At 48.6% G+C, this 144179-nt stretch overlaps 2 protein-coding genes across 4 annotated transcripts; one reads left to right on the forward strand and one right to left on the reverse strand.

Moving 5' to 3' along the window:
• Positions 1–8348: 8348 nt before the first annotated feature.
• On the forward strand, positions 8349–37333 carry LOC147099459 (cytochrome P450 2J2-like). The gene is made up of 9 exons (XM_085969632.1): positions 8349–8792; positions 12565–12727; positions 17562–17714; positions 20982–21142; positions 21710–21883; positions 24099–24240; positions 25070–25257; positions 31776–31917; positions 32968–37333. Exons 1-9 carry the CDS (start codon positions 8577–8579, stop codon positions 33165–33167), a joined length of 1539 nt encoding a protein of 512 aa, XP_085825758.1. The 5' UTR covers positions 8349–8576; the 3' UTR covers positions 33168–37333.
• A 19375-nt stretch (positions 37334–56708) lies between these two features.
• Positions 56709–121294, reverse strand: LOC147099460 (cytokine receptor common subunit beta-like). Of its 3 annotated transcripts, none has more exons than XM_085969634.1 (14): positions 121123–121294; positions 97993–98104; positions 93446–93593; positions 90636–90805; positions 89452–89609; positions 87821–88016; positions 83834–83972; positions 80515–80672; positions 74959–75095; positions 72057–72243; positions 68990–69074; positions 66066–66135; positions 64580–64692; positions 56709–58731 (listed from the first exon to the last, which is right to left on the reverse strand). In XM_085969634.1, exons 2-14 carry the CDS (start codon positions 98069–98071, stop codon positions 57438–57440), a joined length of 2934 nt encoding a protein of 977 aa, XP_085825760.1. In that variant the 5' UTR covers positions 98072–98104; positions 121123–121294; the 3' UTR covers positions 56709–57437. The 3 variants fall into 3 exon arrangements, with proteins under 3 accessions (XP_085825760.1, XP_085825761.1, XP_085825759.1); XM_085969635.1 differs by having other exon boundaries at positions 66075–66135; positions 93437–93593; XM_085969633.1 differs by having other exon boundaries at positions 93437–93593; positions 121123–121293.
• Positions 121295–144179: the final 22885 nt, after the last annotated feature.

A 144179-nucleotide genomic window follows, 5' to 3' on the forward strand; every position in this document is an offset into this window, starting at 1 on the left:
TGAGAAAAACTTTTTTACGCAACGAGGGGTTAGGATTTGGAATGCGCTGCCTGATAGGGCGGTGGATACAGATTCAATAGTAACCTTCAAAAGGGAATTGGATCAATAGTTGAAGGAGAAACAATTGCAGGGATCTGGGGAAAGAGCGGGGGAGTGGGACTGACTGGATTGATCTTCGAAAGAGCCGGCGCAGACTCAATGGGCCAAATGGCTGCCTTCTGTGCTATACTATTCTACGATTCTATGTATTCTAAATAAATGTGTTGTCTCCATCTCCGACACTGAGGAGAACTGAGAGACAAGGGCAAGTTTCTGGTTATCTATGCTGTAAAACATTTAGTTGCCCTTTTCTTACTGAATTCCTAACTATTTTATGAAGCTTGTAAGATTTGCAAAATTTCTACATTTCCCTGAAGGTTATTATTAATAAACGGGACCCTGCGTGGACATTTTAAATTAAAAAGGGTACCCAAGATGGCGTCTGTGCCTCGTGGCAGAAAGCCTGTGAGATTTTAAAATGGACTCTGCAACGCAGACAGCTTGTGGATCGAAGCCAAAGCTGCAGTTTCTGTGAAGAGAGACTTTGTATTTTGAAACCAGACAGGACTCTGAATTATATATTAGACCGAATTGGAGATGAATCTAAAATCAGTTTAGGCCTATAGTTAAGGCCATCAAGCAGTCTACATATATAATCGGAAACAGATTAAGAGAGCCATCGAGGCTGGACAGGCCCATCAAGGAACTTTCATGACAATGCAAGTTAATTATCGGGCCGGTAGATGCGATTACCGGCCATCTAAAACCAGTTAGTATGGATTGCTACCATTATTTAAAATAGCCCGCCAAGATTAAGACAAAGAACTAACCTGATTTGGCGCGCAGATAAGGGTTTTCAAAAAGAGTATAATTGAAGGCCCCCGGGTAGCAATCGCTTTCTTCTCTTCTCTTCTCTCCGCTCTTCGGCTCTTCGCCCTCGTGGCTGTCGCTCTTTCCCCGTCCTGCGCTTACCCCCTGGCCTTTACCCGTGCCTTTCTCCACTCCATCTGGAATCGCCCCGGCACCGTATTGGACGGACACGGACAATTCAGGACAGGCGAGGCGGGACACGACGAGGGGAGGAGGGAAGACCACCTGAGGAAGGCCAACTGAGGAGACGAACTGAGGAGACGGGCTGAGGGTAGGCTTCAAATTATCGGGCCTCAGCCTTAGCCGACCTGCGAATATCTGCACACCAACTTAAACTGATGGCTGTCGACAAAGAATCGTCCCTGCAAGGTGAAGTACCCAAACAGAGACTTTAACTTTGGGGTACTCGAACCTGGACAACGCCCTTGCAGCGCCCGGAGACCATGTGATGACGGCAGGCTCCAGGGAGCACCAAGAGCGAATCCCGAACCCCGCCGCTGTTTTGAGTCCAACAAACCCTTTTGATTGGTGAGCATGAAGTTCTGACCCCTCATAGCTTAACCTAGTTAGGTATAGGGGGTGGGATAAGGATAAGGGGATTGTTAAGATTGTTGTTTGCCCTCGGTGTGCCGTGTGTTCCCCATTCCCTGTATAAGTATAGTTATTCTTTCGTATTTTTGCCTGTAGAAGTGTACACTAGTAATTTTCCATAAGATTGTATCCATTCTTCCTCTTCAATAAAATCTTGGTTTTTGTTTACATCCAACCACCTGTCTACTCGAGTTTTCTGTACCGCCGCCTTGTACCTAAGTCCGGTGTCTAGAACCCAGGGGCGTGGGAGCGATTCGAACCGCTCATAAAACAGTCAGAGGCATAACTGTCTGGACCCCACAGGCCGCCCCCTACAAGCTATTGTCCATTTGATTACGTGCCACTTGCAGGAGGATCACGTTCATTATATTGAGGTGGTACTGTATTTGGTTAATCCTGTGCTGGGGAGAATTGCAAGCTTAAGGATTGAAGCAATTCCTTCTTGGTACCTGAGTTAATTTGGGTCAGCGGCTGGTTGAAGTACTGCCATGTTCCTGATGGTGGTGATGTCGAGCTGTTTAAACCCAATCAGCATAGAAATATAGAAGATAGGAGCAGGAGTAGGCCATTCGGCCCCTCGAGCCTGCTCCGCCATTCAATGAGATCATGACTGATCATCCAAATTCAGTACCCTGTTCCTGCCTTCTCTGCATATCCCTTGATCCCTTTAGCCGTAAGAAATATATCTAACTCCTTCTTGAATATATTTAATGAATTGGCCTCAACTGCCATCTGTGGTAGAGAATTCCACAGGTTCACCACTCTCTGGGTGAAGAAATTCCTCCTCATCTCTGTCCTAAATGGCTTACCCCTTATCCTTAGACTGTGACCCCTGGTTCTGGACTCCCCGACCATCGGGAACATCCTTCCTGCATCTAGTCTGTCTAGTCCTGTTAGAATTTTATAAGTTTCAATGAGATCCCCTCTCATTCTTCTAAACTCCAGCGAGTATAAGCCCAATCGACCCAATCTCTCCTCATACGTCATTCCTGCCATCCCAGGTATCAGCCTGGTGAATCTTCGCTGCACTCCTTCCATGGCAAGAACATCCTTCCTCAGATAAAGCGACCAAAACTGCACACAATACTCAAGATGTGGTCTCACCAAGGCCCTGTACAACTGCAGCAAGACATCCCTGTTCCTGTACTCAAACCCTCTCGCTACGAAGGCCAACATACCATTTGCCTTCTTAACCGCCTGCTGCACCTGCATGTTTATCTTCAGCGACTGGTGCACAAGGACGCCCTGGTCTCGTTGCACTTCCCCTTCTCCCAATCTATTGCCATTCAGATAATAATCTGCCTTCCTGTTATTGACACCAAAGTGGATAACCTCGCATTTATCCACGTTATATTGCATCTGCCATGCTTCGGCCCAATCACCCAACCTGTCCAAATCATACTGGAGTTTCTGGACATCCTCCTCACAGCACACACGCCCACCCAGCTTTGTGTCGTCTGCAAACTTGGAGATATTACATCTAGTTCCCTCGTCTTGATCATTAATATATATTGTGAATAGCTGGGGTCCAAGGACCGATCCCTGCGGTACCCCACTAGTCACTGCCTGCCACTCGGACAAAGAGCCGTTTATTCCAACTCTTTGCTTTCTGTCTGCCAACCAGTTCTCTATCCAAGTCAATACCTTGCCCCCAATCCCATGTGCCTTAACTTTACACGCTAATCTCTTATGCGGGACCTTATCGAAAGCCTTTTGAAAGTCCAAAAACACCACATCCACTGGTTCTCCCTTATCTATTTTCCCAGTTACATCCTCAAAAAATTCCAGTAGATTAGTCAAGCACGATTTACCTTTTGTAAATCCATGCTGACTTTGTCCGATCTGGTCGCTGTTTTCCAAGTGCTCTGCTATTACATCTTTTATAATGGACTCTAGCGTTTTCCCCACTACCGATGTCAGGCTTACCAGTGCCAGGAACCATATCAGTTCTGGTTCTGGCTCTACTGAACAGGCAGTATTGATCTTAAACACCACATCGCACTAAATATTCTACAAAGATAACTGGACACTTGCAACTAGTGCTCCTTTGGTACGTATTCCCTTGCTGTGTTGTATCTGGAGATTTGTGTGCTTATTATTTTAAGTTCAACAGCTTGCATTTATATAGCGCCGTTTACATAGTAAAACGTCCCAAGGAGCGTTAAGAAACAAAATTTGACATCGAGCCACACAGGAAGCTATTAGGACAGGCTTGGCCAACGAGGTAGGTTTTAAGGAGCATCTTAAAGGAGGAGAGGCGGAGAGGTTTAGGGAGGGAATTCCTTAGCATAGGGCCAAGGCAGCTGAAGGCACGGCCGCCAATGGTGCAGCGATGAAGAATCATAAATGCGCAGGAGGCCAGTGTTGGAGGAGCGCAGAGATTGCGGATGGTTGTGGGGCCGGAGGAGGTTACAGAGATAGGGAGGGGGGGAGCGAGGCCATGGAGGGATTTGAAAATAAGGATGAGGATTTTAAAATCGAGGCGTTGCCGAACCAGGAGCCAATATAGGGGCGTTGGGTGAACGGGACTTGAGATACGGGCTGCAGAGTTTTAGATCAGCTCAAGTTTACGGAAGGTGGGAAGTTGGAGGCCGGCCAGGAGAGCATTGGAATCGTCGTGTCATTTTAGATTGAAGCATATAAGAGTCTGAAGGGGCTTGACGGGGTAGGCGCAAAGAGGATGTTTCCCCTCGTGGGGGAATCTAGAACTAGGGGGCAGAATTTCAGAATAAGGGGGCACCCTGTTAAATCGGAAATGAGGAGGAATTTCTTCTCTCAGAGGGTCGTGAACCTTTGGAATTCTCTTCCCCAGAGAGCTGTGGAGGCTGGGTCATTGAATATATTCAAGGTGGAGAGAGACAGATTTTTGAAAGGTAAGGGAGTGAAGGGTTATGGGGAGCGGGCAGGGAAGTGGAGTTGAGGCCAAGATCAGGCCAGCCATGATCTCATTGAATGGCGGAGCAGGCTCGAGGGGCCGAATGACCGACTCCTGCTCCTACATCTTATGTTCTTATGAGTTTGGAGGTAACAAAGGCATGGATGAGGGTTTTAGCAGCAGATGAGCTGAGGCAGGGGCGGAGACAGACGATATTACGGGGAGTAAGTGGTTCAATTCATAAATTGATTATGAAACTTGTTTACAATTGGACATCGTGAAAAGCAGGCTTCAATGATAGGAGAGATGTATCCCATCCATTAACATGTCTGACTTATTATAAAGAGGGAGGGTCCCTTTATCACGCAGGTTCCAACTTGGAAATGTGCCTGGCGGTTAACAGTGATACACACTGGCAGCATAAAAAGCCGACCCACGCCGGGTCCCGTCTCCTGGAGGCGGGAAGGGGATTACTGCCACTTAACTGCCTGTTAACAGGTAGTTAACAGGCAGATAAGAGGATTTTCCCCATTTTGCCCTCACAAGTGCGGGCTTCCCGAAGGCTCTGAAACCTGCCAGGGTCACCGAGGTGAGCAGTGGGTCTGCGGGGATCGGAGGGGTGCAAAAGTGCACTGTGAAGGTAAGTGATGGGTGCAAGTGTGGAGAGGTGAGTATGTGAGGTAAGTGGAAAGTGTTAGAAAAAGTTTACTTACCTTTGTTTCTTCCTGTAGGCTTCAGTCGGTGGGTATGCGCAGAGTCTCACACCTCCGCGGTAGAGATGACAGATGGCCGCTGCATTCTCCAATGCAGCAACCATCTCATTTCTGCTAAAGAAAGAAGTTTGATAAGGTCTTGAATTCAAGAACTCATCAAACTACAGGTAATGTCAGTGTTTGACAGCTTCACAGAGCTGTGCTGTCAAACGATGACAATTCACCAGTCAAAAATTTATGAGAGATGAAACGTCATACACTGACGTTCTCTGTAACCGGCTTTCCCTTAATTGGACTGCTAAACCCGCTGGGCGGGCTCAACAAGGTCAATCAAGGGAAAATAGCGTGGGTTGGCCAGAAATCGATGGAGGCGGGACTGAAACCCGACAAGTGGGAGTCCCGCCTCCAAAAGCTCCCCATTGGCAAAATCCAGCCCCCTCAGTCTGTGCAAAAACGCACAGCACCTGCCTTAATTCTAGCCCGGCGCTCAGCGAGCAGAATATGTGCAAATGTACTAACTCACAAAATTCCTGTTGATGTAACCAAACAGAAACTCTATTTTGGTTCCAGTTCTATATTAGCAGAGATCTATCAATATTAATAGGGTTAGATTGCGAGGCCAGACTTGCATTCCCTTCAATATAGAAGATTAAGGGGTGATCTACTTGAGGTGTTTAAGATGACTAAAGGGTTCGATAGGGTAGATGGAGAGAAACTATTTCCTCTGTTGGGAGAGCCCAGAACAAGGGGGCACAACCTTAACATTTGAGCCAGGCCGTTCAGGGGTTGTTGTTGTTAGGAACGCGCTGCCTGAGAGGGCGGTGGAAGCAGATCCAACAGTAACTTTCAAACGGCAATTGGATATATAATTGTAAAGGAACAATTAGCAGGGCGATGGGGGAAAAGCAGAGGAGTGGGATTAATTGGATGGCGCTTTTCAAAGAGCCGGCACAGGCCTGATGGGCTGAATGGCCTTTCCCTGTGCTGAAAGACTCTGTGGGCTCGATTTTAACAGCCACGAGGGGGCGGGTTTGGAGGCGGGCCAGCTGCGAAAATCGGGAAAAATGGCTTCAGACACCCAACCCGCCTCCATCCCGCCCCCACGCGATTTTCGTGGGTGTTTGTTGAGCCGCTCCCAAACTGACCCGACTCCAACCGGTGGGACAGGTAGTTAAGGCCTTGCTAATCCTAGTTTGATGGAGGTTTCCCATCTTCGTGCCTCCGGCTCCTGTTTCCCGTCTTGTCAGAAACAGTCCAGCTGCAATGAGGCGGGTTGGTGGAGGACATGATCTGTAGTCATTATTGGTGCAGCACTTTAAAAGCGCTCCTGGAACATGGCTGACATTCAAATGCAACAACTTTGTTGTTGGAGGTTTGGGATAAGATTTTGCAAATCTACTGACCTTGTGACTGGCCAAGCTGACACACATCTGCTGTTTGAACTGATTGGAATAATTTCAGGCCACTTTGAGTGTGCGCTTGCACGCTTCTTGCCTCAACTGGAATCTATAACAAGGGGATGGGAACCGTTTACATCCTCTCATCCTGGTCGTCAGATTCGGAGGAAGAGCAGCGCGGCTTAGTGCTGCCGGATGAACAATTGGCTCAGCACACAGCCTCCTTGGAGGAAGATGAAGAGGACGAGGAGGAGGATGAGGACGAGGACGGGGAGCGATGCCTTGCGGGGCCGGATGTGGCCAATCCAGCAGCAGGCGACCACATTGCTGGCCGTCAGGCAAGGGATGCACTCAGTCATGGTAAATTCACGTAAGCTTATGCTTCAACCACAGGTGGCCGGCACATGGAGATGAATATAAGTCCGACAGTCTCAAGCCCCAGGCATCATCTGTCCAATAAACGGTGGTTTGTGCTCAGTGTCACCACCAACATTCTACATGGAAATCGCCCCGAGCCGTCACTCTTGAACTTCCATTTCCCTGAACTCAGAGGCCACACTTTAGGTGACCTCAGCAGCTCATTAAACCATTTTCGACACTAAACCCATGTGCGTCTGCACACAGACCTCAAGCTCACCTCCTCAGCAATTTGCAGCCAAGCTGCCTTGGTTTGCTGAGGAGACCCTCCTCCTTCCGTTTCCAGAGAAGAGGACCTCCTGACGTCCTCTAACTCCCTCAGCAAGAGCATGGAGAAAGACCTCATTGAACCTGGGTGCAGCCTTAGTTTTTGGGGGCTCCCATTCCTGCAGCTCCCAGCACCTTTCAGAGAAAAAAGCATTAATATTACGAAGCAAATGATTGGAACACATCTGGCATCTTTTTCATTTCATAGTCAGATAATAAAGTCATATATCAAAAAATCATGAATCTCTTTCTGGAATTATATGACCAGCAATATCATTCATTAAATATTGCTCAGAACAGACGCTGTCAACTCCCCTTTCAAGATAATTTTTTTAAAATTCGTTCACGGGATGTGCGCGTCGCTGGCAAGGCCGGCATTTATTGCCCATCCCTAAGTGCCCTCGAGAAGGTGGTGGTGGTGAGCTGCCTTCTTGAACCTCAGAGGGCAGTTAAGAGTCAACCACATTGCTGTGGGTCTGGTGTCACATTATCGGCCAGGCCGATAATAAAGCCCCAAGCCATCCCAATGACATTGGTATGCAAAGAGGACGTGGCCCCTTTAAACTTTCCAATAAACAAGGCGTCATGGGAGGCCTGCTGTGTTTGTGGGTCATCGAAACCTTGTGGAAGAAGCTTTTAGTTCAGAACTGAACACTTGTACAAAACGGCAACAAATCTCTCTGCGGCGCACATGAAAAGCTTGACATACAGATTGTTGTCTTGAATTCGGTTGCTGGTGCAGTTGTTTGTGGGAGACTCCCACCCAGGAGTAAAGATTATTCCCTTATTCTGGGATAAGCCACAAGTTCCGCCAGATAAACACGGAGGACCAAGAACATCAACTTTTAGCTCCACCATGAACTCTGTATACTCCAAACAACTCCATTACACCAACATCAACTTGTATTTATATAGCGCCTTTAACGTAGTAAAACTTCCCAAGGCGCTGCACAGGTGGAAGGATAGTCTCATCTCACCTCTGGAATTCAACTCTTTTGTCCATGATTGGACCAAGGCTGCAATGGTACACTTTCCGAAATATAGAGGAGGTATGAAAGAGAGGCTGCTGCCTGGGAACTCTGCCAGAGGCTGTTGGCAAACTATAGCAACCCGACTACCAATCAATACAATGCCAGCAAAATGACCCCCTCCGGAGGTTTATCAGCCACTCCTCGCTGAGGACTCAGTCAACAAGAAAAACTGCAAAACTCCGTCAACAAGAAAAGCTGAAAAACTGGACTCTGGACTCTCCTGATTACAGGACTTGCATCTGGAAAAAAAAAACAAGTCTGCTCTTGCCTTTTGAAGGACGAGTTGCTTTATAAAGTTGTAAACCTTTCATTCATTTATATAAAGCATAAACTGAAGCAAAAGCGTTAGGTGCTGGGTGCTTCTGAAACGTTGAGAATGGCAATCGTGGAGCAGTTGTTGGAGGGGGCACCTCTTTGTTGGCTTCGATATCTCGATCTACAAACCCTCCTGATCTTCCTGGCGGTGTTTTTAACCATGATGTCTGTGATGAAAGTCAGGCGATCTAGCGGACTACCCCCAGGACCACCCATGTGGTCACTCGCTGGAAACATCTTCATCGGGGGACAGGCGCCCCACCTGGCTCTCACTGAGGTAATGGCTGCTCCCGCTCCCAATCTTTCTCCGTCTCTTATTTGATTGAAGCCTAAGTCTCGATTTGTGATTGTTTTGTTTGACTTCTATGTTAAGGAGATAAAATATATTCCCAAGCCTGTAAGGATAAATGTTGCACATCTCTCACTTTGTTTGTTGCCTCTAGTCCCTGGTTACTCAGTTTGGGTGGGGCGGGGGATTAGTGATTTACTACTTCCTGCAGGGGATGTGCACACAATATTGGAGGAAAAGCTCTAGTTATGAGCAAAGGCTAGAGAATCTGGGGCTTTTTCTTTCCATCGGAACAGATTAGGCGAAGAGGAGATTTGGCAAGAGGTGATAGGAGGGGTTTTTGATAAGCGGGGAGCCGTATTTCCATTGGTCACACAAGGGCATAAAATACCAGAGAGCAAAGGGAGCGGTCATAGAATCCGAGAATGACACAGCACAAAGGAGGCCACTCGGCCCATCGTGTCTGTGCCGGCTCTTTGGTAGAGCTCTCCAATTAGTTCCACTTCCCCCGTAGACCTGCAAATTTTTCCTCTTCAAGTATTTATCCAATTCCCTTTTAAAAGTTATTCAATCTGCTTCCGCTGTCCTTTCAGGCAGTGGGTTCCAGATCATAAGATCTCGCTGCATACATTTTTTTCTCCTCCTGTCTCCACTGGTTCGTTTGCCAACTGCCTTAAAGCTGTGTCCTCTGGTTACCGACCCCTCCCACCAGCGGGAAGCAGTTTTTTCCTTATTTGCTCTATCTTCATGATTTTGAACACCTCTCTCATCTTTCAAACTCCGAGGCCGAGAAATTGGTTCTCGCTCGGAACGGGTAGGCTCGAGTCTCACCTGGTATTGGGCCCTGGGTCTCCTCTACACGAGGCCTACGCGCTGCCTGTTGGACATCACCAGACAGCTCACCGGCAAAGAGGATTTGCGTTTCGTGCATCTCACTTTTATTTTTTGGTGAGGATTAGTCTTGGATCAGGCGGAGTCGAGAGTTTTTCCTCTGGAGCAGGAGGAGGCAGTGCCCCACACAAGGAATCCTCAGGCCTTTCCAGACCCGCCCTTCACATTCGCTCCCATCACCGGCAGCTGTTTTGCAGGACCTCCCACTCCCCCCCTCCCCCACATCCTCCCAGGACTAACATTATCCCGGGGGACCGTGCCTTGGGTCAGTGGCGGAATTGGCCCCCCGCCCGAATGTCCCCCTCCCCACCGCTCCCCCCCGCCCCGTCCTCCAGGCATCATTCCTGTTGGCTTTAGGCGGGAGACAACGCGGAGAAATGTAAATGAGCCTGTGAGTTAAAATGGCCTGGGCCTCGAGCCAAGGGAGTCCATGGGGGGCTACCCTGCCGCCCCTGCCGCAAGCCCACCGCGAGTGCATCCGGAGTCAAAATCGGGGGCTCCTGTCGGTGTGAAGCTGACAGCCATGCTCAATGTTAAATGGCGCAGGCTAACTTCAGGCAGGCATGGGGGAAGCTCCGTAATATCAGCCATGGGTGCAGTATGCGTTCCTCAGGTGGCTGACCCACTTTACAAGCCTCGATCACCGTCACCATCACAGCAAGGCAGCAGCGAGATACCCTCCAAAAACATTATCGTTGTTTGGCGGTCTTTTATATTGACGTTTCCTGTCCTGGGCCCATATTTAGCCCTGAACCAACATCACTAAAAAACAGATTATCTGGTCAATATCTCATTGCTGATTGTGGGAGCTTGCTGTGCGCAAAATCGGTTGCAGCGTTTCCTACATTACAACAGTGACTACACTTCAAAAAGTACTTCATTGGCTGTAAAGCGCTTTGGGACGTCCTGAGGTCACGAACGGTGCGAGATAAATGCAAGTTCTTTCTTTCTTTCCAATGTCACAGATAGTTCCCTATTTTCTTCAGTCTTCCTTAACTCATAGGGGGCGATTTTGCCAGCCCTGGGGAGGTGGGTTTGGAGGCGGGACTGCCGGGAAAATGGCAGTATCTGGGGGCGGGTACCTATCCCGCCCCAACCCGCCTCCGTGCCATCTTCCCAGGAGGCGGGTACCCGACCCGCACCGGGTCCCATCTCCTCGAGGCGGGAAGGGGTTTGACGTAAGAAAACTACCAGGCACTTGGTCTAAGCGTTAAACAAAGCTTTAATCAACTGTTTTTCAACATGGAGATCTAGTTGTGTCCTTCACTAGTTCCTGTTAAAGAATGTCCTGAGCAAGCTGGGCCCATGCCCGAGTATTTATACTCTCTCTGGACAGCGCCACCCGCAGGCCGCTCAGTATTATTTCATAAGTCATTTCCACATGAATGACAAGATTCATGTCAGGGATTAATGCCAATTAACTGCCTGTTAACAGGTAGTTAACAGGTAGTTAACAGGTAGTTAACAGGCGTTTTTTTGGCTAATCCCTATTTTCAGCCCTGAAGTGTGGGTTTCCCGACGGCTCCGAATCTCGCCAGAGTCAGCGAGGCGGGCCGTTGGTCAGTGGGGGTCGGAGGGGCCGAGATGTCCGGTGTGCAGGTGAGTGATGGGTGCATGTGTGCAGAGGTAAGTGTGTGAGGTGTGTTTAAAATGTTTTAATAAGTTTTACTTAACTTTACTTCTTCCTGCAGGCTTCCTCCCTTCAGGTCTCGGGAGTCCCTCAGCTCACCAGCACAGAAAGCAGAATGGCCGCTGAACTGTCAAAAGCTGCAGCCTCTGCTTTCTGCTCAGGAGAGCTCTGTAACTCGGACTGAGTGACAGGACTGAACTTAGAAGACAGATTGTCAGTGTTTGACAGCTTTACAGAGCTGTCAAACGATGACAATTCATCTGTCAAAAGCTCTTGCCAGATGAAATGTCACTCACTGACGTTCTCTGTAACCGGCTTCCCCTTAATTGGCCTGCTAGGCCCGCTGGGTGGGCTTAACAAGGTCAATCAAGGGAAAATAGCGTGGGTTGGCCACAAGTCGATGGAGGCGGGACTAAAACCCAACAAGCGGGAGTCCCGCCTCCAAAAGCTCTCCATTGACAAAATCCAGCCCATAGAATCGACTTTTAATACCCAAACTTAGAGTCATCTAATCACTACTTTCTGATTGGCCATCTCTTCCCTTTTCAATCTGGGCGCTGTTTCTGCACCACAGAACTTAACCCTTCCTCTAGTTCCTTCAACAGGAACTGGGAAGGCATCTATACAGTAATGTACAGTGATTAACCTTCCTTCAGCCTCAGACGCTATAAAATGGGGAATGAGCCAGTGAATGCAAGAAATATTTAAGAGAACGCCCAGTTCTTTGGAGAGAGGTCTTTAAAATTGTGACGTGGTTCGATAGGGCAGACGTGGAGAAGATGTTTCCACTTGTGGGGGAGACCAGAACCAGGGGCCATAAATATTGGATGGTCACTGAAAAATCCAAGAAGGAATTCAGGAGAAATCTCTTTACTCAGAAAGTGGTGAGAACGTGGAATTCGTTACCACGGTGAGGTGAACAGTATAGATGGATCTAAGGGGAGGCTGGATAAACACATGAGGGAGAAAGAAATAGGAGGGTATGTTGACAGGGTGAGATGATGAGGGGTGGGAGGAGGCTGGTGTGGAGCATATACACCGGCATGGACCTGTTGGTCTGATTGGCCTGTGTAATTCTATGTAATTTTGGAATAAGGAAGCTCCTAAAGCAGTCTGCTATGAAAGTTCATCAAGTAGCGAGATTTGTTTTCAAACTTTTTGGGGGTAAATTGCGGCGAGACGTACAAAAGTGCCCATCATCTTTTTGTTTTTCTTTCCTTCCCTTTCCCCCAAAAACAGCTTTCCAAGAAGTACGGGAACATTTTTACGTGCTATGCAATGGGGATACCTATCGTTGCCCTCAATGGGTTTCAGATCATTCAAGAGGCCCTCGTCCAAAACAGTAGAGAATTTGCAGGGCGGCCACATTTTCCTCTACTTGATGATTTGACGAAAGGTCAAGGTATTAAGCTTTTATGAGTTTGTTTCATTTTCCTGTAACGCCCTGGAAAGTTACTGTAACAACAACAACTAGCATTTACATAGCGTCTTTAAGGTAGTAAAACGTCCCAAGGCGCTTCACAGGAGCGTTATCAAACAAAATTTGACCCCGATTCACATTTGGGGATAATAGGACAGGTGACCAAAAGCTTGGCCAAAGAGGGAGGTTTTAAGGAGCGACTTAAAGGACGAGATAGAGGTAGAGAGGCTCAGGGAGGGAATTCCAGAGCTTAGGGCCCAGGCAGCTGAAGGCACGGCTGCCGATGGTGCGGCGATTAATATCGGGGATGCGCAAGAGGGCAGAATTAGAGGAGCGCAGAGATCTCGGAGGGTCGTGGGGCTGGAGGAGGTTACAGAAATAGGAAGGGGGGCGAGGGCCATGGACGGATCTGAAAACCAGGATGAGAATTCTAAAATGGCGGCGTTGCCAGACCGGCAGCCAATGTAGGTCAGCGAGCACAGGGGGTGATGGGCCAACGGGACTTGGTGCGAGTTAGGACACGGGGCAGCCAAGTTTTGGATGAGCTGAAGTTCACAGAGGGTGGCAGGTGGGAAGACCCTCAGTGCTTAAGTACATTGACTGGGGTGAAACCGAGCCACACGTCAACGATCCCAGATTTGATCCCTGATCTGTGCCGAGTTATCTGGGCTCAGCTGGAGTGACAGTACTGCAGGGGCGGGAAACAAATTGGGCTAGAGCTCCTGTTCTTGATTGCTAATCTAGGTGACAGCCTCGGGTCAGTGGTAAGCACTCTCGCCTCTAAATTCAAGCCCCACTCCAGAGACTTGAGCACGTATTCCAGGCTGAATCTTCAATCCAGTACAGTGGGAGCTCCGCTGCACTGTCGGAGGTGCCGTCTTTCGGATGAGCCATTAAGCCGTTTCCCCTCTCAGGTCCACTATTCGATGGGGGGTAGGGGAGTTCTCCTTGGTACCCTGGCGAAGATTTATCCCTCAACCAACGTCCCTAAATCAGATTATCTGGTCATTTATCTTATTGTTGTGTGCAAATTGGCTGCCAATTTTTCCTGCATTACAGCTGTGGCTGTGCAAATCGAAAAGCACTTCATTGGTAGTAATGCCCTCCCAAAGCTCACTATCCATTCTCACACAGGATGAAGAATGGCCGCCACCATCGTATGATCAGAATGAGTTATGACCTTCAGAAAAGAATGACATAGTATTTACAGCACAGAAACAGGCCATTCGGCCCAACTGGTCTGTGCTGGTGTTTTTGCTCCACACGAGCCTCCTCCCACCCCTCTTCACCTAACATCAGCATATCCTTCTATGCAGTGTGTAACACCTACAAGATGCACTGCAGCAACTCGCCAAGGCTCCTTCGGCAGCACCTCCCAAATTAGATTGAAGGCTATGCTATGTGATCATTAAAGGTTGAGGTCAGAGGCTGGGTATTCTGCGGCGAGTGTCTCACCTCCTGACTCCCCAAAGTCTTTCTACCATCTACAAGGCACAAGTAAGGAGTGTGATGGAATACTCTCCACTTGCCTGGATGAGTGCATCTCCAACAACACTCAAGAAGCTCGACACCATCCAGGACAAAGCAGCCCGCTTGATTGGCACCCCATCCACCACCTTAAACATTCATTCCCTCCACCACCGGCGTACCGTGGCTGCAGTGTGTACCATCTACAAGATGCACTGCAGCAATTCGCCAAGGCTTCTTCGGCAGCACCTCCCAAACCCGCAACCTCTTCCACCTAGAAGGACAAGGGCAGCAGGCGCATGGGAACACCACCAGCTCCAAGTTCCCCTCCAAGTCACACACCATCCTGACTTAGACGTATATCGCCATTCCTTCATCGTCGCTGGGTCAAAATCCTGGAACTCCCTCCCTAACAGCACTGTGGGAGCACCTTCACCACACGGACTGCAGCGGTTCAAGAAGGCGGCTCACCACCACCTTCTCAAGGGCAACTAGTGATGGGCAATAAATGCTCGACGCCCACATCCCACAAATGAATTTAGAAAAAATCAGCTTATCCTTCTGTTCCTTTCTTCCTCATGTGTTTATCTAGCTTCCCCTTAAATGCATCTATACTATTCGCCTCAACCACTCTGTGTGGGAGCGAGTTCCACATTCTCACCACTCCCTGGGTAAAGCGGTTTCTCCTGAATTCCCTACTGGATTTATTGTTGACGTTCTTGTATTGATGACCCCTAGTTTTAGTCTCTTGCAGAAGTGGAAACATCTCTACGTCTACCCTATCAAACCCCTTCATAATCTTAAAGACTTTTATTAGGTCACCTCTCAGCCTTCTCCTTTCTAGACTCTGTTTAATCTTTCCTGATAGGCATAACTTCTCAGTTTTGGTATCATTTTGTGCACCTTCTCCAGTGCCTCTATAACCTTTAATAAGGTATGGAAAAGTGCAATGGAGAGAAAGAAGTTGGCTGTTATCTATGAAAGGGTTTTAGTTATGTTGGAGGGAAATCTAACACAAGCATGTTTTGTGGTTTGTTTTGAAGACAACAAACTATCGCCACGCACCCCGCAGGTAGAGCTTCCTACTTGTTTCTAGAATTAAAGGCGCTAGATTCTCTTTTCGGGCTGGTGTAGCGGGTGGAGCAAGACTTTCGCCCACCCCTCCCTCCGACTCCACCCCAATCCCAACTCATGTGAGGTGTTCTCGCCAAAACAGAGACTCTCTACCCACTGTTTCCATCTGCCTGAAGATGAGCCAGACCATTCTCAACCTTGGTGTTGTGTTTTGACCCCGAGATGAGCTTCCGACCACATATCCGCTCCATCACCAAGACCGCCTACTTCCACCTCCGCGACACCGCCCGATTCCAACCCTGCCTCAGCTCATCTCCTGCCGGAAGCTTCATCCATGCCTTGGTTAACTCTAGACTTGACTATTCCAAGGCTTTCCTGGCTGGCCTCCGACCTTCCACCCTACATAAACTTGCGCTCACCCAAAACTCTGCTGCCCGTATCTTAACTCGCACCAAGTCTCGTTCACCCATCACCCCCTCTGTGCTTGTTGACCCACATTGTCTCCCGTTCCGACAACACTGCAATTTCAAAATCTTCACCCATGTTCTCAAATCCTTCCACTGCCTCACCCCTCCCTGTCTCTGTAACCGCCTCACCCCTCCCTGTCTCTGTAACCGCCTCACCCCTCCCTGTCTCTGTAACCGCCTCACCCCTCCCTGTCTCTGTAACCGCCTCACCCCTCCCTGTCTCTGTAACCGCCTCACCCCTCCCTGTCTCTGTAACCGCCTCACCCCTCCCTGTCTCTGTAACCGCCTCCAGCCCAAAAGCCTTCGAGATCCCTCCTCTACTCCCTCTTCACCCACGACTGTGTGGCTGTTCATGGTTCCAACACCATCATCAAGTTTGCGGATGATACCATGGTAGTAGGCCAGATCACCAACAACGATGAGTCAGCCTACAGGGAGGAGGTCCAGCATCTCGTGAAGTGGTGCGCCGATAACAACCTGGCCCTTAACATCAAGAAAACCAAAGAAATCATTGTGGACTTCAGGAAGTCTAAAGGCGGAAGTCACACCCCCATCCACATCAATGGGGCTGTGGTGGAAAGGGTGGACAGCTTTAAGTTCCTCGGAGTCCACATCACGGAAGACCTCTCCTGGTCCATCAATACCTCCTCTCTGGTGAAGAAGGCCCAGCAGCGCCTATATTTCCTAAGGAGGCTGAAGGGATGTAACCTGTCACCCCTGATCCTCTCAAACTTTTACCGCTGCACAATAGAGAGCATCCTGACGAACTGTATCACAGTATGGTATGGCAGCTGTAGCTACTATGACCGGAAAGCCCTGCAGCGGGTAGTCAAAACTGCCCAACGCATTACCGGCACCCGGCTACCGACCATAGAGCACATATGCCAGAAACGCTGTTTACGGAGGTCACGGTCCATCATCAAAGACCCTACCCACCCCAGCCACAGTCTGTTCGCCCTCCTGCCATCTGGGAGACGCCACAGATGCATTTGCACCCGTACGACCAGATTTAGGAACAGCTTCTTTCCCAGGGCTGTCATCCTACTGAACTCCACAAATAAACTCTAAAGCCTGCACATCTGCCAATGCACTTTATTATGGTTATGTTTATGTTAATGTATTACAAGCCAAATGTATGTTGAATGTTTAAATGTCTTAATCTAAATGTACACTCTCGGGAGCCGCAAGCCTACATTTCGTTGTACTGCACTTGTGCACTAACAATGACAATAAAAGTTGATTTGATTTGATTTTTGATTTGATTTGATTCTGGTCTCTTGCGCATCCCTGATTTTAATCGCTTCAGCATTGGCGACCGTGCCTTCAGCTGCCGAGGACCTAAACTTTGGAAATCCTTCCCTAAACCTCTCCACCTCTCCACCTCTCTCTTTTCCTTTAAGATGCTCCTTAAAACCTACCTCTTTGACCAAGCTTTTGATCATCTGTCCTGATGTCTCCTTATGTGGCTCGGTGTCAAAAATGCTTTCACTGGTAAATCTTTTGTGAAGCTCCTTGGGACGTTTTGCTACGTTAAAGGCTCTATATAAATGCAATTTGTTGTTGATGAGGCAGCGGGTCTGTGTCAGAATGGTTGTCATTGTGAGAGCAAAAAAATCAGTGACTGAAAATAGCCATCTTATTCCGACCCAGTCCCAACCAGAAGGGATTTCGTTTCCTAGCGCGAGGCGTCAGATTGTAAGTGAACTACTGGGTCACCGATGTGCTGTGAACTTTCTCTTAGTCCTCAAAAGACAGGTAGAGGAAACTGGTTATTATTATTTATCCACTCTTTTCCCCCTTCCTGCTAGGCATTATCGTGGCCCCCTACGGGAGGTCCTGGAAGCAGCAACGGAGATTTACACTGACGGTTTTACGAAACTTTGGTTTAGGCAAAATTGCCTTTGAGGAGAAAATTCTGGAAGAAGTCCGGTATCTGACTGAAGTCTTTAAAGCATCAAAAGGTAAATTCTGTGTTTTATCTCCTTAACTTGTTATGACAAGGTCACACTAAGGTTGCCAAACCTCCAGGATTATCCTGGAGTCTCCAGCAATTGAAGATTGGTAAGTAGGACACTGCTGGGAGCAACCTCGGGAGACAAAAATCATAGGGCCATTAAAAAAAAAATTGTCTTTCTTTCTCATTTCCTTCAAACTCTTTCATTTACTTGTTATAGTTATGTTTCACTAACGGCCAAGGTTAATCCGATTGGGTAACAGAGTTTGTTCCCTTTCCAATTGAGGTGGGAAGGCAGTGGGCCGGGAGGATTAGCCAATGGCGGGAATGTGGGGGCGGGGTTGTTTGAGGCAGTGGATCATGTGATGGAAGCTCCAGGCATGCACCCAGCAGAGTTGGCAACCCGAGGTCACATGGCATGGCAGCACTCTGCATTGGGATCCTTCACTTCTCATCGCTCCACCATTGGCGGCCGTGCCGTCACCCTGAAGCCTTGCTGTGCATCAAAGGTCTTCATATAATCCTAATCAAGGGTTACTCCTGAAACAAATCCCTCCATGGCCCCGCGCCTCCCTATCTCTGTAACCTCCTCCAGCCCTACAAACCTTCGAGATCTCGGCGTTCTTCCAATTCCGGCCTCTTGCGCATCCCTGATTATAACCGCTCCACCATTGGTGGCCGTGCCTTCAGCTGCCAAGGCCCTAAGCTCTGGCATTCCCTCCCTAAAACTCTTTGTCTCTCTCTCCTCCTTTAAGAGGCTTCTTTGACCACATTTTTGGACACCTATCTTAATATCTCCTTAAGTGGCTCAGGGTGTCAAATTTTGTTTGATAACACTCCTGTGAAGCGCTTTGGGATGTTTTACTACGTTAAAGGTGCTATGTTAATGCAAGTTGTTGTTGTTATTGTTGGGACGCCCAAGCGGACATCTCAGCAAACTTTATTTCCTAGCCATTATGACCAGTGACCATCTTGTGCACTTTTTGGGACAGTTCCCCATTTATATGGGGTTGCTTCATCAGTGCAGATCTACCTCCGGTAGAAGTGGATGCTTTGCTGCATTCACAATCTTCAGAGGCAACCTCTACAAGACATACAAAGTTCCACTTCCATTGTCTCATAGTCCACAAATGGGCCAGAAGATGCAGATCAACGATCGTGTCAAGGAGCAGAAACAGTTTCCTCAAACAGTTGTATTAAATCTTATAATTTGGATTAAATGTTGATAAATTGTTAAGTTAGCACTTGCTAAGTTGTAGGGCTGGATTTTGTCAATGGGAAGCTTTTGGAGGCGGGACTGCTGCTTGCTGGCTTTCAACCCCGCCTCCATCAGCTTCTGGCCAACCAGCAGGATTTTCCTCTGATTGACCTTGTTAAGCCCGCCCAGCGGGCTCAGCAGGCCAATTAGGGGGAAGTCACTGACAGAGCACATCAACATATGACGTGCCATCTGTCAAGACCTCTTAAAAGAAGAAATGTCAGTGTTTGACAGCTCTATGAAGCTGTCAAACACTGACATTCTGTGTAGTTTGATGAGTCCTTGTGTTCAGGACTCATCAAACCTTTCAACTCTGCATAAATCCTCTGGCTGTTGGTTCAGAGGAGCCAACAGCCAGTCTGTGAAATCTACAATGGAGATGTCAGGACTCTGGATCCACAGCAGCTGAAGTCTGTAGGCAGAAACAAAAATAAGTGAACATTTTATAACACTTTACACTCACCTTACATACTTACCACTCCACACTTGCACCCATCACTCACCTCTACATTGCACTTTCAGACCCCTCCGACCCCCGCAGACCTCCGACTCACCTCCTACAACCTGGCGGGGTTCCCCGAGGTCGGGAAGCCTGCACTGGGAAAGGTAAAATGGGACTGATCCTATCTTCTGCCTGTTAACTACCTGTTAACAGGCAGTTAATAGGATTTAATCCCTTTCCCCCCTCCAGGAGACGGGTCCCAGGGCAAGACGGCTTCCCGTCTCCTGGCAAACGGGCACGGAGGTGGGAGGGGGGCGGGTTCGCCAGCCGCCCCCACGTGCTGCAACTTTACTGGCAGTCTCGCCTCCATACCCGCCTCCTCGGGGCTGAGAAAATCCAGCCCGTAGTGTTAGTCATTAACTTTTTGTTAAGGACTATACTCCCAACTAATGACTTGCTTGAGGGCCACAGTCAGGATAACTACAACACATGGAATCATGAGGCAGAGGACGATGTGTGCGATTCTCTCCCCAGGGTAAACTCCTAATTTTGCTCACTCCAATCTGCACTGTTACCAAGTAAAGGACAGGCAGTTAAACATAGAAACATAGAAGATAGGAGCAGGAGTAGGCCATTCGGCCCCTCGAACCTGCTCCGCCATTCAATGCGATCATGGCTGATCATCCAAACTCAGTACCCTGTCCCCGCTTTCTCCCCATATCCCTTGATCGCTTTAGCCTTAAAAAATATATCCAACTCCTTTTTGAATATATTTAATGAATTGGCCTCTACTGCCTTCTGTGGTAGAGAATTCCACAGGTTCACCACTCTCTGGGTGAAGAAATTCCTCCTCATCTCTGTCCTAAATGGCTTACCCCTTATACTTAGACTGTGACCCCTGGTTCTGGACTCCCCCGCCATCGGGAACATCCTTCCTGCATCTAGTCTGTCTAGTCCTGTTAGAATTTTAAAGGAGGAGAAAAACGATAGGATCAGTTTTGATGGGGATCTCTCACTTCCTGTGTGGATGCTGAGATTACTTACCCTCCCAATAGCTTACCCTTGCTATGCTTTACTGGAACGAATGGTACGGGGAGGAAACAGTAATTGATCCCAGTTCAGTCAACATCACACAGCTGGACAGGGTAAAGCCTAGAAAAGCAAAAACTTGCATTTATATAGTGCCTCTCATAACCTCAAGCATTTTACAGCCAATGAGGTATTGTTGGAGTGCAGTCACTGTTGTAATGTGGGAAAGGTGGCAGCCAATTTGTGCACAGCAAGCTCCCAGAAACAGCCACGTGATAGTGACCAGAACATCTGTTTTAGCGATGTTGGTTGAGAGATAAAAATTGTTGAGGGAGAACCCCCCCTTCTCAGCAACCAATGAGTTCTTTTTCAAACTATGCGCCATTCTAAACATCAGCTAGATATCATGAGTTGGAAACTGCTCCGAGATGATCTGACTGAAGTAATGGAATGTCAAAACCCTACCTCACCTGGGCAACCTCTTCACAATGTCGGAGTCTACCTTTGCTCCTGCACATCCACCCACTTCTTTTTCTTTTGTACAGATCAACCCTTTAATCCCAATTCTAAAATCACCAGCGCTGTGTCCAACGTGATTTGCTCAGTAGTTTTGGGGAAGCGTTTCCATTATGAAGACAAGACATTCACGCGACTGATAGAACTGATTGATGAGAACATGAAGCTTCAGACAACAATATGGGCACAGGTAAAAAAAAAGGACTTTCTTTCCTTAGGGACAAGAGAATATGCTTATTAAAATAGGGATACAGATGTCAAAAATTTGGCTCATAGAAAATAGGAACATAGGAACATAGGAACAGGAAGTGGCCATTCAGCCCCTCAAGCCTGTTCTGCCATTCAATTAGATTATGGCTGATCTGAATCTTAACTCCATCCAGCCGCCTTGGTTACGTAACTGTTAATACCCTTTGCCGAACAAAAATCTACCAATCTCAGTTTTGTAATTTTCAATTGACCTAGCCTGGCACCTTGCCAATAAATCAGTGCTCAGAGGGGACACTGTGATAATCGTCCGTAGTCTGGACCGGGTAGGAGGCAAGAGTGTGAAATAGAGGGGCTAAATGGCCTACAGTTCCTATTGACTGTAAAGCACTTTGGGACGTCCTGAGGTCATGAGAGGCGCTTTATAAATGCAAATTCTTTCTTTCGATCTGTTTTGTAAAATGAAGTTTCAAACCTTGAAAGCCTTGTGACTCACTGTGTATTGGAGAACCAAAATCATACATGGCAATCTTCTTCTGCTTGCTGCTAGGTGTATTCCATAGCTCCCTTCATTCGCTATTTCCCGGGGCCTCATCAGAAGGCATTTGAAAACCAGGCCTTAATTGAAGCCATACTTCAGGACTTCATAAACCAGCACAAAGACACTCTGAATGGTGAAGAGATCCAGGATTTCATTGATGCCTATTTACTGGAAATGGAAAAGGTGAGCACAGCATTTAATGAAGTATTTCATTTTGTTGGTGGGTCTGTGCGTTGCAATAGGCTAGAGCTCTCTTCTTTGACCTTTCACCTCTGAAAGTCTGCTTCGATCCCAGGTCAGACTAACGGCCCAAAATGCTTTTCTCCCTTCAGTAACTCACTCAGTGTCCTCAGTGAAACAGCAGCCTCGGCCCAGCTACTAGTAGGTGAGAAAATCAGTGCAAGCCGTCTTTAAAGTAGTGGGATAGCAGTGGAGAATGAAGGGAATGCGAGCGAGGGGGGGCTTCACCGCCTGACCCAGTCTCGCTCCCTCTACCTCTGCTGCCGAGACCTCCGAATGTAAATGGCAATGGGGTGGAGGGCATCATTCCCTGGCTGATTTCCATCCGTCTGCCTGTATTACTGCCGCTTCCCATGGGGAAGGTGGCGATGAACCCGAGGAATGTCGCTGAGATTCCCCCCGTGGAGGGAGCTGGCTTTGTGGTGGCCTCCTTCGCCTCCATTCTGGCCCTGAACACTTACCTGCTGTAGGTGCTGAAGGTCTTGGCTGTGGTCTTCAGAGGGGGCTCGCCTCTGACCTTCAGGATGCTTCTCCCCCCTAATGGACCCCATTGGTGCCTCCCTCTTGGTATTGCGAACCCAACTGGTCACCCACCGTGCATTTCTGATGAGCTTCCCCTTCAATGTATTGCCCTTAGAGAGAATAATAGTCCTACCAGTTATAGCGGGCACGTTGGTGTCAACGCAATTTGCCCGCTACACATGCTGGACGCTGTAAACAAGAAATGTTTTTATTCATTCATGGGATCTGGGCATCGCTGGCAAGACCAGCATTTATTGCCCATCCCCAATTGCCCTTGAGAAGGTGGCAGTGAGCCGCCTTCTTGAACCGCTGCAGTCCGTGTGGTGAAGGTGCTCCCACGGTGCTGTTAGGGAGGGAGTTCCAGGATTTTGACCCAGCGACGATGAAGGATCGTCCGATATATTTCCAAGTCAGGATGGTGTGTGACTTGGAGGGGAACTTGGAGGTGGTGGTGTTCCCGTGCACCCACTGCCCTTGTCCTTCTAGGTGGATGAGGTCGCGGGTATGGGAGGTGCTGCCAAAGAAGTCTTGGCGAGTTGCTGCAGTGCATCTTGTAGATGGTACACACTGCAGCCACGGTGCACCGGTGGTGGAGGGAGTGAATGTTTAAGGTGGAGGATGGGGTGCCATCTGAAAAGACTCATTTGGTGCTGGCCCGTATGAAAAGCATCAGAGCAAGTGTCTGAATCATATTTGGGCAAGGCGGCGTGAGACCCAGCTCAGGACAGGAGATAGCCTCAAATCAGCAGCTACAATGTGACTGCAACCATTATAAAGCCAATTCTATAAGAGTGCCATCACTGGCGGCCTGAGATCGTGGCACTGGCGGGCAGTGCGGAAACGGGACAAGAAGAAGTTGTGCATCGTTCCCACCTGCTCCCCCCCTCCCGCTCCCCCCCCGCAACCCCGGCATCGCACCAGGAGCTCAAAAGGATGGCAAATAGGGTTGGCAGAAGTTCTAGAGGACCTGAGGTAGGGGGGCTGGAGGCGACAGGGCTGCTATTGGACGAGTACAAAGTGCTCCCATTAAAGAGGTTGAGTTACACCTGATTGTAAAAGAGAGGCTGGAACTTACCAATAATTTTGTACAGATACAAAATAATTTACCAGGTAAGGCAGTGAAGTCAAAGACATCAGTGGCAGAAGGGTCGGTAACCAGAGGACACAGATTTCAGGTCATTGGCAAACGAGCCAGAGGTGACATGAGGAAAAAAAAATTTACGCAGCGAGTTGTTGTGACCTGGAATGCGCTGCCAGGAAGGACGGTGGAAGCAGACTCAATAGTAACTTTCAAAAGGGAATTGGACAAATACTGGAAAAGGAAAAATTTGCAGGGCTATGGGGAAAGAGCAGGGCGGAGTGGGACTAATTGGAGAGCTCGCTCAAAGATCTGGCATAGGCACGATGAGCCGAATGGCCTCCTTCAGCGCTGTATTATTCTATGATTCTGTGATTGGGGGAGTTTGAAATCCTCATACCAGTCGGACAAGCTTCAATGGGCTGAATTATCCTGGACTTTTCCTTGCGTCACTTTCTCCCTCTGGTGTGCAGTTACCTCGGCAGGGAGCAAGGGTTCGCTGGTAGAAGACTTTGGTGTTGTTAAGAATTGGAAAGAAGAATAACATTTATTTTGCAGGAACAGAACTCTCCTGACTCTTGCTTGACGGAGGGAAACCTGCTCCAGAATGTCAATGATCTCTTTGTTGCTGGAACGGAAACCACAGCAACTACTCTCCAATGGGGCATTCTATACATGATGCTTTATCCAGATATGCAAGGTACAACCAGGCCTCTGACTTAAAGAGGGTGGCCGTTCTACTAAATTGCCCATAATAAGTGTAATAAAGGAAGGCATTTCTCCACTTTTCAGTGAGCCTCACTCATCTCAAGTTGCTCTGTTTTATGCTTTGGAACTGCTGTTTGGAGATACTTTGGGAGCAGTCATTTCCTGTACAATATCCCCTGCAGCAACATTAGATCTTTCCAGCCACAGACATCCCATAAATAATGAGTTATGGGTACAATCTCCCATTGACGATATCAGAGCACACAATGACTACATAAGGGGGAGATGAGCAGAATGTTTTTAGACGTAGCGATTGAAGGAGGCTATTCGGCCCATCGTGTCTGTGCCGGCTCTTTGAAAGAGCTATCCAATCAGTCCCACTTCTCTGCTCTTTCCCCTTGGCCCTACAAATTTATACTTTTCAAGTATTTCTCCAATTCCCTTTTGACGGTTACTGTTGAACCTGCTTCCACCGCCCTATCAGGCAGCGCATTCCAAATCCTCACCACTCATTGGGTAAAAAGAATCCTCCTCATCTCCTCTGGTTCCCTTGTCAATTATCTTCAATCTGTGTCCGCTGGTTACCGACCTCTCCGCCAGTGGAAACAGTTTCTCCCTATCTACCCTATCAAAACCCCTCGTAATTTTGAACACCTCTATTAAATCTCCCCATGGCCTTCTCTGCTATAACAATCCCAACTTTTCCAAGGATTTGGCCTTGACAATTTCATCAATGGACACAGAGAACATGTAATTATCAATTTGAGGGACAGGTTGTGCACCTGACGTCAACTGTTATTCTTTTCTGTTTTGCTTTACAGAAAAGTGTCAGAAGGAGATAGACAATGTGATCGGCTGGTCCCGTGCCCCATCCATGGAGGATGGAACCAACATGCCGTATGTCAACGCTGTTGTTCATGAGATTCAAAGATTTGGGAACATAGTACCACTTGCAGCGGGCCACGCAACAATACAAGACACAAGCTTTAGGGGATACACAATCAAAAAGGTGACTCATTCTTTGTTATCGGAGTGCTTTTCTATTTTTCCTAATTGCAATTTGTCTCTGTCCCTCTCAGAGCCTCAGCCATTCCTCAGCTGAGCAAACTGACACTGATAGCACTGGTAGATCTGAGAAGCCTATCAGTGAATGGCCAAAGTACACAAAGACAGAACATAAGAACATAAGAAATAGGAGCTGGAGTAGGCCATTCGGCCCTTCAAGCCTGCTCCGCCATTCAATAAGATCATGGCTGATCTTTTACCTCAATTCCACCTTCCTGCACACTCCCCATATCCCTTAATTCCCTTCGTTCCGCAAAATCTATCAACCTCTGTCTTGAATATACTCAATGACTGAACAACCACAGCTCTCTCGGGTGGAGAATTCCAAAGATTCACAACCCTTTCAGAGAAGAAATTTCTCCACATCTCAGTCCTAAATGGCCAACCTCTTATTCTGTGACTGTGACCCTGTGTTCTAGATTCTCCAGCCAGGGGAAAAGATTCCCCAGCCAGGGGACCGCATTAGGTAACAACTCCTTCCATCCCTCAGGTCAAACATTAACTGAGAAGGCAGACTATCCAATTAGTCCCACTCCCCCGCTCTTTCCCCATAGCCCTGCACATTTTTCCTTTTCAAGTATTTATCTAATTCCCTTTGGAAAGTCACTATTGAATCTGCTTCCACCGCCCTTTCAGGCAGCGCGTTCCTGATCACAAAAACTCACTGCGGAAAAAAAATTCCCCTCATCTCCCTCTGGTTCTTTTCCTAATTACCTTAAATCTGTGTCCTCTGGTCACCGACCCTCCTGCCAGTGGATACACTTTCTCCCTATCTGCTCTATCAAAGCCCCTTGTGATAATAATAATAACTTCCGGGAAGTTATGTGCATCACTTCCTGTGAACTGTGAACTATGAACTGTGAACTTTGTACATACCTCACTTCCTGTCATACGTCACTTCCTGTTGGACTGGTATAAATACTGAACTGCTCAGTATTGTAAGGGGCTTCTACCAGAGGCATGGTGAAGACCTCTCTTGTATATAGTGTGATTATAAGTTGCTTAAAGCTTACTTTAAAGTTACTTAATGTGTGAGACTCCTTTTTCTTACATCAATTTAAGCAACTTAGTATTTACACTCACAAATACTAGACCTTCGGACAAACTCGGAGTTAAGGATCCAGGGAACCACCCATCATGGAAAACCTCCTTAAACCTACTCGTCTGGACTTGGACCCAAACACACCAGCAGCTGGCAGGGTATGGAAGCATTGGTACCGTACTTTTGAGAATTTCCTTGATGAATGTAATGCGACTGCTCCTACTAAACTGAGGATGCTTATCAACTATGTGACCCCAACAGTGTTTGAATATGTTGATGAATGGGATAATTACGATGAGGTGATTCGGGCACTTAAGAAACTGTATGCCAAGACTCCAAATGAGGTCTATGCTAGACATCTACTGGCCACAGCCCGATAAGGGCCAGGGGAATCGATTAGCGAATTCCTTCAAGAACTTCGCAGGCTCAGCATAGATTGTAACTTTCAGGCAGCCTCAGCTGAGCTGTACCGCGAAGAAATGATTCGTGATGCTTTCATCTGCGGGATTGCCTCTCCATTTATACGCCAGCATCTACTAGAAAGTAAAACACTTGAGCTACAAAAAGCTTTTGACCTAGCTTGTTCTCTGGATTTGGCAAAGAGAAATGCAGACCTCTATCAGCTGCCCAGATCTCGATCTGCTGCTGTAACTGCAACCAGACAATTCAAGTGGTCTCAGGTGAACCCTATCATGGAGGAATCTAATCCTGATAATTCTGATGAAGAAGAGGAGGATGACCCCACTTTAGCAGCCTCTTGGCAATCTAGGAAGGAATGCTTCTTTTGTGGAGATTCTTTTCACCCTAGGAAATTCTGCCCTGCTCGCAATGCAATCTGCAGTCATTGCGAAAAAAAAGGACACTTTGCTAAAGTTTGCCAATCAAGAGCCTCTACGAGGGCCTATCCAGCTAAGGCCTACCGAACTGCCCCAATTAGGGCCTATCAAGATGCTCCAGCTAGGACCTATCAAGCTTCCTCTCGAGCTCTCTCCCGAAGAAGCACACCGAGAGTTTCAGCCACTCTCTGTGCAACGACACCAATTACAGCTGCTTGCCCACAGAACCTGTTTCATGCAGCTACAAAAGTTTCAATTAAAGGGCATACCTTAGATGCCTTAATTGACTCAGGAAGTACTGATAGTTTCATTAAAGAACAGATTGTTGCGAAATTGAAACTACATGTCATCCCATCGGACCAGGCAATTGCGATGGCTCAGTCATCACTTAATAACAGAACCTCCGGCTTTTGTGTTGTTGATATGACACTTAATGGTCGCCTGTATCCCTCCACCCGACTTTCGGTGCTCAAGGACTTATGTAGTGATCTCCTCTTAGGGCTGGATTTCCAAAAACAGCATAAGAAACTCACCATTGAGTTCGGCGGATCCAAACCTGGACTTACTATTTCTAATATACCGTCTAAATTACCGTTTTGTGCATTGTCAGCAGCTTCACTTGATGAACCCTCATTATTTGCCAGTATTCCGCCTCGATGCAAACCAATAATAACGAAATCGCGGCGCTTTAATCAGGAAGACCAATCTTTTGTTGAGGCTGAAATCTCTCGACTTCTAGCAGAGGATATCATTGAACCATGTTCGTCGCCCTGGCGGGCTCAAGTCGTCATTGTCAAGAACCCTCTAAAACCTCACAAACAATGACTATGCATTGATTATTCGCAAACCATCAATCAATATACTGACTTGGACGCCTACCCATTGCCACGCATTGATGATATGGTTAATAAACTGGCCGAATACAAAGTGTTCTCAACTTACGATTTAAAAAGTGCCTATCATCAGGTACCCTTGAAGGTCTCAGATAAGCAGTACACGGCCTTTGAGGCTAATGGACGGCTGTACCAATTTCGTCGCCTCCCATTCGGGGTTACTAATGGAGTTGCTGTCTTCCAACGGGCAATGGATGGCCTGGTTAAACAGGAAAACCTAAGGGACACTTTTCCCTATCTTGATAACATTACTATTGCAGGTCACGATCAACAGGAACACGACGCCAACCTCCAAAAATTTCGGGATGCCCTCCATCGCCGTAACTTAACCTTGAATGAATCTAAGTCTGTTGAGTCGCAATCGACCATCAACATCCTTGGCTACTGCGTAGGCAATGGTATCATTAAGCCAGACCCAGAAAGACTTCGCCCGCTCCAAGAGCTCCCGTCACCTAAGAATCCAGCTTCTTTACGTCGGGCTCTCGGTCTGTTTGCATACTACGCTAAATGGATTCCTCATTTTTCGGACAAAATCCAACCCTTGCTGCATGCTAGATCATTTCCATTGGAAACAGCGGCTGTTGCAGCCTTTAACCTTCTCAAAAAACAGTTGGAGAAAGCGGCTCTTCACTCCATCGATGAGAATCTCCCTTTCATAGTCGAATGTGATGCCTCGGAGGTGGCGATCTCGGCTACTCTAAATCAGGAAGGTCGTCCTGTAGCATTTATGTCCAGGACCTTACAAGGTGCCGAGCTACATTATCCTCCGGTTGAGAAGGAAGCCACAGCCATCATAGAGGCAGTACGGAAGTGGAACCATTTTCTAGCTCGCCAGCACTTTACATTAATCACGGACCAGCGATCAGTCGCCTTCATGCTTGATAATCGAAAACGAACCAAAATTAAGAATAATAAAATACAACTTTGGAGGATGGAACTGGCCTCTTTTGGTTATACCATTCACTATCGACCTGGCAAGGAGAATGTGGCCCCGGACACCCTCACACGGGCATTCTGCTCCGCTATGTCGTCCTCTACTCTCATAGATGTCCATAATGGATTGTGTCATCCTGGCGTTACGCGCATGCTACACTTCGTACGATCACGGAATCTCCCTTTTTCTACTGGAGATGTAAAGAAAATATGCTCAGAATGCCGGCTTTGTGCGGAATTAAAACCTCAGTTCTTCTGCCCCTCAGATGGTGTGCTCATACACGCAACCCAACCGATGCAACGACTTAGCATCGATTTTAAGGGCCCAGTGCCCTCTTCCACTCGGAACACATATTTGCTCACCATGATTGATGAATATTCACGTTTTCCGTTTGCCTTCCCCTGCTCCAATATGCTGGCGTCCACAGTAATCTGCTGCCTTGAGCAGGTATTTTCTCTCTGTGGCATGCCGGCTTATATTCACTCAGATCGGGGTCCATCCTTTATGTCAAAGGAACTCGAGGACTACCTCTCAGAACGGGGAGTTGCTACAAGCAAAACAACACCATACCATCCCATCGGAAATGGGCAGGTAGAGAGGTATAACGGTATCATCTGGAATTCCGTACGTCTTGCTTTAAGATCTCAGAGCCTACCAGACCAGCAATGGGAAGCAGTGCTTCCGGATGCATTGCACTCTATACGGTCCCTTCTTTCTACAGCCACAAATACTACACCTCATGAGCGGTTCTTTGGATTCCAGCGTCGCTCATCTCATGGGACATCACTCCCGTCATGGCTAACTACTCCTGGACCGGTACTACTCCGAAGATACGTTCGGACGTCTAAAAATGACCCCCTCGTATATGAGGTCGAACTAACCGATGCCAACCCCACCTATGCAAACATACGATATCCCGACGGCCGAGAATCTACCGTATCATTATGGGATCTGGCTCCCTGCCCACCAGGACCTAGTGGGACATCGGGTGATGGTATTTTACCGGGAAACTCTTGGAATCTATCGGGTACCCCTCTCCAGGATCCTGATCGGACACCAACTAGCTTGGTGCCGGTAGAACCCCGTACTCAAAGTTGCGACCCTACCAGTACCGCGCACGAGAGCACTGATCCGCCACAGACCAGCTCTGCACCTCCCCCTGAACAGAGGCAGACCGACTTTGAACCTATTGGGGCTCGTACACGAAGCCATGATCTCCCCGACCCTTCACAGGGTAATCCAGGCCACACAGACTCTGACCAATGGCCAACCGCATGTAAGCGGACCAGCGACCCTCTACGACGGGAACCCAAACGGGTGCGACTCTTCCTCGTTCGGCGGCTGCGGAACAAAAGGAAGACCACAGCCTTCTAATCCTGCAGGAGGGAAGAATGTGATAATAATAATAACTTCCGGGAAGTTATGTGCATCACTTCCTGTGAACTGTGAACTATGAACTGTGAACTTTGTACATACCTCACTTCCTGTCATACATCACTTCCTGTTGGACTGGTATAAATACTGAACTGCTCAGTATTGTAAGAGGCTTCTACCAGAGGCATGGTGAAGACCTCTCTTGTATATAGTGTGATTATAAGTTGCTTAAAACTTACTTTAAAGTTACTTAATGTGTGAGACTCCTTTTTCTTACATCACCCCTCATGATTTTGAACGCCTCTATCAAATCTCCCCTTAACCTTCTCTTCTCTAAGAAGAACAACTCCAGCTTCTCCAGTCTCTCCACATAACTGAAGTCCCACATTCTTGGTACCATTCTAGTACCTCTCCAAGGCCTTGACATCCTTCCTATAGTGTGGTGCCCAGAATTGGACACAATACTCCAGCTGAGGCCTAACCAATGCTTTATAAAGGGTTGGAATATAATTTTTGCTTTTATATTCTATGCCTCTCTTTATAAAGCCTTAACAGCCTTATCAACTTGTCCTGCCACCTTCAAAGATTTGTGTCTGTAAACCCCAGGTCTCTCTGTTCCTCATCCCCTTAAAATTATACCATATCGTTTACTTTGCCTCTCTTCATTCTTCCTTCCAAAATGAATCACTTCTCACTTCTCTGCCTACACGCTAGAGTTTGAAAAGAGGTGGCTGCAGAGATAATGGATACTTTGGTTGCGATTTTCCAAATTCCCTACATTTAGAACGTTCCCAGCAGATTGGAAGGTAGCAAATGTAACCTCGGTATTCAAGAAAGGAGGGAGAGAGTTAGCCTGTAGTGCTCACTCACTTAACCTGTCTAGTTCCCTTTGCAGGCTCTTTGTATCCTCCTCACATCTTACTGTCCCACCTAGCTTTGTATCGTCAGCAAACTTGGATACATTGCACTCGGTCCTTTCATCTAAGCCAGAGCCACAAACATTCAATCTATGTCCAACCGTACGTCCCTGAGCAACCTAGGATTCCTTGACCCCCCCATTCCTACTAAACTGCTGACCACCCAATTTCCCTTTCTGGTGCCCATGCTATTGATACTGTAATTGTTTCTTCCCCTCAGGTACCCTCCCTTTCAAAACCATCGTCATGACCCCCTCCTGTGCTCCATTTGATAACACGAGATGCATAAACTTTTTTATTTTTATCTTAAGAAGTGCTTGTTCCTCCAGGCCGGGAGTGGAACAAATTACCATTCCAGCTTTTCTGCCTTTCCTTAAATACCGATGATGATGATGTGTAAGAGACGGTGAGATGTAACCCTTTGCGTTGTGTGACTTAATGCAGGTATTTTGTTCTGTATTTCCAGGGAACGTTTATCTTAATAAACATGATGTCAGCTTTGTCTGATGAGACACAATGGAAGGACCCAAAACAATTTAATCCAGAGAACTTCCTGAATGAAAATGGGGAATTCTTTAAACCAGAGGCATTCATTCCATTTTCAATGGGTGAGTCGGCACTTCAGGCTGCCAAGATTCTTGTTTACAATCAGTTCTAGATTAATTTAATCTTCACCCTAACAACAAGCAGGAGCGCCTTCCAACACAACTCATGCTTTATTCTTCCTGAAGATAGAGGTGGGGGGTGGGGAGGGGACCTCTGCTAACTGCAATTCTCTGACGTTATTTCTCCTTTCTTTGTGGAAATCTCTGTAATCATCCAAAACTCTGCTGCCCGCGTCCTAACTCGCACCAAGTCCCGTTCGCCCATCACCCCTGTGCTCGCTGACCTACACTGGCTCCCGGTCCGGCAACGTCCCGATTTTAACATTCTCATCCTTCCGTAGCCTCACCCCTCCCTATCTCTGTGACCTCCTCCAGCCCTATAACCCTCCGAGATCTCCGCGTTCCTCCAATTCTGAACTCTAGCGCATCCTCACTTCCTTCACCCCACCATTAGCGGCCGTGCCTTCAGCTGTCTAGGCCCTAAGCTCTGGAATTCCCTCCCTAAACATCTCTGCCTCTCTCTCCTCCTTTAAGACGCTCCTTAAAACCTGCCTCTTTGACCTTGCTTTTGGTCACCTGTCCTAATATCTGCTTATGCAGCGCGGTGTCAAATTCTGTCTGATAACGCTCCTGTGAAGCGCCTTGGGGATGTTTGACTTCGTTAAAGGTGCTATATAAATGCAATTCATTGTTGTTGTTGGAGGCTAACCAGGAGAGCATTGGGTGAGTTGAGTCTAGAGGTACAGATGAGGGTTCCAGCCGCAGGTGAGCTGAGACGGGACGGAGACAGGCGATGTTGCGGAGCTGGAAGAAGGTGGACTTGGTGATGGAGAGGATAAGGGGTATGAAGCTGAGCTCAGGATCAAGTAGGATGCCAAGATTGGGACCATCAATAGAGTAACGTCTAACGTCTACCATATGGTGTTTTACTATCTGCTGGCAACATGATTTGCAACGTAGTCTGAACACTTGAACCACTCTGGCTTGCTTCAAGCAAGGTTTATTTTTCATCTCCACTCATTAACACATTGAATGTTGCGTTGAATGTTCTAGGTCTGCGAGCGTGCCCAGGAGAAAAACTGGCCAGAATGGAGCTCTTTCTGTTCTTCACTTCTCTCCTCCAGAAATTTGAGTTCTACTGGCCCGACATGACCTCTTCACCAAGCCTGCAAGGTGAATACAAATTGACACAAACCCCGAAGCCATACATGATGGGGTTAAGATGCAGAAAGGCTCCAGATGATGAACTGTGATCTCAGAGTCAATCCACGTGATGGTGGTGGATGGTAGAGTTAGCTTCAGAGAAATATGGAATTTGCTTGATGGGAATAGTGGGAAAATCGAGTGCCTTTTCCTCTTCTCCGCGCCTGTGCAATGTTGACTGCCCAGGCACAGCAAAGAGGTGAAAGCAGCAGAGATTAATTCGCTGTGTTCTGTCAGAGTGTTTTATGAGGTCATCTGTGGTTGTTCCTGCAAACTTATGTTTATTAAAGACGTCAAGATTCAAACTGGCTGCAATCCTGGCACAAGTGCCGGGATCCAGCCCCACCAGTGCCCGGGCCAGCACTGACCCCACCAGTCTGTGGAGGGTCTGGAAAAGAGCACCAAATTGGCACGGTGCCAAGGGCTTGCCACACATCTCCGGAACCAGCCAGCCCTCAGCTGCCAAGATATCTAACCTCGGTGCCAGGTCCAGGGTGAATCGGGACACCCCCCCCACCCCGGCCCGTCCGAAAAATAATGAAAATGAGCCCCGAGGAGTCATCTTTGTAAAGGGTTCACCGTTTCATATGTTAAAAAAATCTACCATCTTTGAGGGCCAGGCCACGACCTCGGCCTAAAATTCTCTCCGCACGCCCCCCCCCAGCAGCGCCTCCCCCCCATGGGGTCCACTTCCGCCCTTCCGTAGGCCAGCGCTGGCATTCAATCTTACGTCAGATCTTTATGATGTCATGGGCACGGGGGCTCCCAATGTAGGGTCTCTCTGCATTCAGCCCAGCCCCCTCTGATACTCGTATAGAGTGCCCTATAGAGGGCAGAGATAAGTTCCATCCCATACTAGGCTCCGCAGAAGCCCCCCACCAATGTATGCCCAGAGTATTCAGGACCAGGTAGAGTTTGCAACCGTTCCACTGAACTCTGACCAACCTTTGCTGGAAGAGCCCAGGAATTTCGGCCTATGTAAGTTGGCAAACTCGAATGGTGCGCTAATTCTTTGAAGGCAGATTGTAAAGACAGGAACCAGCTGACAACAGAGAATGCAGTGGGGGTTGGGACCGAAGGGCCTGAATGGGACCGAGGGCAGTTCGGGTCCCATTGTCCTGTCCCCCTTCACTGCTGGACCATGTGCCCAATGCTGCCAGATCTCAGCAGCTCCCAATCCTACAAGACTAAAGTCGCCTCCCCTGGCAATCCCCGGGCTTCCCCCACACTCCTAGATCCTGGGCCCCCCACCCCCACCCCAAACTCCACTTCTCAATGCTTAAAAACCTCGAGATCACATTCCCAGTGCTTCCTGATCCCAGAACAGTCCACAGTTGCTCCAAGCCCCTGGAAGCTCCCTCCTCAATGCGCTTGCATTGCCTCTCTACACTGCTCCCAGAACCGAGGGCCCTACTTTCAGTGCTCACAGATCCTCCCAAAATACCGCGAGACCAAAAGACCCTATCCCATTATTGCCAGACTCAAGAACACCCTGCAATGTGGATCAATCAGTCTTCCTTATAATATTACATTGCATGATATCACTGTGCTTATAAAAGCTCCGAACTCAATGAACGATGTCACAATTAAATGCTTGTCGCTTCACTGCTGGTGCCGTGGAAATGTTGTGCTCAGAAAGGTGATGGGCCGAATGGGCCCCTTTCTGTGCCGTATGATTCAAATGTTCCATGGGTCAAGGCTGCAGAACATAGATATAAGTTTAGATAGATATCTGTGGAGTTTTACTTCAATTAACTTTGGAGGCAAGTCAAATTTTATAGAAGGTAGAATCATGGAATGGTTACAGCACAGAAGGAGGCCATTCGGCCCGTCGAGCCCGTGCCAGCTCTCTGCAAGAACACTTCAGCCAGTCCCACTCCCCCGCCCTTTCCCCGTAGCACCGCAAATTTTTTTCCTTCAGGTACTTGTCCAACTCCCTTTTGAAAGCCGTGATTGAATCTGCCTCCACCACCCTCTCGGGCAGTGCATTCCAGATCCTAACCACTCGTTTTTCCTCATGTCACCTTTGGTTCCTTTGCCAATCACCTTAAAAACAGGTTCCACCCAGATGTGAACTTGGATCGTTAGACCCAGAGTCCAAAGTTCTCACCATTACACCATGAACCCCATGCCCTGCAGTTGCCTGAGAAGATGAATTGAGAGGAATACAGACTATTATATAGGGGAGGAGCAGAATGGGTGGGGCAATTAACCTCTCATCCCACACTTTCTTATTCTATTGAATTATATGAAGCAATTAAAGGAGATTTAAATGATTACAATCATGAATCGTTTGTGGCTGAGACACTATCTGGAAAAAATTTGCACAACCACCATTTTCTTAAAAGAATTTGATTTTGTCGACCTCCTCGTTCCATTAGTTCTGTCAGAGCCACCGTTTGGGAGTTTGAGCTCCGAGAATCAAGCTGCTCCACCTGACGCTGAGCGAAGGCCCCAAAAATGGCGGGCAGGGAGCGCGGGCGCACTTTCAGCCGGAAGTGCGCCGGCCGCCATCTTGGATAAGGGCAAACAACAAGAGGCGTCCTTTACCCACGCAGGTGAAGCAGCCATTAGGCCCTTTTCACAAGCAAATAATGGAGCCAATGCCTGATTCAGCTGCCCGCTGCAAACATCGGTTTGCCACGAGGCAGCCATCGCCATCACGACTGCAAGCAGGAGATGCCCGCCCGAGGGATTGCCTGTAAACCTAAAAGGTAGATGACTTACCTGAATGTGGAGTGGGGAGGAGCAGGAGTGTAATTCCTGACCAATGTTCCCCCTAAGGTGCGTGGGCGCGCAGCCGCACACCAATCGGGAGGCCCCGCGCAGGCCGCTCACAAGCGATTGCCGCTGGAAGATGCTACGCAGCAAATTAAAAAAGAAAGACTTGCAATTCTATAGCGCCTTTCACGATGACCGCACGTCCCAAAACGCTTTACAGCCAATGAAGCACTTTTTGAAGTGTAGTCACTGCTGTAATGTGGGAAACGCAGCAGCCAATTTGCGCACAGCAAGCTCCCACAAACAGCAATGTGATAATGACCAGATAATCTGTCTTTGTTATTTTGGTTGAGGGATAAATATTGGCCAGGACACCGGGGAGAACTCCCCTGCTCTTCTTTGAAATAGTGCCACTGGATCTTTTACGTCCACCTGAGAGAGCAGACGGGGCCTCGGTTTAACGTCTCATCCGAAAGACGGCACCTCCGACAGTGCAGCACTCCCTCGGTACTGCACTGAAGTGTCAGCCTGGATTTATGTGCTCAAGTCCCTGGAGTGGGACTTGAACTCACAACCTAAAGGGACCACGCACGGAAAAAAAACTTAGAGGGAACATTGCTGCTGACCCCCACATTAAATCACTCGATCGCTGCTCCCGATCCACCCCACCCAGGTCTCCGCTCTCGGCCACCTTGTCTTTGCTGCCAATCCTAACAAACATCCACCCCCGCGCCCTGACTGCAGTCCCCAGGCCCCAATCCCGTTCGCCCGCTCCCTCTACCCCACCAGCCTCGACCCGCAATCGCGGACACCAGGACCTGTGTCCCAATCCCCACACGCCCATCCCCCTGCCCCAGCCTCTGACCCCCCGAACATGGCCCTGTGGGGTCAGATCAGGCTCCCACATCCACTTTCCCAAGGGCCACTGCGATGCCAGCAGCGCACCGATTTTTCCTCGCACTTTGTACATTCCGTCTCCACGACAACGAGGCCTTAGGCCCAATATCTCGGGAGCCTCGGACCTCACCATTCTGTCGCCGGGTAATTATCCTTTACCCACCCCCCACCCACCCCCGAGCGCCGAAAAATGGATGCTCCTGAATTTCCAGGCCGATCATCTGTAATATATTTCAAAACTCTTCTACTTAGTCTCAACTAATCTATTAAATTCGGAGAACAGGGAAGCCTGTAGCAAGAGCAGGGAGATTTTAATTTTCACATAGACTGGGAGAAACTCAAGTACTAAATTTCCAGAATGTGTTCAGGACCGTTTTCCAGAACCAACATGTTTTGGAACGTGTCGATAGTAGCCATGGTGTGGAGATGCCGGAGTTGGACTGGGGTGGACAAATATAAGAAGTCACAGGTTTCCTGTAAACATCTGACATTATTCTCTGACTATATAAGCTGTGTCTTTATGCATCTCTCCACTTCACCTGACGAAGGAGCAGCGCTCTGAAAGCTTGTGACTTCAAATAAAGCTGTTGGACTATAACCTGGTGTTGTGTGACTTCTTACGTTTTGGAACCAACCAGGGAACAGGCCGCACTGAATTTACGGACCAGAATTAGTTAACAGTCTGAAGGCAAGGGAGTATCTTGTGAGTAGGTAGGTCCTGGTGGGGTGGGAGGGGGCGAGGCTGGGGGGGAACGAGTCTGAGGGGGGGGGCGGGTGCGGCTGAGGGGAGTGAGGCTGAGGGGGTGAGGCTGAGGGGAGTGAGGCTGAGGGAGTGAGGCTGAGGGAGTGAGGCTGAGGGGGTGAGGCTGAGGGGGTGAGACTGAGGGGGAGAAGCTGAGGGGAGTGAGGCTGAGAGAGTGAGGCTGAGGGAGTGAGGCTGAGGGGGAGAAGCTGAGGGGGTGAGACTGGGGGAGTGAGGCTGAGGGAGTGAGGCTGAGGGGGTGAGGCTGAGGGGGTGAGTCTGAGGGGGTGAGACTGAGGGGGTGAGGCTGAGGGAGTGAGGCTGAGGGAGTGAGGCTGAGGGGGTGAGGCTGAGGGGGTGAGACTGAGGGGGAGAAGCTGAGGGGAGTGAGGCTGAGAGAGTGAGGCTGAGGGAGTGAGGCTGAGGGGGAGAAGCTGAGGGGGTGAGGCTGAGGGGGTGAGGCTGAGGGGGTGAGACTGGGGGAGTGAGGCTGAGGGAGTGAGGCTGAGGGGGTGAGGCTGAGGGGGTGAGTCTGAGGGGGTGAGACTGAGGGGGTGAGGCTGAGGGAGTGAGGCTGAGGGGGAGGGGCTGAGGGAGTGAGACTGGGGGAGTGAGGCTGAGGGAGTGAGGCTGAGGGGGTGAGGCTGAGGGGGTGAGGCTGAGGGGGTGAGTCTGAGGGGGAGAAGCTGAGGGGAGTGAGGCTGAGAGAGTGAGGCTGAGGGAGTGAGGCTGAGGGAGTGAGGCTGAGGGGGTGAGGCTGAGGGGGTGAGACTGAGGGGGAGAAGCTGAGGGGAGTGAGGCTGAGAGAGTGAGGCTGAGGGAGTGAGGCTGAGGGAGTGAGACTGGGGGAGTGAGGCTGAGGGAGTGAGGCTGAGGGGGTGAGGCTGAGGGGGTGAGGCTGAGGGAGTGAGGCTGAGGGGGTGAGGCTGAGGGGGTGAGACTGAGGGGGTGAGTCTGAGGGGGTGAGGCTGAGGGGGTGAGACTGAGGGGGTGAGACTGAGGGAGTGAGGCTGAGGGGGTGAGGCTGAGGGGGTGAGACTGAGGGGGAGAAGCTGAGGGGAGTGAGGCTGAGAGAGTGAGGCTGAGGGAGTGAGGCTGAGGGAGTGAGGCTGAGGGAGTGAGGCTGAGGGGGTGAGGCTGAGGGGGTGAGACTGAGGGGGAGAAGCTGAGGGGAGTGAGGCTGAGAGAGTGAGGCTGAGGGAGTGAGACTGGGGGAGTGAGGCTGAGGGAGTGAGGCTGAGGGGGTGAGGCTGAGGGGGAGAAGCTGAGGGGAGTGAGGCTGAGGGAGTGAGGCTGAGGGGGTGAGACTGGGGGAGTGAGGCTGAGGGGGCGAGGCTGAGGGAGTGAGGCTGAGGGGGTGAGTCTGAGGGGGTGAGGCTGAGGGAGTGAGGCTGAGGGGGTGAAGCTGAGGGGGTGAGACTGAGGGGGAGAAGCTGAGGGGAGTGAGGCTGAGGGAGTGAGGCTGAGGGGGTGAGACTGGGGGAGTGAGGCTGAGGGAGTGAGGCTGAGGGGGTGAGGCTGAGGGGGTGAGTCTGAGGGGGTGAGACTGAGGGAGTGAGGCTGAGGGAGTGAGGCTGAGGGGGAGGGGCTGAGGGAGTGAGACTGGGGGAGTGAGGCTGAGGGAGTGAGGCTGAGGGGGTGAGGCTGAGGGGGTGAGTCTGAGGGGGAGAAGCTGAGGGGGTGAGGCTGAGGGAGTGAGGCTGAGGGGGAGGGGCTGAGGGAGTGAGACTGGGGGAGTGAGACTGAGGGAGTGAGGCTGAGGGGGAGGGGCTGAGGGAGTGAGACTGGGGGAGTGAGGCTGAGGGGGAGAAGCTGAGGGGGTGAGGCTGAGGGGGTGAGGCTGAAGAAGTGAGACTGAGGGGGTGAGGCTGAGGGAGTGAGGCTGAGGGGGGGGCTGAGGGAGTGAGACTGGGGGAGTGAGGCTGAGGGGAGTGAGGCTGAGGGGGTGAGGCTGAAGAAGCGAGGCTGAGGGGGAGGGGCTGAGGGAGTGAGACTGGGGGAGTGAGGCTGAGGGGAGTGAGGCTGAGGGGGTGAGGCTGAAGAAGCGAGGCTGAGGGGGCGAGACACACGCACACACACAGATAAGCAGAACAGTCTCCCGCCCGAAGTCGGTGTGAGTTATGTCAGGGCCGGCGGATGGGAGCAATAATCGGCCGAGAGACAAATCCTGCTGGTCGGTCACCTCAACTCAACCCAACTCCTGCTAGTGGGTCAAATATATAAACTTGCAGCTAGTAAGTCCGGCACGCTGCATCAGATGGCAAGTCAGCAGCAAATGTAATAATTTAATTCTCTCAGTATTTATTTACTGCTGCTAATATTGAGAGCTTGCTATGTGTGTCGCAGGGTTTGCAATTTTTTCTAATACGAAAGCAAGATACTGCGGATGCTGGAAACACTCAGCAGGTCAGGCAGCATCTGTGGAGAGAGAACCAGAGTTAATGTTTCAGGCCGGTGACCTGTCATCAGATCTGGAAGAAGTTAGAGATGGAACAGGTTTTTAAGCAAGTGCAGAGCCAGGGAAAGAGGGGAGGGGAGGAAAGAACAAAAGGGAAGGTCTGTGATTTTTTTTTTATTATTCATTCCTGGGATGACCTTCAACCACCACAACCATCTTCCTTTGTGCTAGGTATGACTCCTGCCAGTGGAGAGTTTCCCCCCCCGATTCCCATTGACTTCAGTTTTATTAGGGCTCCTTGATGCCACACTCGGTCAAATGCTGCCTTGATGTCAAGGGCAGTCACTCTCACCTCACCTCTGGAATTCAGCTCCTTTGTCTATGTTTGGACCAAGGCTGTAATGAGGTCAGGAGCCGAGTGGTCTTGGCGGAACACAAACTGGGCATCAGTGAGTAAGTGCCGCTTGATAGCACTGTCGACGACACCTTCCATCACTTTGCTGATGATTGAGAGTAGACTGATGGGGCGGTAATTGGCTGGATTGGATTTGTCCTGCTTTTTGTGGACAGGACATACCTAGGCAGTTTTCCACATTGACCGATAGATGCCAGTGTTGTAGCTGTACTGGAACAGCTTGGCTAGATGTGCGGCTAGTTCTGGAGCACAAGTCTTCAGCACGATAGTCGGGATGTTGTCGGGGCCTTTGTTGTATCCAGTGCACTCAGCCATTTCTTGATATCACGTGGAGTGAATCGAATTGGCTGAAGACTGGCTTCTGTGATGGTGGGGTCCTCAGGAGGAGGCCGATATCGATCATCCACTCGGCACTACTGGCTGAAGATGGTTGCAAACGCTTCAGCCTTGTCTTTTGCACTCACGTGCTGGGCTCCACCATTATTGAGGATGGGGATATTCATGGAGCCTCCTCCTCCTGTTAGTTGTTTAATGGTCCACCACCATTCATGACTGGATGTGGCAGGACTGCAGAGCTTTGATCTGATCCCTTGATTGTGGGATCGCTTAGCTCTGTCTGTAGCATGCTGCTTCTGCTTTTTAGCATGCGTGCAGTCCTTTTAGGTATGCCTGGTGCTGCTCCTGGCATGTTCTTCTACACTCCTTATTGACCCAGAGTTGGCCCCCTGGCTTGATTGTAATGGGAGAATGAGGGATATGCCGGGCCATGAGGTTACAGATTGTGGTGGAATACAATTCTGTTGCTGCTGATGGCCCACAGCGCCTCATGGATGCCCAGTTTTGAGCTGCTAGATTTGTTTTGAATCTATCCCATTTAGCACAGTGGTAGTGCCACACAACACGATGGAGGGTGTCCTCAGTGTGAGGACGGGACTTCGTCTCCACAAAGACTGTGCGGTGGGCACTGCTACCAATGCTGTCATGGGCAGATGCATCTGCGACAGGTAGATTGGTGAGGACGAGGTCAAGTAGATTTTTCTCTCGTGTCAGTTCTCTCACCACCTGTCGCAGGCCCAGACTGGCAGCTATGTCCTTCAGGACTTAGGCCAGCTCAGTCAGTAGTGGTGCTACCTGTTGCGTTTGCAAAGATAATCCAGAGACCGTAAGCAGAGTGCAGTTCATGCTGCTTTTATAATGGCTGCCACACACACACGCTTTCAGGCACAAGCAATCGAATACCTATACACAATACAATGATAACAGCACTATCAAACTCCATGTGCTCAGGCCGAGGCAATCGAGTATCTATCACCAATGTCAGACATGACATTTCCTCCCCCCTCACAGAATTTCAAACATGAAATGTAGTGACAAAGTCCTGTAGGTGGCCAGGGCGAGAACGTGTACGAACAGGCCGAGGTGCAGACTGGTGAAGAGCAGGCCGAAGTGGGGACTGGTGAGGAGCAGGCTGAGGCACAACATCTGCTTGGGGGTTGGCTGGCTGAGCCACATTTGCATCCCGCCACTCTGGGGGTAAGGCTTGGGGGTTAGGTCCGTATAATCCCGCATCAGGGGGTGCTGGCACCTTCCGAAGGCGGCTGGCATGCCACCGAGAGCCGTCATTGAGGCAGAAAGTGGCTGGTCCAAGTTGGCGGCTGATTTGGAGAGGGGAGGACCAGAATGACGCCATCTTATTGTTGCAGTGAGGCCTGCGGACTCTGACCCAATCGGACACTGAGATGTTGGGCGCCTTGGCCCTCTTCGACTGGTCGAAGCGGAGTTTCATCTTCTCCTGCTGTCTAGCGACTGTGGCTTGAGCCGGTGGAGCAGGGCTCTGAGCTAGCGAGGGGCGGAGCCTGCCAAGGGGCAGCATGAGCTCACGGCCTAGCATGAGGGATGCGGGTGAGACCCCTGTAGTGGAATGCTGGGAGGCTCTGTAGTGCAGCAGTGTGTGGAGGAGGGCCTTGTCAAATGCACACCCCTGGGATAGGTGTGCTCTGAGGCCATTTTTCAGTGTCTGGTTAAAACGCTCCACCCCCCCATTTGGCTCGGGGTGGTAGTACGCTGTGCGTATGTGACGGATGCCCTTGCTCTCAAGGTAAGAGGAGAGTTCCGAAGAGACCATTTGGGGGCCATTGTCTGTGGTGATGGCCTTTGGATGCCCCCAGCGGGAGAAGAGGGACTCAAGGATATCAATGATGACCCGAGAGGTGACGGAGCCCACGGCAGTGACCTCTGGCCATTTTGAGTGAAGGTCATAGGTCACCACTAGGAACCGTTGATGGTGGGGGACACCATGGATCTCCCCGCAGGCGTCCAGCTGCAGGTGCTCCCAGGGCTGAGAGGGCCAGGCAAGGGGTTGCAGGGGTGGAGGAGCTTGGTGGCCAGTCTTGCCACTTACAAGGCAGGCTGCACAGTCCTTGACCAGGGCCTCGATTTCCCTGTCGATACCCGGCCACCACACTAGGTCTCGGCATCGTTGTTTGAGCTTCACGATGCCCAAGTGGCCCTCATGCGCCATGGATAAAACACGCGCACGAAGGGCACTTGGGACCACAGTGCAGAGCCCACGTGCAACACAGGAGTCATTCCAGCAAGAGAGCTCCTCTTTAACTCTGGAGTAGGCAGACAGTTCCTCAGGCACCTTGCGAGGCCAGCCATCTCTGATGAAGGTGCACAGCTGGGAGAGGGCTGGATCCTGTTCAGAGGCCTCTTTGAGCTCCTGGAGAGAGACTGTGGTTTGGAGAGGCGTGTGCAGCATCTGGACGATATCCTGTTCCACATGGTCAGACCCGACGAGTGGGGCTGGGGCAGAGACAGTGCGGGAGAGCAGATCTGCAACAACATTGTCACGTCCTGGTGTGAACTGGAGACTGAAATTGTATTGGCGGAGGCGGTCAGACCAGCGGTGTAGACGCAGTGGTCTGTGGCCCATGCTGGATGTCGACAGCAGGGCAGTGAGAGCCTGGTGATCTGTTCGCAGGGTGAAGGCACGGCCATACATATACAGGTGCCACCGCTCACATGCCCAGATGCACGCCAGCGCCTCACGCTCGCCTACTGAGTACTTCTGTTCGGTGGGGCTGAGGGCTCGGGAGGCAAAGGCGATTGGTTTCTCCACTCCATTCTGTATCTGCGATAACACCGCCCCCACAGCTGCAGCGGACGCGTCGCAGGTGACGAGGTTGGGGCTGGCGACGTCAAAGTGAGCCAACACTGGAGGCGACGTGAGCTGCAATTTGAGGGAGCGAACAGCTTCCTTACAGGCTTGTGACCACACCCAGGGCTCATCCTTTCGCAGGAGCTGGCGCAATGGGGCTGTGGTGGCTGAGTACTGGGGCAAAAACTTCAGGTAGTACCCAGTCATGCCAAGGAAGGAGGCAACCTGTGCTGCAGAGCTGGGTTCTGGGATGCTGTGAATGGCATCCACGATTGACTGGAGTGGGGATACACCGTCAGCCGACAAGCGAAACCCCACAAATTCGATCTCTGAAACAGCAAAGACACACTGTTCGCCATTCAGTGTGAGCTTGTGTTTTGCTAGAGCCGTGAAAACTCTGCGAAGGCGTTCGTCATGACTGGAGGTCGAGGGCCCTGCACGACGATGTCATCCAGGTAGCTGGCCACCCCAGGAATGCCCGCAAGCACAGAGGACATCACCTTTTGGAAGCAGCTGGGTGCAGAGCTAAGTCCAAATGGCATCCTGGTGTACCGAAAGACGCCAGCATGTGTCACAAAAGCAGTGAGGTCCCTGCTGCTGGGGTGGAGGGGAACCTGTAGATAGCCCTGTCGAAGGTCCAGTTTCGAAAACAGGATGGAACCATAGAACTGCGCTGTGAGTTCCTCTGACGTGGGCAGTGGATATTTGTCAGGGATTATGGCCTTATTCACTGCTCGAAGATCGACACAGACGCGTAGACCACCTGACTTTTTCGTTGCGACCACCAGGTTGGAGACCCATGGGGAGGCATCAACTGGTTCGATGATGCCAGCTTCCAGTAGCTGCTTTAGTTCAGCTGTGACCCCGTCACGGAGAGCAAGCGGGATGCGGCGCAGTGGCTGAATGACAGGGGTAATGGTGGAGTCAACCATGGGCTGGTGGGTGAAGGCAGTCAGGCAGCCCAGACCCTCGAAGAGTGCTGGCCATGTTTGGCGCCACGGTGAGGCGACGTGCAGAATCGCAGACCCGCCGGTGTCCAAGAGAGAAAAACCCAGGTCAGTGAAAAGATCCAGTCCCATCAGGTTAGCTCCTTGGCGTGCCACATGAAAACAAAAATCTGGCAAAACTTTTGTTCCATAGCGTACAGTGAGGTTGACTGAGCCCACTAGTCTAATTTTCGAATTACCATACCCGCAAAGGGCAGTGGAGGGCGCAGAGAGTGGCAGGGAGCTGAAAAAGCGTTTGAATGTGTCCACATTCAGCAGTGAGACGCTGGCACCGGTATCCAATAACAGAGGGATGCACACATCATTCAGGTTAATTGTGCATGACTTGAAAGCCACTACTGGCCCAGAGCTCACGTTGTGAATTATAGGCCAACTGCTTGAGGACTGAGAGTGTTCATCTGTAGCAACAGGGGCAGAGCGGCAGACCTTGGCAAAGTGATTTTGTTTTCCACAATTGCGACAGGCTTGGCCGCGCGCGGGGCAATTCTGCGCTCTGGTAGCATTTGAACGAGATCCGCAGTTTCCACACTGTTGCCGCGGTAGCGCGCGTTGCTGCCATCGCGCGAGCATTACCGTGTCAGGGCTGTCGGGGCCGAGGGCACCGTCACTGGGTGTGTGTGCTAGTTTCGCTGCACATTCGGCTGCAGACTCCACTTGAAAGGCAATGTTGACTGCCTGTGACAACGATAGATCGTCGGACTCGAGTAACAGTCTTTCACGCACTCTCACGTTGTTGGTGTGCTCTATTAGTTGATCACGCACCATCTCATCTTATAGCGCATCTAACTTGCATGAGCTAGCTAACTCCCTCAAATTACCCACATATTGATGCACCGACTCGCCGGGAAGTTGGTGACGCTGTCTAAAAATGAATCGCCGCAGGAGGGCACTTTGTGGGGCAGAGAAGTGTGAGCTTAACAGAGCCACAGCCTCATCATACGTTTGAATTGAGTCTGCTGTGCATAATGTCCCAAGAACACGCTGGCCCTCCGCTCCCAAGCAATGTGATAACAGTGCCTTTTTCCGAGCCGTACTCACAGTTTCTAGTCCAAGAGCAATGAGGTAGGTTTCAAAGGACTGTAACCAGCGAACCCATGGGATCGGGGGCTCACCTGGTAGTGCAAGGAAGGGAGGAGGTGGTGGAAGAGAGATTTCAGCCATCCTTGTCGCCAAATGTTGCGTTTGCAAAGATAATCCAGAGACCGTAAGCAGAGTTCAGTTCATGCTGCTTTTATAATGGCTGCCACACACACACACTTTCAGGCACAAGCAATCGAATACCTATACACAATACAATGATAACAGCACTATCAAACTCCATGTGCTCAGGCCGAGGCAATCGAGTACCTATCACCAATGTCAGACATAACACTACCGAGCCACTCTTGGTGATGGACATTGAAGTCCTCCACCCAGAGTACATTCTGTGCCCTTGCTACTCTCAGTGCTTCTTCCAAGTGGTGTTCAACATGGAGGAGTACTGATTCATCAGCTGAGGGAGGGCAGTAGCTGGTAATCACCAGGAGATTTCCTTGCCCATGCTTGACCTGAAGCCATGAGACTTCCAGAGTCAATGTTGAGGACTCCCAGGGCCACTCCTTCCCGACTGTATACCACTGTGCTGCCACCCCAGTGGGTCTGTCCTGCCGGTGGGACAGGACGTACCCAGGGATGGTGATAGAGGAGTACGGGACATTGGCTGAAAGTTATGATTCTGTGAGTATGACTGTGTCAGGCTGTTGCTTCACTAGTCTGTGGGACAGCTCTCCCAATTTTGGCACAAGCCCCTGGATGTAGGTGAGGAGGACTTTGCAGGGTCGACAGGGCTGGGTGTGTCGTTGCAGTTTTTGTAGCCGGTGCCCAGGTCAATGCCATGTGGTCTGTCTTTTTTCATTCTTATTATTATTTGTAGTGGTTTGTTACAACTGAGTGGCTTGTTAGGCCATTTCAGAGGGCAGTTAAGAGTCAACCACATTGCTGTGGGTCTGGAGTCACGTAGAGGCCAGACTGGGTAAGGACGGCAGTTTTCCTTCCCTAAAGGACATTAGTGAGCCAGATGGGTTTTGAACTCACATCTTTGGATCATTAGTCCAGGCCCCTGGATTACTAGCCTAGTGACATTACCACTATGCTACCGTTCCCGGAGGACGGCAGGAGAGATTAAAAGACAAAAGGGATGATCCGAACATATGAACAGACAAATTAGGAGCAGGAGTCGGCCACTCGGCCCTTCGAGTCTGCTCCGCCATTCAATAAGATCATGGCTGATCTGATTACTCCACATTCCCGCCTATCCCCCGATAACCTTTCACCCCCCTTGCTTACCAAGAATCTATCTACCTCTGCCTTAAAAATATTCAAAGGCTCTGCTTCCACCGCCCTCTGAGGAAGAGAGTTCCAAAGACTCACGACCCTCTGTAAGAAAAAATTCCTCCTCATCTCTGTCTTAAATGGGCGACCCCTTATTTTTAAACAGTGACCCCGAGTTCTAGATTCTCCCACAAGAGGAAACATCCTCTCCACATCCACCCTGTCCAGACCCCTCAGGATCTTATATGTTTCAATCAAGTCACCTCTTACTCTTCTAAACTCCAGCGGATACAAGCCTCGCCTGTCCAACCTTTCCTCATAAGACAACCCGCCCATTCCAGGTATTAGTCTAGTAAACCTTCTCTGAAATAGCTGCAACGCATTTACATCCTTCCTTAAATAAGGAGACCAATACTGTACACAGTACTCCAGATGTGGTCTCACCAATGCCCTGTATAACTGAAGCATAGCCTCCCTACTTTTGTATTCAATTCCCCTCGCAATAAACAATAACATTCTATTAGCTTTCCTAATTACTTGCTGTATCTGCATAGTAAACGTTTGTGATTCATGCACCAGGACACCCAGATCCCTCTGCATCTCAGAGCTCTGCAATCTCCCACCATTTAGATAATATACTTCTTTTTTATGATAGTGCAAGGTGAAAGGAGATGGTAATGGGACAAGTAAAGAAACAAAAGATGGGTCCAGAATAGATGTAAATGGGTATAGCAGAACCATCAACCGCTGCCATCTGAAAATATAGGGGCCGAGGTTATGATCTGAAATTGTTAAACTCGATGTTGAGTCCAGAAGGCTGTAAAGTGCCTAATTGAAAGATGAGGTGCTGTTCCTCGAGCTTACATTGAGCTTCATTGGAACAGTGTAAGAGGCCGAGGACAGAGAGGTCAGAGTGGAAGTGGAGCGGAGAATTAAAGTGACGGGCAACCGGAAGCTCGGGATCACGCTTGCAGACTGAACAGAGGTGTTCCACAAAGCGGTCACCCAATCTGCGTTTGGTCCCCCCAAAGTAGAGGAGGCCGCATCGTGAGCAGTGAATACAGTATACTAAATTGAGAGATGTACAAGTAAATCGCTGTTTCACTTGGAAGGGGTGTTTGGGGCCCTGGATGGTGGGAAGGGAGGAGGTAAAAGGGCAGGTGTTGCATCTCCTGCGTTTGCACGGGAAAATGCCGTGGGAAGGGAGGGGGTGTTGGGGGTGAGAGCGGAGTGGACCAGGGTGTCGTGGAGGGAGCGGTCCCTTTGGAATGCTGAAAGGGAAGGGGAGGACACGATGCATTTGGTGGTGGGATCACGCTGGAGGTGGCGGAAATAGCAGAGGATGATCCGTTGAATGTGAAGGCCGGTGGGGTGATAGGTGAGGACATGGGGAACCTTATCGTGGTTCTGGGAGGGAGGGGAGGGGGTGAGAGCAGAAGTGCGGGAAATAGAATGGACACGGTCGAGGGCCAAGTCAACCACGGTAGAGGGGAATCCTCAGTTGAGGAAAAAGGAAAACATATCGGAAGCACTGGTATGGAAGGTGGCAACGTTAGAATAGATGCAGTGGAGATGGAGAAACTGGGAGAATGGAATAGAGTCCTTACAGGCAGCGGGGTGGGAGGAAGTGTAGTCCAGGTAGCTGTGGGAGTCAGTGGGCTTATAGTGGATGTTTGTCAATAAGCTATCCCCAGAGATGGAGACAGAGCAGTCCCTTCCCTTCCTCGACTTCTCCTTTCAGCCCCGCCGCGGGCCAAGGGCTCAGCCATGCCCCTGCCAAGATTAAGAACATAACATAAGAACATAAGAAATAGGAGCAGGAGTAGGCCATTTGGCCCCTCGAGCCTGTTCTGCCATTCAATAAGACCATGCCTCTGCAAGATCCTGCAAATCCATTGGCAGGATAGGCGCACCAACGTCAGTGTTCTTGCTCAGGCCAACATCCCCAGCATTGAAGCTTTGACCACGCTCAATCAGCTCCGATGGACGGGTCACATTGTTCGCATGCCCGATACGAGACTCCCAAAACAAGCGCTCTACTTGGAGCTCCGGCACGGCAAGAGAGCCCCAGGTGGGCAGAGGAAATGCTTCAAGGACACCCTCAAAGCCTCCTTGAAAAAGTGTAACATCCCCATCGACACATGGGAATCCCTGGCCCAAGACCGCACAAAGTGGAGGAGAAGCATCCGGGAAGGTGCCGAACACCTCGAGTCTCTTCGCTGGGAGCAAGCGGAAGCCAAGCGCAGGCAGCGCAAGGTGCGCACGTCAACCCAAGCACCCCACCCACCCACCCCTTCAACCACCGTCTGCCCCACCTGTGACAGAGACTGTAGGTCCCGCATTGGACTCATCAGTCACCTGCGAACTCATTTTTAATGTGGAAGCAAGTCATCCTCGGTTCCGAGGGACTGCCTAAGAAGAAGGGAGAAGAAGGCTGATCTGATCTTGGCTTCAACTCCACTTCCCGGCTGTACTGTTCCCTCCAAGGGGGTGAGGTGAGACTCAGAATAGGAGATGTGCCTCGTTATTGGTGCAGATTGTTGGTAGGTGAATGACTGGGGGTGCGGGTCATGCATTGAGCAGTGGGTGAGGCTAGTGGTGCAGTTGGTGGTGCAGATGACCAGTGGTCTGAGGTCTTGAAGCTTCGTTGGGCACTGGTGCCAGGTGGTGGGGGTGACACTGCTGGCAGTGATGGCTTTGGTGATGTAGTCCCACATCCTTCTTTCCAGAGGTCCTCCTGGCCCATGTGAGTAGAGGCCCTCTCTTGCAGCGTTGACCCCCTGCACAAAGCTGGAGTGCTGTGCGCGAGACCCTGGGTGCCCCTTCCCTGGCTCGCTGAGCCATTTGTGTTAGTGCTGAAGTAGCTTTCCCATTTTTTGAGGTTCGGAAGGGAATTCAGCTTTAAGAGCTGAATAATCACATTTGGGAATGCAGTGAAGGTTCACCAGACTGATTCCTGGGATGGCAGGACTGTCGTATGAGGAAAGATTGGGTCGACTAGGCCTGTATTCACTAGAGTTTAGAAGAATGAGAGGGGATCTCATTGAAACGTATAAAATTCTGACAGGGCTAGACAGACTGGATGCAGGGAGGATGTTTCCCCTGGCTGGGGGGTCCAGAACCAGGGGTCTCAGGATACGGGGTAGGACATTTAGGACTGAGGTAAGGAGACATTTCTTCACTCAGAGGGTGGTGAACCTGTGGAATTCTCTACCACAGAAGGTTGTGGAGGCCAAGTCACTGAATATATTTAAGAAGGAGACAGATAGATTTCTAGACACAAAAGGCATCAAGGGGTTTGGGGAGAGAGCGGGAATATGGTATTGAGATAGAGGATCAGCCATGATCATATTGAATGGCGGAGCAGGCTCGAAGGGCCGAATGGCCTACTCCTGCTCCTATTTTTCTTTGTTTCTATGTTTTCAATGATAATTTTTTTTGAACGGCAGTAAGGGCTGAAAATTGAATTTTTTTTCACCGCATTTTAATTTTTATTAGCTCTGATTGCGTGGCCCCTTTAATTCATGGCCCCTTTAATTGACCACAATTCCTTGCGAGCTCCACAGCCTCGCTCCCGGAGGCTGTAAGAAGCTCGACTTCATACCGGGACACAAACTTTGCCTCGGAGGTCTCCGCTCATGCCACCAGGAGGGCGTCGCACGGAAGGTTGGAGCTGCGCCACCAATCTCCAGCCCCCACCCACTCGAGACAAACTTATTCTCTTTAGCATTGCGGCCATTTTCAGCGGCTGTTAACTCCCACCGGTCACTTTCATAGAAACATAGAAGCTAGGAGCAGGAGTAGGCCATTCGGCCCCTCAAGCCTGTTCCGCCATTTAATGAGATCATGGCTGATCATCCAAATTCAGTACCCTGTCCCTGCTTTCTCCCCATATCCCTTGATCCCTTTAGCCTTAAGAAATATATCTAACTCCTTCTTGAATATATTTAATGAATTGGCCTCCACTGCCTTCTGTGGTAGAGAATTTCACAGGTTCACCACTCTCTGGGTGAAGAAATTCCTCCTCATCTCTGTCCTAAATGGCTTACCCCTTATCCTTAGACTGTGACCCCTGGTTCTGGACTCCCCGACCATCGGGAACATCCTTCCTGCATCTAGTCTGTCTAGTCCTGTTAGAATTTTATAAGTTTCAATGAGATCCCCTCTCATTCTTCTAAACTCTAGCGAATATAAGCCCAATCGACCCAATCTCTCCTCATACGTCATTCCTGCCATCCCAGGCATTAGTCTGGTGAATCTTCGCTGCACTCCCTCCATGGCAAGAACATCCTTCCTTAGATAAGGCGACCAAAACTGCACACAATACTCAAGGTATGGTCTCACCAAGGCCCTGTACAACTGCAGCAAGACATCCTTGCTCCTGTACTCGAATCCTCTCACTATGAAGGCCAACATACCATTTGCCTTCTTAACCGCCTGCTGCACCTGCATGCTTACCTTCAGCGACTGGTGCACAAGGACACCCAGGTCTCGTTGCACTTCCCCTTTTTCTAATCTATTGCCATTCAGATAATAATCTGTCTGCCTGTTTTTGCCACCAAAGTGGATAACACGAATTTCTAACCCATAAGATTCTGAGGGGGATTGACATGGTAGATACTGTGAGTTTGTTTCCCCAGGCTGGAGAGTCCAGAACCAGGGCTCACAGTCTCAGGATAAGGGGTCGGCCATTTACGACTAAGATGAGGAGGAATTTCTTCAATCAGAGGGCTGTGAATCTTTGGAATTCTCTGCCCCAGAGGGCTGTGAATGCTCAGTCGTTGAGTATATTCAAGGCTGAGATCGATAGATTTTGGACTCATGGGGAATCAAGGGATATGGGGATCGGGCAGGAAAGTGGAGTTGAGGTTGAGGAGCCAGGAGGAGACGGGAGTTCTCCTCCAGGCTCCCACAAGGAATCGTCAGGCCTTTCCAGACCCACCCTTCCCATTCGCTCCCATCACCGGCAGCTGTTTGTAGACCTCTCCACCCCCCCTCCCCCACATCCTCCCAGGACTAACATTATCCCGGGGGACCATTCCTTGGGTCAGTGGCGGAATTAACCACCCGTCCGATTGCCTCCCCCCACCCTCTCTGGGCGGCTTTTACATCATTCCCGTCGGCGGGAGACAATGTGGCGAACGGGAGTCAGAATGGCCTGGGTCTCGCCCCGAGAAAGTCCATGAGGGCTTCCCTGCCGCAAGCCCACCCAGAATCCATCCGGAGTCAAAATCGGGGGCTTCTGTAGGTGTGAAGCTGACAACCACCCTCAACGTTAAATGGCGCAGGCTAACTTCAGGCAGCCAAGGGGGAAGCTCCGTAATATCAGCCAGGGTGCAGTACGGGTATGCGTTCATCAGGTGGCTGACCCACTTTACAAGCCTTGATCACCTTCACCATCACAGCAAGGCAGCAGCGAGATACCCTCCAAAAACATTAACATTGTTGGCGGTCTTTTATATTGATGTTTCCTGTCCTGGGCCAATATTTATCCCTGTAATTATGGGACTGGAGTCACATGTAGGTCAGACCAGGTAGGGATGGTAGGTATCCCCTTCTCTGAAGGACATTAGTGAACCAATTGGAACCATTCAATGAGATCATAGCTGATCTGTGGCCTAACTCCGTATACTCGCCTTTGGCCCATATCCCTTAATACCGTTAAGAACATAATAACATAAGAAATAGGAGCAGGAGTAGGCCATACGGCCCCTCGAGCCTGCTCCGCCATTCAGTAAGATCATGGTTGATCATCGACCTCAACTCCACTTTCCTGCCCGATCTCCGTATCCCTCGATTCCCCTAGAGTCCAAAAATCTATCGATCTCAGCCTTGAATATACTCAAAGACTCAGCATTCACAGCCCTCTGGGGCAGAGAATTCCAAAGATTCACAGCCCTCTGATTGAAGAAATTCCTCCTCATCTTAGTCATAAATGGCCGACCCCTTATCCTGAGACTATGCCTCCTAGTTCTAGACACTCCAGCCAGGGGGAAACAACCTCTCAGCATCTATCCTGTCAATCCCCTTCAGAATCTTTTATGTTTCAATGAGATCACCTCTCATTCTTCTAAACTCCAGAGTTGGTTAACAAAAATCTATCAATCTCAGTTTAAAATTAACAATTGATCTAGCATCAATTGCTGTTTGCGGAAGAGAGTTCCAAACTTCTACCATCCTTTGTGTGTAGAAGTGTTTCCTAATTTCACTCCTGAAAGATCTGGCTCTAATTTTTAGACTGTGCCCCCTAGTCCTGGACTCCTCAACCAGCAGAAATAGTTTCTCTTTATCTACCCTATCAGTTCCCAGTAATATCTTGAAAACTTGGATCAAATCATCCCTTAAGCGTCTAAGTTCCAGGGAATAATCACACAGATTTCATGGTCTTTTTCTGGCGCCAGTCCGCAAATTATCAGATTTATTGGAATTCAATTTCACAACTTGCCATGTTGGGATTTGAACTCGCAGGGGTAGACTTTGACTTTGTACGAGTGTAATAGTGAATCGTTGGCCCGTATTACATCTCTTTCCATTGACTTCATTGGAAATGAAAAACGATAGAGGATGTATAACGGGTGGCTGAATCGGTATCGGCCGTTTAACACTCTCAGGACCTCAAACCCAGCACCAAGCTCATGGTCTACAGAGCAGTAGTGATACCCGCCCTGCTGTATGCCTCAGAGACATGGACCATGTACAGCAGGCACCTCAAAGCACTGGAGAGGTACCACCAACGCTACCTCCGCAAGATCCTGCACATCCATTGGCAGGATAGGCGCACCAATGTCAGTGTTCTTGCTCAGGCCAACATCCTCAGCATTGAAGCTTTGACCACGCTCGATCAGCTCCGATGGACAGGCCACATCGTCCGCATGCCCAATACGAGACTCCCAAAACAAGCGCTCTACTCGGAGCTCTGACATGGCAAGAGAGCCCCAGGTGGGCAGAGGAAACGCTTCAAGGACACCCTCAAAGCCTCCTTGAAAAAGTGCAACACCCCCACTGACACCTGGGAATCCCTGGCCCAAGACCGCACAAAGTGAAGGAGAAGCAGCTGGGAAGGCGCCGAACACCTCGCGTCTCTTCGCCGGGAGCAAGCGGAAGCCAAGCGCAGACAGCGCAAGGAGCGCACGTCAACCCACCCACCCGCCCCCTTCAACCACCGTCTGCCCCACCTGTGACAGAGACTGTAGGTCCCGCATTGGACTCATCAGTCACCTGAGAACTCATTTTTAATGTGGAAGCAAGTCATCCTCGGTTCCAAGGGCCTGCCTAAGAGAGAGAGAGAGAGAGATTCCCTTGTACTACCTTTTCTGTAATGTGGACTATCTTACATAGCTCTGTAAGATTGCCCCTCAGTCACCCCTTTTAAAGTTCATTGATCGATGCTTCTCCAGCCTTTTCTCATAGCTTAGTCCTATCATGCTGAGTTCAGTCTAGTGGCTCTACTCGGGACCACACCATGACTCAAATCTACTCCTTGTGACCATAACTGGATATAATGCTCAAAGTACGATCTGGCCAGAGTGCTGAACTTTACATAAGAACATAAGACGTAGGAGCAGGAGTAGGTCATTTGGCCCCTCGAGCCTGCTCCGCCATTCAATAAGATCATGGCTGATCTGATCTTAGCCTCAACTCCACTTCCCTGCCCGCTCCCCATAACCCTTGACTCCCTTACCGTTCAAAAATCTGTCTCTCTCCACCTTAAATATATTCAGTGACCCAGCCTCCACAGCTCTCTGGGGAAGAGAATTCCAAAGATTCACGACCCTCTGAGAGAAGAAATTCCTCCTCATTTCTGTTTTAAAAGGGTGCCCCCTTATTCTGAAATTATGCCCCCTAGTTCTAGATTCCCCCACGAGGGGAAACATCCTCTCTGCATCTACCCTGTCGAGCCCCCTCAGAATCTTATATGTTTCAATAAGATCCCCTCTCATTCTTCTAAACTCCAATGAGTATAGGCCCAACCTGCTCAACCTTTCCTCATAAGACAACCCCTTCATCTCCGGAATCAACCTCGTGAACCTTCTCTGAACTGCCTCCAATGCAAGTATATCCTTCCTTAAGTAAGGAGACCAAAACTGTATGAAGTACTCCATGTGTGGTCTCACCAATACCCTCTACAGTTGTAACAGAACTTCCCTACTTTTATACTCCATTTCCTTTGCAATAAAGGCCAACATTCCATTTGCCTTCCTAATTACTTGCTGTACCTGCATGAATTCCTGCCAATTGTACTCCACTGTTTTCATAGATTCATGGAATGATACAGCACAGTAGGAGACCATTCGGCCCATCGTGCCTGTGGTGGCTCTTTGAAAGAGCTGTCCAATTAGTCCCACCCCCTGCTCTTTACCCGTAGCCCTGTAAATTTTTCCAATTCTAGTATTTATCAAATTCCCTTTTGAAAGTTACTATTGAATCTGCTTCCACCACCCTTTCAGGCAGCGCATTCCAGATCACAACACGCTGTGTCAAAAAAAATCCTCATGTCGCCACTGGCTTGTTTTCCAATCATCTTAAATCAGTGTCCTTCTGCCACTGGAAACCGTTTCTCCTTATTGAGTCTATCAAAACCCTTCATGATTTCAACCACCTCTATGTTTGGCTAAATAATTCCACATTCTGTTTGATTTGTGTCCACTAAAACTGCTTGGTCTCTCTCAACTTCATCCTTAAGCTATTTCAAAACCCTTTGTGGAGCTCTTGTGTTGCCCTAGTTTCTTCCTAAAAACTCTCGCCTCTGAGTCAGAGGGTTGTGGTTTCAAGTTCCACTCCAGAGACTTAAAGCACAAAATCGAGGCTGACACTGCAGTGCCAGTACTGAGGGAGTGCTGCACTGCCGGAGGTGCCGTCTTTCGGATGAGACGTTAAACCGAGGCCCCCTCTGCTCTCTCAGGTGGATCCCATGGCACTATTTGGAAGAGGAGCAGGGGGAGTTCTCCCCGGTGTCCTGGGGCCAATATTTATCCCTCAACCAACTTCACTAAAACAGATTATCTGGTCATTATCACAATGCTGCTTGTGGGAGCTTGCTGTGCGCAAATTGGCTGCCGCGTTTCCTACATTACGACAGTGACTACACTTCAAAAAGTACTTCATTGGCTGTAAAGCGCTTTGGGACGTCCTGAGGTCGTGAAAGGCGCTACATAAATGCAGCACTTTCTTTCTTTTACACTTGCCTGTATTAAATTTCATCTGTCATTGTTCCACCCACTTAAATATTTTGTCCAACACATTTTGTAGTTTCCTAGCTGCCTCCTCCGATTCAACTTGTGGGAGGGGTTGCAAACCATCTCTTTCTTCGATGTCTCCTCTTTTTACCACCGCCTACAAAGGGCGATGTTGAAAACCATGGTGATGTCTTTGATTGGCGGACTCTCCTCTCAGCCAGATGAACACGTCAGAAGGCTATAGAGGCAATACCAATTTAACAATGGCATCAGATGTACAAGAGTCACTGCAGCAACTCGCCAAGGCTTCTCCGACAGCACCTCCCAAACCCGCGACCTCTACCACCTAGAAGGACAAGGGCAGTAGGCGCGTGGGAACACCGCCACCTCCAAGTTCCCCCCCAAGTCACACACCATCCTGACTTGGAAATATATCGGCCGTTCCTTCATCGTCACTGGGTCAAATTCCTGGAACTCCCTCCCTAACAGCACTGTGGGAGTACCTTCACCACACGGACTGCAGCGGTTCAAGAAGGCGGCTCACCACCACCTTCTCGAGGGCAATTAGGGATGGGCAATAAATGGTGGCCTTGCCAGCGACGTCCACATCCCAGGAACAAAAAAAAAGATGGGGTGCCCAGCTGCATCTAACACTGGTGGCCATGACATGCGTTCATGCCCCTTAAAATTTCCAATTGGTGAATGATGCAATATTTGATTTCAACTGGTTTGTTGGGAGAAAGGTATAAATCTGAGGCATTGTAGTCAAGTAGAGGCCTTTTATGAACAAATTTTTACAATGTGCAAAATATAAATTTCCAATTACATTTCAGAATGGTTTTAAAATACTGAAAACCTTTGTGTCTACAAATGATGAAAGTTGTCTAAAAATATATATTTAACTGACATCATGACTATAATTAAACATATTCCGTGAACGGCAAGCTTGCAAGAACGAACGTCATCACTGCAATGTCTGAAATAAACCATCAAAAGAGCTCGGATCCACCTGCTGTGTTGCATTGCTGTACGTCATTTCTAAAAGTCTGGCGTGGCTCATGAAAAAGAAAAAAAAAACAAAAGTCATGCAAAACAGCCCTCTGGTTTTTATACCGGCAGAGTGACCGCAATCTCAATGAACCTGTCCAAGCTCTTGGACCAGGGCAGTGCACCAATAACCTGGCTATCGAGGCAACAGCACGCACGGCTTTCGAGTTTTGCCGGGGCCATGTCTGGCCTGCCATCTGATAGAAGGATAGGTGGACAAGTGCAGGAGGTCCTAACCGTCGAGCAACTCGGAACGGCCGGAGGCTTCCCTGAAGTCAAAATGGAGTCAGGGTCTGAGGATAGGGGGCTGGTTACTAACTACCAGCAAAGAAAAGCTGCTACAGTCACTGCTCCTCCTCCTGTGCCAGGCTCATTTACTTAATAAGCCTCATGCAATTGTTTCTTAGCATAGTTTTCAGCCAAACATGGAGATACAGACTGTGCGGTCTAGGGTAGACGCACGTTATTAATTGTAGTATGGGGAGATTGCAATGGTGGCATCCCTTTTACATCCTTGTGAAAGACCGAATGCTTATTAACTGGCTCAGTATTTGTGAATCCGTTTGTATTTGTAGGACAGGATCCAGGAATGAAGCAATAGTCTCCGATTTGCTGCAGCAGGATTGGCTTAGCTCCTTGCTGGTACAGGATTACATTTATGGCTTCATTCTGCAGAATATTTGGAAGTGGTAGCTCCTGCTTTTTAATTGTAGGTTTCTGGGTGTCAGCTTGAAGCTTAGAAAGGTAAGGTAATTCTGGGGCAGAATCAATGGCCTTCGTCCGAATCAAAGCCTCAGAGCCTATGTTCTGCTGATGACCAGCTGAAAGGCTCTGGTCTACGTGCTTGCCCGATTGAGGCAGTTCGGGAGGAATGCTCGAATGGGCCACTTGTTCCCCAGGTGCAGTTAACACGTAGCTGCTGCCACCTGGTCGCCAGGGCGCAACTGTGGGATTTTCCCGTGAGAGGTCACGGCAGCTTTGTGAGTCTTGCGCATTTTTATCCCTCGCCATTGGAATATTGCACCCGGGCAATGGGTCTCCCTCACAGTTCGAAACTGTTGATTGCTGGCTTGCAAACATGTCTGAACCGGGAACTGGTTGGCTCGAACCGGAGATATCTGCGTCTTTTGTGTGAACATAGCCTGTGATGACCTCTGGTGAAGAGGTTGGGAAGGAATTAGTCAGCGGGGGGCACAGGACATAACTGGAAGTGGATTTGGATGGCTGGTCCAACACTGGTTGGCTTAAACAAGCTCTTGCAGCATCATCAGTGCGAGCATGATAACCAGTTGGACTTGGTGTCAATGGGGAACTGAACGTAGGCTGTGGAGGATTCAGAACATAAACAGAAGTAGGCAAAGGCGGTTTTTGTTCACCATTTGTCGGATCCAATGCTTGTAGACCTTCAGATGAGTTCTGTGGGAGCTTCACATATCCGGGAGCTCCTTGGCTGTGTTCAACATAACTGGCATTTTTGTCGAATCCCTTCTTTAATTCTGAAAGGGAGTTTGGCACAGAAGAGAAATCTTGATAATTGAACAAATATGGACCATCGTAATCGGATGGATCACTCAATGGTGTTAGATGGTTAGGAAATTCTTCTCCAGGAGGTGATACTGTTTCTGTTGCTGTTGCTGTTCCAATCTCTTGATAAAGCTGCTCTTGACCAACACTACCTCTCGTCATCGGAGGGGATGAAATGTTTGGTTTCTCCCCTGTCTGGGTGAATTCTGCTTTTTCCCTGTTGTAGGAATAAGGTAGTCTGTTACAAGACATCCTAGTCATAGAATATCTCTGCCATCAAGTTCCACTTATTTCTGAGACTTAAATACAGTCACAGTACACACAAGGGTCAATTTTACAAATACACACTCTCCATCATTTTCTGTCCATTAATTTTACCGCATGGACAATAGCGGGAAGCTCATCCACACCGATTCTGGCCTCTTGTGCATCCTGATTGGCTTCTGTCCACCATTGACGGTCGTTCCTTCAGCTGCCTAGACCCTAAGCTCTGGAATTTCCTGCCTAAACCTCTTCGCCTCTCCACCTCTCTCTCCCCCTTTAAGACGCTCCTTAAAACCCACCTCTTTGACCAAGCTTTTGGTCACCTGTCCTAATATCTCCTTATGTGGCTCGGCGTCAAATTCTGTTTGATAATCGCTCCTGTGAAACACCTCGGGGCATTCTACTATGTTAAAGGTGCTATATAAATGCAAACTGTTGTTGTTGTTGGCTGAGATCTGCCTTGGGAGGGTTGCCTTTGTAAAATGTACCTTTACGAGAGATGAGGGTGTGGTTGCAAGGTGATATTCTAAGCTTGAGGCTCAGAAGGCAGTTGCGCTTGCTCAAGCTTAGCTCTTGGTTTGCTTTTTGTTAATTTCTACATCTGTGGGTGAATTGTGAGGGACATCAGTGAGAGGGCAAACCCCTAGGATCAGACATAGCGCAGCTTTATTAGCCGAGTAAAGCTCACGCCACACTGCTCTTGCAACGTGCAGTGACCCCAGGCTCAAAAAGAGTAACCACTTCCGCACCCTCCAGTGTTTTCTGTTTCCCTTGCCTGTTGGTTTTGGGGCTTCCATGAGTAAGGTTACCTAGTACCAATCTATAACTGAATAATGGCCACTTCTGAGCTGTGTGCTGAGATGGTGACTACACAAACCCATTGCACTGAGAATCCTGTAAAGCGGCAGATCGTCCGAGAACTTCACCCCATTAATCTACATAGATACATAGAAGATAGGAGCAGGAATAGGCCATTCGGCCCTTGGAGCCTGCTCCGCCATTCAATGAGATCATGGCTGATCATCCAAATTCAGTACCCGGTCCCTGCCTTCTCCCCATATCCCTTGATCCCTTTAGCCTTAAGAAATATATCCAACTCTTTCTTGAATATATTTAATGAACTGGCCTCCACCGCCCTCTGTGGCAGAGAATTCCACAGGTTCACCACTCTCTGGGTGAAGAAATTCCTCCTCATTTCAGTCCTAAATGGCTTACCCCTTATCCTTAGACTATGACCCCTGGTTCTGGACTCCCCGGCCATCAGAAACATCCTTCCTGTATCTAGTCTGTCCAGGCCTGACAGAATTTTATAGGTTTCGATGAGATCCCCTCTCAATCTTCTAAACTCCAGTGAGTATAAGCCCAATCGACACAATCTCTCCTCATACGTCATTCCTGCCATCCCAGGTATCAGCCTGGTGAATCTTCGCTGCACTCCTTCCATGGCAAGAACGTTCTTCCTCAGGTAAGGCAACCCAAACTGCACACAATACTCAAGATGTGGTCTCACCAAGGCCCTGTACAACTGCAGCAAGACATCCTTGTTCTTGTACTCGAACCCTCTTGCTACGAAGGCCAACATACCATTTGCCTTCTTAACCGCCTGCTGCACCTGCATGCTTACCTCGAGCGACTGGTGTACAAGAACACCCAGGTCTCTTTGCACTTCCCCTTCTCCTAATCTATTACCATTCAAATAATAATCTGCCTTCCTGTTTTTGCCACCAAAGTGGATAACCTCACATTTATCCACATTATAGTGCATTTGCCATGTTTCTGCCCAATCACCCAACCTGTCCAAATCGTGCTGGAGTTTCACGACATCCTCCTCACAGCATACCCTCCCCCCCAGCTTTGTGTCGTCTGCAAATTTGGAGATATTACATCCAATTCCCTCGTCCAGATCATTAATATATATTGTGAACAGCTGGGGTCCTAGGACTGATCCTTGCAGTACCCCACTAGTCACTGCCTGCCACTCGGAAAACGACCCGTTTATTCCAATTCTTTGCTTTCTGTCCACCAACCAGTTCTCTATCCAAGTCAATACCTTGCCCCCAATCCCATGTGCCTTAATTTTGCACGCTAATCTCTTATGCGGGACCTTATCGAAAGCCTTCTGAAAGTCCAAATACACCACATCCACTGGTTCTCCCTTATCTATTTTACCAGTTACATCCTCAAAAAATTCCAGTAGATTAGTCAAGCATGATTTACCTTTTGTAAATCCATGTTGACTTTGTCCGATCCAGTCACTGCTTTCCAAGTGCTCTGCTATTACATCTTTTATAATGGACTCTAGCATTTTCCCCACTACCGATGTCAAGCTTACCGGTCTATAATTCCCTGGCTTGTCTCTACCACCTTTTTTGAATAGTGGGGTAACATTAGCTACCCGCCAATGCATGGGTACCGTTCCAGAGTCTATCGAGTTCTGGAAGATGACCAGCAATGCATCTACTATTTCTAGGGCCACTTCCTTAAGTACCCTGGGATGTAGATTATCAGGCCCTGGGGGTTTATCGGCCTTCAGTCCCATCAATTTTCCTAACACCATTTCCCTACAAGTACTGATTTCTTTCAGTTCCATCCTTTCATCAGACCCTATGATCCCCGGCATCTCTGGGAGGTTATTTGTGTCCTCCTTTGTGAAGACAGAACCAAAATATGTATTTAGTTGGTCTGCCATTTCTTTGTTCCCCATTATAAATTCCCCCGATTCTGACTGCAAGGGACCTACGCTTGACTTCACCAATCTTTTTCTCTTCACGTATCTATAAAAGCTTTTACAGTCAGTTTTTATGTTCTCTGCAAGCTTACTCTCATATTCTATTTTCCCTTTCTTAATTAATCCTTTTGTCCTCCTTTGTTGAATCCTAAACTGCTCCCAATCCTCAGGATTATTGCTTTTTCTGGCCAATTTATATGTCCTCTCCTTGGACCTTATGCTATCCCTAATTTCCCTTGTTAGCCACGGTTGGGTCACCTTTTTTGTTTTATTTTTATGCCAAACTGGGATGAACAAATTCTGTAGTTCATCCATTCGGTCTTTGAATGTTTGCCATTGCCTATCCATCGTCAACCCTTTGAGTGCCATTCCCCAATCAATCCTACCCAACTCATTCCTCAGACCATCATAGTTTCCTTTATTTAAATTGAGGACCCTAGTCTCCGAGTCAACTACTTCATTCTCCATCTTAATGAAGAATTCGATCATATTATGATCGCTCCGACCCAAGGGGCCTCTTACAACAAGATTGCTAATTAATCCTTTCTCGTTACATAATACCCAGTCTAAGATGGCCTGATCTCTGGTTGGTTCCTTGACATATTGGTCCAGGAAACCATCCCGTAAACACTCCAGGAATTCCTCCTCTACAGTATTGTTACTCATTTGGTTGGCCCAATCTATATGTAGATTAAAGTCACCCATGATGACTGCTGTGCCCTTATTGCATGCTTCTTTAATTTCTCTTTTAATGCCATCCCCAACCTCCGCCTTACTGTTTGGAGGTCTATAAACCACTCCCACTAACTTTTTTTTCCCCTTAGTATTTCTCAATTCTACCCATACAGATTCCACCTCATCAGAGCTAATATCCTTCATTACAATTGTGTTAATCCCTTCTTTAACCAGTAATGCTACCCCACCTCCCTTTCCTTTTTGCCTATCTTTCCTGAATATCGAATACCCCTGGATGTTGAGTTCCCAGTCCTGGCCTTCCTTGAGCCACGTTTCCGTAATCCCAACCAAATCGTATTTGTTTACTTCTATTTGCGCAGCCAATTCATCCACCTTATTACAAATGCTCCTCGCATTAAGACACAAAGCCTTCAGGCTTGTTTTTTTAACGCTCTTAGACCTATTAGAATTATTATTTACTGTGGCCATGTTTGATTTAAACCATTGATTTCTCTGACTGCCACTTTTGTTTCTCTCCTTCCTATCTTTGCTTTTATCCTTGTTTCCCTTTCCTCTGTCTCCCTGCTCAGGTTCCCAACCCCCTGCCATTTTAGTTGAAACCCTCCCCCACAGCACTAGCAAACACTCCCCCTAGGACATTGGTTCCAGCCCTGCCCAGGTGCAAACCGTCCGGTTTGAACTGGTCCCACCTCCCCCAGAACCGGTTCCAATGTCCCAGGAACTTGAATCCCTCCCCCTGGCACCATTCCTCTAGCCACATATTCATCTGAAGTATCCTTCTATTTCTACTCTGACTAGCACGTGGCACTGGTAGCAATCCTGAGATTACTACCTTTGAGGTCCTGTTTTTTAATTTATCTCCTAACTCCCTATACTCTGCTTTTAGGACCTCATCCCGCTTTTTACCTATATCGTTGGTGCCTATATGCACCACGACAACTGGCTCTTCACCCTCCCCTTCCAAGATGTTCTGGAGTCGCTCGGAGACATCCTTGACCCTTGCACCAGGGAGGCAACACACCATCCTGGAGTCTCGTTTGCGGCCGCAGAAATGCCTATCTATTCCCCTTACAATTGAATCCCCTATTACTATAGCTCTACCCCTCTTTTTCCTCCCATTCTGTGCAGCAGAGCCACCCCTGGTGCCAGGAAGTTGGCTGCTGCTGCCTTCCTCTGATAAGCCATCCCCCCCAACAGTACTCAAAGTGGTGTATCTGTTGGAGAGGGGGATGGCCACAGGGGACCCCTGCACTACCTGCCTGCACCTAGTACTCTGCCTGTTGGTCACCCGTTCCCTTTCTTCCTGTCCAACCTGCAATATAAATGCTAATCCCAGGGGTGAAAGGACAGAGTTCTGTGGAGTGCAGATAACAAACAACACTTACTTGCATTTATATAGCGCCTCTAACGTAATGAAGCACAATCAGAAACAAATTGACACCGAGCCACGTAAGGAGATATTAAGACAGGTGACAAGAGGTGGGTTTTAAGGAGCGTCTTAAAGCCGGAGAGAGAGGTAGAGAGGCGGAGAGGTTTAGGGAGGGAACTGCAGAATTTAGGAGACAGCTGAAGGCACGGCCGTCAATGGAGGGGCAATAGGAACATAAGAAATAGGTGCAGGAGTCGGCCATACAGCCCCTCGAGCCTGCTCCGCCATTCAATAAGATCACGGCTGATCTTCGACCTCAACTCCATTTTCTCACCCGATCCCCATACCCTTAATTCCCTTAGAGTCCAAAAATCTATCGATCTCAGCCTTGGATATACTCAATGACTGAGCATCCACAGTCGCCTAGGGTTGAGAATCCCAAAGATTCACAACCCTCTGAGTGAAGAAATTCCTCCTCATCTCAGTCCTAAATCTCCGATGCCTTATTCTGAGGTGACGACCCCTAGCTCTAGACTCTCCAGCCAGGGGAAACATCCTCTCAGCATCTACCCTGTCAAGCCATCTCAGGATCTTACATGTTTCCATGAGATCACCTCTCATTCTTCTAAATTCCAAAGAGTATATACCATTCTACTCAATCCCTCCTCATAGGATGAAAATCGGGGATGCACACAAAGCAAGTGTTGGAGGGACGCAGAGTTCTCGGAGGGTTGTAGGGCAGGAGGAGGTTACAGAGAAAGGGAGGGGGCGAGGTGACCAAGTGGGGCTGGGCATTCATTTTCAGTGTGCTGCAACACGATGTGTGTAGTGGAACATGTCATAGGTCCATGGACAGCATGATGTCCCCAATTCTTGTTGGGAATGGCAGCTTGCGGGGAGAAGAATCATTGAGAGGGGCAAGTCAAAATTGATCTCTCTCATGCACTTTCTAGTGAAGTGATTAGCACGAAACATTGGCAGGCAGCTGGAGTAAATGAAAGAACTTACTTTGGAATGACCTGAGGAAGTGCATCAGATGGCTCATTGGTCACAACTTGGCAGATTTGGCCTTCTTCCAAAGTTACGGGTTCCACAAGTGCCGAATGAACCAGCAGCCCTCTCTAAAAGGAGAAAGGATCACATACATGTCAACAAGTCATACATGTCAGACAGAATTGAAATGGTACTGCCAACATGTCATACAGCGCACGCAGTGTCTGCCACCATGATGTAGCACGGGTGCTATAGCGTGATGACTGGCATGATGTTCAGGAATGACTGTGCAATGAGATCTCTTGAATCCTAGTGGCCTTTCCTACTTTGCCATTGATAAACAAGTTAACTGATCTCAGAGGGCACCATTTGGAACAATACAATCGGCCTCAGTGACCTCGTTGATATGGGCCATTATCAAATCATAGACTCATAGAATGGTTACAGCACAGTGCTCGTGCCAGCTCTCTGCAGGAGCACTTCAGCCAGTCCCACTCCCTCGCCCTTTCCCCGTAGCCCTGCAAATTTATTTTCTTTCAGGTACTTATCCAATTCCCTTTTGAAAGCCACGATTGAATCTGCCTCCACCACCCTTTCAGGCAGTGCATTCCAGATCCTAACCACTCGCTGTGTAAAAAAGTTTTTCCTCATGTCGGCTTTGGTTCTTCTGCAAATCACCTTAAATCTGTGTCCTCTGGTTCTCGACCCTTCCGCCAATGGGAACAGTTTAACTCTATCTACCACGTCGAGACCCCTCATGATTTTGAACACCTCTATCAAATCTCTGCTCAACCATCTCTGCTCCAAGGAGAACAACCCCAGCTTTTCCAGTCTATCCACATAACTGAAGTCCCTCACCCTTGGAATCATTCTTGTAAATCTTTTCTGCACCCTCTCTGAGGCCTTTACATCCTTCCTAAAGTGCGGTGCCCAGAATTGGACACAATATTCCAGTTGAGGCCGAACCAGTGTTTTATAAAGGTTCATCATAAACTTCCTTGTTTTTGTACTCTCTGCCTCTATTTATGAAGCCCAGGATCCCGTATGCTTTTTTAACCGCTTTCTCAACCTGCCCTGCCACCTTCAATGATTTGTGCACACATACACCCAGGTCTCTCTGTTCATGCACCCTCTTTGGAATTGCACCCTTTATATTGCCTCTCTTCATTCTTCCTACCAAAATTCATCGCTTCGTGCTTTTCTGTGTTAAATTTCATTTGTCCGCCCATTCCACCAGCCTGTCTATGTCCTCTTGAAGTCTTTCACTCTCCTCCTCACTGTTCACTATACTACGGACGATATAAGACCTGAAGGTGTATTGGATAAATGACGTAGGACCTGAAAGTATGTTAGATTCATAGAGCAGGTCATACGGTATCACCAGGTTATATTTTACGTGGATTTTTGCTACCCTAATATATGAATGTACAGGTGCCCACAACCCGTGCTTTTGCATTACACAACTAGTAGAGGTCGCTCTAGAGCAATGAAAAACAAATACCTGGCTCACTTTGTGGAAAAGTTTGCTCTTTGCTGGGTCAGGAATACTGTCCAACCAAGATCTCTTCTTCCTGTAATACGTAGAACAAACAAAAAACCAAAAATTATTGAAACAAGAAGACTCGAGGTGTTTGAGTTCTAGTAATACATAGAATTCCATAGAATTCACAGCACAGAAACAGGCCATTCGGCCCAACTGGTCCGTGCCGGTGTTTATGCTCCACACCAGCCGCCTCCCACCCCCTCTTCATCTCACCCAATCAGCATATCCTTCTATTCCTTTCTCCCTCATGTGCTTGTCCAGCTTCCCCTTAAATGCATCTATGCTATTCGCCTCAGCTAAGCAGCCCACTTGATAGGCACCCCATCCACCACCTTAAACATTCACTCCCTCCACCACCGACGCACCGTGGCTGCAGTGTGTACCATCTACAAGATGCACTGCAGCAACTCGCCAAGGCTCCTTCAGCAGCACCTCCCAAACCCGCGACCTCTTCCACCTAGAAAGACAAGGGCAGCAGGTGCATGGCAACACCACCACCTCCAAGTTCCCCTCCAAGTCACACACCATCCTGACTTGGAAATATATCGGCCGATCCTTCATCATGGCTGGGTCAAAATCCTGGAACTCCCTCCCTAACAGCACTGTGGGAGCACCTTCACCACACGGGACTGCAGCGGTTCAAGAAGGCGGCTGACCACCACCTTCTCGAGGGGCAATAAATGCTGGCCTTGTCAGCGACGCCCACATCCCGTGAATGAATCAAAAAAATCTACTTCATGTGGCAGCGAGTTCCACATTCTAACCAGTCCCTGGGTAGAGACGTTTCTCCTGAATTCCTTATATTGATGACCCCCAGTTTTTAATACCCAAGGAGTGATTCCAAGTGACCAGTTTACATACTCGAGCTGATTACAAGGCATTAATTTTATCAAGGATTTCAGATGGTTCACTTGTAAGATAATGATTACCTGAGAATTTGCCAGATGTACTCTAATTGAGGAGCCCATGTATCTGTGTGTAGACTAAAGGATACTCCGACAGCACATTGATTGGAATCTAGTTGAGGAGCTTGGAAGGTTTATGTAGAAAATAATGGACACCTTAGAGTGAGTTAGGTTCTGGCATTTAGGTGTTTTATGTATGGTGAACAGCTGTTGCTGATGATTCTGATGTTCCCATTTACACCTCCTCACCCTGACCTCTCTGTCACGGCCTCCTATGCTGTCCCAATGAAGCTCAACATAAGCTCGAGGAACAGCACCTCATCGAAACATAGAAACATAGAAGATAGGAGCAGGAGTAGGCCATTCGGCCCCTCGAGCCTGCTCCGCCATTCAATGAGATCATGGCTGATCATCCAAATTCAGTACCCTGTCCCTGCCTTCTCCCCATATCCCTTGATCCCTTCAGCCTTAAGAAATACATCTAACTTCTTCTTGAATATATTTAATGAATTGGCCTCTACTGCCTTCTGTGGTAGAGAATTCCACAGGTTCACCACTCTCTGGGTGAAGAAATTCCTCCTCATCTCAGTCCTAAATGGCTTACCCCTTATCCTTAGACTGTGACCCCTGGTTCTGGACTCCCCGACCATTGGGAACATCCTTCCTGCATCTAGTCTGTCTAGTCCTGTTAGAATTTTATAAGTTTCAATGAGATCCCCTCTCATTCTTCTAAACTCTTGCGAATATAAGCCCAATCGACCCAATCTCTCCTCATACGTCATTCCTGCCATCCCAGGTATCAGTCTGGTGAATCTTCGCTGCACTCCCTCCATGGCAAGAACATCCTTCCTCAGATAAGGCGACCAAAACTGCACACAATACTCAAGGTGTGGTCTCACCAAGGCCCTGTACAACTGCAGCAAGACATCCTTGTTCCTGTACTCGAATCCTCTCGCTATGAAGGCCAACATACCATTTGCCGCCTTAACCGCCTGCTGCAGTTTCTTTCAATTCTTTCAATTAGGCACTTTACAGCCTTCCGGACTCAACATTGAGTTCAACAATTTCAGATCATAACCTCTGCCCCCATTTTTTCACATGGCTGCTGTTGATTCTGATATTCCCATTTACAACTCCTCTAGACCCATCTTTTGTTTCTTTACTTGTCCCATGAACATCTCCTTTTGCCTTGCACCATTGTCCCTTTGTCATTTAATCTCTCCTGCCTCCCATCCTATCACAGACCTTCCCTTTTGTTCTTTCCTCCCCTCCCCACGTTCCCTGCCTCTGTACTTGCTTAAAACCTGTTGCATCTCTAACTTTTTCCAGTTCTGACGAACAGTCATCAACCAGAAATGTTAACTCTGTTTCTCTCTCCACAGACGCTGCCTGACCCGCTGAGTGTTTCCAGCATTTTCTGCTTTTATTTCAGATTTCCAGTGTCTACAGTACAGGAAACTCTTTTTTACCCGGCACCGACGGGACCGGCGTGGTGCCGGTTTATCAAAAAGTCCGGATTACAGAGAGGTATAGTAAAAGGTACGAGAACCCATACACAGCAACAGAACAAGGCTTCCCTGTTGCTTAGCAACAGGTGCAGGAACCCCGGCCACAAGATCCAGGCATCCCTGTTGCTTAGCAACAGGTGCAGGAACCCCAGCCACAAGATCCAGGCGTCCCTGTTGCTTAGCAACAAGTGCAGGAACCCCAGTTACACAGCCACAGATCCAGGAATGGCCACTAATATGAAGTAAAACTTACCTGAACCTACTCCTGAACTTTGCTGGTTAACAGAGATTCCCGGTTATTTGGGTGCCGGTAAATCGAGAGTTTCCTGTATCTTGTTTTATGTATCGTATATTGAGTGGATTTCCAGATCTCCAGCGCCTGAGAAATCCGAGGCATTCGAGCGAGCCACAGCAGGAAATCTAATCGAGGGGCTCAGATAGTTTAGATATAAGGAATAATGGACTTTACCTTTTGAGCAAGCAGAGGAAGGGTGGAATCGAGATGATTATCATCACCAGCACAACGCATGCCAGAACAACGAAAAGCTCAGTATCTAAATAACACAAAGAAATGTATTGAATGAAACTTTCATTAAACTGATTGGGTTCGAATTTCCAAGCCCCGTGGAGGCGGGTTTGGAGGCGGGAGTAGTGGGAAAATTGCAGAATTGGGGGACAGGAACCCATCCCGCCCCCAACCCGCCTCCGTGCCAATGTCCCAGGAGGCGGGTGCCCGACCTGTGCTGGGAGCCGCCTCCCCGAGGCGGGAAGGGGGATTAGTGCCAATTTACTGCCTGTTAATAGGTAGTTAACAGGCAGTTTTTTGCCTAATTCCTATTTTTAGCCCTGAAGCGTGGGTTTCCCGACGGCTCCGAACCACGGCAAGTTAGCGAGGCGGACCGTCGGTCTGAAGGGGTTGGAGGGGTCGAGATGTCTGTTGTGCAGGTGAGTGATGGGTGCATGTGTGCAGAGGTAAGTGTGTGAGGTAAATGTAAAGTGTTTTAATAAGTTTTACTTACCTTTACTTTCTCCTGCAGGCTTCCTTCCTTCAGTTCTCGGGAGTCCCTCAGCTCACCGGCACAGAAAGCCGAATGGCCGCTGAACTGTCAAAAGCTGCAGCCTCTGCTTTCTGGTCTGGAGAGATCTCTAACTGAGTCTGAGTAGAAGGACTCAAGTTAGAAGACAGATTGTCAGTGTTTGACAGCTTCACAGAGCTGTCAAACGCTGATTTTTCATCTGTCAAAAGCTCTTGACAGATGAAATGTCAATCAGTGACATCACCAGTAACCAGGTGTCCCTTAATTGAACGTATAATTTATTATTATTGAATGTATAATTTATTATTATTTATTACTGTTGTTTTATTTATTATTACTGTATTTCTATTAGTATTTTATCATTGTTATGCCATATTTATTCCAATGTTGGGAGGACTTGTAAAAATCAACATTTCATTGTGCAGTACACACGTCTGCTGCATATATGACAAATAAAAATTGAATTGAATTGAATTGAATTGAATTGGCCTGCTGAGCCCGCTGGGCGGGCTTAACAAGGTCAATCAAGGGAAAATAGCGTGGGTTGGCCACAAGTCGATGGAGGCGGGACTACAACCCAAAAAGTGGGAGTCCCGCCTCCATCACATCCCCATTGATAAATTCGAGCCCATTTTCTTTGTAATGCTCCTTTAAGAGAGCCTTGCTTTTATGTGGCCCTTACACTGTCCGCTAAGTTCTGGTTCTGTACCGTGATTGTACTGCACTGCACACAATGTTTTCGGAAGAAGTGCCTCGATGATGGCTACAATTGTGTAGGAAAAAATGAACAATTTATATTTTAATGTTTTATACGTGAACACACTGTGCCATGGAATGGTGGAGTGGGGGTTTATATCCATGGGTGAGGGTCATTTTAACTTTTTGGCAATATTGGTTTGACTGCCCGTTCAAACCACGTTGCCCAGTGTCCAAACTCGCACCAAGTCCCGTTCGCCCATCACCCTCTGTGCTCGCTGAGCTACATTGACTCCCGGTCCACGAACACCTTGATTTGAAAAGTCACATCCTTGTGTTCAAACCCCTCTGTGGCCCTCGCCCACTCCCTAGCTCTGTACCCTCCTCTCAGCCCTACAACCCTCCGAGAGCTCTGCACTCCTCCAATTCTGGCCTCTTGAGCATCCCCGATTTTCCTCGCTCCACCATTGGCGGCCGTGCCTTCAGCTGCCTGGGTCCCCAAGTGCTGGAATTCCCTCCCTGAAGCTCTTCGCCTCTCTCTCCTCCTTTAAGGCATTCCTTAAAAATCTACCTCTTTGACCTAGCTTTTGGTTACCTGCCCGAACATCTCTTTATGTGGCTCGGTGTCAACATTTTGTCTGATAACGCTCCTGTGAAGCAACTTGGGATGTTTTTACTACATTAGAGGCGCTGTATAAATGCGAGGTGTTACTGTTGTTAGACACCTCTCCCGATTTTCAATTTAATTGAAGTATAATCACTGCACTAATCTGGCATTGCTTGTTTGACACTATCGCCAACCATGGTTCCTCATATGTGGATTGCAATCTCAGCTCTGGCGTATGGCACAGCTCCAAGCACAGACCCAACGCTTTCTCATGGGGAGAGTGGAAGGGAATGTTTCAGGGAGGATTCTGCTGGCTGCCATTTTGGGGCCTGTAACTGGGCTAACATTACCAGAGGCCTACTACCAGGTTCTCGGCTCGCATGGTAGCTGCGGGGGACCGAGAGAGGAGAAAAGGGGAAGAAAATCATAAACGCCTTAAAAAAGAAAGAAGCAACAATGTTTGAACGTCCAAACCAGCTATAATTTTCATTTAGGGGATTTTCGAGATGGTGGCTAGCTGTGTGTGGAGAGAGGTGAGGGGGGCCAGTTACAAATGATTACAAAGTATTTATAGCGCAGAAACAGGCCATTCGGCCAAACCGGTCCATGCTCCACACCAGCCTCCTCCCACTCTTCTTCATCTCATCCTATCAGCATATCCTTCTATTCCTTTCTCCCTCATGTGCTTATCTGGCTTCCCCTTAAATGCATTTGTGCTATTTGCCTCAACCGCTCCCCATGGGAGCGAGTTCCACATTCTCACCACTCTCTGGTTGAAGAGGATTCTCCTGAATTCCCTATTGGATTTATCGGTGACTATCTTATATTTATGGCCCCTAGTTCTGGTCTCCTTCACAAGTGGAAAGACCTTCTCTACATCTACCATATTTCATAATCTTAAAGACCTCCATCAGTTCACATTAACAATGGGGAATATTGTTGCTGCAAAGAGGATATTGGAGAGGTACACAGTGCAAATGACGCACAATAATAAAATACTTTTCAGTAACGTCCGAGTAAATTATTCTACACCTGTTGTATAAACAGTATACTTTGAGGGCTATGAGATACCTAATTTATCCTTCTAATAAGACTTTGAAAGTCATCAATTCTAACATTGCTTTTTTACTTTGATAAAATAAAATGACCATTGCAAGAAGAAACTATCAGGATTCAGTTGTATTCTGCCTACGTACCAGCGTTAGTCTCCAATGTGACCTCCTTGCTCCAGTCACTCCATGGTCCAAGGTAGCAATTGGGATCGCCTCGTAGACATACTACCTTTGCCCTCACTCTTATGCAATATTTACTGGAAGCGTCCAGTGATTCCTTTTGGAGCATGAATGATTTGTTGTCCTGGGGAATCCTTAGCACTTTGGCATTCTGGCACAAGAGAAAACAAGTGATACTGTAATTGACAATGTTCTATTGGTATGGATTGCTGTTTCAATCTGTTTCCATGTGAGGACTTCTTACCGAGAAATAATGGGACTTCTGATATTTAAAGTTAACCATAACTTTACATAAAATTACACTTGAAATTTCATAGCGTCATTATTCCTGTTGTAACCAAAACCCCATTCAATCCAAAACCAGCAATGGTTCAGAAACGTTTGTTAGTATTTTCCAACCTGCTGCTTTTGTGAGGCTATCAGAGCCATTACTCTCTAACGCTCTCTCTCTCTCACACACTTACACACACACCTCACATACACAAACACGCACACAAACACGCACACAAACACGCACACACACCTCACATACAGACACGCACCTCACACACACACACACCTCACACACACACACACCTCACACACACACACCTCACACACACACACACCTCACACACACACACCTCACACACACACCTCACACACACACACACACACACACCTCACACACACACACACACACACACACACACCTCACACACACACACACCTCACACACCCACACCTCACACACACACACACCTCACACACACACACCTCACACACACCTCACACACACACACACACACCTCACACACACACACCTCACACACACACACACACACACACACACACACACCTCACACACACACACACACACACACCTCACACACACACACCTCACACACACACACACACACACCTCACACACACACACACCTCACACACACACACCTCACACACACACACCTCACACACACACCTCACACACACACACCTCGCACACACACACACACCTCACACACACACACACACACCTCACACACACACACCTCACACACACACACACACCTCACACACACACCTCACACACACACACCTCACACACACACACACACCTCACACACACCTCACACACACACACCTCACACACACACCTCACACACACACACCTCACACACACACACACACACACCTCACACACACACACCTCACACACACACACCTCACACACACACCACACACACACACACCTCACACACACACACCTCACACACACACACCTCACACACACACACCTCACACACACACACACACCTCACACACACACACCTCACACACACACACCTCACACACACACACACACCTCACACACACACACACACACACACACCTCACACACCCACACCTCACACACACCCACACCTCACACACACACACCTCACACACACACACACACCACACACACACACACCTCACACACACACACACACCACACACACACACACCTCACACACACACACACACACCTCACACACACACACACACACCTCACACACACACACACCTCACACACCCACACCTCACACACACCCACACCTCACACACACACACCTCACACACACACACCTCACACACACACACACCTCACACACACACACCTCACACACACACACCTCACACACACACACCTCACACACACACACACCTCACACACACACACCTCACACACACACACCTCACACACACACACACCTCACACACACACCTCACACACACACACACCTCACACACACACACCTCACACACACACACCTCACACACACCTCACACACACACACACACCTCACACACACACCTCACACACACACCTCACACACACACACACACCTCACACACACACCTCACACACACACACACACCTCACACACACACACACCTCACACACACACCTCACACACACACCTCACACACACACACCTCACACACACACCTCACACACACACACCTCACACACACACCTCACACACACACACCTCACACACACACACACACACACCTCACACACACACACCTCACACACACACACCTCACACACACACACACCTCACACACACACACACCTCACACACACACACACCTCACACACACACACCTCACACACACACACCTCACACACACACACCTCACACACACACACCTCACACACACACACACCTCACACACACACACACCTCACACACACACACACCTCACACACACACACCTCACACACACACACCTCACACACACACACCTCACACACACACACCTCACACACACACACACCTCACACACACACACACCTCACACACACACACCTCACACACACACACACCTCACACACACACACCTCACACACACACACCTCACACACACACACACCTCACACACACACACCTCACACACACACACCTCACACACACACACCTCACACACACACACCTCACACACACACACCTCACACACACACACCTCACACACACACCTCACACACACACCTCACACACACACACCTCACACACACACACACCTCACACACACACACCTCACACACACACACACCTCACACACACACACACCTCACACACAGACCTCACACACACACACCTCACACACACACACCTCACACACCTCACACACACACCTCACACACACACCTCACACACACACACACCTCACACACACACACCTCACACACACACACACACACCTCACACACACACACACCTCACACACAGACCTCACACACACACAAACACACACATACACACACCTCACACGTGCACACACGGCGAAGGCGGCCCTGAAGACCTATGCCTGTCACTGATGTATGATTGCAACTTACATTCCAATGTTCTTGCACCTTCTTATAGTGGATTTCATATTCTGTGTGGTATTTAGTGGTCGTGTTGTGCATGCTTAGTTTATATCTCCCATCAGGCAGAGGCTGTACGGTCAAGATGGAAGGGGGATTTGCTTTAACTGACAAGAAAAGACAAAAACAAATGAAAGCATTTCACCCTGCACTGCGGCTTCAACTTAGAATTGGGCGATTGTGCTAAGTATTGGGGTGACACTCAAAGGACAGTAGACCGCTATGTTCTCCAAATCTCCTCCTTCTATCTTAGGCTAATTTGGGCTGCAAACCTATTCCACAATATAGAAATTCCTTACAGCTTTTACATTTGTATTAATGTGGCTGGTGTCCCCCATTGTTCCCCACTGTTCTCCCTCTCTGTTCCAGTGTCAGCCCTGGCTCAGTGAACAGCACACTCGCCTCTGAGTTAGACGATTGTGGGTTCAAGTCCCAATCCAGAGACTTGAGCACAAAAATCCAGGCTGACACTCCAGTGGAGTGCTGAGGGAGTGCGGCACTGTCCTAGGTGCCATCTTTTGGATGAGACATTAAACCGAGGCCCCGTCTGCTTTCTCAGGTGGATGTAAAAGATCCCATGGCACTATTTCGAAGAAGAGCAGGGGAGTTATCCCCGGTGTCCAGGGGCCAATATTTATCCCTCAACCAACATAACAAAAACAGATGATCTGGTCGTTATCACATTGCTGTTTGTGGGAGCTTGCTGTGCGCAAATTGGCTGCCGTGTTTCCCACATTACAACAGTGACCCCACTTCAAAAGCACTTCAATGGCTGTAAAGCGCTTTGAGACGTCCGGTGGTCGTGAAAGGTGCTATATAAATACATGTCTTTCCCCTGGAAGGTATAGGTTTTTCTTGGCATCTCCTGGTACCTCAAAAAAGAGTTCACATGCAAGCCTGGGCAATTAGTGAAGACCATCGCAGTCAATGCTTATCTGTCCCTTACCCTAAAGTCCACACCCAACAGGGTCGCTGGACAGCCATCAAGAATTGGAGTTTTCTTTCCCCTGTCTAGCGTAGAGATACCGAGGATCAGTGTGGTGCTGGACTGCATAGCTCAGCTCCATACTGTACGCACAAACTAGGAACATAGGAACAGGAGGAGGCCATTGAGCCCCTCGAGCCTGTTTCACCATTCAATGAGATCATGGCTGATCTGCGCCCTAACTCCATATACCCGCCTTTGCCCAATACCCCTTAATAGCTTTGGTTAACAAAAATTTATCAAGCTCAGATTTAAAATTAACAAGTGAAGTTAGGAAACACTTCTACACCCAAAGGGTGGTAGAAGTTTGGAACTCTCTTCCGCAAACGGCAATTGATGCTAGGTCAGAGTTCCAAACTTCTACCACCCTTTGTGTGTAGAAGTGTTTCCTAATTTTACTCTTGCAATGTCTGGCTCTAGTTTTTGGACTATGCCCCCGAGTCCTAGAAAGTGAGCCTTCAAAGGAACTCAGCCCTGATTACTGTTGTACACGGGCGAGATGACATACAAAAGGAGAGATCGTTCTCCATAGGAGCAAAAGTAAAATGGGAGAACGAATCAAAGGAGGCAACGTTAATAAGACCAGTCTCCTCTGGTCTTTCTCCTCCTGTTCCTTCAAAGCTCCGATCACACTGCCTGTTATTGCTCCTTAGACGTGGCTCAGTGGGTAGCACTCGCGCCTCTGTTCATGAAGGTTGTGGGTTCAAGTCCCACTCCAGAGACTTGAGCACAAAATTCTAGGCTGACACTCCCAGTGCTGGACTGAGGGGGCGCTGCATTGTTGGTGATGCCGTCCTTCAGATCAGATGTTAAGTCAAGGCCTTACCCAACTGCCCTAGCGGTTCAGAAAGATTTTATGACACTATTTGAAGAAGAACGGGGAGGTCACTAAGTGCCCAACATTTCTCCCACAACCAATAGAGGTTTTTAAAATTATGAAAGGTTTTGATAGAGTGGATACAGAGAGAGTGTTTCCACTTGTGGGGAAGAGCAAAACTAGAGGCCATCAATATAAGATAGTCACCAAGAAATCAAATAGGGAATTCAGAAGAAACTTCTTTACCCAGAGAGTGGTGAGAATGTGGAACTCGCTACCACAGGGAGTGGTTGAAGCGAATAGTATAGATGCATTTAAGGGGAGGCTGGACAAGTATATGAGGGAGAAGGGAATAGAGGGTTACGCTGATAGAGTTAGATGAGGAAAGACAGGAGGAGGCTCGAGTGGAGCATAAACGCCGGTATGGACGGGTTGGGCCTGTTTCTGTGCCGTATATCCTATGTAATCCTATGTAATCAAACACCACCAAAAACAGACTGACTGATCATTCGTTTCTGGATTGCAAAATGGCTGCTGAATGAATCTACGTCAGGACAGAGGGCTGTTGGGCATCTGTGAAAGCACACCCAATCACAAGACAGCGCCTTCAGGAAAAGAGGGGTGAAGAGGATTGGGGCCCGAAATTCTGGGGTCCCTGTCCTGCCACCGAAAGTGTGGGTCAGGTGGGACTTCCCGCTTCCACCGTGACTTGGAGTTGACCATGTCCCAAATTATGGGAATGGGGTCATTTAGTCAGCCAGGTGCAGATGGCCTGTGACCGTACAGGCACTACAGAGGTGCCAGCCTCGAATGCAAGGAGAAATTGGAGCAGTATTCCATTGATCTGACGGCGGGGGGGGGGGGGGGGAGGGGTTGGGGTTGGGGACGGGGTGCGGGGAAGTCAGAACTCTTTAACGAGCCAGAGTAAAGGTTCTTCCCCCATAGAGAAACAAACTCGTCCATTATTGGGTCATCGATCACCTCTGAAATGAATGGCTTTTCCCCTTTCGGATCTTTGATGTCTTCTTAATGCCCAGTATGGAACCTGCTCTCAGTAGGCCTGTCTTCTGATTGGCCAAAGAAGCACATGTTGCTGGGGTACATATGAACCTATGAAATTGACGGATGGGAATAGACCAGCTGATCTAAGGAAGGATACACTTGCCTTGGAGGCAGTGCAACAAAGGTTCACTAGATTGATTCCTGGGATGAGAGGGCTGTCCTATGATGAGAGATTGTGTAGAATGGGCCCTATACTCTGGAGTTCAGACGAATGAGAGGTGATCTCATTGAAACATACAAGATTCTGAGAGGGATTGACAGGGTAGATGCTGAGAGGCTGTTTCCCCCTGGCTGGAGTGTCTAGAACTAGGGGGCATAATCTCAGGATAAGTGGGTCGGCCATTTAAGACCGAGATGAGGAGAAATTTCTTCACTCAGAGGGTTGTGAATCTTTGGAATTCTCTGCCCCAGAGGGCTATGGATGCTGAATCGTTGAGTATATTCAAGGCTGAGATAGATATTTTTGGACTCTAGGGGAATCAAAGGATGTGGGGATCGGGTAGGAAAGTGTAGTTGAGGTCGATGATCAGCCATGATCTTATTGAATGGCGGAGCAGGCTCGAGGGGCCATATGGCCTATTCCTGCTCCTATTGCTTATGTTCTGATGATCCATCAAGCCTGCCCCACACCATGATGGTTGGAGCATCATGATTAAAGTCTTCCTCCACCCCACCCCCAACCCCACAGCCATGTAATCTCCTCGGAGAGGCAAGACAAAAAACAGAAAAGGCCCAGGACCAATAAGGGAAAAAAGCACCCTGGGAAATTCCTCTCCGACCTCCCCCCCTTCAGGCAATCAAAACAAGTCCAGAAGATCACACGGACCAGGTGTTAGCTGTAAAGACAACCCAGGAATGCTCAAGACATCGCCCAAAAGATGGCTGCCGACATAGAGTCATAGAGTCATAGAGTTATACAGCACAGAAAGAGGCCCTTCGGCCCATCATGTCTGCGCCGTCCATCAATCCCTGTCCAGTCTAATCCCATTTTCCAGCATTTGGTCCATAGCCTTGTATGCAATGGCATTTCAAGTGCTCATCCAAATGCTTCTTGAATGTTGTGAGGGTTCCTGCCTCTACCACCCTTTCATGCAGTGAGTTCCAGATTCCAACCACCCTCTGGGTGAAAAAGTTCCTCCTCAAATCCCCTCTAAATCTCCTGCCCCTTACCCTGAATCTATGCCCCCTTGTTATTGACCCCCCTACTAAGGGGAAAGGTTCCTCTTTATCTACCCTATCTATGCCCCTCATCATTTTGTACACCTCAATCAGGTCCCCCCTCAGCCTTCTTTGCTCCAAGGAGAACAACCCCAGCCTGTCCAGCCTCTCTTCATAGCTGAGGCGCTCCATCCCAGGTAACATCCTGGTGAATCTTCTCTGCACCCTCTCCAAAGCAATCACATCCTTCCTATAGTGAGGCGACCAGAACTGCACACAGTACTCCAGCTGTGGCCTTACCAGCGTTTTGTACAGCTCCATCATAACCTCCCTGCTCTTATATTCTATGCCTCGGCTAATGAAGGCAAGTATCCCATATGCCTTTTTAACCACCTTATCTACCTGTTCCGCTGCCTTCAGGACATGGCGGAGGAGAGCAGAGGATCTGCCCGCTGATTGGAATTTAGGGCAGAACATCACTGGAACGGAAACCCAGGCAGATCTGGAGGCGGCTTTGCATCGTCTCCCAGCCCAGGAAGTTCGGTGGCCCTGCTTTTAACAGAAATTCTGATTCAAAGTTAATAAAGTGATTTGATCAAAGTTTTCAAGATATTAAGGGGAACATAATTGTAGGGTAGCTAGAGAGAAACTATCTCCGCTGGTTGGGGAGTCTAGGATTAGGGAGCATAGTCTAAAAATTAGAGCCAGACCTTTCAGGAGTGAAATTAGGAAACACTTCTACACCCAAAAGGTGGCAGAAGTTTGGAACTCTCTTCTGCAAAAATTGCTGTTTGCGGAAGAGGGTTCCAAACTTCTACCACTCTTTGTGTGTAGAAGTGTTTCCTAATTTCACTTGTTAATTTTAAATCTGAGATTGATAAATTTCTGTTAACCAAAGGTATGAAGGGATATGGGGCAAAGGTGGGTATATGGAGTTAGGTCACAGAAACATAGAAACATAGAAGATAGGAGCAGGAGTAGGCCATTCGGCCCCTCGAGCCTGCTCCGCCATTTAATGAGATCATGGCTGATCATCCAAATTCAGTACCCTGTTCCTGCCTTCTCCCCATATCCCTTGATCCCTTTAGCCTTAAGAAATATATCTAACTCCTTCTTGAATATATTTAATGAATTGGCCTCAACTGCCTTTTGTGGTAGAGAATTTCATAGGTTCACCACTCTCTGGGTGAAGAAATTCCTCCTCATCTCAGTCCTAAATGGCTTACCCCTTATCCTTAGACTGTGACCCCTGGTTCTGGACTCCCCCGCCATCGGGAACATCCTTCCTGCATCTAGTCTGTCTAGTCCTGTTAGAATTTTATAAGTTTCAATGAGATCCCCTCTCATTCTTCTAAACTCCAGTCATGATCTCATTGAATGGCGGAACAGGCTCAAGGGGCTCAATGGCCTCCTCCTGTTCCTATAATATTCCTTGACAAACTGAGATTCATTGGTACAATAAATGTTAAAACCATGCTAAAGCAGCCGAAGTGATTGAACGCACTGTTTTTATGTGGTACAAATATCTTTGCTGGTTCGGCGAGCTTCAGGAACACCGTATAATTATCCAGAGCCTCCTGACCATCCACGGGTATGTTACAGCGATGAACTGTGAGATTTGAAAAAGTGTGGAGTATCACTGATGGCTGGCATTCTTTGGTTCTGCAAAGTGAAAACGTTAACATTAATAAAAGGATAGTCATCATCATTGAATAGAATAAGAACAAAACAAAGTAAGACTTGCATTTATCACAGAAACCCCACAGTGCAGATAGAGGCCATTTCGGCCCATCGAGCCTGCACCGACACATATCCCACCCGATCCCCGTAACCCCTACACCAACACATATCCCACCCGATCCCCGTAACCCCTACACCAACACATATCCCACCCTATCCCCGTAACCCCACGTATTTAATCCCCCTAACACTAAGGGTCAATTTATTATAGCCAATCACCCTAACCTGCACATCTTTGGACTGTGGGAGGAAACCGGAGCACCCAGAGGAAACCCACGCAAACACGGGGAGAATGCGCAAACTCCACACAGACAGTCACCCGAGTCCAGATTCGAACCCGGATCCCTGGCGCCGTGAGGCAACAGTGCTAACCACTATGCCACCGTATATAGCGCTTTTCAGGACGTCTCAAAATGCTTTACAGCCAATGAAGTGCAGTTGCTGTTGTAATGTAGGAAACGCGGCAGCCAATTTGCGCACAGCAAGACCCCATGAACAGCAAGGTGATAATGACCAGATCATCTGTTTTAGTGATGTTAGTCGAGGGATAAGTATTGGCCCAGGACCCTGGGGAGAACTCTCCTGCTGCTCTTCTTTGCAATAGTGGCCACGGGATCTTTCACATTCATCTGAGAGAGTTGCCGGGGCCTCGGTTTAACGTCTCATCCGAAAGACGGCACCCTCTGACAGTGCAGCACTCCCTCAGTACTGCACTGGAGTGTCAGCCTGGATGTTGTGCTCAAGTCTCAGTGGAGTGGGACTTTGAACCCACAACCTTTAGCCTGTTCAATTTACCATCAACATTGAGGCCCATATTCAAGTCCAGCTGCATCAAGTAGACCATGAAGGTACCAGTTTCAATTCCTGGACTGTGCTAAACTAGCTATTTTCTGAATGACTACTTCCGTCAAGTATTCACAAGGGAAGGTAGAATTAGCAATGTCAATTAGTGTCAGCTGTGGCTCAATGAGTGGCACTCTCGTCTCTGAGTCAGAAGGTTGTAAGTTCATAGTCCCACTCCAGGGTGGGAGTGGAGCGGAGAGTTAAAGTGACGGGCGAGCTCATTTTAAAACTGTATTTGACCACATCTGGAGCATTGCGTGCAGTTTCGTTCTCCTTGTTTCGAAAAGGATACTCAGTTATTGATGGGGTTACAGAGAAGAGTTACACATTGATCCCACAACTTTAAGGGAATGATGTATGAGCAAAGATTTGACTACCTTGGGTCTTTTCTCTCTTGGAAGGAGGAGACTGACCGAGGATATAATAGAAAAGTTTAAAGTTATGAAAGGTTTGGACAAATTGGATTCAAGTGATCCTTTCTGTCCTGTGCAGAATTTAAGCACAAGGGGGTTATTTATACAAATTAAGGGCAACATGAGAAAATAGGAAATGCTGGGGGAACTTTTTTACTAAAAGGGTGGAACAGCACAGGTGGTGGAGCAAGAAACCTTAATGGGTTAGCGGAACAGGCTCAAGGGGCTGAATGGCCTACTCCTAATTGTCCTTGAGAATGTGGCGGTGAGCTGCCTTCTTGAACCGCTGCAGCCTGTGTGGTGAAGGGACTCCCACAGTGCTGTTAGGGAGGGAGTTCCAGGATTTTGACCCAGCGACGATGAAGGAACGGCCGATATATTTCTAAGTCAGGATGGTGTGTGACTTGGAGGGGAACTTGGAGGTGGTGGTGTTCCCATGCGCCTGCTGCCCTTGTCCTTCTAGGTGGAAGAGGTCATGGGTTTGGGAGATGCTGTCGAAGAAGCCTTGGCGAGTTGCTGCAGTGCGTCTTGTAGATGGTATACACTGCAGCCACGGTGCGCCGGTGGTGGAGGGAGTGAATGTTTAAGGTAAATTTAGGACTATTTAATACAGAGAAGTGTGAGGTGATGCATTTTGGCAGAAGGCACAGGGAGAGGCAATATACACTTAATGGCACAGTTTTAAAGAGTGTGCAGGGACAGAGGGACCTGGGAGTTAATGTGCATAGGTCCCTGAAGGTGGCAGGACATATTGAGAGAGTGGTTAGCAAAGCATATGGGATCTTGGGTTTCATAAATAGTGGTATTGAGTACAAAAGTAGAGAAGTTATGCTGAACCTTTATAAAGCGCTGGTTAGGCCACAACTGGAGTATTGCGTCCAGTTCTGGTCACCACACTTTAGGAAGGATGTGAAGGCCCTTGAAAGGGTGCAGAGGAGATTTACCAGAATGGTTCTGGGGATGGGGGATCTTAGCTACAAGGACAGGTTGGAGAAGCTGGATTTGTTTTCATTAGAGCAAAGGAGGTTGAGGGGGTGATTTGATAGAGGTGTGCAAAATTATGACGGGTTTGGATAGGCTAGACGGGGAAAGGCTGTTCCCACCAGTTGATGGTACAAGGACTAGGGGACACAGATTTAAGGTTTTGGGCAAGAGATACAGGGGGGATGTAAGGAAAACTTTTTTACGCAGCGAGTGGTGAGGACCTGGAACTCGCTGCTGACGGAAGTGGTGGAAGCGGAGACACTCAATGTTTTCAAGGGGAGACTGGATAGGCACTTGAGGGAAATAATCTTGCAGGGCTACAGGGATAGAGCGGGGGAATGGGACTGACTGGATTGCTCTACAGAGAGCCGGCACGGACTCGATGGGCCGAGTGGCCTCCTTCTGTGCCGTTATGACTCTGTGGCTCTATTTGCTGGATATTTTTCTTCACACAAAAGGGGGTCATTTTAACTTTTTGCCGATAGTGTAAAACGGGCAAGTTTGGATCAGCCGCCTATTATAAAGCTAGAAGTTAAAATTACCCGCAAATAGCGATCAACATATGGAATAGGCTCCTGGATAGAGCAGTTCAGGTAATATCCCTGGAATCTTTCCAGAACCAATTGGACGATGCAATGGAAGTACTACAGTATAAGGTCCTTATGGATGGACGAGCTGAGATGAGCTGAATGGCCTCCCTCATCCACAATGGTCTTCTGATCTTGTGCGATCAGGATGCGGATGGGGGCTACTACAATTGGATTGTAGCGTCCCCTGGGCTGGAGATGAGAAGGAATTAGCCAGGTTTAAGAACCCTTGATCCCCGCTGATCTGCTTACTTACTCAGAGCTATTGGCTTTTCCGTAGTGGAGGTGGAATTCAAAATATTTACTGGACTCGTTTGTTACTTCCCAAGTGCATTCAATCTCTTGGACACCATCGTAGGCACACTGCAGATTTCGAGGCATCACCGCCGCTTCAGCTGGGAATGATCAAGGCAGACTGTTAGCACTGAAATATGGGGCTGGATTTTGCCAATGGGGAGCTTTTGGAGGCGGGACTCCTACTTGTCGGGTTTTAGTCCCGCCTCCATCAACCTCTGGCCAACCCACGCTATTTTCCCTTGATTGCCCTTGTTAAATCCACCCAGCGGGCATAGCAGGCCAATTAAGGGGAAGCCGGTTACAGAGCACGTCAACGTATGACGTTTCATCTGTCAAAAATTTTTGATAGATGAATTGTCATCGTTGGGCAGCTCTGTGAAGCTGTCAAACACTGACATTCTCTGTAGTTTGATGAGTTCTTGAATTCAAGACTCATCAAACCTCTTCCTTTTGCAGAAATTAGATGGTTGTTGCATTGGAGAATGCAGCAGCCATCTGTCGTCTCTGCCGCGGAGGTGCGAGACTCTCCGCATACCCACCGACTGAAGCCTGCAGGAAGAAACAAAGGTAAGTAAACTTTTTCTAACACTTTCCACTTATCTCACGTACTCACCTCTCCACACTTGCACCCATCACTTACCTTCACAGCGCACTTTTGCACCCCTCCGATCCCCGCAGACCCACTGCTCGCCACAGTGACCCTGGCGGTGTTCGCAGCCTTCGGGCAGCCTGCACTTGTGAGGGTAAAATGGGGATAATCCTCTTATCTGCCTGTTAACTACCTGTTAACAGGCAGTTAAGTGGCTGTAATCCCCTTCCCGCCTCCGAGGAGATGGGCCCCGGTGCGGGTCGGCTACCCACCTCCTGGGAAGATGGCGCGGAGGCGGGTTGGGGGCAGGATGGGCACCCGCCCCCAGATTCTGCCATTTTCCCAGCAGTCCCGCCTCCATACCCGCCTCCCCAGGGCTGGCAAGATCGCGCCCACAGAGCAGGAGTCTTAGTTCGCTGCACCGTGGTTGCTGCTTGTTTTAAGTTTGCTTCCATAGTCTACAACATGAGTTCACAAGTTCACCCGTGCCACCACGGGGCAGAGCCGAGTGCAAACCAAGCAGCTCCCCAAAGGGAAGGATTATACAGAAATTACAGCACAGAAACAGGCCATTCGGCCTAACTGGTCTGTGCCGGTGTTTATGCCCCAACACGAGCCTCCTCCCACCCTACTTGAAGAGCACAGAAGGTTAACCCGGAGATTTAATAGAGGTGTTCAAAATTATGGCGGGGGTGGTGGGGGGTTTTGATAGAGTAAAGAAGGAGAAACTGTTCCACTCACAGGAGGGGCAGTAGCCAGAGGGCACAGGTTTAAGATAATTGGCAAAAGAGCCAGAGGGAACATGAGGAGAATCTTTTCCCCACCGCGAGTTGCTGTGATCTGGAACGCGCTGCCTGAAAGGGCGGTGGAAGCAGATTCAATAGTAACTTTCAAAAGGGAATTGGATAAATACTTGAAGGGGAAAGATTGGCAGGGCTACGGGGAATACTCGGGGGTGTGGGAGGAATTGGAGAGCTCTTTCAAAGAGCCGGCACAGGCACGATCATAGAATCGTAGAATGGTTACAGCACAGAAGGCGGCCATTCGGCCCGTCGAGCCCGTGCCGGCTCTCAGCTCGTCCCACTCCCCCGCCCTTTCCCCATAGCCCTGCAATTTTTTTTCCCTTCAGATGCTTATCCAATTCCCTTTTGAAAGCTAAGATTGAGTCTGCCTCCACCATCCTTTCAGGCAGCGCATTCCAGATCTTAATCACTCGCTGTGTAAAAAAGTTTTTTCTCATGTCGCCTTTGGTTCTTTTGCCAGATTTTATCTTAAATCGGTGTCCTCTGGTTCTCGACCCTTCTGTCAATGGGAACAGTTTCTCTCTATCTACCCTGTCCAGACCCCTCATGATTTTGAACACCTCTATCAGATCTCCTCTCAACCTTCTCTGCTCCAAGGAGAACAACCCCAGCTTCTCCAGTCTATCCACGTAACTGAAGTCCCTCATCCCTGGAATCATTCTTTTCTGCACCCTCTCTAAGGCCTTCACATCCTTCCTAAAGTGCGGTGCCCAGAATTGGACACAGTGCTCCAGTTCATCATAGCTTCCTTGCTTTTGTACTCTATGCCTCTATTTATGAAGCCCAGGATCCCGTAAGCCTTTTTAACTGATGGGCCGAATTACCTCCTTCTGTACTGATTTAAAACCTAGCTGATTCACCTGGCAAGTGGGGTGATAGAGCTGCGGGTTGAGTGCCAGAAAATTAATGTAATCAACCGGACAACACCCAAGACCCACAGGCTAAGCATGGCAGCAGGCTTTTAAATGCCCAGTATGTCGAAATATAAGTGTAACACCATTTTATACAAGATTATACAAATATTTGAGGAGTATCGTGAACAGATTAGTTATGTTGAGGTGGAGATGTCCCCAAGCTCTGGGCAAAATCACAGCAGAATCTATATTCGTCCAACACAGAATTCGATTAGCCTTGAGGGGGCCACAGCATTCCAGGGTCCTTGGTTAAGGACAACCTTCAGAATGAGAACACAAGAAACAGGAGCAGGAGTCAGCCATTCGGCCCCTCGAGCCTGCTCCGCCATTCAATAAGATCATGGCTGATCTTCTACCTCAACTGCACTTTCCTGCACTATCCCCATATCCCTTGGATTCCCTTAATATTCAAGGGAATAAAATTTGGGATGCAAGTTCCTCTGCAGTGGTCAAATTGCCCAGCTGTATATTATAAGCAAATGTCCTTTTGGGAAGCAAACCTCTCGTCCTTATCCATTCTGGCCTACATGTGACTCCAGTCCCACACCAACGTGGTTGATTCTTAACTGCCGTCTGACGTGGCCTCGCGAGCCACTCACTTGTATCAGGGCAATTAGGGATGGGCAATAAATGCTGGCTTTGCAATCGACGCTCACATCCAGAGAATGAATTTTTAATAAATGTCTTTATTTCCATCATTTCTATGTCCCAGTTTTGCTGCTTATATATTCAGTACTAATACGACAGGTGTTATGGATTTCATCCAAAACTCGGCTGCTCGTATCTTAACTCGCACCAAGTCCCGTTCACCCATCACCCGCTGTGCTCGCTGACCTACATTGGCTCCCGATCCGGCAACGCCTCGATTTTAAAATTCTCATCCTTGTTTTCAAATCCCTCCGTGGCCTCGCCCTCCCTATCTCTGTAACCTCCTCCAGCCCTACAACTCTTCACGATCTCTGCGCTCCTCCAATTCTGACCTCTTGCGCATCCCCGATTTTGATCGCTCCACCATTGGTGGCCATGCCTTCAGCTGCCTGGGCCCTTAGCACTGGAATTCCCTCCCTTAACCTCACCACCTCTCTACCTCTCTCTCCTCTTTTAAGGACGCTCCTTAAAACCTCCCTCATTGACCGAGCTTTAACCTGTCCTAATACCTCCTTATGTGGCTCGGTCAAATTTTGTTTGGTAACGCTCCTGTGACGCGCCTTATAAGAACATAAGAATTAGGAGCAGGAGTAGGCCATTCGGCCCCTCGAGCCATTCAATAAGGTCATGGCTGAGCTTTGACCTCAACTCCACTTTCCTGCCCGATCTCCATATCCCTTGATTCCCCTAGAGTCCAAAAATCTATCGATCTCAGCCTTGAATATATTCAATGACTGAGCATCCACAGCCCTCTGGGGTGGAGAATTCCAAAGATTCACCACCCTCTGAGTGAAGAAATTCCTCCTCACCTCAGTCCTAAATGGCCGACCCCTTACCCTGAGACTGTGACCCCTGGTTCTAGACTCTCCAGCCTTGGGACACTTTATTACGTCAAAAGTTTTTTAAATGCAAGTTGTTATTGGAAATCCGGCTCTGTGCCGATCTCCACCTGTTGCCTGCAGCAGCTTATCAAACCTTTCAATGACAATTACCTGCTTGAGAGACATTGGCATTTTCAGTTGTGTCCCATTGAACCTCTGAGCTCCACGAACTCCAGAGGCCCCTATAACTACCGTGGTGCTGTGGCTTCGCCCGTACACGTGCAATGTATGTATCCAAAGTCGCCAGAAACGATTTGCGGAATCGAAAGCGCCGATTGTCATCCGGCACATTTTCCGTCACTGAATCCTGCAGGGAGAATACAAACGCAGATTCTTCAGCTCACGCATGGCAGTCAGCTTTACGCCTGCAACATCGTTCAATTTAATGGCACCCAGCAGGGAAATCTCTGCAAAAAGTTCACGTTCGTCATTTAAAAAAAAAATGGCATTACGAACCAACACAGTTAAAAGGTCTCGGCCTCCTACACTGTTCCAATGAAGCTCAACGGAAACTCGAGGAACTAACTGTCATGAATCTTATCATGACTCATGAAGCAACACTGGGCGGCCAGCTGGTGGCGCCGTCCAAGGAGTATAAATACTCGGGCGTGGGCCCAGCTTGCTCAGGATGTTTCTGTAACCAGGAACTAGTGATGTAACTAGAATCTCAGGGTTGTGAAACAGTTGATTAAAGCCTTGTTTTATACTCAAACCAAGTGCCTAGTAGTCTTTTTACATCACTAACCTCATCTTTCGATTAGGCACTTTACAGTGTTCCGGGTTCAATACTGCGTTCAACAATTTCAGATCGTAACCTCTGCCCCCTTTTTTTCGGACGGCACGGCGCTGGTGATGGTCCTGCCATTGCCATTCACACCTCCTCCATACCCACCTTTTTATTTCTTTACCTGCCCCATTACAATCCCCATTTGCCTTGCCTTCAACTCTGGCTGCACTGCGGAGAGTTGCCCTAATTTAAATGCTTGCGTGGCAGCTCGACGAAGCTTTTTGCAGTCGCTGCCTTTTAGCCTGCTCAACTCATGCCTCTACGCCCAATAATATGGCGAGCTGGCGCTTCGGGCATTCATAGAATTACGTAGAATTCACAGCACAGAAACAGACCATTCGGCCCAACTGGTCCACGCTGGTGTTTATGCTCCACATGAGCTTCCTCCCACCCCACTTCATCTCACCTGATCAGCATAACCTTCTATTCCTTTCTCCCTCATGTACTTATCTAGCTTCACCTTAAAGGCATGTGTGCTAGTCGCCACAACCACTCCATGGGGTAACGAGTTCCACATTCTTACCACTCTCTGGGTAAAGACATTTCTCCTGAATTCCCTATTGGATTTATAAGTGACTATCTTATATTTATGTCACCGAGTTTTGGACTCCCCACAAGTGGATGCATCCTCTCCACATCTACCCTATCGAACCTCTTCATAATTTTAAAGACCTCTATCGGGTGACCCCTCAGCCTTCTCTTTTCTAAAGAAAAGAGCCCCAGCCTGTTCAGTCTTTCCTGATAGTCATAGCCTCTCAGTTCTGGTATCATTCTTGTGAATCACTTTTTGCACCTTCTCCATCATCATTCAATCTAAATCATCATTGTATTATTGCCCTCGCAGTATAGATGCTGCCCCATCCCCACAGACATGATACTCCCACCCTCCACATCCCCCGATCTGTGCAATTTTGTACATGCACAAAGTTTTAAGAACACCATAGCTGGTCTGTACCTCCCACGACTCCCAGGTTCGTCTGTAGTTAATTTCATACTGTAACTTTCCAAAGAGCATATTGGATGGATCTCTTGTATAAATTGTCTGCCACGTTAGTAGGTAGTCCCCTGTCTCCGTGACAGCAACACTCAGGTTGAGCGGAGGTTGAGGTTTGACTGAAAATTGAAGCACCAAAAAAGAAAGTAGGTTAGCCACGTGTGACGGAAGGGCAAGACTTGAATCTCATTTCAGAAGATGCCAAGGTTTAATAGATGAGGGAGTCCATCTGGGCTCATCCATCCAGGAAAAAACAACTTAAAGCTTCAATCCTCCGGACCACTCCCACTCCGACCTCGGCTTCCTGCACTGTTCCAATGAAACTCAATGGAAGGTCGAGGAACGGCACCTCATCTCTCGATTCGGCACTTAACAGCCTTCCGGACTCAACATTGAGTTCAACAATTTCAGATCGTAACCACTGCTCCCATTTTTTCAGACGGCAGCTGTTCATGATTCTGGTATTCCCATTTACTCCTCCTCTAGAGCCATCTTTTGTTTCTTTACTTGTCCCATTACCATCTCCTTAGGAGTGGGCCTTTGGCATAGCGGTAGCATCCCCGCCACTGGGTCAGAAGGCGTAGGGTTTCGAACCCCGCTCCAGACAGTCCCAGCAAGTGGAGTCGGAGCTCCAGCTCTAAATTCTGGGTTGACATCCAGCGGGATTCTTGCGTCCGTGGGTGTGGGTGGCCCCCCCACCCCCTCATATGGGTTGTGGGAGCCTGTAAAACCCTTCCGCCATAGGACTAACCACCCTAATGGCTGGTACAAAGATGGTTACAGTCACAGAAGGAGTGTTAATTGTGGCCAGAAATCCTTCCACCACTTCATACAGTTCCCCAAAGGGAACAGTGTGAAGACACGTATGACAATGACCATCTCCTTTTGCCTTACACCATCATCCCTGTTGTCTTTAAATCTCTCCTGCCTTCCACCCTATCACATACCTTCCCTTTTGTTCTTTCCACCCCTCCCCCCTTTCCCTGCCCCGGCACTTGCTTAAAACCTGCTACATCTCCAACTTTTTCCAGTTCTGACGAAGGGTCATCGACCTGAAACGTTAACTCTGTTTCTCTCTCCACAGATGCTGCCTGACCTGCCGAGTGTTTAAACTTAAAGCTTCAACGTTTTCCAAACCAACTTACGAGTTTCCAAAAGTCTGAAGGATTTTGTCAGATTGATGGGTTGTTCCGGTTTAAATACATAACTATAATTAAATGAGATGGCGTAACTGTCTTCCTTTATGGTGCAATACCAATTAATATCAGAGCTCAATTTATTCCCTGGTTGTCTTCTCATGTTGCATTTCTGCTGTCTGCAAAAATAAAGTAGAAAGAATAAAAATAAGACTTTTTCATTTCGATAGTGCTTCCCTATAGATTACTACTGCTGATAATAGCTCAATGTGATGGTACCACATTCCCCGTGCACTAGTTTGATTTCTTCTACTGTCTTGCTTGCAATGTGCACCCCTTCCTACTACCCATCAGGTTAGTGTGCGTGCCTCCCGGTCACGGGATGTTTCCTCGCAGTGGGACTGAGCGACGCAGGCAAGGAGGTCCTCTTGCCCATGAAGTGCAGTGTTTTCTGGGAACCGCTGCGCAAAAGGGCATTTTTTTTTTCTTTTGAAATGGGTTGGGCGTGAATGGCTCAATGGATGAATGCATTTTGTGTAGTGGTGCCGAGCCGTGCAAGCCTCAGACTCGATTGGCAGTCTGGTTTTTCCTGATCAACAGCCAGTGTGGCGATTGGGTGTTACCATGTGGTGACCTTTGTCTTCTAATTCCCACCCTTTCACTTGTCTCCTCTGGTTTCCCGGGATCGTACACACCGTCCGAGAGATTTGGGCATCCTCGTGCAAGAAACACAGAAAGCTAGCCTGCAGGTACAGCAAGCAATAAGGAAGGCGAATGGCATGTTGGCCTTTATTGCAAGGGGGTTGGGGTATAAGAGTAAGGAAGTCTTGCTACAATTGTACAGGGCCTTGGCGAGACCACACCTGGAGTACTGTGCACAGTTCTGGTCTCCTTATCTAAGGAAGGATATTCTTGCCTTGGAGGCGGTGCAACGAAGGTTCACTAGATTGATTCCTGGGATGAGAGGGTTGTCCTGTGATGAGAGATTGTGTAGAATGGGCCGATACTCTCTGGAGTTTAGAAGAATGAGAGGTGATCTCGTTGAAACATACAAGATTCAGAAGGGGGATTGACAGGGTAGATGCTGAGAGGTTGTTTCCCCTGGCTGGAGTGTCTAGAACTAGGGGGCATAGTCTGAGGATAAGGGGTCGGCCATTTAAGACTGAGATGGGGAGGAATTTCTTCACTCAGAGGGTTGTGAATCTTTGGAATTCTCTACCCCAGAGGGCTGTGGATGCTGAGTCTTTGAGTATATTCAAGGCTGAGATCAATAGCTTTTTGGACTCGAGGGGAATCAAGGGATATGGAGATGGGGTGGGAAAGTGGAGTTGAGGTGGATGATCAGCCATGATCTTACTGAATGGCGGAGCAGGCTCGAGGGGCCGAATGGCCGACTCCTGCTCTTACTTCTTATATTCTTATCCCCAAACGGAATGAAAATGTAAACGGCCTGTTGTTAGGTGTGTACCATCAACGCTATGATTTGGACACTGAAAGAGTAAACTTGCATTTATATGAGGCCTTTCACAACCTCAGGGTGTTCCAAAGCGCTTCACAGCCAATAAAGCACCATTGAAGTGTAGTCACTGTTGTAATGTGGGAAACACGGCAGCCAATTTGCACACAGCAAGCTCCCACAAACAGCAATGTGATAATGGCCGGATAACCTGTTTTAGCGATGTTGGTTAAGGGCTAAATATTGGCCCCAGGACACTGGGGCGAACTCCCCTGCTCTTCTTTGAAATAGTACCATGGGAAGTTATACCTCCACCTGAGAGGGCAGACAGGACCTCGGCTTCATAGAATCATAGAAATTTACGACACAGAAGGGAGGCCATTCGGCCCATCGTGTCTGTGCCGGCTGAAAAAGAGCTATCTAGCCTAATCCCACTTTCCAGCTCTTGGTCCGTAGCATAGAAACATAAACATAGAAACATAGAAGATAGGAGCAGGAGTAGGCCATTCGGCCCCTCGAGCCTGCTCCGCCATTCAATGCGATCATGGCTGATCATCCAAACTCAGTACCCGGTCCCTGCTTTCTCCCCATATCCCTTGATCCCTTTAGCCTTAAGAAATATATCTAACTCCTTCTTGAATATATTTAATGAATTGGCCTCAACTGCCCTGTGTGGCAGAGAATTCCATAGGTTCACCACTCTCTGGGTGAAGAAATGCCTCCTCATCTCAGTCCTAAATGGCTTACCCCTTATCCTTAGACTGTGACCCCTGGTTCTGGACTCCCCGACCATCGGGAACATCCTTCCTGCATCTAGTCTGTCTAGTCCTGTTAGAATTTTATGAGGTTCAATTAGATCCCCTCTCATTCTTCTAAACGTAGCCTTGCAGGTTACGGCGCTTCAAGTGTATATCCAAGTATTTTTTAATTACGATGAGGGTTTCTGCCTCTATCACCCTTTCAGGCAGTGAGTTCCAGACCCCCACCACCCTCTGGGTGAAAACATTTCTCCTCAACTCCCCTCTAATCCTTCCACCAATTACTTTAAATCTATGCCCCCTGGTTATTGACCTCTGAGCTAAGGTAAGGCAAGAGCTAAGGGCTTAAACGTCACAGCTGAAAGACAGCACCTCTGACAGTGCGGCACTCCCACTATACTGCACTGGGAGTGTCAGCCCAGATTTTTTATGCTCAAGTCTCTGGAGCATGCGGGCCTGAACCCGCGACTTCCTGGCTCAGCTGCGAGGGTGCTACCCACTGAGCCGCATGTGAAAAGATTACCAGCAGGAGTCAGCAAAATTCATAACATAACAAAAAGCAAACAAAAGGAGAAATATGTAGAAAAGAATCTTGCATTATTAACCGATAGTCTTTCAAATTTGCTTCCGTAACTTTCTTGTAATATAGATCCATCGGAATGTAACATCTTGCCACTGGGTCTTCGGTCCATTGGCAGTCTATCTTGGTGATGTAGTCGGTGGTGCAGTTCAAGCTGCCAACAATATCGTATGCTAAAGTCAAAAGGAAAATCAAGTATCAGAAATAAGCAATAAACAAACCTTTTGAGCTGCAGTCTTGTCTAAGTGAAAATCTTTCAAAAGAAAGACGCAGTTCAGAGAAGGTTTACTAGACTAATTCCTGGAATGGGCGGGTTGTCTTATGAGGAAAGGTTGGACAGGCTAGGCCTGTATCCAAGGAGTTTAGAAGAGTAAGAGGTGACTTGATTGAAACATATAAGATCCTGAGGGGTCTGGACAGGGTGGATGTGGAGAGGATGTTTCCTCTTGTGGGAGAATCTAGAACTAGGGGTCACTGTTTAACAATAAGGGGTCGCCCATTTAAGACAGAGATGAGGAGAAATTTTTTCTCACAGGAGGGTCGTGAGTCTTTGGAGCTCTCTTCCTCAGAGGGCGGTGGAAGCAGAGTCTTTGAATATTTTTCAGGCAGAGGTAGATAAGATAAGTAAGATGGGTGAAAAGTTATCGGGGGTAGGCGGGAATGTGGGGTAATCAGATCAGCCATGATCTTATTGAATGGCGGAGCAGGCTCGAGGGGCCGAGTGGCCGACTCCTGCTCCTAATTCGTATGTTCGTATGTTCTACGGCGCCTTACACGACATCCCAAAGCACTTTACAGCCAATGAAGGGCAGTCACTGTTGTAATATAGGAAACATGGCAGCCAATCTGCGCACAGCAAGCTCCCACAAGCAGCAATGTGATAAATGACCAGATAATCTGCTTTAGTGATGCTGGTTGAAGGATAAATATTGGCCAGGGAGAACTCCCCTGCTCTTCTTCAATCTAGTGCCATTGGATTTTTTACGTTTATCCGAAAAGGCAGACAGGGCCTCAGTTTAACATCTCATCCGAAAGGCTTCCTCAGTACTGTACTGAAGTATTTCTGGAGTGGGATTTGAGCCCAGTGATTCAGAGGCGAGATCGCAGCCACTGAACCACAGCTAACACTCAATCCACAATAAGTATAACATTTAATAGTACTATTGCCATACAGGGAGAGATATTTTTGCATGGCTACTGGATGGTAAAGAAGCATTATTAACTTTTAAGATGATACAAGATTCCCGTTCCAACAACAACTTGTATTTAGATAGCAGTTCAGACAGAGAAGAACCTCCCAACATGCTTCACACAAACGTAATGATAAAAATGGACGCTGAATCAATGAAGGAGGTATTAGTAGGGAGTTGACCAAAAGCTTGGTCAAAGAGTCTTAAAGGAGGTGAAGTAGAGGAAGAGACAGGGGAAGTTTAGGGAGGGAATTCCTGAGGGTGCGGCCTAGATGGGTGAAGGGACTGCCACAGAATGTGGGGCGAAGGGAGGAGGTGCGCACAAGAGGCCAGAGCCGGGGGAATGGAGATTTATGGATGGTTGTTAGGGCTGGAGGAGGTTAGAGAGATAGGAAGGGGCCAAGCCATGAAGGAATTTAAATATAGAATCATAGAATAGTACAGCACAGATGGAGGCCATTCGGCCCATCGAGTCTGCGCCGGCTCTTTCGAAGAGCTATCCAGTCAGTCCCACTCCCCCGCTCTTTCCCCAGGTCCCAACTATTTTTTCTCCTTCAACTATTTATCCAGTTCCCTTTGAAGGCTACTATTGAATCTGTAGCCACCGTCCTCTCAGCAGCGCATTCCAAATCCTCACCACTCATTGCGTAAAAAAGTTTTTCCTCAAGTTGCCTCTGGTTCTTTGGCCAATCACCTTAAATCTGTGCCCTCTGGTTATCGACCCTTCAGCCATTGGAAACAGTTTCTCTTTATTTATTCTATCTAAATCATGATTTTAAACACCTCTATCAAATCTCCTCTTGGCCTTCTCTGCTCTATGGAGAACAACCCCAGCTTCTCCAGTCTCTCCACATTAACTGTAATCCTTCATCTCTGGAACCATTCCAGTAAATCTCTTCTCTGTATCCTCTCCAAAGCCTTCACATCCTTCCTAAAGTGTGGTGCCCAGAACTGGCCACAACACTCCAGCTGGGGCCGAAGCAAATTTAGATTGGGAGACCAGGAGCCAATGTCGGTCAGCGGGGACAGGGTTGATGGGTGAGCAGGACCTTTCTGCAGGATTGGATACGAGCAGCAGAGTTTAGGATGAGGTCAAGTTTATGGAGCGTGGAGGATGGGAGCATTGAAATACTTGCGTCTGGAGGTGACAAACACATGGATGAGGGTTCCAGTGACAGATGGGCTGAGGCAGGGACGGTGGCTGGTGGTATTACAGAGGAGAAAGTAGGCGTTTTTTTTGAGCTGGAGAGGATATTGGGGTCTGGAAGTTCAGCTCAGGGTCGAATAGGACGCTGAGGTTGTGAATTGTTTGGTCCAACTAGAAACAGTGGCTGGGAGAGGGGTGGAATCAATGGCTAGAGGACAAAGTTTATGGTGGAGGTTGAAGACGATGGCTTCATAAGAACATAAGAAATAGGAGCAGGAGTGGGCCATTCGGCCCTTCGAGCCTGCTTCGCCATTCAGTAAGATCATGGCTGATCTTCTGCCTCAACCCCATTCACCGGCCCTATTGCCATATCGCTTGATGCCTTTACTAGTCAGAAATCTATCGACTTCTGTTTTGAATATACCCAATGACTGAGCCTCCACAGCCCTCTGGGGTAGAGAATTCCAAAGATTCACCACCCTCTGTGTGAAGAAATTTCTCCTCATCTCAGTCCTGAATGGCCTACCCTTTATCCTGAGGCTGTGGCCCCTGGTTCTAGACTCCCCAGCCAAGGGAAAGATTCTCCCAGCATCCACCCTATCAAGCCCTGTAATAATTTTGTATGCTTCAATGAGATCCCCTCTCATTCTTCGGAATTCAAGAGAATACAGGCCTAGTTTACTCAATCTCTTCTCATACGACAGTCCCACCATCTCAGGAATCAATCTCGTGAACCTTCGCTGCACTCCCTCTATGGCAAGTATATCCTTCCTTAGGTAAGGAGACCAAAATTGTACACAGTACTCCAGGTGAGGCCTCACCAAGGCTCTATATAATTGGAGTAAGACTTCGGTCTTACAAAAGTTTAACTGGAGGAAATTGCGACACATCCAAGACTGGAATTAGACGAGCAGTCAGACAACCACAGAGGCATTTACATCATATGAGATTAGTAATGGCCTTTCTATGAAATAATTATGAATCTTATTTTTGTTTATGACGTGTGCTGGGAATGAATTGGATCATTCATCAGAATATGGTCTGTCAGTGCTGGACAAGAGGAACGTTTAACAAATGCAGGTTAGATTAAGGTGAAGGTTCCTCTGCACTGCCCCATCTCACGGTCTCCACAAGAGGCCACACTACATGACGTAATAAAACTCACTATGCACTTGGTTCGAGTATAAGGCAAGGCTTTAATCAACTTGTTTCAAAACATGGAGGTCTAGTTGTACTTCACTAGTTCCTGTCTTACAGAATGTCCCTGAGCAAGCTGGGCCCACGCCCGAGTATTTATACTCCTTGGACGGCGCCACCAGCTGGCCATCCAGTGTTATTTCATGAGTCGTTTCTTCATGATGATGAGATTTATAACACTACACCAGCCTGACAGTTCCATTTCCGAAGCGCAACCTGTGTCGCCTTTCAAAGGCACAATGCTCAGCTAAGTGCCAGTGATGGAGGTTTGTATGCTGTGCAGTCATGGCCAGGGACAGTTAGGTTGACTCTCCCCAACTCAACTGGGAACTCTTAACCCCCCAAGGCAGAGTTTCACCTCATCGATACGAGCCAACCTCAGATCCATTTCCTTGAGGCGTGGTGTTATTCCTCCGAGCTCTGTACTAGCTTCCTAGCTAGAAAAGAGAAGAACATAAGAAACCCTGAGGGTATAAGAAGGCTGAGAGGTGACCCGATCGAGGTCTTTAAGATTATGAAAGGGTTTGATAGGGTAGACGTAGAGAAGATGTTTCCACTTGTGGGGGTCGGGGTGGCGGGGGGGGTGCGGGGACCAAAACTAGGGGCCATAAATATAAGATAGTCACTAATAAATCCAACAGGGATATCAGGATAAACTTCTTTACCCAGAGAGTGGTGAGAATGTGGAACTCGCTACCACAGGGAGTGGTTGAGTCACATAGATAGATACGTTTAACGTGAAGCTCGATACGTACACAAGGGAAAAAGGAAAAGAAGACTATGCTGATAGGGTTAGGGTGAGAGGAGACTCGTGTGGAGCATAAACACCGGCATAGACCAGGTGGACCAAATGGCCTGTTTCTTTGCCATACATTCTATGTAATTCGATAAAGATGGCGCCATAACTGATTGACAGAACACGATGGAACAATAACTGGCATACATATGATTGATTTTTTTGCATAGCTTCCTTCCTCAAGCAATCTCAGCTCCAATTTACATGCAGGGAAAATAGGGACAGCTTCGAACTGTGCTTACCCTTCTCGGCAGAGCGAACAATGGTAAGGGCCAAAGCGGACATCAGGAACCAAAAGCTGGTTCTTTCTTTTCCAAGCATGCTGAAACTTCCTTTAAGTTCCTTCCCTCCAGTCTAGCGATAAAAGAAACAGAAAAATATCATCAATTCACAACTATCAGTGAGGTCTGAGACATTCTGTGTGACTGTGACCATGAAAGAAAAGAAAGACTTGCATTTCTATAGCGCCTTTCACGACCACTGGACGTCCCAAAGCGTTTTACAGCCAATGAAGTACTTTTTGAAGTGTAGTCACTGTTGTAATGTAGGAAATGCGGCAGCCAATTTGCGCACAGCAAGCTCCCACAAACAGCAATGTGATAATGACCAGATAATCTGTTTTAGTGATGTTGGTTGAGGGATAAATATTAGCCCCAGGACACCGGGGAGAACTCCCCTGCTCTTCTTCGAATTAGTGCCGTGTGATCTTTTCTGTCCACCTGAGAGAGCAGGCGGGGGCCTTGGTTTTAACGTCTCATCCGAAAGACAGCATGTAAGTCGTTTAAATTCACCCGGTCCTTTAACCCGTTGAACAGTTTCCAAAGATCAGGCCCGTTGGGACAGACAACACGAAATCAACAAGAGGTTACATATAAGCACACACAAAACTTACATATAGTAAAAGTTACAATCCGTACTTGATCATTTAGTTATTACAAGTAAACACGTGCGGATCTATTCATTTACTTTAAGCTCAAGCGATCATAATAAGCACACACATACGTACTAACACCCACGAGTGGTTGGATTGGCGGTGACTAGCACCTCTGTAACTGGCAACTGGCCAGGTTTGCCCGACTTATTGCAGCTGCCCCGAGTGTCTATTAGCAGCAAAACTTGGCAACCTGCCCACAGCATTCATGCCCCAAACTGTGTGAATAATGGTCAGCAGTTGTTTGCTCTCTCTCTCTCTCTCTCTTCCTTATCTGTTTTGTCAGTTAGTCAGTGGGCCTCAAGGCCGGTTACTTCATTGTCTAAGGATGTTCCTGTTTTTTGCAGTGGCTCCACAGTTCAATAGCTTGCCTTTACAGAACTCTCAAGGTCTGTTACTTATCTGTTGAAGGACAGCTGGCAGCCTGCACAGCTTACAATCGCAGCAGTTTTATTTTTGCAAAAGTTCCCTCAGCGACCAGTCTCTTGGCCTCGCGAAGCATGCTGGTACATAAAATGTGGTCAACTTTTAAGTTTGGTCAAGTTACAGCAAATGGTGGTGTATTCTTACAAGCACCTCCGACAGTGCAGTGCTCCCTCAGTACTGCAATGGAGTGTCAGCCTAGATTTTTGTGCTCAAGTCTCTGGAGTGGGATTTGAAGCCAAAAACTTCTGACTCAGAGGCAAGGTGCTACCCACTGAGCCACTGGCTGATATGTGGTGCATTAGCCCTTCTTGTCCTCTTTGTAGCCTTTGACACATTCAACCACATCGTTTCTGTCTAACATCCAGCAAAGTTACAGCTTAGCGCAGGAGAAGACCGAGCAGGCCTGTCTGCGAGCGTGTTTGGCACTGGGAGGTTGTGCGCATGTGTGTGTTTGTGTCTGTGTGTGTGAGTGTCTGCGTGTGTGTGCGTGTATATGCATGTGTGTGTGTGTGTATGTGTGTGTGCATGTGTGTGCGTGTGCGTGGGCATGTGCGTGCATATGTGCGTGTGTGTGCGCACATGTGTGTGCGTGTATATGCATGTGCGCGCGTGTGCGTGTATATGCATATGTGCGTGTGCGCGTGTGTGCATGTATATGCATATGTGCGTGTGTGTGTGTGCGCATATATGCATATGTGCATGTGTGCATGTGCGTGTGCGTGCTCACATGCATTCATTGTACTTATGGTGCTGTATGCGCGGTCGTCATTCATTTGGGTTCCTGTTCTTGTGGACATACAGATAGATATCCGTATGAGTGCGGGTAAAACTGGGATTCGGGATAACAGCCATAAATAAAATGGGCATTTTTGAAACTACATCGGATACATGGCACAGAAACAGGCCATTCGGCCCAACCAGTCCATGCCGGCGTTTATGCTCCACTCGAGCCTCCTCCCATCTTTCCTCATCTAACTCTATCAGCGTAACCCTCTATTCCTTTCTCCCTCATACGCTTGTCTAGCCTCCCCTTAAATGCATCCATACTATTCGCTTCAACCACTCCCTGTGGTAGCGAGTGTTAAGTCTGTGTGTTATATTGCGAATTACTACACAGACCACAAGAGTAAACTTTAACAGGTCTTTACTAGTTGAAGGTCAGGGCTGAACTGCCCAATAAATCATTGCACAGCACTTATATACCGGTGTGGTCACCACCGGTATTACAGTATACAGCAGCCAAGATAAAGTAGTGCAACCCTTAAAATAGTTCTCTTAAAGGTGGAACGGTTACATACACTACAATCCTCCCTTTTTAGGTTAACAGTATGTCTTCCCATTAAACATAACATCATAACATATATACACAACTTAATGTAAAAACAGTTCACAGATTCAGTCTCTCTGGAGGCTTCCTGACTCGGTCCGGATAACGCCTCGGTGGTGTAGTAGTTTTCGGTGGTGTAGTAGGTTCTTTCGGCAAGGTCGATTCGGCTTGAATGTCAGTGTCGGGTTCATCTGGTTCCAGTATCACCGGATCGGAGGTAGATACTATGGGTATCTCTGCTTCATCATTAGGCGTATAGAGTTGTGGTGTAGGTTGTCCCTTTTCGGATGATGCTATGATCTGGTCAGCATGGCGCCTTATTATGCTTTCACCAATGTCCACGGTATACATCAGCGGTCCTAGTCGTTTGCAAATAGTTCCAGGCTGCCATTTCTCGGTACGGTAGTCCCGGGCCAAAACTTGTTGACCTATCTGGAAGGTTCTAGTTGGCCTTTCATTCATGCCTTGAAATTGCCGGTTCTCTACGTCCCTTCTGATGTTTGGCTTGATCAAATCCAGCCGGCATCTTAGTCTTCTATTGAAAAACATCATGGCGGGAGTTTGGTTTGTGACCGCATGTGTTGCATTCCTGTACGCCAACAAGAAGTTATCTACCTTATGTTGTAGATTTATGTCTTCATTACCCATGGCCTTTATGGCCTTCTTGAAGGTCTGGACAAACCTTTCAGCTAATCCATTGGTGGCGGGATGGTATGGGGCGGACGTGTAGTGCTTAACCCCATTGTTTTTTAAGAACTTCCTGAATTCTTCGGACACAAATTGCGGTCCATTATCAGAACAGATCTGTTCCGGCAGCCCATTCCTGGCAAATATGGTCCTTAATACTGTGATGGTTTTTTCCGTGGTGGTGGAGGACATCTTTATTACCTCCGGCCACTTGGAGTGTGCATCCACCGCGATTAAGAACATTGAGTCCATAAATGGACCAGCAAAGTCGATATGTACCCTTTGCCATGGAGATGAGGGCCACTCCCATGGATGCAGAGGAGCTTGTGGTGGGGCGTTTTGGACCTTCTGGCATCCTAAACAGCTCTTGGTCATTTCTTCGATGTCTCCATCGATACCTGGCCACCACACAAACGCTCTTGCTAGGTTCTTCATTTTCACTCCACCCAGATGCCCCTCGTGAAGCTCCTTTAGCACTTTTTGCTGGAGTTTGGGTGGAATCACCACTCTGGATCCACACATCAAGGTTCCTTGGCACACTGACAGCTGTTCTCTTCTTTGCGAAAATGCTGGCAACAGTGGTTCGCCATGTGCTGGCCATCCCTTCACCGTTAAATCGTAGACTCGTGAGAGAGTCGGGTCATTTCTTGTTTCCTTTTCGATCGTAGAATTTGTTACTGGTAGACATTCCACTATGGTTGAGTGGAACATCTCCACTGGGTCCACTGTAGGCGCCTCTTCTACCGTTGGCAACGGTAGGCGTGATAACCCATCAGCATTCCCATGCTGTTTTGTTCCTTTGTATTCTATGTCATATTGGTGTGCCCCTAGGAAAAGGGACCACCTCTGTAGCCTTTGCGCTGTCATAATGGAAACGCCCTTTTTAGGGTTGAATATGGATACCAACGGCTGGTGGTCTGTCAGCAGTGTAAATTTCTGGCCCTGCAGGTAATGATGAAACTTCTTTACTCCCCACACCAGGCTGAGAGCCTCCCTATCTATCTGATGTAAGAAGTCACACAACACCAGGTTATAGTCCAACAGCTTTATTTGAAATCACAAGCTTTCGGAGCGCTGCTCCTTCTTCAGGTGAAGTGGAGAAATGCATAAAGACACAGCTTATATAGTCAGAGAATCATGTCAGATGTTTACAGGTAACCTTTCCAACTGCCATTTATCGCACCTCGGCAGAGAGATAATCACAGCAGTCAAAGGTGTGAATGGTGTCCAAACAGGTCAGTCAGGGAAACATTACATCAAAGAACAATGAGGTGGGGTCACAAGGGGTCAAATATTGCAGATGCTGGGGTCTGTATGACTATATAAGCTGTGTCTTTATGCATTTCTCCACTTCACCTGCAGAAGGAGCAGCGCTCCGAAAGCTTGTGATTTCAAATAAAGCTGTTGGACTATAACCTGGTGTTGTGTGACTTCTTACATTTGTCCACCCCAGTCCAACTCCGGCATCTCCACACCCTATCTATCTGAGCATAGTTGCGCTCAGCGGAGGTCAATGATCTGGATGCAAATGCGACTGGCCTTTCCGAGCCATTTGGCAACTTGTGTGAGAGTACTGCTCCAATACCATAAGGAGAAGCGTCACAAGCTAAACGAATAGGTAGTGTTGGGTTGAAGTGAGCCAACACTTCCTCTGAGGTGATCAATGTCTTGCTTTTGCGAAAGGCCTTCTTACAGTCCTCGCTCCACTTCCATGGTACTTCTTTCTGCAAAAGAGCATTCAGCGGGTGCAGCACCGTGGATAGATTTGGCAGAAACTTATGGTAATAGTTAATCAACCCTAGGAACGATCTCAACTGGGATACATTTTCCGGAGCGGGAGCCTTCACAACAGCTTCGATCTTGTCAGGTGACTTGTGCAGCCCCTCCTGGTCAATGACATGACAACAGTACGAGATCCGTTTCTGAAAGAACTCACATTTCTGGCGATTAACTGGAAGGCCATATTCCTTCAACCTGGTGAGCACCAGTTTCAAATTTGCAAGGTGTTCCTCATCGTCATCTCCTGTAATTAGGATATCGTCCAAGTAACATTGAGTGCTTGGAATTCCCTGTAATACCTGCTCCATGGCCCTCTGCCAAATTGCCGGAGCCGAAGCCACTCCAAAAACCAGTCTATTATATCGATACAAGCCTCTGTGCGTGCTGATTGTGAGATACTGGCGCGACTCTTCCTCAACTTCCATCTGTAAGTACGCTTGCGCCAGGTCTATCTTGGTGAAGCGTTTCCCGCCAGACAATGAAGCAAAGATATCCTCAATCCGCGGAAGCGGATATTGCACCGTGTGAAGCACCGGATTAACTGTGATCTTGAAGTCTCCACAGATGCGGACCTTCCCCGGTTCCCCTGGCTTGTTACTCGATGAACGCTTCATGACTGGAACAATTGGCGTGGCCCACTCACTCCATTCCACCTTAGTCAGTACTCCTGAACGTTCCAGCCCTTCCAGCTCAGCTTCCACAGCAGGTCGTATCACATACGGTACCGGTCTGGCTTTGAAAAATTTTGGGTTTGCATGTTCTGCAATCTTGATTTTTGCCTTAATTCCTCTCAGTGTTCCCAGTCCCTGTTGGAATACCTCTTTAGCCTCATCCAATATTCTAGACAATCGTTCAGGTTTGACATCTTCTTTTCTGGAATCTATCGTTATTGCGTTTAGGGAGTGCCAGTCCATATTTATTTTCCTGATCCACTCCCGTACCAGAAGTGGTGGACCTCCCTCAGGTAGTACATATAAGTCCATTCCTTGGTGTTCTTTGCCCTTGTGTATCACCTTGACTTTTATCTTTCCGATGGGGTATACTTTTTGCCCCGTGTATGTCTGCAATACTATCTCCGTATCCCGTAGGGGAATATGTTTGAATAACTTTTTGTAATCTTGCTTATTCATGACCGTCAACGCCGATCCAGTGTCCAATTCCATCTTCACTTGGACTCCTGCTATCTGCAGTGTGACCCAGATAGTTTGACGGTCAGCTTCCTTACTCACGTTGTGAATTCTCAGACTACCCAGTTCCTTGCTGTTGGAGTCTGAATCCGAATTCTGTTCATCCGAACTCTTCTCAGCCACCTTATGTACCTTTCTGCACTTTTCCTGTGGTGACTTTTTGTTGCTGGTCTTCTTTCCTGACCGGCATACTTTAGCTATGTGACCAAGCTTGCCACATTTTCTACATTCCTGGTTTTTAAACCAGCATTGGTTCTGATCGTGTGTTGTCTTCCCACAACGATAACATTTCGTTGTACCCGAAGCCATTTGATCTACGCTGAGTACCGCTGCCTTCAGCTGCATTTCCGCGGTGCCTCTCGCTGCGGCTTCGTGCGATGCTGCAATAGCGACAGCCTTATCAAGTGTAAGATCATTCTCTTCAAGCAACCGCTTTTGTGTTCCTTCTTTCGACAATCCACACACGAATTTGTCTCTCAGTGCCTCTGTCAGGCTTTCCCCAAACTGACAGTATTTCGCTAGCTTGCGCAGTTCAATTAAATACTCCGCGTTGCTTTCCTCTTTCAGTTGCGTTCTCGCATAAAATTTAAATCGTTCCGCTAACATCAGCGGTGTGGGGTTCAAATGATTCTTCAGGACAGCAACAATATTAGCGAAAGTCTGATCCGCCGGTTTAGCTGGTGATAGAAGATGCTTCAATAGCCCGTATGTCTTCGCACCCATTGAGTTTAGTAAGGTTAGTGCTTTATCTTCATCTGATATTTTATTTGCCTTACAATATATCTCTATGCGTTCTACATACGTGGCCCAATCTTCCACATCGGGATCGAAATCGTTGATGTTACCACGCTTAGGCATCCTCGCGATCTTCTTGAGAAACAGAAGAATTATTATTTTTTTTTTTTTACAAAATGGCGGTTTCCCGCGCTCGTCTTCTTCCCCCGCCTACGAAAATGGCGGCTTCCCGCGCTCCTTTCCGCGCTCGTCTTCTTCCCCCGCCTGCGAAAATGGCGGCTTCCCGCGTTTGCCTTTCTCCCCCGCTGGCTGTAATGGCGATTGCCGTATTGCTGCGTTCGCCCTCCCCAGCGGTTTGCAATCGTGCCTCCCAGCCCCTCTTGCAGTCCGGTCCTTTCCCCCCCCGGCTGCGTTCTCCGCGGTTCTTTTTTTAAATTTTCTCCCGCGCCTTACGATCGTCCCGGTCGCTGCGCCTCGCGGCCTCGGTAGCTGCCCGGCCTTTTTCACCGGTCGCGGTCGAGCTCTCTCTCGACGCTGTTGCGTCTCCCAGCCCGCTTGCAGCCCGGTCTCTAACACCGGCTGCGTTTGCAGTCACCGCAGCTTCCGTGCCTTACGCTGCCCCAGCCTCAGTGCCTCTGGCCCCGACTTCTGTCCGGCTCTTGTCCCCGGCCGTGGTCGAGGTCTCCGCCCTTATATCCTCCGTTTTTTAATTTTTTTAAATTTTCTCCCCTACTCACAGTCAACGTGGCCGACTTGCTGCTCGTCGCTGATCGGCTCACCCACCACCGTGATAGAAGGGACGATCACTGCCTGTTGCTGATGGAAGGCTTCGTGTCAGAATTCTTCCTTCTTCCTTTGCTCTGCAGACCCGAGTCTTTTCTCAGCAGAATGATGAGGGCGGATGCCTCCTCTCGACGCCCGTTAAACTGCATTGGATGTATCTCTGCCGCAGGGTAAGATCGTACTCGTCGCCACTGTTAAGTCTGTGTGTTATATTGTGAATTACTACACAGACCACAAGAGTAAACTTTAACAGGTCTTTACTAGTTGAAGGTCAGGGCTGAACTGCCCAATAAATCATTGCACAGCACTTATATACCGGTGTGGCCACCACCGGTATTACAGTATACAGCAGCCAAGATAAAGTAGTGCAACCCTTAAAATAGTTCTCTTAAAGGTGGAACGGTTACATACACTACAGCGAGTTCCACATTCTCACCACTCTCTGGGTAAAGAAGTTTCTTCTGAATTCCCTGCTGGATTTCTCTATTAGGTCACCCCTCAGCCTTCTCTTTTCAAGAGAACAGAGACCCAGCCTGTTCATCCTTTCCTGATAGGTATACCCTCGCATTTCTGGTATCATCCTTGTAAATCTTCTCTGCACCCTCTCCAGTGCCTCTATATCCTTTTTATAATATGGCGACCAGAACTGTACACAGTACTCTGAGTGTGATCTAACCAAGGTTCGATACAGGTTTAGCATAACTTCCCTACTTTTCAATTCTATCCCTCTGGAAATAAACCCTAGTGCTTGGCTTACTTTTTTTTTATGGCCTTGGGTTTTTTTTGCTGCTAAGCCAATAATTGCAGTGACCTTCACGTCTGCCATCACAAGAAGACCATATCAATGAAATGGAACCAAAATGCACTTTGTTGAAACTGGCAGTGACTATTGTCCTTTCTGACAGCAGATTGAGGCCTGAGATTAGAGATACGTCTGTACTGAAAGGACGGGACCCTTGCAAATGGACAGAAGTGAAGTACTGATAAAAAGTTGAACACTTGCTGCGGTCTCGTTTGATGAATGTCTTGTAATCTTGCTGAAGCTAAGCTTCCTGGTTGTGGGTGAAGCGGACACAGTGACGGCTGAGATAGCAGATGACCATATGGCTGCAATGTGTACTCCTTCCGCTGCTTCGCTGCCAGCCTCGTGAAATTGTCCGGATTAGACATAGGAACAGGGGTAGGCCACTCAGCCCCTTTAGCCCGTTCCGCCATTCCGTTAGACCGTAAACAAAAACAAAGAACTTGCATTTATATAGCGCCTTTCACGACCCCAGGACATCCCAAAGCCCTTTACAGCCAATGAACTACTTGCGAAATGCAGTCACTGTTGTAATGTAGGAAACGCGGCAACCAATTTGTACACAGCAAGGTCCAACAAACAGCAATGTGATAATGAGCAGATCATCTGTTTTTGTTATGGTGGTTGAGGAATAAATATTGACCAGGACACTGGGGAGAACTCCCCTGCTCTTTTTCGAAATATTGTCGTGGGATCTTCTCAGCATTTTCTATTGTTCACTTAGCATCTTGTTGAATTATAAATTACTTTGTTTTAAATATAATACTTTTACTTTTGTTAGGCAGGGGTATGGAATCAAGGCGGGTAGATGTAGTTAAGATACTGATCAGCCATGATTGCACTGAATGGCGGAACTGGCTGGAGGGGCTGAATGGCCTCCTCCTGTTCCTATGTTCCTACAAGAGTCTTTGCTCCATTTCTTCATTGGTTCCCTGGCCCTTTCAAGTCATCCGACGATTCCCTTTACCAGTTGTTGAGGATTTACCGTTGGTCACATGGTTGGATTTTACTCATTTTTGTAATGCAGTAAAGGCAATTTGACATAATTCTGAAGTTAATGCCGGTTATTATGGGCATTTGGGGAGTTTTTGTTTACTCGACATTGATAAGAAAGTGTTTCTGCCCTAGGATTGGGGCGGGGGCATCCCCTGTCTCTCAATCTCTGTCTCTGGAAAGTAGCCCAGACCCACCCCTCCGAGCTCTGGGACCCTCATCTTCATCTCAAGGTACATTTAGTAACAGGAGGAAGCCATTCAGCCCCTCGAGCCTGTTCCACCATTCAATGAGATCATGGCTGATCTGTGACCTAACTCCATATACCCGCCTTTGCCCCATATCCCTTAATACCTTTGGTTAACAAAAATCTATCAATTTGAGATTTAAAATTAACAATTGCCGCTTGCGGAAGTGAGCTCCAAACTTCTACCACCCTTTGGGTGTAGAAGTGTTTCCTAGTTTCACTCCTGAACAGTCTGGCTCTAATTTTTAGATTATGCCCCCTTAGTCTTAGACTCCACAACCAGCAGAAATAGTTTTTGTTCTTTGTTCTTGTCTATGCCTAACTTGCAATCAAACGCTTTCATAATCTTAAAGATTTAAAAATAAAGTGGGTTCCTGACCTTTTTTTTCTGTTGATATGAGTGAATGGAGAAAAATATCCCCACGGATCAGACCTGGGATCGGTTGGGAAGCGTGGAAAGGGAAGTTGGGGTACCAGCGGGGGTTGACTCGGCCCCCTGAGCAAGTTGCTGTTAACTGGAGTCGAGAGCGGTGCAAAGTTCGGCTATTCATAACTCTGATAAACAAATGAGCTTAAATTGAATTTCCCTGTGCTTTATGACCTTTTTAAATTCAAACCTCAGTGGTTATGCACGTAAGGGGACGGGGGCAGGGTGAGCAAAGATGAATCACCAGGTAATTACACAGTCATTTCCTCCCGCCACAACCTCTCAGCATTCTGTATATTCACCTGTGCAGGACAAATTAATTTAACCTCCAAATCAACAGACACTCCCAACGCAATGAGGCTGTTTGTGTAAGGATATTAATAACTATGCCATGAATATCCAAATAACCTAATATTTGCAGTTTTCTGTCATTATTCATGTGCTTTCGTTCCACAAATCCAAACACTTATTAAAGGTATTTTGGTCTGATTTGGGCTTCATTCGTATTTTCTTTTTGTATCACATTATGATACATATCAAATGAAATTCAACACAAATAAAATCCTGGAACTCCCTCCCTAACAGCACTGTGGGAGCACCATCACCACACGGACTGCAGCGGTTCAAGAAGGGGGCTCACCACCACCTTGTCAAGGGGAAAACATAGAAGATAGGAGCAGGAGTAGGCCATTCGGCCCCTCGAGCCTGCTCCGCCATTTAATGAGATCATGGCTGATCATTCAAATTCAGTACCCTGTCCCTGCTTTCTCCCCATATCCCTTGATCTCTTTAGCCTTAAGAAATATATCCAACTCCTTCTTGAATATATTTAATGAATTGGCCTCCACTGCCTTTTGTGGTAGAGAATTCCACAGGTTCACCACTCTCAAGGTGAAAAAATTCCTCCTCATCTCTGTCCTAAATGGCTTACCCCTTATCCTTAGACTGTGACCCCTGGTTCTGGACTCCCCTGCCATCGGGAAGATCCTTCCTGCATCTAGTCTGTCTAGTCCTGTTAGAATTTTATAAGTTTCAATGAGATCCCCTCTCATTCTTCTAAACTCCAGCGAATATAAGCCCAATCGACCCAATCTCTCCTCATACGTCATTCCTGCCATCCCAGGTATCAGTCTGGTGAATCTTCGCTGCACTCCTTCCATGGCAAGAACATCCTTCCTCAGATAAGGGATGGGCAATAAATGCAGCCCATAAGCGAATAAAAAAATAAAAATAAATGTGAGGTATTACATTTTGGTAAGGAAAATTCAAATCTAAATGGGGTAGAGGAACAAAGGGATCTCGGAGTACAAATGCACAAATCACTGCAAGTATCGACACAGGTTAACAAAGCCATTAAAAAAGCAAACCAAGCACTAGGGTTTATTTCTAGAGGGATAGAATTGAAAAGTAGGGAAGTTATGCTAAACCTGTATCGAACCTTGGTTAGACCACACTTAGAGTGCTGCGTACAGTTCTGGTCGCCTTATTATAAAAAGGATATAGAGGCACTGGAGAGGGTGCAGAGAAGATTTGCAAGGATGATACCAGAAATATGAGGGTATACATATCAGGAAAGGATGAACAGGCTGGGTCTCTTTTCTCTTGAAAAGAGAAGGCTGAGAGGTGACCTAATAGAGGTCTTTAAAATTATGAAAGGTTTGGATAGAGTGGATACAGAGAGAATGTTTCCACTTGTGGGGAAGAGCATAACTAGAGACCATCAATATAAGATAGTCACCAAGAAGTCAGATAGGGAATTCAGAAGAAACTTCTTTACCCAGAGAGTGGTGAGAATGTGGAACTCGCTACCACAGGGAGTGGTTGAGGTGAATAGTATAGATGCATTTAAGGGGAGGCTAGACAAGCGTATGAGGGAGAAGGGAATAGAGGGTTACGCTGATAGATTTAGATGAGGAAAGACGGGAGGAGGCTCGAGTGGAGCATAAACGCCGGCATGGACTGGTTGGGCCGAATGGCCTGTTTCTGTGCCGTATATCCTCTGTAATTAGAAATCATAGAAATACATCGAAATTTTAACATGGAAACAGGCCATTCGGCCCAACCAGTCCGTGTTGCCATTCACCCTTCACTTGAGCAGATAGTTTTAATCAGATTTACCTGCCCTGTTCCCATATCCCTTCAACCCCTTTTCGTTCATCCACCTCTCCAATCTAACCTTCAATGTTGAGATAGTTTCTGCCGCAATCACTAACCCTGGAAGTGGCTTCCACAGCCTCTCTGGGTAATGTAGTACCTCCTGCCTTCTGTCCTAAAACTCTTACGTTTAATCTTGTATCTATGGCCCCTCATTCTTGACCCTTCAACTACAAGAAACAGTCTATCTACCCTTCCATAATTTAAAAAACTCTATTGTATCGCAATCTGTGTTGTTCTAATGAAAAAGACCTAACTTTTCAAGTCTTTCTTTGTATTTTTATCAGCATCCTGGTGAATCAGCGCTGTACCCTCTCTATTGCCTCAACATCCCTCCTATAGTGTGGAGCCCAACACAGCACACCGTACTCAAACTGAGGTCTTATTGAGGTTTTATATAGACTCATCATTACCCCATCATTAACAAAATATCAAACTATCAAGAAAAAGACTTGCATTTATGTAGTACCTTTCACAACCTCAAGCCATCCCAAACTGCTTTACAGCCAATGAAGTACTTTTGAAGTGTAGTCACTGTTGTAATGTGGAAAACGCAGCTGTCAATCTGCGCACAGCAAGCTCCCACAATATGATAATGAGTTTTAGTGATATAGGTTGAGATGCAAATATTGGCCCAGGACACAGGGGGATAATATCTCTGCTCTTCTTCGAAATAGTGCCATAGGATATTTTATGTTCAGCTGAGAGAGCAGACGGGTCATCGGTTTAATGTCTCATCTGAGAGAACGGCACCTCCGACAATGCAGCACTCCCTCAGCACTGGCACTGGGCGTGAGAGTGTCAGCCGAGATTTTTGTGCTCAAGTTCCTGGAGGGGGCCATGAACTCACAACCTTCTGACTCAAAGGCGAGCGTGCTGACCACTGAGCCATGGCTGACACATGCAAAGTGTACAGAAAGTGTTAATTGAGTACATGCCACTGGTTTTCCTCCTACCTTAATCCCAAGGGCCCAATTTGCCCTCAGCTGAACCGGCTTATATTTTTTTTACTTTATCCTATTTTTGTTTTCCTTCACCAATCTTTTCCCTTCTCAAGACACTGGGTGCAATTCAGTGGGCTTTCGTCACCTTTCAGTACCTCAGCCAACTGTTGTCCAACTGAGGTGTTCAAGATGATTAAAGGAGTTGATAGGGTCGGTCTGAATCCACCTTCTGTTTCTTTACTGGACCCATTACCATCCCCTTTTGCCTTACACCATCATCCCTTTAGCCATTTAATCACTCTTGCCTCCAGCCCATCACAGACCTCTCCCTTTTGTCCTTTTCCTGCCCCCTTTTCCCAGGCTCTGTGTACTTCCTTAAAAGCTGTTAAAGCTCTAATGTATTCCAATTCTGATGATGGGTCATCGACCTGAAACGTTAACTCAGTTTCTCTCTCCACAGATGCTGCCTGACCTGCTGAGTGCTTCTCCGGCATTTTCTGTTTTTATTTCCGATTTTCAGCATCCGCGGTATTTCGCTTTTGTTTTACTCAATCAATGATCCCATTGAATCATCAGGGCGCCTTTTCCGCTTGTTAATCTGCTCGTTTAGCAACTCATTTTCATAATTTTTGACAACTTTCAAAAGGAAATTGGATAAATGCTTGAAGGGGAAAAGAATTGCAGGGCTATGGGGGGGGGGAGCGAGACTATTTGGACGGCTCTTTTAAAGAGCTGGCACAGGCACGATGGGCCGAATAGCCTCCTTCTGTCATTCTAATTTGTTAAATTTGTTGATCTTCACGATTAAGTAGCAAGTAACCTGCTCTTTGCCTTGAACTAGCTCAGTAAACCTAGGGTTAAACACGCACATGCTAGTTAACTTCTGAACCGACAGAGAACTTATCTACTTGGTGAAGTTAGGCAAACTCATTGGGGCAGAACTTCCTCGACGGCCCTCCTGCTTAACTTTGATGGAAATTCCGCTTACGCGCATACAGGGAGATTGCACCACACTTCCGCCGAAATTACAGCAGCCGGGACAAGCTCCGAGGAAATGCCCCTCCTCTGTGCAAAGATTGGGAATGTCCTGCACTCGGCAAGAGGACTTTAAATTCCTCCCTCTACAACAGCGCTCACTAGATCTTCAACCGTCAGGAACGAATCACACACACAAAAAAAAACAACAGATAAAGTTCCCCTTTAATCGAGATTAAGCAACATCCACTCTCAGGAGAGACGAGGAGCTGGTCAGGGGAGGCAGACGGCAGCTGGAATAGGGTCACATCAGATCCAATGAGAAAAAGACAGAAAGGACCATGGGTTGGAGCTGGAGCAAGGCAGAGAGGGCGACATTGGCTCTGATGGAAAAGAAAAGTGGGCGGGGTGTAAAACGAACAGCTGATTCGCTATCGCCCGTTTAGCACTGTTGCCTAAGTCAAACTTCACACAATAATGTTACTCTTAAAATGGATTTCCTTTGCTTTTTCAGTCCACTGGCATTTCTAACACTGGCAGGTAGTGATCAGGGGCAGATTGATTGGGACAGTCTCAAAGACATCCCAAGTCCCACAAAGATGTTCGGAAGTCCTGAGGTAGATGCCAGACGTTCTCAACACTCTCACTCTCCCCTCCCCTCCCACCCACCTCCTTTAAACCTCCATCTCATTCCTTTGACATTTGTTTTTATTTGTTCGTGGGATTTGGGCGTCGCTGGCAAGACCAGCATTTATTGCCCATCCCTAATTGCCCTTGAGAAGATGACTGTTATTTTACCTTCCCCTCTTGCCTCACCTTCTCTCTGACGGTTCAGCCTTGGTGCTGTCCTGCTGTATGGGTCTTTGTACTTGTTTTGTCTAGGTTTGCCCATAGCCCACAAGTTCGCCACTGGCTAGTTGGTGAGTTGAATTTGCCCGTCCGTAGTTTAGACATTGATCGAGGAGGAGGGAGAAGACTTTCCTGTAATTGTTATGTGATAGGGGCCATTGGCTGGATCTACAATTATCACTCTTTCTATTAAATCTAAAATATGAAAATCTTTCTGCTATAACTTCACTAACATAGAGCAAGCAGAGAAGATCTTGTCTCCTGGTCACACCCCTTAAAAGACCAAACAACGAGAGAACACAAATACAGAGGCATCAAACAATGAGGATTACATTGAGTTAAATAGAACTTTACAGTACAGAAACAGACCATTCGGCCCAACTGAAGGTGCTGGTGTTTATGTTCCACATGAGCCTCCTCCCACCTCACCTATCTACATATCCTTCTATTCCTTTCTCCCTCATGACTATACTATTGTCTCAATAGAACTGGATTAAAAGCCACACAAAATAATGTTATCAGTGCTTGGATAGGGCTGCGGACTAGAACCCCTCGCAAGAATGGAGCACCATACTTTGGGAAGGATGTGATTGCATTGGAGAGGGTGCAGAGGAGATTCACCAGGATGTTACCTGGGCTGGAGCGCTTCAGCTATGAAGAGAAACTGGACAGGCTGGGTTGTTTTCCTTAGAGCAGAGAAGGCTGAGGGGGGACCTGATTGAGGTGTACAAAATAATGAGGGGCATAGATAGGGTAGATAGAAAGGAACTTTTCCCCTTAGTAGAGGGGTCAATAACTAGTTTCAAGGTAAGGGGCAGGAGGTTTAGAGGGGATTTGAGGAAAAACTTTTTCACCCAGAGGGTGGTTGGAATCTGGAACTCACTGCCTGAAAGGGTGGTAGAGGCAGGAACACTCACAACATTCAAGAAGCATTTAGATGAGCACTTGAAACACCACAGCATACAAGGCTACGGACCAAGTGCTGGAAAATGGGATTAGAATAGACAGGGCTTGATGGCCGGCATAGACACGATGGGCCGAAGGGCCTCTTTCTGTGCTGTATAACTCTATGACTATGACTCTAAAAGGCAGTCACTCAATTGAGATGGTTTACATTCACATCCCAAGGCTGATCACCACCTTACCTTCGTGAAGCGACTTCAAGGGTGATTCTGGTTTCCGCGCTAGCGGCAGGGAAGCACGTTGACAGGGAGCACGGGCTAGGGAGAGGGTTACAACACTGGTAGCCCCAAAGCCACAGCTCCTGCTCCCTACTGGCTGTACGAGATCGTGGAATCACCCCTATCCATTTCTATTTCTAACATAAAAAGAAAGTTGTGGGTATTCTTACCATTCTGATGTTGTGCGGTTCTGACAATTGACTTGGTGACGTGCAATGCAGGTACAGGATAAGACTGACGCAATGAAATAGCACTTCAGGTGTATTGGACTTTGGATCTGCAGTATCACTAGGATTTCTCAATGTGAATGACTGCAAAAAAATTCATTGACGTACACATGCTCGGATAAAATATATTTCCTGGAAAGAGCAATTACAATGGATCCTTATACACCATCCTTCTCCACTTCACTGACACACCCTACCTCTGGCTTTTAAATAAATTGAGCCCGGGGGATGGGGTGGGGCATTGGGTAAAGCGAAAATATTACAACACCATCCTCCCTGGAAACTGGCACAAATCCAGCACACAATCACTCCGAGACTATCCCAGTCATCGCTGTTTCCCCACTCTAGTGTTTTATCGTTTCTAGTACTGTATGTGCGACCCGAGAATTATTTTTGCCCCCTCTGATCTTCTCTGCTTTAGATATGACTCACGTTGGAATACAGGGTCCAATGGGTACCGGCCGCCCTTCAGTACCCTTCCCAACTGGCTATCTTCCATATGGGGGGGGGGCGGACGGAGTATTCAACTGTGTGAGGCATCACAGCAGAAGCCTCGCCCACCCCGCCCGAATCTTTCCCTGCCCTTCACACAAGGACACTCTCCAACAATCATTGGACGTTGACTTCTTCTACAAAAACCCAGGGCCGCGGAGACGAACTGTAACAATCCTACTGCCACCATCCTGGTTGAGAACATCTCACTTGCCACAGACCACAACTCAAACCTGGGACCTTCTGGTCTGTCAAAGCTCCATTGGGCACCTCTAGCCGTGCTACTGAGAACCCCATGTCGCGGCAGCTTTACCTGTGGTCGGGAAAGTCTGCAGAAGCAATCGAGCGGCAAGTCGCTGGCGAACTTTGGAAAGAGGGGGCCTCAAACGGGCATCGGCCCCTTTGCCCATGCAAGCAGGCAGCCGAACCCCCATGTTGGCTGCAGGCGCTGGACATCTGTACAGGAGCCTTTACCAATATGGCTGGCAGAGCGCTTCGGACGCGGAATGTGCGCAGGTGCGACATGGTCCCGCTTCAGCGCCCGTGCCACGCCTGAAAAAACGGGCGCGGTGCTGACAAATCTCAACGCCCGTCATCAGAAGCGCTGCATGCCAACAACGACAACTTGCATTCATGTAGCACCGTTAACACAGTAAAACGTCCCCACGGCGCTGCACAGGAGTGATCATCAAACAGAATTTGACACCGAGCCCCACAAGGACAAATTAGGCAGCTTGGCCAAAGAGGTAGGTTTTAAGGAGCGATGTAGCGAGGCGGGTCACTGCACTACATATTGAAAAGGACATTCTGTAATACAGAGTACGTTATATATTATAGCAGAAATTACTCATCCTTTGGGGCTTATCCATAAGTTTGTTTAATGCATCATAGAAAACATAGAAGATAGGAGCAGGAGTAGGCCATTCGGCCCCTCGAGCCTGCTCCGCCATTTAATGAGATCATGGCTGATCATCCAAATTCAGTACCCTGTCCCTGCTTTCTCCCCATATCCCTTGATCCCTTTAGCCTTAAGAAATATATCTAACTCCTTCTTGAATATATTTAATGAATTGGCCTCAACTGCCTTCTGTGGTAGAGAATTCCACGGGTTCACCACTCTCTGGGTGAAGAAATTCCTCCTCATCTCTGTCCTAAATGGCTTACCCCTTATCCTTAGACTGTGACCCCTGGTTCTGGACTCCCCCGCCATCGGGAACACCCTTCCTGCATCTAGTCTGTCTAGTCCTGTTAGAATTTTATAAGTTTCAATGATCTCTTACACAACCATCACTGCATTCCAAAAAGTGCGCGAGGCTCTCTGAGATATTTGATAACATGATAAGACTTCTTTATTTCTTGTGTAAAGTATATATATGTATGTATATTTGAGTAAATCATGCGGGGACTTACTATATTTTAGCTCCTCTTACTGTACACGTAGATTAATTTAAATAATCTACTAGCATTTGGACCCTTAGCATTTTAAAAACCTGGATAATATCGCTCCTCAGTTTTCAGGTGGTGTGATATCCCTTCAGCCATTGTGCCACTCTCCCAGATATTGCCAACCTCAGAAAGTTTCTGCCAACGCATTGTGCGATTACAGTGTCAGCTGTGGCTCAGTGGGTAGCACTCTCTCGCCTCTGAGTCAGAAGGTTGTGGGTTCGTAGTCCCCACTCCAGAGACTCGAGCGCATAATCTCGGCTGACACTCCCAGTCCGGTATTTATCTATCAGCCAACATCTAAAACAGATGACCTGGTCATTGTCTCATTGCTGTTTGTGGGATCTTGCTATGCGCAAATTGGCTGCCGCGTTTCCTACATTACAACAGCGACTACACTTCAAAAAGTACTTCACTGGCTGTAAAACGCTTTGGAACGTCCTGAGGTCGTGAAAGGCGCTATGTAAATGCAAGTCTTTTTTTATTTATCAAAAACCTCAAAGTACAGCTGGAGACCATATAATAATGTTAAAATCCGAGTGGCTAGCAGTGAGCCAGATTGATATTCCAAGGTTTCACTTTCCCTCTAACTGGCACTCCTTTGATCCTCTGAGGGGCTTGCAGGGCCGGACAGATGCATGTCTCCTGTCCCTTCTCCTGGCATGTGCCACATCTGGGGAGCCCTGCTGCAGGAGGTGCAGCGAAGGAGAATGGCCCTCGTTGGGGGACATGAACGCCACCAGTCAACTGCATGACAGGGTTTCACGGATGTTGCGTGGAGCCCGCCAGCATGGGCCCCTCGAGCCGATCTCTCAGCCTGTCCAACCCGGCACCCGCATGAGTCGAAGGCCCCGAAATCGCAGCAGCTGCAGCTTATGAGGAAAGTTGCACCTAGATTTGGTCCCTCCCTCCTCAGGTGCTCATTGGACCCTCTGGAGCAAAAAATACCCAAAGCTGTCTCCTCAAATCATGACAGCGCTTTGGCATTGTGAGGTCCCTTTGACTGTGCGCAGATAAGAACAGCCAAATGCCACCTCTGTGACCAGTGCTGAACCCCTCTTCTGGGAATGCACTCTAACAAATAATTCCAAAACTAGAGATCATCAATGTAAGAGAGTCACCAATAAATCCAATGGGGAATTCAGGGGAAACCTCTTTACCCAGAGAGTGGTGAGAATGTGGAACTCGCTACCACAGAGAGTGGTTGAGGCGAATTGCGTAGATGCATTTAAGGGAAAGCTAGATAAGCACATGAGGGAGAAAGGAATAGAAGGTTATGCTGATAGGCTTAGATGAAATAAGGTAGGAGGAAGCTTGTGTGGAGCATAAACACCAGTTAGGCCGAATGCGCTGTAGACTATCTAACTCTAGGTATTGGTTTGGTGCTGGTGTTGGTTCTCAGCATACCTTCCAACATTTATGTATTACAGTGAAAGCTACTCGTGTGCCCTACAGGAAAGGTGCTTCCAAGCAATAAAAGAAAGAGAGGAGAACAGCGAACAAGGTTTTCTCCAAGTTTTGCATTTCACTTTCCATTGAGGGTGCTGCAGCTCACAGTTTTGGTTTGGGTTATGCAAACAGTTCTTCTTCTCAGACAGTCCCTCGGGACTGAGGATGACTTGCTTCCACATTAAAAATTAGTTCTCAGGTGGCTGATGAGTCCAATGCGGGACCTACAGTCTCTGTCACAGGTGGGGCAGACGGTGGTTGAAGGGGCGGGTGGGTGGGGTGCTTGGGTTGACATGCCCTCCTTGCGTTGCTTGCGCTTGGCTTCCGCTTGTTCCCGGCGAATAGACTCGAGGTGTTCGGCTGCCTTCCCAGATGCTTCTCCTCCACTTTGTGCCGTCTTGGGCCAGGGATTCCCAGGTGTCGGTGGGCATGTTGCACTTTTTCAAGGAGGCTTTGAGGGTGTCCTTGAAGCATTTCCTCTGCCCACCTGGGGCTCTCTTGCCGTGCCGGAGCTCTGAGTAGAGCGCTTGTTTTGGGAGTCTTGTATCGGGCATACGGACGATGTGGCCCGTCCATCGGAGCTGATCGAGCGTGGTCAGAGCTTCGATGCTGGGGATGTTGGCCTGAGCGAGAACACTGGCGTTGGTGCGCCTATCCTGCCAATGGATTTGCAGGATCTTGTGGAGGCAAGCAGTGGCCCAATAGTGGATACATGTAAAAGGTTCGCTTACACTGCTGCTCCTCCTGCTAACACAAAACTTCTTCCACACTTGATCTCAGCTCCTTTGGACTGGGGATACCTCATTTTCTCTCTCTGCTTAACCTCTCACCGTGTCACTCGAACCTCTGCTCTCGGAGGAGAATGTCCTTCAGTTCCAGACGAGAGCCATTCCCCTTCACTGCATCTCCTACAGCAGGACCTTCAAGCCACCCTCGTGAATAGTGGAGTTTTTCCCAAAGCCCAGCAACGCCTCGATTTTAACAATCCCGTTCTTATTTTCAAATCCCTCCATGGCCTTCGCCCCCACACCCCCCTCCCTATCCCTGTAACTTCCTCTACCCCTACAACCAATGTTCGCTTTACGTTGCGCGGCTGTGCTGCGCTCAGGATCTCCCGCGTTGCCGGCTCACCGGCTTTTCAATAGGAAAAACCGCGCATGCCCGGTATTTTGAATGGGCTGCGCATCCCCTTAAAGGGACTGCGCACCCCCTAAAAAATTAAAGGGACCATTGCCTACAACCCTCGTAGATCTCTGCGCTTCTCCAATTCTGGCCACTTGCGCATCCCTCGATTTTAATCGCTCCACCATTGGTGACCGTGCCTTTAGCTACCAAGGCCCTAAGCTCTGGAATTCCCTCCCTGAACCTCTCCGCCTCTCTTACCTCCTTTAAGACGCTCCTTAAAACCTACCTCTTAGACCAAACTTTTGGTCATGTGCCCTAGTTTCTCCTTCTGAGGCTCGGGGTCAAATTTTGTTTGATAACGCTCCTGTGAAGCGCCTTGGGACATTTTACTATGCTACAGGCGCTATATAAATGTAGAGTTTATTCTGACTTTGTACGATAGCATAAAATGGGTGATAGCGAGTGGGCAGCTCGTTTTGTATCTCTCCCGATTTTTATATGTTTTTGCAACACTGCGCTGTCAACTTTTCCTGCAGAACCGAATCCTCAACAAAATATCTGCTCCCTTTTCATGATCAATAACAGCCCTTGAATAGATTGCCCACCCCTTCTCCAGGAATAATGGTGCAACGCGTATTTATATAGCACCTTTAACATAGTAAAACATCCCAAGGCGCTTCACAGGAGCGATTATCAAACAAAATTTGACACTGAGCCACATAAGGAGATATTAGGGTAGATGATCAAAAGCTTGGTCAATGTTGGAGGTTTTAAGGAGCGTCTTAAAGGAGGAAAGAGAGGTAGAGAGCTGGAGAGGTTTAGGGAGGGAATTCCAGAGCTTAGGGCCTTGGCAGCTGAAGGCACGGCCACCAATGGTGGAGCGGTTAAAATCGGGGATGCTCAAGAGGGCAGAATTGGAGGAGCGCAGAGATCTCGGGGTGGGGGGTGTGGTTGTGGGGCTGGAGGAGGTTACCGAGCTAGGGAGGGGGGGGCGATGCCATGGAGGGATTTGAAAACCAGGATGAGAATTTTAAACTCGAGGTGCTGCTTAACTGGGAGCCAATGTAGGTCAGCGAGCACTGGGGGTGATGGGCGAACGGGACTTGGTGCGAGCTAGGACACGGGCAGCCGAGTTTCAGGTGCCGATTGACCCACAGTTTCTCTCTTTATTTATCCCTTTTGCTCATTCTTGTCGTTCTGCAGGCTTTTCTAAAATGTATAAAATGCTTGATTGTGAGACCAGCTGCCAAGCATCTAACCCCCTCTATAGAACCAGCTACCCATCTGGCCAACACCTATCCCTCAACCAAATCAACCAAAAACAGATTAACTGCGTGTTCATGGGATCTTACTGTGCGCAAATTGCCTGCCGCATTTGCCGACAAAACAGCAGTCTCTTCAGGTCACCAGTAAGTCATTGGCTGTGAAGCACTTTGAAAGTAACTTGCTCATGAAAATCTCCGCAAATGTTTCAATCTCAGCTTCCACGTCAATCTAATTCTTTTTGAAGCAAACAACTAAAGAATAAGTAGCTAAAAAAATAAAAGACTAATTTTACAATAATAAAACCACTGGTACATCAAGAACAGCTTTTTTAAAATTGTAATATTACATAGAATTACACAGAAATTAACAGCACAGAAACAGGCCATTCGGCCCAACTAGTCCGTGCCGGCGTTTATGCTCCACACCAGTCTCCTCCCACCCTTCTTCATCTCACCCCGTCAGCGCATCCTTCTATTCCTTTCTCACTCATGTACTTATCAGCCTCCCCTTAAATGCATCTATACTATTCTCTTCAACCACTCCCTGTGGTAGCGAGTTCCACATTCTCAGCACTCTCTGAGTAAAGAAGTTTTTCCTGAATTCCCCATTGGATTTGTTGGCGACTACCTTATATTTATGGCTCCTAGTTTATTATTAATGTTATTTATTAGCCCCTACCCTATTTAAACACTAAAAAAACATATGCTGTCACTCTGATGCCCTTTCCTCCCCTCTGTTCTATTATTTAAATCGAAGGTTTATTCTTTAACCAATGCACTGTTACTGGTACATATGCGTCGAGAATACTCAAGGAAATCTGGTTTGCGAGTGATACAATACAGAATTCAAACAAGGAGAACAAACATAAGTGAATAAAACGTGTTTCTGTTTCAATGTTAAAACTGCTCAGTTGAAAGCTGAAACAAATTGGTCATATGCTTACCTTCCAGTCTCAGTTTGGGGCTCCTACTCCGACTATTGTGCTTGTGATAATGAATGAGCTTGTCGACTGTTTCCTCCTTGCTGCTGCCTCTGCACGCTGCTGATTGGGCGCAAGCTTTCTCTGAGCTTTCCGCGGTATACAGGAAAGTTTTTATGTTTTGTCAGAAGTTTGTTTTAGCCGTAGATATTTTTTATTACACAAGGGGTTGTCTGAATGCCCTGCCTTTGAAGGGAAGTTGTAAGATTGCTCAGAAGGAGGTTAATTAAAAACATGAAGCCAATGCGACTGACTGGAAGTAAGCCAATAAGTGACAGGCTGTAATTTTTCGAGAAGTTGGGAAATTCCATGGAAAGGGTTTGGCAGAAACACTAGTGAATCAGCGACACATGACCAGACACTATTCCCTGAATGTGGGCGGAGAGAGACAGGCAGAGTCACTGAGCTAGGGACAGAAAAGACACACAAGAGAGGCACAGGCACAGGGACATAGGGAGAGACAGGACTAAAGACACATGTCCAGTCAGGGAATAGGATTAAATGTGGATGGAGGGACAGAAACTGTCACGGATAAATAGAGGCATAGGGAGAGTGACATAGGACACAGAGGCACAGAGAGAGAGAAAGACAGAGACAAGAGACATAGATACACATGACCAGGCAGGGGACAGGGTTTATTGTAGGCAAAGAGAGTGAAAGAAAGAGGAAAAGAGCAGAGTGTAGGAGTCTCTGCACTACTAGCAAAGAATCTATAAACTCACTAGTAGTTAACAAACTGAGTTTAATGTACTAAAACTTTACAAAACAAGAAAATGCAGGAGAAGCTCTAAACAGGCCTATTCACTATCACTCCACACGAGGACTAGCTGGAAACGCTCTCTACCTCTGACGTCATGATGTCATCACGTTTCCTGCCGTTGGGACGTCACATGACCCACGTGATGACGTCATCGCGTCAGATCGCGATTTTGTCGATCTAGCTCTGTTTAACCAGAGCCAACAATAAAAGGTAATAAACATGATTAAAGGCAATTGTACAAGTCACTGTGAGAGTCTCTTAGTGGCTTTGCCACAAGAGACTTGATTTGAGCAGCACCTCCCAAACCCGCGATCTCTATCACCGAGAAGAACAAGGGCAGCAGGCGTATGGGAACATCACCACCTCCAAGTTCCCCACCAAGTCACACACCATCCTGACTTGGAAATATATTGCTGATCCTTCATTGTCGCTGGGTCAAAATCCTGGAACTCCCTCCCAAACAGCACTGTGGGAGTACCTTCACCACGCGGACTGCAGCTGTCCAAGAAGGCGGCTCACCACCACCTTCTCAAGGGCAACTAGGGATGGGCAATAAATGCCGGCCTTGCCAGCGACGCCCACAACCCGTGAATGAAAAAAAAATGAAGGAGAAGAGGTTTGAAGGAAAGAGATTGAGGGAAAGATAATTGAAGAAATGGCACTGGGGCCAAACAGATGGAAAGTAAAACCCAGACAGATAAGTGTGAAGGAGATAAAAGGAGACACTGAGAGTGATGGAGATACAGGACCAGAGAGTGACAGGCTTAAAGGAAGAGCCAAAAGAAGCAACAAAAATAAACGGCGAGATTGAGAAAGGAAGGGAGATAAAAAAAAGAGAGAGAATATGAATTAATCTCTCGTTGTTTTGGCATCAGAACTGCCGTAAATTTGAGAATCACAGACTGCGAATGAATTAAATTCAAAATTTTAATTAAAGGTGATTATGTATTCTGAACTTGAATCATGTCTTAAATCTTTGCCTGCCCTGGACGAGGTTACATGCCCAGACACGGGCCTAGAAATTGAATCGTGAGGCGCCTGTTTTTCAAGTGCAAAAACGGGCGCTGAAGTGTCCAGTGTGGCGTGTGGCATGCCGGCGCTCATTCCAGGCCAGGTATGCGCTGCACGCCATATTGGCGAGGGCGCATTGTAGCTGTCCAGGGCGCCCGCCTGAGACAGGCCTTAGGCCTATTGGCTATGCAAAACAGTAGGGGTGGGGGTGGGGTGGGGGAGGGGGGTAGTGCTAATGCCCCTTTCAGGCCCATTCTCAAACATGTTTATCGTCTGACTGCAGTGTGCGGCGTGTCCTCCCCTCAGCTCCGAATCTGGCCTCTGTTTGGCTCTGATCAAGGGGGTTGCTCAGGACAAATATTTCTTTAAAAATGTCATCTTCTTTAGGGGGTCCAGACTGCTTGCCGGGTTGGTGTGCCTCATCTTAGTGGGAGTGTCGGCTGCCACTGCTATGCTGACTCTCAGCTGCCTGGGCCCTAAGCTCCGGAATTCCCTCCCTAAACCTCTCCGCCTCTCAACCTCTCTTTCCTCCTTTAAGACGCTCTTTAAAACCTAGCTCTTTGATCAAGCCTTTGGTCACCTGCCCTAATATCTCCTTTTCGCGGCTCGGTGCCAGATTGTGTCTGGTAATCGCTTCTTGTGAGTTGCCTTGGGGCGTTTTACTACGTTAAAGGTGCTATGCAAATGCAAGTTGTTGTTGTCTCGATTGAGGCTCAGGAGTGGGAACTCTGGTTTAGGAAGTCCCTGCTCCTGGCCACCTCACCACCCAAATCCTTTGCCTTGTAAAGTGTCGATGGAACTCCCACTCCTTACAAACCAACTAGGTCACTGACATTTCTAGTTGTATTGGTCTGATATGTGCTGCTCTGGTAAAGCCCTGGAATATAAAAGCACTGGAATTCCCTTCCCAAACCTCTAAGACACTCCTTAAAACCTACCTCTGTGACCAAGCCCCTGTCCTAATATCTCCTTTTGTGGCTCGGTGTCAAATTTTGTTTGATAACGCTCCTGTGAAGTGCCTTGGGATCTTTTACTGCATCAAAGGCGCCATATAAATGCATTTTGCTGGAATTGTTGTTAGCGATACATTGGCCTAGAAATTCATTACAACCACTTTTGGGGCGGTAAAGTCGGGCGGCCGCTAAAGTTTGTGCCCGGTGCAAATTCGAGGCCACTTCGCCGATATTCATTAGCTTCGCCCTAAGAGTTTGCTCGAGCGCTAAAACTGGCGATGCACGCCTCTCTTTAGGCGCTAAGCCGGAGGTGCTGAGCGAGAGCGCCGAGGCCGGGCGCAGCGCAGGTACGGCCATTTCTTGATTGACAGCAGACACCCTGGCGCCGGCCAGCTCTTAAGGGGGAAGGGTCGAGTTCGTCTGCTGCCACGCCCTGGACACTGGAGCCCTCCAGCTAGGCCTGAACACTGCTGCTGGACCCAAATAGCGCCTCAAAGTATGGAGAAGGCCCGTGAACGAGCGCAGCGCTTCTCAGAGCATGATCTGAGGGTGCTGGTTGGTGCTGTGGAGAAGAGACGCCATATTTTGTTTCCGGACAATGGCAGGAAGCCGCCGGCCCGCGTCTACCGGAGAGCCTGGAGGCATGTCGCCACCAAGGTGTCATCCAACAGCGAGGTCCCCAGGAGCGGTGTCCAATGCCGCAAAAAGCTAAATGACCTCGCCAGGATTGTCAGGGTGAGTACCCTTCCCAGTGTCCTCCTCATCCTTGCATGTGCACCTCACATTATGGGCAAAGGGACCTGAAAGCCCTAATGGCCAGCCCTCATGCAGCAGCTATGGGACACTCATGAACATCAATTGCACATTGTGCACTTAACACACTGGCCAGGCTATTCGACCATGGGAGGCAGTGCACACAAGATCAGGGCTACACACTGGCCAGGCTATTCGACCATGGGAGGCAGTGCACACAAGATCAGGGCTACACACTGGCCAGGCTATTCGACCATGGGAGGCAGTGCACACAAGATCAGGGCTACACACTGGCCAGGCTATTCGACCATGGGAGGCAGTGCACACAAGATCAGGGCTACACACTGGCCAGGCTATTCGACCATGGGAGGCAGTGCACACAAGATCAGGGCTACACACTGGCCAGGCTATTCGACCATGGGAGGCAGTGCACACAAGATCAGGGTTACACACTGGCCAGGCTATTCGACCATGGGAGGCAGTGCACACAAGATCAGGGCTACACACTGTACTTAGAGGCCGTCCTTTCTCTTGCAGGCCAAGCTGGCCAATAATAAGAGGAGCCGGACTGCGACCGGGGGAGGCGGACCCCAGATCCAGCCGCTCACCGAGCTGCAACATCGCGTGGAGCGCATCATGGGTGCCCGGGTGATTGGCCCCGCTGCATCTGGAGATGCCGACCCTGTTCTGGGCACCAATGGTAAGGACATCACCTTTTGGACCTCTCTCGTCCCACTTGCGCATCAGACCTACATCCTTTGCCACTGTCCGACCAATGCGCTGAATGCCACCACTCATGCATCCCTCGCTGACGCCCTCTCCTCACTCTAAAGCTACTCTTGTGCCTTCCTGCTTTCAGATGGTGAGGAGGAGGTCCCTGAAGTTGCCAGTGACAGCCCCTCAGAAGAGGAGGAGGAGGAGGAGGAGCAAGAGGAAGGCGGCCCATCAGGGGAACCCTCAGCCGCGGCAACCCATGCCAATGTAGGGGACACGTCTTCCCTGGAGGGGAGCGTGGGGGAAGTGTCGGAGGGGAGGGGAGCTCCTGGGACCAGCGGCCTGCAGAAACGCGGGAGGGGGGTGGAAGCTCAGCGGCCTTCTCCCCAGAGGGGGGAAGGGTCGGAGGGGAGTCCAATTGCTGGGCCCAGTGGCGTCCAGCAACGCAGGAAGGGTCGGACAGCTCGGCGGCCTTCTCCCCAGAGTCCGGCCTCCAGTCCGGAGACGGCCAACGCCGAGGAGATGCGCCGCCTCGAGGACTTGTCCGCGGACTCGGAGCGCCGGCACACGGAGCTCATGGGGGTAGTGGCACGGTTGCCTGAGGCCATCGAGTCCCTGTCTCGGAGTGTGACCGAGTTCGGGGCCTCACAGGCCACCAGTCGGGCGGAATTCGGGGCAGCTCAGGCAGCGAGTGGCCAGGTGATCAGTGGTGCCGTGCAGTCACTGGGTGCTCTGATGCGGTCACTGAACAGGTCAACACGGGCACTCACTGCTGCCACACTGGCTGTGTCAGCCAGGCATCGCCAGGGCACCCGGCGCGCTGCAGCAGCACAGTGGTCTGTCCCTCGGCAGATTGGTGCGCATGCTGCAGTGCTGGCCCGGCCGAGTGTCAGTGTCTCAGGCGACCAGCGAGCGCCTGCCATCCGCCAGCATGCCCCTATTCCTCCAGCCGCCACTGCCACTCCCCCAGTGGAGCTGCCAGGAGCTGCTGCAGCGACTGATGCTGGCCAGCCACAGCTGCAGCATTCACCAGCCGGCCCCTCGAGGGCCAGACCTCGTCTAGGCCGACCCCCAAGGGCATCTGACGTCACGACATGTGCCCCTCAGGAGCCTGCCCCCCGCCTTGCAGCAGCCAATGGCCTTACTTTGAGGAGGAGCAGCAGGGCGTGCAGGGGCCGCCAAAGTTTGCAGAAGGCATCGCCCTCGCGGGCCACTAAGTAGAGGGTGTGTCCAAATGTTGTGTTTTCTGGAATGTGTGTTTTGTGAAGGCCGAGGATGAAGGCCATTTTTGTTTACATCTTTTGTTAATGCTCCCCAGGTTGTGGGAGTGAGTCATGTGTGTGAGTGTTTTTTGGGGGTTTCGTCTGTTTTTGGTTTTCATGTGGGAAGGGCCCAGAGTTTGTACAATAAACCATTTTATTTATTCACATTGTCCATGTTTGATCTTTGAAGTGTTTGTTGCCTTAACCGGCTGATGGCTTGCGGAGCGGCTGCAATCATGTTCTTTCATTGGCACAAGCCATTCCCTGACAGGGGGCCTAGAAGTGACGGTCAATAAGCCGCCGACGGGCGGCCCTTGGACCTTCTGCCTCCCTCCTGGGCTGGTAGTCCTCGTCCTCCTCCTCCTCCTGCTCCTCCTCCTGAGGTGGTGGTCCAACGTGAGGTGGCAGTGCCTGAGTCCTGCGGATAGCCAGGTTGTGCAGCATGCAGCAAACGACGACGAATTGGGAGACTCGCTCCTGCGAATACTGGAGGGCTCCCCCGGAGCGATCCAGACAGCGGAACCGTTGCTTGAGGATGCCGATTGTTTGTTCTATGATGTTCCTAGTCGCTTGATGGCTCTCGTTGTATGCCTCTTCAGCAGGGGTCGTGGGCGCGCGGAGCGGGGTCATGAGCCAGGTACACAAAGGATAGCCTTTGTCCCCGATAAGCCATCCTCTTGGGTGAGGCTGTGCCTGGAACATGTCAGCCACAGTTGTCTGTCGCAGGATAAAGGCATCGTGGCTGCTGCCTGGAAAGCGGGCATTGACAGCTAGGATGCGCTGCCTGTGGTCACACACCAGCTGTACGTTGAGGGAATGGTAGCCCTTCCGGTTGCGGTAATCCTCGGCATGCTCCAGAGGTGCCCGCAAAGCCACATGCGTGCAGTCAATGGCGCCCTGCACCATGGGGAAGCCCGCTATTCTTGCAAATCCCACTGCACGCTGCTGCTGCTTGTCCAGGGTCATGGGGAAGGAGATGAATTGACGTCTCCTTCTGAAAAGGGCATTGGTCACCTGGCGGATGCAGCAATGCACGGCGAACTGGGAGATGTTAGCGATGTCCCCAGCAGCGGATTGGAAGGAGCCGGTGGCATAGAAGTTGAGAGCCACCGTCGCCTTCACTGCCACCGACAGAGACGTCCTGCGCATCAGCTGTGGACGCAGATCTCTGTGCAGCAGCTGGCAGATGTCTGCAACCACCTCCCTTCTGAATCGCAGCCTCCTAACACACTGCGCGGCAGACATGGTCAGATAGGAGGACTGCTGGCGGTATACCCTGGGTGGGTAAGGCCTCACTTGGCGACGCCTGTTGCCCCCTCTGCGTCTAGCCAGGGCTGCCACTCTCTCACGGCGTCTGTAAGCCCTTCCGGCACAAGGCTGAAACTCAGCGTTGGCACCCAATGCAGCCCCCATTATATGCTGGCAAACACTGAGATCTCAATGAAGGCAACGAGAATTGCACAGCTCTGGCCTGAGCCAAAAATACCTGTCCTAGTGTTGGGCCAAAGCAGTAAGCTCTCCTCCTTGGTCTCTCTCCAAAAATCCGTTGCACAAGAGTGAATGCTGCAAAATGGCTGCCATTTATAGTGCAGGGTAAGTGCCCTTTAATTTGCGCTCCCCGCGGCCCACCTCGGCTGTGTACCGTTCCACTTCACAGTCGTTAGGGCCGCCCGGCGCACAATGGGGCGGCGCGAGTGAAGTTCCGGTTCCGGGCGCACAAAGGGCGTTGCACGACGAAATGACGTCATGATCTGCGCGCGCAGCAGGGCGTGCGCTAAGACTTTGCGCCGGCGCTAAATGTCTACTGAAGTTGGGGCGAGGCGCAGATCGAGCTGCGCCCGGGCGCTAAGCGCCTAGCGCTCGAGATCTACTCCTCCTAAGGCGCTAACAGCTGGCGCGCCCAACTGAATTTCTAGGCCATTGTTTCTAAAAGAGGTGGCTGAAGAGATAGTGGGTGCATTAGTTTTGAGGGTTGTGAATCTTTGGAATTATCTAGCCCAGAGGATGCTCAGTCTATGAATATGTTGAAGACTGAGATTGATAGATTTTTGGGCTCTAGGGGAATCAAGGGATCTGGGGATTGGGTGGGAAAGTGGAGTTGAGGTCGATGATCATCCATGATCTTATTGAATGGCGGGGCAGGCTCGAGGGGCCGTATGGCCTACTCCAGCTCCTAATTCTTATGTTCTTATGTTATGTTGATCTTCCAAAATTCCCTAGATTCTGGAACGGTCCCAACGGATTGGAAGGTCGCAAATGTAACACCGCTATTCAAGAAAGGAGGGAGAGGAGTAAGGATGTCTTACTACAGTTATACAGGGCCTTGGTGAGACCACACCTGGAGTACTGGGTGCAGTTTTGGTCCCCTTACCTAAGAAAGGATATACTTGCCATAGAGGGAGTGCAGCAAAGGTTCACCAGACTGATTCCTGGGATGGCAGGACTGTCGTATGAGGAGAGATTGGGTCGACTAGGCCTGTATTCACTAGAGTTTAGAAGAACGAGAGGGGATCTCATTGAAACGTATAAAATTCTGACAGGGCTAGACAGATGCAGGGAGGATCTTTCCACTGGCTCGGGGGGTCTAGAACGAGGGGTCACAGTCTCAGGATACGGGGTAGGACATTTAGGACTCCGAGGGTGGTGAACCTGTGGCATTCTCTACCACAGAAGGCTGTGGAGGCCAAGTCACTGAATATATTTAAGAAGGAGATAGATAGATTTCTGGACACAAAAGGCATCAAGATGTATGGGGAGAGAGCGGGAATATGGTATTGAGATAGAGGATCAGCCATGATCACATTGAATGGCGGAGCAGGCTTGAAGGGCCGATTGGCCGACTCCTGCTCCTATTTTTCTATGAGAGAGAAAACAGGGAACTACAGGCCAGTTAGCCTGACATCAGTTGTCGGAAAAATGCTGGAATCCATTGTTAAGGAAGTGGTGACAAGGCACTTAGAAAATCCTAACATGATTAGGCAGAGTCAACATGGTTTTATGAAAGGGAAATCGTGTTTGACAAGTTTATTAGAGTTTTTTGAGGGTGTAACAAGCAGGGTAGATAAAGGGGAACCAGTGGATGTAGTATATTTGGAATTCCAAAAGGCATTCGATAAAGTGCCACATAAAAGGTTATTACACAAGATTAGGGCTCATGGGGTTGGGGGTAATATAGTAACATGGATAGAGGGTTGGTTAACAGACAGAAAACAGAGAGTAGGGATAAACAGATCTTTTTCATGTTGGCAGGCTGTAACTAGTGGGCTGCCACAAGGATCAGTGTTGGGGCCTCAGCTATTTACAATCTGTATTAATGACCTAGATGAAGGGACCGAGTGTAATGTATCCAAGTTTGCTGATGATACAAAGCTAGGTGGGACAGTGAGCTGTGAGGAGAACACAAAGGGCTCGACTTTTATAGAGGAGGCGGGTTGAGGGCGGGCCCGCTGCTTGGCAGCTTTTGGACTCGCTCCCGCCTGCCGCTAGCCCACAGTTCCGATTTTTGCTTCATTGGCCTCGATACGGCCGACGTGCGGGTCCCTCCAGACAGTTGCTTGGAGCTTGTCAGTTTCTCACGTCTGATGATGCGTTTCTGGAGTAAAAATTTAAAGGGGCCACGTCCCCTTTGCAAAAATGTAACTGGAATGTCTTGGTGCTGTATTATCTAGAAAGGGGAGTTGACAGCGGCTGGTGTGAACACAAATAGTTGAATTAAATTGCTGGTCATATTATTCCAGAAAGACATTTATGATTTTTTAAATCTATCAATGTAGTATGTGACTATGAAATGAAACAGATGTGTTCCAATCATTGGCTTAGTGATATTAATGCTTTTTTCTCTGAAAGGTGCTGGGAGCTGCAGGAATGGGAGCCCCCAAAAACTAAGGCTGCACCCAGGTTCAATGAGGGCTCTCTCCATGCTCTTGCTGAGGGAGTTAGAGGACGTCAGGAGGTCCTCTTCTCTGGAAACGGAAGGAGGAGGGCCTCCTCAGCAAACCAAGGCAGCTTGGCTGCAAATTGCTGAGGAGGTGAGCTCGAGGTCTGTGTGCAGACGCACATGGGTTTAGTGTCGAAAATGGTTTAATGATCTGCTGAGGTCACCTACAGTGTGGCCTCTGAGTTCAGGGAAATGGAAGTTCAAGAGTGAGGGCTCGGGGCGATTTCCATGTACAATGTTGGTGGTGACACTGAGCACAAACCACCGTTTATTGGACAGATGGTGCCTGGGGTTTGAGACTGTCGGACTTATATTCATCTCCATGTGCCGGCCACCTGTGGTTGAAGCATAAGCTTACGTGAATCTGGCATGGATGAGTGCATCCCTTGCCTGACAGCCAGCAATGTACTTTGCCTGATACTGGATTGGCCACATCTGGCCCCGCAAGGCGTCGCTCCCCGTCCTCATCCTCATCCTCTTCCTCATCATCTTCCTCCGAGGAGGCTGTGTACTGAGCCACTTGTTCATGCAGCAGCACTAAGCCGCGTTGCTGTGCGATGTTGTGCAGGGCACAGCAGACCACGACGATTCTGGACACCCTGGCTGGTGCATACTGCACGGCTTCTCCAGATCTGTCTAGGTATCGGAAGCGCTTTTTGAGCAAGCCGATGGTTTGCTCGATGATGCTCCTGTTGGATATGTGGCTCAAATTGTACCGCTCCTCAGCATCGTTTGATGGCCCCCTCATCGGTGTCATAAGCTACTTTTTCAGGGGATAGCCCTTGTCGCCAAGCAGCCATCCGGAAAGTTGGGTTGGCGGATGGAAGTGCTGAGGCACGGTAGACTGGCACAGGGTGAAGGAGTCATAGCAACTGCCAGGGTACTTCGCGCAAACATGCAGGATGATCTTCTTGTGGTTACACACCAGCTGGATGTTCAGGGGGTGGAAGCCCTTGCGGTTGACAAATACAGCTGGGTTGGGACAGGGGGCCCTAATGACTACATGTGTGCAGTCAATGATGCCCTGCACCATTGGCAAGCCTGCCATATTGGCAAAGCCAACAGCACGCGCCGTCACACTTGGGCCATCCGTACTGTCGGAGGGGCAGTACTCAGGGAGCGCTGCACTGTCAGAGGAGCAGTACTGAGGGAGCGCCGCACTGTCGGAGGGGCAGTACTGAGGGAGCGCTGCACTGACAGAGGGGCAGTACTCAGGGAGCGCTGCACTGTCGAGGGGCAGTACTGAGGGAGCGCCGCACTGTCGGAGGGGCAGTACTGAGGGAGTGCCGCACTGTCGGAGGGGCAGTACTGAGGGAGCGTCGCACTGTCGGAGGGGCAGTACTGAGGGAGCGCCGCACTGTCGGAGGGCAGTACTGAGGGAGCGCCGCACTGTCGGAGGGGCAGTACTGAGGGAGCGTCGCACTGTCGGAGGGGCAGTACTGAGGGAGCGCCGCACTGTCGGAGGGCAGTACTGAGGGAGCGCCGCACTGTCGGAGGGCAGTACTGAGGGAGTGCTGCACTGTCGGAGGGGCGGTACTGAGGGGGCGCTGCACTGTCGGCGGGGCAGTACTGAGGGAGCGCTGCACTGTCGGAGGGGCAGTACTGAGGGAGTGCTGCACAGTCGGAGGGGCAGTACTGAGGGAGCGCCATACTGTCGGAGGGGCAGTACTGAGGGAGCGCTGCACTGTCAGAGGGTCAGTATCTATGTCCGAAAGCGCACCAGAGCCAGTGAAGTACTTTTGAAGTGTAGTCAATGTTGCAATGTAGGAAATCCAGATAATCTGTTTTTAGTGATGTTGGTTGAGGGATAAATATTGACCCAGGACACAGGGGATAACTCTCCTGCCCTTCTTCGAAATAGTGCCATCGGATCTTTTACATCCACCTGAGCGGGTAGACATGAGATTTAACATCTCATCAAGATGATGGCACCTCAGACAGTGCAGCACTCCCTCAGTACTGCACCGGGAGTGGGACTTGAACCCACAACCTTCTGACTCAGAGGCAAGCGTGCTGCCCACTGAGCCACAGCTGACACAGTAAGGATTCTTTTACTGAGAGACATTGTCAAGTTTCGCATTTGAAGAATGGTCACTTAGGCATGGTCCTCGCATCCATGGAAATAAACCACAGCATCAGTCAAAGTTGTTTAGTAGAGGGGAACGGGACAAAGAGACAATTGTACAAAGCAGAAACGATGGATATGGTTAAGTCATTGAAACAGCTTTTTAAAACACCATCCTTTCTTTCTCTTTCAGCCGCAGATCAACTTGATGCTGATCCTACCTCCAATCGTCTTCCTTTTCTCTGCTGAAGGTGGTGGCTCAGGCTGTAGAAGAGACCTTTGGGTATTGACCCTCCTCCAGTACCTGGACCTTAGAGGGACATCAAAGCTAAGCCTGGTCCTGTCCAAAGTTGACATCCACACATGCTCATCTTTTGGTAGTTATCGCTAGATAGCGATCAAGAATGGGACCCCTTTGCTATCTTTTCCCATTTCAAACCACACACACTGATTCCAGTTACAGTATCCCAGCTTGGATCTACTAACTCAACAACAATAACTACAACAACTTATTATATTTATATAGCACCCATAACGTAGTAAAATATCCCAAGGTGCTTCACAGGAGCGTTATCAAACAATATTTGACACCGAGCCACATAAGGAGATAATGGCCCAGTAATTCCTCTCCCAACGCGTGAGTATGGACGGGGTACTCACGCGTGTGCCCGGAGGAATTGCCGGTTTTCAGCATGCACAGCGCATGCGGGGAAAACCGGCATTTCCTGTCCTCTGACCCAAGGGGTTAAGAGGCTGAACGCGTGCGACTGCACAGGCAGCGCGTGCGACTTGGATTTCCTTTATTTTTAGAGAGTTGCGCATGTGTAAAGGCCTCCGGTTTTTACGCATTGAAAAACCACACGTAAGTACTTAGTTTTACAGGTAAGTGGTCTATTAATACAATTTATAAAAAAATTTTCCACAGGTTTATTATTTTTAAAGAATTTACAGTAAGGTAAGTTTAGTTTTAGCCCCGATTTTTTATATAATAATTTTTTTCAAATTTTAAAATTATTGTTTAAAATAGTTTTTTTTACAGTTAGTAATGGTTCATTTAAGTAGTGCAATGTTTTTTTAAATTTTCTTTCTAGTTTAAGTAGTGTTTTGGGGCCAGGAGTTTTCATGAGTTTGACAGCTCTCACTATCAAACTCATGAATGAACTTTTGCAACCTCCCATTGGTTGCCCTGTGCTCACGTGATCCCAGCCGGCTCATCGCACTAAGTACGCCGCTGGGTCACGCACGCACAGCGCGGCAGGATCTCAAGCGGGCCAGTGAGAGGAAATGCAATGCGGGCCAGGATTGAAATGTCAGCGCGCCGGGTAAGTGCACATCGGGGGCTTGCACGCGCGGCAAGCTCCCGATCCTAATTTCAGGGCCATTAGGGCAGGTGACCAAAAGCTTGGTCAAAGAAGTAGGTTTGAAGGAGCATCTTAAAGGAGGAGAGAGAGGAGGAGAGGTTTAGGGAGGAAATTCCAGAGCTCAGGCCCTAGGCAGCTGAAGACACGGCCACCAATGGTGGAGCGATTAAAATCGGGGATGCTCAAGAGGCCAGAACTGGAAGTGCGCAGGTATCTCGGGGACTTGAAGGGCTGGAGGAGTTTACTGAAATAGGGAGCAACAAGCCTACTTTAATTTCATTGGGGCAGCTAGCTGCGTGCAAAATGGCCAACCAAATTTGCCTGCACAACAATAGTCATCACACTTCAAAGTAATTCATTGTATGTGATGTGGCTCTGAGGCATTTCCTAGATACGTGATAAGACAATGTATAACTGCAAGTTTTCCTTTATAAGAACATAAAAACATAAGCACATAAGAAGTAGGAGCAGGAGTAGGCCATACAGCCCTCGGGCCTGCTCCGCCATTCAATAGGATCATGGCTGATCCGAACCTAGACTCACGTCCACTTCCCTGCCCGCTCCCCGTAACCCTTAATTCCCTTATCAGCTAGGAAACTGTCTATCTCCGTTTTAAATTTATTTAATGTCGCAGCTTCCACAGCTCTCTGAGGTAGCAAATTCCATAGATTTACTACCCTCTGAGTGAAGACGTTTCTCCTCATCACAGTTTTGAAACGGCAGCCCCTTATTCTAAGATTATGCCCCCTAATTCTAGTCTCACCCAACAGTGGAAACATCCTCCCCCGCATCCACCCGATCAAGCCCCCTCACAATCTTATATGTTTCGATAAGATCGCCTCTCATTCTTCTGAATTCCAATGAGTAGAGGCCCAACCTACTCAACCTTTGCTCATAAGTCAACCCCCTCATCTCCGGAATCAGCAATATTTTTAATGTAATAAGACAACACGATGAATGGAAAGTTGGGAGAGCAGCCTATTGGCCAGCTGTGCCAGTTAGTAACTGGCAGAAGCCTGGGCGAAGGGATTATCTACCCATTTGGCAACAGACGGGACAATCTAGAGAGAGTGCAGATAGGAAAGAAAAGGACTAAGTAAGTGGAGAAAAATATTAAAGCATCTTAAGACGGTCTTGAGAATGTGGTTAATGGGTAACTACAGCTAACACTTCTTGTCGGAGATACGTCAATATATGGTTATAACCAGAGGAAATCGAGCAAGAGTTAAACCTTCTTATCAGCCACTGTAAAGTCCAAAACAAACAACCCAGACATCAAGGTGTGATATATTGGGTGGAGGCCCACCACGAAAAGATAAACAGAGGAGAAACTGGTCCAGATGGTTTGCATCCCAGGTTGCTAAATGAACTGGGGGAGGAGATAGCGGAAAGGCTTGCCATAATTTTCCAATCTTCCCTAGATGCGGGGGAGGTGCCTGAGAATTGGAACGTGGCAAATGTGACACCATTGTTCAAGAAAGGGTGTAAGGACAATTCTAGTAACTACAGGCCGGTCAGTTTAACATCAGTGGTGGGTAAAGTTTTAGAAACAATAATCAAGGAAAAAATTAACGAGCACTTGGAGAGGTTTAAGCTAATTAAGGAGAGCCAACACGGATTTGTAAAAGGCAGATCGTGTTCTAATTGAATTTTTTGATGAAGTAACAGGGAGTATTGATGAAGGGAATGCAATGGATGTTGTCTACATGGATTTTAGGAAGGCATTTGACAAAGTACCACATAGAAAGCTGGTTAACAAAATTGAGGCTCATGGAATAGGTGGGTCAGTGGCAGCTTGGATAAGGAATTGGCTTAAGGCCAGAAAACAGCGAGTTGTGGTAAATGGCTGTTTTTCAGATTGGAGGATGGTAGACAGTGGTGTTCCCCAAGGGTCAGTGCTGGGGCCACTGCTTTTTTTGATATATATAAATGACCTGGATATTGGAATACAGAGTAGAATTTCTAAATTTGCCGATGACACCAAACTTGGGGGTGTGGCAAACAGTGAGGATGATATCAATCGACTGCAACAGGACATAGAAAGGCTAACAGAATGGGCGGACAAGTGGCAGATGGAATTTAATACAGAGAAGTATGAGGTGATGCATTTTGGCAGAAGGAACCGGGAGAGGCAATATACATTTAATGGCACAGTTTTAAAGAGTGTGCAGGGACAGAGGAACCTGGGAGTTAATGTGAATAGGTCCCTGAGGTGGCGGGACATATTGAGAGAGTGGTTAGCAAAGCATATGGGATCTTGTGCTTCATAAATAGAGGTACAGGAAACTTTGGTTTATCCGGAGGTTGTATGTCCGGAATACTCGATCTAACGGCAAAAATCAGGAGCCATTTTCTGTAAGTTTTTTTAGATCTCATTCTTTTTTTTTCCCAGTCAGCCACTGCAAGGTCTGTAGCTATAGCAACAGCTTCAGCTAGAGACACTTGCAGCTGCAGACGACTCTTTAGAAGCTGTTGCTAAGCAACAGTGTTTGTTGTCAGATACGGAGATGAAAACCTCCATATGCTTCAACATTAACTTTGTATGTCTGGCAGTTTTGATAGATCGGCAACACGCCAGTCCCGTCGGTGCCGGATATCACAAAGTTTCCTGTATTGAGTGCAAAAGTAGAGAAGTTATGCTGAACCTTTATAAAGCGCTGGTTAGGCCACAACTGGAGTATAGCGTCCAGTTCTGGTCACCACACTTTAGGAAGGATGTGAAGGCCCTTGAGAGGGTGTAGAGGAGATTTACCAGAATGGTTCCGGGGATGGGGGATCTTAGCTACAAGGACAGGTTGGAGAAGCTGGATTTGTTTTCATTAGAGCAAAGGAGGTTGAGGGGTGATTTGACAGAGGTGTGCAAGATTATGACGGGTTTGGATAGGCTAGACGGGGAAAGGCTGTTCCCACTAGTTGATGGTACAAGGACTAGGGAACACAGATTGAAGGTTTTGGGCAAAACATACAGGGGGGATGTGAGGAAAAACTTTTTTGCGCAGGGAGTAGTGAGGGCCTGGAACTCGCTGCTGACAGAAGTGGTGGAAGCGGAGACACTCAGGCCTAGAAATTCAGTTGTTTGCGCCAGCCGCTAGCGCCTTAGGAGGAGGAGATGTGGGGCGCTAGGCGGCTAGCGGCCGGGCGCAGCGCGATCTGCGCCTCTCCCCAACTTCAGTAAAGATTTAGCGGCGGCACAAAGCCTTTGCGCGCGCTCAGCTGCGTGCGCAGATCCTGACGTCATTTCATCGTGCAACGCACTTTGTGCGCCCCAAACCGGAAATTCAGTGGCGCCGCCCTTCTTTGCGCCTGGCGCCCCCAGCGACTGGTAGAGGGGAACGGTTCCCAGTCGCTGCGGGGCGCGGGGGGCGCTATTTAAAGGGGACTCCTCCTGCAGTATAAGTGACAGCCATTTTGTGCCAATCCCTCTGTGTGAGAGACAGATATTTGGAGAGAGACAAAGGCAGAGAGCTTTCTGCTTTGACTCAGCGCTTGCACAGGTACTTGTGGCTTCAGGCCAGAGCTTTGCACTTGGATTTCACTTTCAGTGCCATAGCCTTGAGTCGCCACATATAATGGGGGCTGCAATGGGTGGAAACGTTGGCTTTCTGCATTGCATTCAGAGGGATCAGAGACACCGTGAGAGAGTGCCAGTCATGGCCAGACGGAGATTGGCCAACAGGCGTCGGCACAGGAGGCCTTACCCACCCAGGGTATACCGCCAGCAGTTCTCATATCTGAACATGTCTGAGGAGCAGTGTGTTCGGAGGATGCGGTTCAGAAGGGAGGTGGTCACTGAGATCTGCCACCTGCTTCGCAGAGATCTGCAGCCACAGCTGAGGAGCAAGACGTCTCTGTCAGTGGCAGTGAAGGTGACGGTGGCTCTCAACTTCGATGCCACTGGCTCCTTCCAATCCGCTACTGGGGACATTGCCAACATCTCCCAGTTCGCGGTACATTGCTGCACCGCCAGGTGAACAATGCCCTTTTCAGAAGGGGACGTCAGTACATCTCCTTCCCCATGACCCTGGACAAGCAGCAAGAGCGTGCAATCGGCTTTGGAAGAATAGCGGGCTTCCCCATGGTTGAGGGCGTAGAACTGATGAACCAGCAATGGTCAGGCCTTGCTTCAGGGCTGCAGTGTGCAGGGCATGGCAGCCAAACAAGTCGACCCTTCCCCTTTAAGAGCTGACCGGCGCCAGCCTGTCTGCCTTCATTGAGCAACTCGCCACACCTGCGCTGCGCCCGTCCTCGGTGTTAGCGCCCCGGATCGCCGGCTTAGCGCCTAATGATAGTCGTGCATCGCCTGCTTTAGCGCAGCAGCAACCTCTTGGGGCGATGCCATTGAATATCGGCGAAGGTGGCGCGAAGTTGCGCCGGGCGCAAACTTTAGCGGCCGCCAGGCTGTAGCGCCCCAAACGTGGCTATACTGAATTTCTAGGCCTCAATGTTTTAAAGGGGAGACTGGATAGGCACTTCAGGGAAATAAACTCGCAGGGCTACGGGGATAGAGCGGGGGAATGGGACTGACTGGATTGCTCTACAGAGAGCCGGCATGGACTTGATGGGCCGAATGGCACCTTCTGTGCCGTTATGACTCTATGACTAAACAGAGCCCAAGGCGACACAATGTTAAATCACTTCCCCCATTAATTGAAGACAGCAGTCCTTGAACACAAGATTACAGCTCTTTCCTAAATTTTCTAAATTTTTCCTCCTTTTCTTTTCTTTATTCATTCATGGGATCTGGGTGTCGCTGGCAAGTCCAGCATTTATTGCCTATCCCTAATTGCCCTCGAGAAGGTGGTGGTGAGCCGCCTTCTTGAACCGCTGCAGTCCGTGTGGTGAAGGTGCTCCCACAGTGCTGTTAGGGAGGGAGTTCCAGGATTTTGACCCAGCGACGATGAAGGAACGGCGACATACTTCTAAGTCGGGATGGCGTGTGACTTGGAGGGGAACTTGGAGGTGGTGGTGTTCCCACGCGCCTGCTGCCCTTGTCCTTCTAGGTGGTAGAGGTCACGGGTTTGGGAGGTGCTGCTCAAATCAAGTCTCTGCACTTTTCCTCTTTCTTTCTCTCTCTCTGCCCACAATGAATCCCGTGCCCTGCCTGGTCCTGTGTATCTGGTTCTCTTGTCTCTGCTTTTCTCAATACAGAAAGTTCAATAGGCACAAATATCTCTCCACCACCTCACTTAAGTGTCCCATCTAAGTGTGAGCCTAGATACTCCCTTAGGCTAGCCACCATGGTAGGAATCACAGGCCGGCCCAATACCACCTTAACCCAAAATCCACTTTGCAGTGAAAGCCACTGGATATCGATCAGGAGCAGGAACCGTGGATGATTCATTCCCCCCCTTTTTAGCCTGGGAGAACTGAAACGTCTTCGAACATGTCGACTACTATTCCAGGTGAGATCAGGTAAATCAGCACAGGCTGGGAACTGAACGGGGTCCTTACTGTAATTATACAGGCCCTGGTGAGACCACACCTGGAGTATTGAGTACAGTTTTGGTCTCCTTACCTAAGGAAGGATATACTTGCCATAGAGGGAGTGCAACAAAGGTTCACCAGACTGGTTCCTGGAATGAGGGGATTGTCCTATGAGGAGAGATTGAGTAAACTAGGCCTATATTCTCCAGAGTTTAGAAGAATGAGAGGTGATCTCATTGAAACATGCAAAATTCTTACAGGGCTTGACAGGGTAGATGCAGGGAGGATGTTTCCCCTTGCTGGGGAGTCCAGAACCAGGGGTCACAGTCTCAGAATAAGGGGTCGGCCATTTAGGACTGAGATGAGGAGAAATTTCTTCACTCAGAGGGTTGTGAATCTTTGGAATTCTCTACCCCAGAGGGCTGTGGAGGCTCAGTCATTGAGTATATTCAAAACTGAGGTCGATAGATTTTTGGGTATCAAGGGAGTCAAGGGGTATGAGGATAGGACAGGAAAGTGGAGATGAGGTAGAAGATCAGCCATGATGTTATTGAATGGCTTGAGGGGCCGAATGGCTGACTCCTGCTCTTACTTCTTATGTTCTTATGTTTGTGGCACAGGTGGCCCAGTCCCACACGGGACAGTGCAGTTACACATTGTGCCACTGGTGGCACTGTTATTAATTTCCATCCAAAAAGTACTTACCAGACAGTGAACGTAAGAACATAAGACGTAGGAGCAGGAGTCGGCCATTCGGCCCCTCGAACCTGCTCCTCCATTCAATAAGATCATGGCTGATCTGATCTTGGCCTCAACTCCACTTCCCTGCCGGCTTCCCATAACCCTCGACTCCCTTACTGTTCAAAAATCTGTCTCTCTCCATCTTAACTATTCAATGACCCAGCCTCCACAGCTCTCTGGGGAAGAGAATTCCAAAGATTCACGACCCTCAGAGAAGAAATTCCTCCTCATTTCTGATTTAAAAGGGTGCCCCCTTATTCTGAAATTATGCCCCCATAGTTCTAGATTCCCCCACGAGGGGAAACATCCTCTCTGCATCTACCCTGTCGAGCCCCTTCAGAATCTTATATGTTTCAATAAGATCCCCTCTCATTCTTCTAAACTCCAATGAGTATAGGCCCAACCTGCTCAACCTTTCCTCATAAGACAACCCCTTCATCTCCGGAATCAACCTCGTGAACCTTCTCTGAACTGCCTCCAATGCAAGTATATCCTTCCTTGAATAAGGAGACCAAAACTGTACGCAGTACTCCAGGTGTGGTCTCACCAACGCCCTGTACAGCTGTAACAGGACTTCCCTACTTTTATACTCCATTCCCTTTGCAATAAAGGCCAACATTCCTTTTGCCTTCCTAATTACTTGCTGTAACTGCATGCTAACTTTTTGTGATTCATGTACAAGGACACCCAGATCCCTCTGTACCTCAGCATTTTGTAATCTCTCCCCATTTAAATAACAATTTGCCTTTTTATTTTTCCTACCAAAGTGGATAACCTCGCATTTTCCCACATTAAACCCCATCTGCCAGATTTTTGCCCACTCACAGCCTATCTATATATCCCTTTGGAGACTCTTTGCGTCCTCCACACCAAGAATATGATTTGAACGGCGGGGGGAGGGAATCAGCGGTGAGCAGGATGTTTCAATGGAGGAAGCAAAGGTCAGCATTCCCGGGATTTCTAAGCTCAAAAACTAAAGGGTAGAAATTTTCCGGGGCCCGTTTTTCGGGCTCGAACGGAGAAGCCCCAGACCGGCCCGAAATTGGGCTCGAGCCTCACCTAACATATTCCAGCGGCCCTCCGCTACGTTCCGGGAGGGGATTTGGAGATCGCCAGGGCTGTAAAACCTCTCGCAAAAAACCCCCATGATGTTCCTCCCTTCTCTGCTTCACAGAATCTTCAGATGTGAACACTGAGAAGAATAAACACAGAGGCGACCGTAGCAACAAAGTCTACAAACATAAGAACATAAGAATTAGGAGCAGGAGTAGGCCATATGGCCCCTCGAGCCTGCTCTGCCATTCAATAAGATCGTGGCTGATCATCGACCTCAACTCCAGTTTCCTGGCCCGATCCCCATATCCCTTGTTTCCTGTAGAGTCCCAAAATAAGAACAGATGCCTGTATTGGCTCAGGATTCAGTAAAAATGTGATGGCAGCAGTTGGGTGATTGAGTCGGAAACATTGTTGCACAGTCTGAGTAGGAAGGTGGGCCTGACTGCCATTGCACCTCCTGTGTGGCCAATTGGTCATGGCTCTGCCATAAATAGTGGATTGACTGTTGTAACTTTTGATTACCAAAACTTGGAACAGAAAAAAATAAAAATACCTGTAAGTTAGCGGCCTCGGAGGCTGCTGAGGGAACCTGTCTCCTGCCCCGCTCATCAGCGACTAAGAGGGGGGGGGCCCTAATTAACTTATTGGAGGAGCCTAACACCAGTTACAGGCGTCTGCCTGGGACACCTATAAAATGGGCCCCGCGAACTTAGCAGCGGGACCAACACCTGTGCAGACTGGCCGTAGACCGTCCTACTGCTAAATCAGTATGTTTTACCCCCCTTTAACGCCCGGAAAATGGGCGCAATGTATGTCAACTTCTACTCCCCGAATGCTTTATGTCAAAATTGTAACTTTCAGGCCGTTTTGGTATTTTCGTCTTCTACTCTGTGCCATTTCTCTTGATTCCTGTTCGGTACAGAAATGCAGCCCGAACCTTTTCCTGTCTCTCTCTCTCTCTCTCTCTCTGCTGTGAAGCGCGACGGCGTTCTTATCATTCAGGAGCTCTGAAGCCACAGTTGCTCTTCAGGTCCAGAGGTCTCAGACCACGGACAGGCTTTTCCCGCCGATAAGAATGCTATTTTTTCCTGTGCGCTCTTGATGGTTTTCCCACATTTAATTCTTGTATTTCCCACAAGAGTGCAAAAAGAAAAGAAAGACTTGCATTTATATAGCGCCTTTCACGACCGCCAGACGTCCCAAAGTGCTTTACAGCCAATGAAGCACTTTTGAAGCGGAGTCGCTGCTGTAATGTGGGAAACGCGACAGCCAATTTGCGCACAGCAGGCTCCCACAAACAGCAATGTGATAATGACCAGAGAATCTGTTTTTGTAATGTTGGTTGAGGGATAAATATTGGCCCAGGACACCGGGGAGAACTCCCCTGCTCTTCTTCAAAATAGTGGCCGCGGGATCTTGTATGTCCACCTGAGAGGGCAGATGGGGCCTCGGTTTAACGTCTCATCCGAAAGACGGCACTTCCGACAGTGCAGCCCTCCCTCAGTACTGCACTGGAGTGTCAGCCTGGATTTATGTGCTCAAGTCTCTGGAGTGGGCACTTTGAACCCACAACCTTCTGACTCAGGCGAGTGTGCTACCCACTGAGTCACAGCTGACACACCATGAAACGGGAAAGTGAAATTACACAGAAATATACTGAGGTTTCAACATGGAAACAGGCCATTCGGCCCATCCAGTCTGTGTTGGCGTTTACCCTGCTCACGAGCAAGTGGTTCTAATCACATTCACCCACCAGGTTCCCCTATCCCTTCATCCCATTTTCCTTTATCCGCCTCTCCAATCTAATTTTCAATATTGACATAGTTTCTGCCTCAGCCACGAACCCTGGACGTGGATTCCAAGCCCCACAACTCTCTGTGTGATGAAGTTTCTCCTGCCCTCTGTTCGAAATCTCTGGCATTTAATCTGGTCCCTCGTTCTCGACCCCTCAACTACTGGAGATTGTCTGCTCCAATCTACCCTGTCCCATCCCTTCAGAATTTTCAACACTTCTATTACAGGAAACTTTGTGCTATCCGGCACCTACGGGACCGAGCTGCTGCCGTTGCCTCAAAACTTCCGGACAGACCAGCGTCAATGTTATCAGGTAGGAGCTTTTCATCTCCGTATCTGACAACAAAGACTGTTGCTTAGCAACAGCTTGTCAGCACTCGGCCCGTGGTTTGGAAGCGTCTCTGAAGCTGTTGCTAAGATACAGAGACACCTTCCAGAGCCTGCCGTATCTGACCACAAACACTGTTGCTCAGCAACAGCTTGTCAACACTCGGCCCAGTAGCTTGGAAGCGTCTCTGAAGCTGTTGCTAAGCGACAAAGACGCTTTCCAGAGCCTGCCTGTGAAAAGAATGCTAGGAGAAGAAAAAAAACCTAACCAAAATGGCTGCTGGTTTCTGCCGTTAGATCGAAGCTGCCGGACATTCAACCTCCGGATAGCACAAAGTTTCCTGTATATTGTCCTGTAACATATGCTGCTCTCACGAAAAAAAGCAATTTTTCCAAATCTTTCTCCGCATTTGCATTTCCGCATTTCCGCACTCCTAGAGTGTGGAGCCCAATACGGCACACAGCATGCTGAAAACTCCAATCATAAGAACATAAGAAATAGGAGCAGGAGTCGGCCATTTGACCTTTCGAGCCTGCTCCGCCATTCAATAAGATCGTGGCTGATCATCGACCTCAACTCCAGTTTCCTGGCCCGATCCCCATATCCCTTGTTTCCTGTAGAGTCCCAAAATAAGAACAGATGCCTGTATTGGCTCAGGATTCAGTAAAAATGTGATGGCAGCAGTTGGGTGATTGAGTCGGAAACATTGTTGCACAGTCTGAGTAGGAAGGTGGGCCTGACTGCCATTGCACCTCCTGTGTGGCCAATTGGTCATGGCTCTGCCATAAATAGTGGATTGACTGTTGTAACTTTTGATTACCAAAACTTGGAACAGAAAAAAATTAAAATACCTGTAAGTTAG

The sequence above is a fragment of the Somniosus microcephalus genome, chromosome 28, assembly GCF_052327205.1.
Source record: "Somniosus microcephalus isolate GS21.2 chromosome 28, FLI_Smic_1.0, whole genome shotgun sequence".
Lineage (NCBI taxonomy): Eukaryota > Metazoa > Chordata > Chondrichthyes > Squaliformes > Somniosidae > Somniosus > Somniosus microcephalus.

Coding starts and splice junctions, on each gene's coding strand:
- LOC147099459 (XM_085969632.1), top strand. CDS start 8,577: ATGGCAATCGTGGAGCAGTTGTTGGAGGGGGCACCTCTTTGTTGGCTT. Junction 17,715..20,981: donor AGTCTTTAAAGCATCAAAAG/GTAAATTCTGTG, acceptor TCTTTTGTACAG/ATCAACCCTTTAATCCCAAT. Junction 25,258..31,775: donor GGGGATACACAATCAAAAAG/GTGACTCATTCT, acceptor CTGTATTTCCAG/GGAACGTTTATCTTAATAAA.
- LOC147099460 (XM_085969633.1), bottom strand. CDS start 98,071: ATGCTTGGAAAAGAAAGAACCAGCTTTTGGTTCCTGATGTCCGCTTTG. Junction 69,075..72,056: donor CACATTGGAGACTAACGCTG/GTACGTAGGCAG, acceptor TGTGTTATTTAG/ATACTGAGCTTTTCGTTGTT. Junction 66,136..68,989: donor TTCCTCTGCTTGCTCAAAAG/GTAAAGTCCATT, acceptor TACGTATTACAG/GAAGAAGAGATCTTGGTTGG.